At 49.0% G+C, this 111,490-nt stretch overlaps 1 protein-coding gene and 1 long non-coding RNA gene across 11 annotated transcripts; one reads left to right on the forward strand and one right to left on the reverse strand.

Moving 5' to 3' along the window:
* Positions 1-2,951: 2,951 nt before the first annotated feature.
* LOC106731743 (uncharacterized) lies at positions 2,952-10,633 on the forward strand. Its single transcript, XR_012895901.1, has 3 exons — positions 2,952-3,157; positions 9,170-9,196; positions 10,500-10,633. It is a non-coding gene; the product is annotated as an uncharacterized LOC106731743 (long non-coding RNA).
* A 1,344-nt stretch (positions 10,634-11,977) lies between these two features.
* On the reverse strand, positions 11,978-69,674 carry LOC102444602 (arginine/serine-rich coiled-coil protein 2-like). Of its 10 annotated transcripts, XR_012895900.1 has the most exons (11): positions 69,519-69,674; positions 44,517-44,667; positions 41,286-41,329; positions 37,951-38,141; positions 36,661-36,804; positions 29,925-30,047; positions 29,360-29,439; positions 28,501-28,733; positions 17,331-17,536; positions 15,877-15,966; positions 12,559-12,603 (listed from the first exon to the last, which is right to left on the reverse strand). XR_012895900.1 is itself a non-coding variant. In XM_075897811.1 (10 exons), exons 2-10 carry the CDS (start codon positions 44,595-44,597, stop codon positions 12,424-12,426), a joined length of 1,161 nt encoding a protein of 386 aa, XP_075753926.1. In that variant the 5' UTR covers positions 44,598-44,667; positions 69,519-69,674; the 3' UTR covers positions 11,978-12,423. The 10 variants fall into 10 exon arrangements, 9 of the variants coding, with proteins under 9 accessions (XP_075753926.1, XP_075753924.1, XP_075753925.1 ...); XM_075897811.1 differs by lacking the exon at positions 17,331-17,536 and having other exon boundaries at positions 11,978-12,603; positions 44,522-44,667; XM_075897809.1 differs by lacking the exon at positions 17,331-17,536 and having other exon boundaries at positions 11,978-12,603.
* Positions 69,675-111,490: the final 41,816 nt, after the last annotated feature.

Consider the following 111,490-nt stretch of genomic DNA (forward strand, 5'->3'; position numbering starts at 1 on the left):
AGTAGATACTAAATCACTGCAGTCTTTTCTGGGGTTAACTAACTTTTGCTGAGAATTTATGGTGGGCTATTCAGAGAAGGCAGGTCTGCTGTATGAGGTATTAAAGAGACCACAGTGGACCTGGACTAAGGAAGCAACTAGTGCATGGGAAGGTTTGAAAAAGGGGTTAATGGAAGCACCTACTCTGGCTGCCCCTAACAATGAATTTCCCTTTGTACTGTATCCTAATGCTCACTCAGGATACCCGTGCTGGGGAAAAACCCATTGCATACTACAGCAGAGCCTTAACCCCTCTGGAAACTAAATTGGGAACCTGTGAACAAACTGCTCTTGCTGCAAAAAGCCCAGGCAATTATTGGAGCAAGTAAAGTGACTGTGAAAAGCCATCATGCCCTAGGAAAGTTACTAAGTTAGGAAAATGTATCCAAGGGACATGTGAGAGTGGATAAGGCCATACAGTGGGTCTTTGCTCTCCTGACAGAGAATGTTCAGTTAGTCACTTTGAAAGAACCTGAAATATCTGTATGGGGCCCGACCTTAAGTGGTCAGGAACACATCTGTGAGCCCCAAGAGGAATCCAGAGCACACCCTGCCTTTAAGGCAACCCCTATTGAACAAGTATTGGGAAAAACAATTTGGTTTGTGGATGGCAGGTCATACTACATTGCAGGGAAGAGGGTCACTGGATTTGCAGGAATATGCTTGATGGGAAACCGGCAGAGAATTGATTCTTTTCACTATAAATTACACAAAGGAGGGACACAGGCAGTGGAAGTATCAGCTATATTGGAGGTCTTCAAAAGAATGAAGGGCAAACAAGCTGAAATTATTATTGGAACTGACTCAGGTTATGCTTACAGAGGGACCACCATTTACCTCCCATGGTGCAATACCATTGGTTTTACAGGAACTGATGGATCGGAGATCAAACACAAAGCCCTCTGGCAGCAAATAGAAAAACTGGCAGCCCATTACAAAAAAGTCAGGATGGTCAAAATAAAAGCACATAGAGGGAAAGGTCCATTACAACATGGAAATGAAGAGGCAGACCACCTTGCTGAAGAAGCAGCACTCACTGGAACATTATGGGAACCTATGCTGGCAGCAGTAACCACCTGGACACAGGCTAAACATGAACAAAAAATTGAAGAAAGTAACCAGGAAGGGGTGCTGTTATTACAGGACACGCAGGCAACCAATGAGTTACTAAAGCAATGGAAGGCAGAATGCCCCTCACAGTGGCGAGGAGTTCCCTTAAAAAAAGGAGACTTAATTATGGCGAAACCAGGCACTGACTGGGTTTTAGCAATAACTGAGAAAATGCAACACCTCCTTCTAGCCTGGATACATGGTTCTGTTGTAGGGGGCCACCCAAAATTGGAAAAGGCACTGGCAAAAACTTAGAAAGCTTGGATGGTGGCCAGAAATGAAAGAGGATTTGGAGATACATATTCATAGTTGTCTAATCTGTGCTCAGCAAGACCCTGCTAGAAGGAAAAGGAGGGGGGAGCTAATGCATCAAGCATTAAAAGGTCCCTTACATCGATTACAGGTGGACTTTGTAGGACCCCTGCCCACAACACCCAGGAAGAATAGGTGTTTGTTTGTAATTGTAGATAGTTTCAGCAAATGGATGGAAGCAGTCCCCGCTAGAAAACAGTTGGGCAGCTGCAAGTCTTGGTAACAGAAATTTTTCCTAAATGGGTCTCCCTCTCAGTATCGATTCCGATAATGGAACAGCATTTATTGGACAAGTGTTCCGGAACATGGGTACATGGGCTGGTATTCCATTACCACTGCACATTCCCTACCACCCTCAAGCAGGGGGACAAGTACAGCACAAGAATAAATCTCTTAAAACTGAGCTGTCCAATGTGTGCAACTAGGACGTGATACTCCCATGGGTTCTTACGAAGATCCGGAGCCGTCCAAATCATCTGACAGGATTCAGCCCTTATGAAATACTTTTTGGGAAACCCATGCTGGGCTGGGAAAACTTATTGTATCCTCCAAATTGGGAAACTATAACAGCCTTGGCAACAACCACCTAGATTCATGGTCACCAACCGGTCAATTGCGATCGACTGGTCGATTGCGAGGCCTCGACCAGTCAACCGCGAAACACTCGCCCCCCCCCCCCCCCCCGCATTTTCCCCCCACCCCCGAGAAGCCCCACTACCTACCTCCAGTGACAATGGAGGTAGTGCCGGCTTCCTGCGGGGTGGATGGAAGTCCTGCAGCTTCACGCCACTTCCAGGGGTTCCGGAAGTGCGCTGGCTGCTCCCCTCCCACAGGTCTGCGGTGTGCTGGACGCGCTGCACCAGGTGCACTGTGGGAGGGGGCGTCGGCCCTGGAGGAGGAGCGCGGCAGCTTCTATGCGCTGCAGGAGGGGTGAGTTAGCCCCAGGAGAGGTGCGCACGGGGGTTTCCCTGCGCCGCAGGAGGGGGGAGGAGGATCGGCCGCAGGGATTTCCCCACGCCGCAGGAGGGGAGGTCGGCCCCGGGGCAGGCCCGCGTGGGGATTTGCCCGTGCCAGGGGAGGAGGGAATCAGGCCCAGAGGTGGCGTGCATCGGCTTCCCTTGGCAGGGGGGAATCCTGGGAGAAGGCGAGTGCAGGAGACTCCCTGCCCCCACTGGCACCCTGCTCCCCCGGCCCCCTGTCCTCTCCCCCCCCTGCCCCCAGCCACAGAACTCTGTCCCCAGTGGCACCCTGTCCCCTGCCGAAGCACCCACTAGCACCCTTCCCTAGTACTATGTCCCCTGCTCCCACCAACACAGTTGGGGCCACATTAGTGAAGCTTGCGGGGGGGGGGGGGGGGGGAGAGAAAGGGTTTTTTTGCATCTCACTTGTGTGGCCCCGCCCTGCACTCAAGCTCCACCCACACAGCCCTACTGGGCATGCTCCCAGGGGAACCAAGGTATAAAAGCCTGCCGGCCTGCTCCAAGGGGGGAGACTGTAGCCAGAGCTGGAACTAGTGCCCCACTGTGCAGACTGGATGGACGGAGAGGTGTCGCCAGGCCTGCTGGATCCACCAGTCCCAAGCCAAGCTTGACCCTGACGACAGAGCCGCCAGCTGACCGCCCTCACCGTGACCCAGGCACCGGAACAGCCACCCCCGACACTGACTGGGGATGTGCCACGTGACTCGCGCTGACCGGTGAGACTGCTACGGGCTGGGGGTAGGAAGCGACCCAGGGCAGGGAGCTGTAAAAGCCCCTGAGGGCTTGGGGTGTTGCAGGGAGGACTCCCCACTGAGCCAGTGGTGGGAGCCACCTACCACTAATAGGGCCCTGGGTTGGGGCCCGGTGGAGAGGGAGGGCCTGGGTCCCCCTACCCCTGCTGCCTGAGACCCTGGCGAGTGGGGGCTGGGATAAAGAACTTCAGGACTAGGCCTCAGGGCCTGCGTATTGAGGACTAGGCCGGGAGGCCGTATTTCCCCTACTGCAGGGGCAGTAGACATTGAGACTAGGCCAGCAGGCCATATTTCCCCTAAAAAAGGGGCATCACGCTTCAGGCCTAGGCCCAAGTGGGCTGGATTATGCCCCAGATGAGGGCAGCAACCCCAAGCGTGAGGGGTGGCCCCCGACAGGCCCCAACTGACTTTTCTTGGATCAGTGACCCCGGACTCAAAACAAGTTCCCTGCCCTTCTCAGAAATAAAGACAATGCAGAAACTTTTTGTTTGACAGTATTTTATTTAAAAATGAAGCCTGGCCAACAAACCCCAAATTGGGGCCAAGCCCCCATCTGGCCACAGCATCATAACACTCCTGCACTCTCCTTTCCCTCAGACCCTACATCTGAGCCTATCATACACTGGAACCCCCTGCCCTGAGCCGCTCACATACCCCAACCCAAATTCCTGAACCCTCACATCCAGAAGTCTGTGGCTTGCTTAGTACCCTAACCCGACATCTGACCCCAACACTGCCCAGCCTGGAACCCCCTCCCTGAGCCAGTGTCCCCTTCTCCACCTCCTCCTGCATCCAGATTTCCTCCCAGAACTTGCACCTCTCACCCCTTCCCACACCCAAATCCCTCATTCCCACCTCAGAGCCCACACATCCTGTCTCAACCCAGCGAGGTTACGGCTAGACTGCAGGAGTTTTTCAGGATTCCGGAAATATCCCAGGAAAAATTCTTCTGCATCCTGGGATGCATTTGTTCTGCTGCTTCTTTTAGTGGAAGAGCAAACATGATCTTTCGGTCACCCCTATATTCTTCTTTCCACGAGGAATAAGGGGGCTTCCAAAAGAAGGGGTTTTTCTGACATTTGGTCCAGTCCAGACAGGCCAAATGTTGGAAAAACCTCTTCCTACAGAAGAATTGGGGGGAAAAAAAGCAGCAGTATAAGGGTTGGGGATAGCAAGTGATGTAGAGGAGGAGAATAGAGAGGGCGGGGCTTCAAGGAAGGGGTGGGGCGGTAGATCTTGGCTTGTTCTGACATTTAAAAAGTCATCTTGGGTTTAAAGAGGTTGGAGACCACGGACCTAGATGAATAGCCTTAAATATTGGTTGGGCACAGTCTTAAGGAGCAGCTGCAGTACAGCAAGCTGCAGAACAGAAAAAAACGAATCAGGTATTTGATGGAAACAGCGATATCAAACAATGGCAGATTGGGAGCTGGGTAATGGTTCAAGTCAAACCCGTACCTAAGAAAAAAAATTCCCAAAGAGGGAATGGCATGGACCCTGGCCAATTCTAGACAAACTGGGACCCTCTTTGTAATTGATTGAAATAGAGGATCAGCCTTGATGGAAACATGCTGTCATGATTATGAGGGTTAGCCAGCAGCCTGGGGATTAAGGGGTTAACTACACCTAGCCAGGTGGAGTGACCAATAAGAATGTAGGTGGGATTTTTCAAACTGGGACAAAGGAATTTGGGTTTTTCCTTTGTCCTTTTGTCTCTCTGAGAGTTCTCTGCAGCTACAGAGAGGGACAAGCATGTCTCTCTCTCTCTCCAAGACACCATTCTTCATTTTCTGTAAGTAGGGTAAAGTTTAGGTAGTCTCGTTAGGTTTTATTGTCTTAAGGATTGGGTATGGGATCTGAGATCTGGCACTGCTTAAAAGATGTGTTGGCTTTTCTTTGTAACTAAGTTCTAGGCCCATGGAGTTTCTCCATTAGTATATTTTGTTACCTCCCTCTCCAGTCATTATACTTGCAACCAGAATATTGTTGTAATAATAAAAGTTCTTTCTTTTCTTTTATTAACCTGGCAGTGGTTAATGGTGTGCCCTGATTTTTGTTTTAGGGGGAAGATTTCCCAAATGATCTTTCCCCTGGTTTCTTTAGCAACATTTGGGTGGTGGCAGCGGAAGTTTTATTCCCAAGATCTAGGTTTTTAAGATCTTGGGGGAAGTTTTATACCAAAGCCTGGTAGATAAGGCTTTGGGGTACACTTGCTGGCCCCCACTTCTGCATTTATCATGCCAGAGTGGGGAAGGAGACATGACATGGTGGCATAGCGGTGGGATTATTTGGAGAACCCAGGATTTTTAAAAGGGCACAGTTTCTTTTGAGTTGCAAGCTTTGCAGTTTTCCTTTTGTTTTTCTTTTGTTTTTGGGCTGCCTCAGGGAGGGGCAGACCTTAAGCCAGACACAGACCTACCCAAACAGTTTGTTTTTTTCTAGCTTTCGGAACAACTGGATAGCTAGGCTAGTTAAGACAGGATGTCCAACTCTAGGACAGATTCATTCCCCAAGGGGAGGGCAGGAGCAATGTATAGCAGCGCTTCTCCCCCCTCACCAATGCCTTCTACATGGGAAGTTGCCTGTAAGATCGGCAGGCCTCTAACTGACAAGGAGATGGAGTTTTTCCTACAGCTGGAGGACAGGCGTGCACAACGAGAGGCCGAGGACAGGCGTGCCCAGCAAGAACATCTGGAGAGGCTAGCAGCAATAAAAGCAGAAACAAAGGCAAAGCGTGCACAACGTGAGGCCGAGGAGGAGCGCAACGAACGAGAATACCAGGCGAGGCTAGCAGCAGCACAGGCAGGGCTAGCAGCAGCACAGGCAAGGCTAGCAGCAGCACAGGCGAGACTAGCGGAAACAAAGACTGAGACCAGGCGAATCGAAGTGGAAACACAGGAGAGGATTGCTAAAGCGAAGGCCCCATCAACTGACCATCCTGCTCCCATGAATGTTCCAGTCCCTGTTCAATATCCCAGGAAACTCCAGGTCCAGGGAGTGGAAGAAAAACAGAGACTGTATCCTCAGGGGGGTTCAGTGGAGAACCATGTGGGGATGGGGTGTGATTATGGCATGAATAGTATGTATAATCAGGCGGGTACCTTAACCCAGCCCCAGAACATGCATGAGGTTTGGGAAGGGGGTGAGTGTGAATCTGGGAAGTTGTCTGTGGCGAGTCAGGCCTATGGGGAGCAAGGTAAAAGTTTCTCTGAGTGTTTGCCTGAGGGAGATAGTTGTGTGTCTGTGAGTGAGGCCTCTACACGTCTGCCTGGAGCCTCAGAGGAGAGGCTGGTGTCAGATTTTTGGTCAGATTTTTGGGCTCTCCCTGCCCTGTTTTGGGAAAGGGTCCCTCTGGTGCAGTCTGGGGTGGCTGGCCAGAGTGAAAGCTTAGTTGGGGAAAAAGATCAAATTCTGGAGGGTGTTCAGTGTGAGCAACCTCTGTGTGTGGAGCCTGGCAGTTTGGCTGCTGAGGAGGGGGGTATGCATGTGGGGGAAGGGTTTCTTCCCAGTTCCTTGTCTACAGGAGGTGCCTGTCAGCCTGGATTGGCTGAGAAGAGTGCTGTGGGCCCCGATTTAGCTCTGGGGGCAGCTGAAGCCCAGAAGGGGGAGGGGGAGGTCTCTGATCTTCCCCCAGAGGAGTCTGGGTGTTTTCCTGAAGGGGGGCTGTGTGAAGACCTGCCTGTTCAGGGGATAGAGGGATCGCAGGAGGAGTTGGTGGTGGCTCAGCAGGGTGATGCTGCTGTAGAGCCAGGGGAAGATGAGCTTTTGCTTGCAGAAAGCCATAAGGAAGAGGATCCTTATGGTGAGGCTGGCCAGCAGGTTGCTGTGCCTGAGGGGGGTAAAAGTGACTTGGGGATAGAAAGATCCTGTGAGGAGCAAAGGAATTCCATAGCCATTGTGAGCAGGGGAGCCACACCCAGCCAGGCCTATGTCTGTGTGGGAGGGCGTTCACAACCTAAACCCACAGGGCATGGGGGAGGGGCAAGACTTGTGTTTGCCCAGGAAGGTTGCAACTTTTTAAATGTAAAAAACCAGAATTGTCAATGTACACTTGGGGTGGATTTGTTCCTACTGCTTATGTTAACTTGCATAACCACTGTACTGCTGTTACTAAGAATGGTAACTATGTCCACTATGCATGATTTTGTACCAAAACCCTGGAAACTGTTACAAGATGTACCCAAGGACACACTGGATGTTCAAAAGCTTTGGGACCCTGGTATTTCACTGTTAATACTTGTAATTGGTGTTGGAGCTTCTCACCTGAGAAGGGGCATTCCAGAATTGATATACTGTGTGGGAAGGGAAACTGAGGCACGGCAACATTTTGTGCTAAGGGACCCATTAAGGTGTCTAATGAAAGCTTGTTCACTGTTGACTCTATGTATGAGATGTGTGTACATGTGTGATGTTTATATATGAAGGTTCTCATTAACAATCTTACTCTCAACATTTTCTTCCTTTCATTAATGTATCTTTAGAGTTTAGATTCTAAAGGATTGGCCCAGCGTGATCTTGTGGGTAAGATCTAAAGTGGAAATTGGCTTGGAACTGTGGCTGAGTCCTTTGGACCAGGAGGATCTGTTGGAGTTGGTGAGTGGGTTTTGGTAACGTCTCACCTGTGTATGGAGGCCTAAGTCTGGTGATGGCACCGGGAAGCTGGAGTGTCTAAGGGGTTTTGCTGGTGAGGCTTGCGGCTGACCGGGGAGGCAGCTGAAGTGCTCGGTGTAATTTGAGGGGTGCCTGGGAAAGGACCCCAGTTGAGGGCGGTAAATAGCCCTGGTTTTGTGCTCGGTGTAATTTGAGGGGTGCCTAGGGAAGGACCCCAGTTGAGGGCGGTAAGTAGCCCTGGTTTTTAGCAATTCGCCCTGAGCTGACACCCTCAGTGGTGCCAAGACCTGGCCTGGTGTATGACAGTGGTGTATTTCGCAAGAGACACAGAACCTGGTCAATTGAACTTTAGATCAAGACCCCACGCTATTCTAAATTTGATTTTGAGACTGAGAGTTTGATTGGTTAATGAGGCATTTCTGGACTCAACTACTTAATATTCTCTGTATAGCTGTGATGGTACTCTATGGATATGGAAGCCTTTGCTTACTTTTTATATCTTCAAGCGTTTAGTCAAGTGTGCATAATGTATTTACTATGTTTTATCTTAAGACCTACAGGAAGAAATCACAGCCAGTGTGGCCAGAAGCTGTCCAGCACCGTCTGTGATTTGGTGGGCATGTCATGATTATGAGGGTTAGCCAGCAGCCTGGGGATTAAGGGGTTAACTACACCTAGCCAGGTGGAGTGACCAATAAGAATGTAGGTGGGATTTTTCAAACTGGGACAAAGGAATTTGGGTTTTTCCTTTGTCCTTTTGTCTCTCTGAGAGCTCTCTGCAGCTACAGAGAGGGACAAGCATGTCTCTCTCTCTCTCCAAGACACCATTCTTCATTTTCTGTAAGTAGGGTAAAGTTTAGGTAGTCTCGTTAGGTTTTATTGTTTTAAGGATTGGGTATGGGATCTGAGATCTGGCACTGCTTAAAAGATGTTTTGGCTTTTCTTTGTAACTAAGTTCTAGGCCCATGGAGTTTCTCCATGAGTATATTTTGTTACCTCCCTCTCCAGTCATTATACTTGCAACCAGAATATTGTTGTAATAATAAAAGTTCTTTCTTTTCTTTTATTAACCTGGCAGTGGTTAATGGTGTGCCCTGATTTTTGTTTTAGGGGGAAGATTTCCCAAATGATCTTTCCCCTGGTTTCTTTAGCAACATTTGGGTGGTGGCAGCGGAAGTTTTATTCCCAAGATCTAGGTTTTTAAGATCTTGGGGGAAGTTTTATACCAAAGCCTGGTAGATAAGGCTTTAGGGTACACTTGCTGGCCCCCACTTCTGCATTTATCATGCCAGAGTGGGGAAGGAGCCATGACACATGCCATGCCTTGTTAAACTGTATATTACATGTTTTGTGCTTTTTTTACAGAGTAACGATACAAGATAAGCAGTCAAGGTAAGCACAATGGAATTATCCCAAATGAATAACAGAAGCAACTTAAAACCTCCAAGCTGCCTATGCACCCCAAGTGTTACTTCATGTTGCTTGGAGCCAGTGAAAAAGATTTGAGGTGTGCCGACCTTTTCCCGTGACTCAGTTGAGGGCACAGGGACGAATTGAATGGGGTATTGGCAATGTGATTACTATCTGGTGGAATGATAAAAACACCTCAATCTGGAAAATGGAGAAAGTGGGAGCACCATCTCTTTGGTTGCTGGGACCAGGACTCGAATGGAGGAACAAAACACCTGTTTTGCAAAGCACCTTGAATGCTCGTTTCCTGTCCCTGAACCCACTGAGGCTACGTCTACTCTACAAGGTTTCTGCACAAAAACAGTTTTGCGCAAAAACCTGCAGAGCGTCCACACCTCAAGCGTGTTTCTGCGCAAGAAAATCTACAGTCAATCGACAGGAGAGGGCTTTTTCTGGTGTAGGTAAACCTCCTTCTACAAGGCAGAACTCCTTTTTGCGCTACAGCTCTTGCACAAAAAGGCATGTGTGGATGCTCTGCAGGGGTTTCTTGTGCAAGAATGTCCATGCAGCGTGGACACACTCTTGCGCAAGAACTCGTCCACAAAAGACTTCTTGCGCAAAAACCCTGCAGTGTAGACGTAGCCTGAGTGATCAGGAAATTCTAGGACTCCTAAATTGGGATTACATTCTGGACACTCTGGATGATTATGGACCCAAAAAAAATCGCAAAAGGCAGAGAAACATAGGGCTCGTCTAGACTGCATTCCTCTCCTGAAAGAGGAATACAAATGAAGCACATCGAAAATGCAAATGAAGTGCAAGATTTATAAATCTGCGCTTCATTTGAATAATCACATCCAAGTGCGTTTTTGAAAGTGTTTTTCGAAAAACAAACCCTGTAGTCTAGATGGGGTTCTTTCGGGGAAAAAAACCTTTTTCTAAAGAATCCATATGCCTCTTTTTCAGGAGCACGGGTTCTTTTGAAAAAGGGGTCCCCCCCAGAAAGAACCCCATCTAGACCACGGGTTTTTTCCTGAAAAACCCTTTTTTGAAAGTGCTCAGACGATTATGCAAATGGAAGTGCAAGATTTATAAATCCATGCTTCATTTGAATTTTCAATCTTTCATTTGCATTCCTCTTTCAAGACGAGACCTAAATGTAGATCAGGGAAGCCCGGAAACACATTATGTACTATGATTAAACATTTAAAAAAAAAAAACAAAGTTTGTATTTATCTACATATTTTTGAGAGAGAAGTGTTTGTTTTTTTTTTTATTTTCACAGGGTCGGATACCAGCATGGATATGGATGCTGTTGAATGCAGTGTGGATGATCCACCACACAGAGGGACTCTCTGATACCACCCAGATTAACCAGACCTATGAAGCGGTCTGGAATTTATGGACTGAGACCCTACGGACTGCCACTATGATACAGGCAGCAAACCAAACCCATCCAGTTGGGACTGTTTTAAAGTTGGTGTGTGAAGCAGAAGGAAGGCAACAAGCCAACAATATCCACAGAGCCACACCACCTGATCTTAAGATGGCCTGGGGGTGTATAGTTGCAAATATGAGCCAAGTTCATGAAATTCCTGTCCAAAAAATTGATGAGAGCAGATGACAAATTGTAAAAACTAACTTATGTTTGCTGTTGGATGGTTGACAATGTTCGTAATTGTGATTGGTCTATTGTTTTTACTGTGATTTTTAGAGACAGGTTCCAGTAATACCTCCAAACACCTCCTGAACAGGCATACATACCAAATAAGAAATATAGAAGGGAAACTCCAAAGATGGAGCAAGTCTAAGTGGCACCAAATCGAATAGTGGAAATACACATAGCATTGTGGGTAGGGGAGACCCTCAACTTACTCTGTGATGTTCAAGCATGTGCACATGTAGTTCCTAGGGTGGCATTGGATTGGTATTGCGCTGCGGACCCTATAATTAGCCACCTAGAGGGAATCACAAAAACATAGGGGGACTGGAAATACCAAGTACAACTTATTAATTTATAGAAACAACAAACTGACATGGCAATGTGTGAGCTCATGATTTCTGCAAAAGGCTTGAGTGGGGTTGTGGCAGCAGGGTTCTGCATTTCTCCATTCCAAGCCCCCTGTGAGATGGTAGAAGAGAGTCTTGTGTCATATCCCTCTGATAGGGGGCAGAAGACAGAAAGCCTGTAGTTCCTCATCCTTCAGCTGATCAAGGTCTTCCTGTTCCTTAGCTTATTGGTCCCTGTTTTGGCCCATAAGAAAGAGGGAAACTTATGCCTCTTTGCCACCAAGTGTACAGCTCTGCTTGTAGGTCCAGCATAACTTGAATTCATTAGATGGGGTGCTGTTCCAGCACTGATTTAAAAAAAAATTGTGTAAGGGTGAAATTAATTAGGGTACGAGTTTTATCTAGTGGTAGTATCTTTAAATCCAAGCAGCGGTGAGCACCTAGCCAACAAGAGACTAGGGGGATTTGGGTAAGGAAGGAGTAGAAGTTCAGGGCAGTGGGTGTATTTCACCCACATTAAGTGGGTTAACCCTATGCTTAGTAGGTGCAGGGTTTTTAAGACCTGCTAATAGATTGAGACAGATTATGTACACCATAGTAACAGTTAAGCAGAAACTGCCAAGTTAAAAAAAAACAAATGTTCAGTTCTTGACTTGATACTGTTATTTGAATACCCCAGCCCCTGACATTTACCTTTTTTCTTATTCCACTACAGAGCTCCCTATGGTAAAAGTAATAGCTGGCAATTCAAGATTAAGAGAAAAAACATGTTTATTAACCAGGTTTTTGCACTGGATTATGCACCAATTGGCCCAATCTGCTAGATAACATCTAGACATGGTTTCTTTCATGTTTCACGAGTTGAAAATAACTGTACAAGGTTAAAGTACACAAGATAACAGACACAAAATAGCCATTTATGAGTTTACCTCAGCTGCTGCTTTGTTTGAAAAAGTAGAATTGTAACTAAAAAATATTGTTCTCCTATAGTTCTATCACGTTTAATGGAAGCGGGTACCTGATTACAACACTAACACCAGCATCACTGATCTCATATTTACAGAAAAATTGTACTTTTTCAATACATTAAAGTCAATGCAACACCCATGCAAGCTAGAATACTAGCTTTTTGGTGAACAAGGACCCAACCTCAGAACAGAAATCATCCACAAAGTCCCAGACTTTAAAAATCACATTTTTCAAATTGCATCCATTCCTCGCATTGAAGATGTAAACCCGAGTCCCATTCCTCTTTGTGTGTGAGTCTGTGATCGTGCCATCTCATATTGTGCATCTAGATTTCTGAATACTTCTTCCTGTTGCTTCAGAGTTTTGTAACTTTCTTCATCAACTGAACTACAACCAGCTTCATCCTCACTCTAGAAATCAGACAAGCGATTTATAGAAAAAGATTAAATTATTTATTGCACAGTCAAAGCAATAATGTTTTAAAGCTTCACACAAGACCTTTCACGTGGCTGTTTGTAACAGCTGACAACGATAATAATATGAGCTATAGAATAGGGATGTTAACTAATGTGTTTGTGTGTAAATGTGTAACCGCTAAAATTTCAAGCGGTTACATGTTTACACCGGGGCGGGGGGAATGGGAGCCAGTGCTCTCAAAAAGCCCCCCCTGCCTCTGCAAAGAGACAGTGGGGCAGCTCTGCAGGAACCAGCACGCACAACGAGCCAGCTTGAAAGCCAGCTCCCCACAGGCACCAGCTCCCACCTCTGCTCCTGCCTCCCCCTGACCCTGCTGCCTGATACAAAGGCAGCAAGGTTGCGGGGGGTGGGGGGGTAGTAGTAGTAAAGATTACCCAACAAGCCCAGGCTTATCGGGTAATTGTTTAAACGATTACATGTGAACACCCCTACAATAGAGAGTGCATTCAAGTGTAATAACACTTAGCAAAATGATTAATTTCCCCTGACCTATGAAAAATTAATACTGAATTAAACATTTGCTCAGATTTTAAAAAAGCTAGACTGAAATCAACATTTGGATATTTAACAATAAGATAGAACAATTTAAAGTTGGAAGTAAAATCTCATAAGAACTTAATTGATTTTTTCCCCTAATTTACTAGTCTGATCATCACTTCACTCCCAAATAATAAAAATGTTTCTTCCTTTATTTCTAAATTGATTTTTTATTACTACAAAGGAGTAATAATCCAGATTAAATTAATTCAAATGCATTTCTGCAATTACAAAATAATATATTTAATAACCCTGTGTAACTAACTACTAGCCCAGGGATCAGCAACCTATGGCTCTCTAGGGAGCCAGATATGGCTCTTCTGGAGTCCCAGATCAGACCCCCCAGCTCCCCTTGCTCCCCCGCATTGGTGCTACAACCTTATGGCCCCTGCAAGACTCAAACGCCAGCACAGCTTACTGCGGGGAGGGGCGGGGGGAGAAAAACCCCTCCCTACCAGATCCGGTATGTGGGAAACAAGCTGAACATGGCTCGGCATGCCAATGTTTTCACTCCCCCCAGCGTGGGGGGGAACTGGGAACCAAAGATGGCTCCCTGTGTACTGACATTTCCTTCCCTCGGGACACACTTCCTACAGCCCTCTGCTGCCAACCCTTCCCAGAGGCTTCCGGGGAATGGGAATAGTGGGAGGCATCTTACACGGTGCATGCCACGTGGTGTCACGTTATTGGATTTTGAGGGGAACAGCTGGGTCACTGCTGCACCCATGGGGGGGTGTTCGCCCCAAAAGTGGTACAAAGGGGGCCATGTGAGGTGTCTAACTAAAGCTTACTTTCTACTGATCCTGTATATGCTCTTCATATATCTGTGTAAATGTCTGTGTGTGGAGTTATGAATAGGTATTCTGTATGGAGACTGGAAGTTTCTCTGTATGGGGTTGAGTAATGGGCCAGGAATGTTTGCCCATGGACATGCTAATGAGCAAAGCTCAGGAACAATAGCCCTCTATAGGCCAAGGACACACCTCAAGAACGGTGACTGATACCTGGCAGGGGAAGATGTGGGAGCAATGGCCGTCAGAAGGAGGGCTGGACGCAGGCAGCAGGGCTGGCCAAGGGAGATTGGGAGGAGAAGCGGGGGAGAACTGGCTGCCCGGGAGGGGGTTGGGGGAAGTGGGGCTGGCCAGAGGCACAGCAAGGGGAGCATGGAGGAGGAATGAATCGGCCTGTAGGGAGTGGGACTGACCCAACCCTGTTCCCCCCTCCCCCCGCAAAGCACAAAGCATGAGTTAGTCCGGCACAGGGATTCTACTGTCTCCCCCCCCCCACACACACCCTCGAGTAGTTGCGAACTATCTGGCTGGCAGACACACTCATGCAGCCTGAGCACATTTACCAGCCAGGCAGTTTGAAACTACAAACTGATACATCTAATAATAATACAACTTACCTACTGAGAAAATACCAGACATGTTATATGTCTGGTATTTTCTCAGTTTGTTTTTCATGTGTTTATATTTTTGGGCTGCAAAAAGCAGAACTGGAAAAAAAAGGGTTCCAACTAAAGCAGTGGTCCCCAACCATTTGGGGTTGCCGGGCGCCAGGGGGCGTGGCCGTTCGCCGGCCGGGCGCCCGGGGGGGCGGGGCCCCCCCCATAGCTGCATTCCGGGGGCCGGCGCTCTCCCCTAAAGAGAGGGTTTTTGGAGGGTTGTTGTGGGTTTTTTTTTTTTTTTTTTGCGCTTCTCAGTTGTGTGGTCCCCAACAGATTTTTCTGTGCGTCAGTGGCCCCTGACCCAAGAAAGGTTCTCCACTCCTACCATAAAGAAAGACAATGCTGAAACCTTTTATGTTGGACATCATATTTTACTTTATTTAAAAATGAAGCCTGGCCAACAAGCCCCAATTGGGGCCCAGCCCCCATATGGCTGCAGTGTCAACACTCCTGCACACACACACACCCACCCCAACCCTGAGCCCATCATACACTTGAACCCCCCATACCCCCACATCCCCAGTCTCCTACACCCCAACCTTGTGCCCTGAGCCCCTCATACACCCCAACCAAGACTCCTGCACCCCCACATCACCAACCCCCACCATAAGATTGACAGAAGACAGCCTGAATGTGTGCATGAAGCTGGATTTGACCAGTTATGATGTAAACTTCAAAGAAATGCATGAAAAGATGCAACAGCAGAAGTCCCATTAAATTAAGTCTGTGAGTACAATGTTTCATTTATGCTATTATTAATCAGTATGTCAATTATCAATAATATTAAATTGTATATTTTCAGTCATGCAAATAAGCATTCTTATAAAGTTTTTTGTTGAACACTTGTTCTGAGTTTTGATGTAGTTTGGCTCTTTGGTTTGAAAAGGTTGCCAACCCCTGTAACTAGCTTGTAAATAGAGAGTTTCTGTTCCAGGTCCTGACAGAAAACGTAGTCAGTCACCACAAAGCGAGTTCAAGAACATCTACTTGAATTGGGAAGTATTTCTGATTTAAATTCACAAACAGCGTCTTAAAATTAATTCAAGTCTTTACATTTTAGAACACCCAAAAATGTGATTTCAACTATTTTTAAGCAATTTAAATGGGTATTAGACATAAGACACTATTTCAAGGAAGAAAGATGAAGATTATCCAAAAATGAATAAATTATAGACCTAAATACAAAAAGAACCCCCCCCCCCCCCCCAGAACTCCATACCTTGATACCCATTAGTTTTCTGAATTTGACATTTTGGTCCTTGTTTCCAAAATTTAATTTCTCCCATATTTCTGCAGACTGTGATTTATCCTACAAGAGTAGGAAACAAGTACACAAATTTAAGAGTTTTTCATAACATTCCCCCAAAAATTACAACTTAAGTAGTAACAGACAGAGAGAAAGATTTCTTAAGAACATTAAGAGGTAGACAACGGCCTTACTGGTGGTATTATTCTCTACTGCCATATGGACGTTCCCATTTCAAATTTTCCATCCAGATCTGGTGTTGTAGGGTCAAAGGGTGTGAGTGCTGTTAAAACACTAGACCCTCATTATAAACTGTTCAGAAGCAACAGTTCAGACAACTACGCAGGAGTTCTGATGAGTTCCAGAAGGGAGGCTGAGAGTTCATGATTATTTGGGTTGTCAAGCGATTAAAAAATTTAATCGCGATTAATCATGCACGCCTCCCCTTTGAAATGCGCTGCATGGAGCCCGGGATCAGCTGGAGTCCTCAGCTGACCCCGGGCTCCATGCAGCACTGCCCCTTGGAAGCGGCGTGGCAGTGTTTCCAAGGGGCAGCGCATTAAGGGCCTGGGATCAGCTGGGGACTCCAGCCAATCCCCGGTTCCACTTGCGCTGCTGCTTTGAAGCGCCGGAGCAGCATTTCAAAGGGGCAGCAGAGCATTAACACCTGTGATTAACGCGTTAAAAAAATTAATGCGTTAATCCTGTCCTGCGTTAATCGCAGGTGTTAACGCAGGTCAATTGACAGTTCTAATGATTATCCTTTCCAGATAACACTTACTGCTTTGAACATATTGGTGGTGACAGATGGAGTCTCCCTGAACTTCGTTCCTGTAGTAAAGCTGGTGGGACATGCTAACACTTGGGCTGCGTCTAGACTGGCAAGATTTTGCACAAAAGCGACTGCTTTTGCGCAAAATCTTGCTGCCTGTCTACACTGGCCATGAGTATTTGCGCAAGAACACTGACCTTGTACTGTACAAACACTGACCTTGTACTGTACTCTGATGCTCCCGCTCAGGGATAAGACCTCTTGTGCAAGTATTCTTGCGCAAGAGGCCAGTGTAGACAACAACGTTAATTTCTTGCGCAAGAAAGCCCGATGGCTAAAATGGCCATTGGAGCTTTCTTGCGCAAGAGAGCGTCTGCACTGGCACGGATGCTTTTGTGCAAAAGATGTGCTTTTACGCAAAAGCATCCGTGCCAGTGTAGACGCTCTCTTGCGCAAATACTTTTAACGGAAAAACTTTTCCATTAAAAGTATTTGCGCAAAATCATGCCAGTCTAGACGCAGCCATGTTGTTTATATTTATTATTATACTTTAAGGGACACCGAAGAGTTAATTTAGCTAGCAGTGTCCCCTATTTTGTCCAACAGGATAGTTTTAAGCTTTCAATCTTTCACTCTATAAGAGGAAGTTACTCACCTTGGTGCAGTAACAATGGTTCAAGATGTGTGTCCCCGTGGGTGCTCCACTGTTGGTGCTGATTCGTCCCGGTGCCGCAGATTGGAGTTTTGAGCAGCAGTAGTCAGCCGGACCGCGCTTGCGCAGCAGGCGCCTCGCAGCGTTCATGCCATTTGGCACACGCGTGTGGTCCGGCTCCCACCAGTTTCTGTCGTCTGCCCAAGTATCTGAAAAAAAGGAAGTGAAGGAAAAAGACTCCAGAACACGGAGGAGGGTGCGGAGTGGGGGCACCCATGGGGGGACACATCTCGAAGAACTGTTGTTACTGCACCACGGTGAGTAACTTCCTCCTCTTCTTCAAGTGATATCCCCATAGGTGCTCCACTGTTGGTGACTTTGTAGCAGTACTCGAGAACACCTGGATGGCAGGTCCCAGAGTCATGGTTTGACTGCTGTTGAAAGCACTGCTGAGGAGTCAGCAGCAAAAAGGTGCACAATCGCATAATGCTTCATTAAAGTGTAATTAGATGACCATGTGGCTGCATGGCAGAGGTCTCGGAGGGGGACTCTTCATAGGAAGGCTGTGGATGTGTGTAATGAGCTCTGGGTTCTACTGGCAGTGACTTATTTCGTATGGAGTAGTACGTGCTGATGCATGAAACTATGAGTCTCGACATGCGCTGAGATGATAGTGGTTTGCCCTTGGAGCGATCCGCTAGAGCAGTGGTTCCCAAACTTTTCAGCATCATGCCCCCTTTTTGATTATTGAGAAACCCTCATGCCTCCCCACCTCTTCTTTACCATCATTGAACCCCCCTTTTAACAAAAAGTTCAATTAGTAATTTAAAATTAAAAATAAGCACAAATTGTTTTTCTTGGCACAAAAATTTAATAAAAGGGTAATTTAACATAAGAAATAGCAGAAACAAAACGAATTTAATGTGCAGGATGATGTTGCATTTTCTTCACGAATTGGGAAATCCTAGGTTTGAAATGAGGGAATGAAGGATTTAGGTATGGGAAGGGGTGAGAGGTGCAAGCTCTGGGAGGGAATTTGGATGCAGAAGGAGGTGGAGAAGGGGTTGCTGGCTCAGGGAGTGGGCTCCAGGCTGGAGAGTGTTGGGGTCAGGTGGAGGGTTGGGGTGCTGAGCAAACCACAGGCTTGTGGAGATGAGGGTGCAGGAGTTCAGGTTGGGGTATATGAGGGGCTCAGTGTAGAGGGGCTGGGAGTATGATGGGCTCAGGACACAGATTTGCAGTGTGTTGATTGTGCAGTAGTATTGTGGCAGAAGACTGGGGATGAGAGAGGCTCAGGACAGGGGGTATGACAGGCTCAGGGTTGAGGTGTGTGCGGGGATGCAGCCAGATGAGGGCTTGGCCCCAACTGGGGGCTTGTTGGCCAGTCTTCATTTTTAAATAAAATATTATGTCCAACACAAACGTTTCAGCATTGTCTTTATTTATGGGAGGGGCAGGGAACCTGTTTTTGTCACTGACCCACAGAAAAAAAAAATCAGTCAGGGATCACACAAGTGAGATGCAAAAAAAAAAAAACCCAACCCCTCCAAGCCTCACTGATGTGGCCCCAACTGAGACACCTCCTTCCCCTGGCACCCCAGCCCCATGGGGGGAGGGTAGGTAGGACTGAGGGTCAAGGCCTCAGGCCAGATTAATTCTTCTGGGGTTAGTGGAATTTGTGGGCCCCTCGACACTCTGAGGTGGGGCCAAAAATGAGGGATCCAGTGTGCAGGACAGGGGATCCAGTATGCCAGTGAGTGGGATAGGGATGGGGTGCAAAAGAAGGTACAGGAGCAAGCTGGGGGTAGGTGTCTGGCCAGAAAGGAGGGAGCAGGAGCAGGGTGCTGGTGGGTGTCTGGGCAGGGTGCTGGATAGGGTTGGGCCAGGGGGCTGGGAGGGCAGAGCGTCAGGTACTCATGGGGGTCTGGGCGGGGGGGGGGGGCGGGGTACTCATGGGGGTCTGGGCAGGGGGAGGGGACAGGGACAGCTCGGCTGGTACCTGGGGGTCCTACAGCTGTGCGCCAGGTCTGGGACTCAGGAAATGCATGCACTGCTTTCCCCTTCCCCAAATAGCCAGCGTGTTTCCTGAAACACCGGCTCTGTCATGCCGCCGGGGACTTCCTTCCCCCTTCTGCCTTCCTGTGCCGAGGGGGCGTGCGGGGAGGAGAGTAGGAGTCCCGGGACCACGCCAGCTTCAACTGCTCAGGCAGCACACGTTTCGTGAGACGTCAGCTCTGGCGTGCAGCTGCGGGACTCCCCCCCCGACGCCGCAAGAAGCCGGTGCTACCTCCATTTTCGCAGGCGGTAGTGCCAACGCGGGCTCTTTCTTAGGGTGGGGGGGAGGCTGGGTCACCTCCCGCCCCCCTTGGAATTTCTTCACGCCCCCCCAGTTTGGGAACCAATGTACTAGACTAGAGAGACTAGTAAGCGTTGAGACTTTCAAAAGGGTTGGGTTCTATCTATATAAAAGGCGAGTGCTCTGTGTACGTCGAGGGAATGCAGGGTTGCCTCTCGGGAAAAGGTATGGGGCATGGCCTAGAAGGAAGGAAAACTGATTGGTTCATTCACATGAAATTCAGAACACACTTTAGGGATGAAGGCTGGGTGAGGGCATAGAATGTTGTCTTTGTTAAAGGTGGTATACGAAGGTACTTCCATCAAAGTCACAAGTTTGCTGACTCTGTGCACAGATGTAATGGCAAGCAAAAAAAACACCTTGAGTGTCATCATTGGGAGTGGTGAAGTAGCCAAAGGTTCGAAAGGTGGTCGAGTATGGATGTCCAGGACAAGGTCCAAGCTCCAGGATGGAGGTAGGGGTCTGTGAGGCGGATTAAGGTTGGTTAACCCCTTTAGGAACCTCTTGGTAGTTGGGTGGGCAAATACATAGGTGCCATCTATAGAGTGTTGGAATGCACCAGTTCCAGAGGCACACTGCTTCTGTGCAAAGGGATCAGGATCCAGTGCCCCCTTGGCAATTTATATAGTACATCATGGAGATGTTGTCGGTGAGTATTCTGACAGTAGTGTCGCGAATAGGCACCTGGAAATGCTTGCAGGCGTTGAAGACTGCCCTGAGTTCCAGGATGCTTATGTGGAAAGTTGTTTCTCGTGGTGACCATCGTCCCTGAACAGACATGCCGTTCATGTGAGCACCCCAGCCCGTGAGGGAGGCATCTGTAGTAATGCAGGCAGAAGGTTGAGGATGATGAAATGGGACTCCTGCAAGGAGATTGCGTGGCTCAGTCCACCATCTGAGGGAAATTGTAACAGCGGATGGGGGCGTCACCCTTTTGTGGATGTGGTGTCTTGTCGGAGTATACACAGACACTATCCAGTGTTGGAGGCAGCTGAAGTGTAGTCGTGCACGGTGGACCACATACGTTGTGGCAGCCATATGGCCCGTAAGTTGTAGGCATGTAAGTATTGGAACTGTAGGACTCATAGTAACTACCGCGACAAGGTCCTGGATGGCTTGGAACCTCTGAACAGGTAAGTAAGCGCGTGCTGCGGTGGAATCGAGGCGAGCACCTTAGGAATTCCAAGGTTTGGGAGGGCTCAAGGGTGGATTTCTGGTAGTTGATGATCAGACCAAGAGATTCGAATGTCTGCCTGGCTATAAGTATCATATGGCATGTCTCCACTGAGGACAAGCCCTTTACGAGGCAGTCGTAGAGATAAGGGAAGATTATAACACCTTGTCGACGTAGGTGCGCCGCTACTACCGGGAGTGTTTTTTAAAACACCCTGGGTGCGGAGGAAAGGCCAAAAGGAAGCACTCTATACTGGAAGTGCTCTACACCAACCATGAATCGAAGAAACTGCCTGTGAGCGGGATGGATGGTGATGTGAAAATAAGCATCCTGAAGGTCTAGGGCTGCAAACCAATCCCTGTTGTCTAATGCCAGGATTATAGATGGAAGAGTTACCATTTTGAACTGCTGTCTTCGAAGGCAATGGTTGAACTTCTGGAGATTGAGTATAGGTCTCCACCCTACTGTTTTTTTTCTGGGTGAGGAAATAGTGGGAGAAGAAGCCTTTGGTTCTGAATTTGTCTGGTACTCTCTCTACTGCTCCGATGGAGAGGAGTTGATGGACCTCCTGTTTTAGTAGATCCTCATGAGAAGGGTCCCTGAAGAGGGATGGGGTAGGTGGGGTGGCTGGAGGTAGAGATAGGAAGGGGATGGTGGGTGAGTCGATCTCCAGAACCCAACGATCGGACGTGATGGTGGACCAGTGTTAGCCGGTGGCCGGGGTAGTGAGTGGTCTGTGAGCCCTATCACACCTGAGTCTTTAGCTGCTAGGACAGAGTCCCTTCGCAGCGGGCAGCCAGGGAGGCTGACGGGCGCCCCAAAGATACACCCGAGACTTCGACTGCTAGGACAAAGTCCCTTCACAGCAGGCAGCCAGGGAGGCTGATGGGTGCCCCAAAGAGTCTACCCCGTGGAGGCGGCACGACTCAATGCTCTTACTGCGTTTACCCCTGACCGGCTATAGTTCTTTTGATTGTGTTTGGTTCTGTTACAGCAACAGGAGGAGTCAGGTTAAAGCTTAAACAGTTACTATTTTATTGTTACAAGGCAAGCTTAGCTGTTAAATGTTACTGCTGTGTTGCAGATGACACAGCCACTACAAAAGGCAAGACAGAAAATACAATGAAAAGTCACTTAAAGGTACCATTAAACCCTTTTGGTTCTCTGAGCTCTTATTGAATGCGCACAAAAATAGACACCTAGAAGGTATATTCTCACCTCTGCGATCCTTACTCCGGCGAAGCCAGCATTTCTCTCAATCCCAATGGGAAGCAGTCGATACAAGATGAAGGCATCCCTAAAGTCTCGGGGGTCCAAGACCACCTGACCAGCAGGTATATGGGTGGATCTCCAATTAGAGTGGGGCACAGGGCCCCACTTTATACCCCTGTGGTCACGTAGGTGCTTCTCTTGTCATTAAAATGCCAATTAAGTTGGAACGTCTTTGTGACGCCCATTCCTACAGGGGGTCCAAAGCTTAATTTGCACCTGTGAGGTGGAGGTAACTAAATCATTAGGGCCAGACATCCTTTTTCTGATGGGGCGGCAGATTCCTCTTCCGGGACGGTGTGTGTAGACGTATCAATATTGGTACCAGCCAAAGGTAGCCCAAGGCCCCCGACTGCCTGCTGGCCCAATTGTCGCTGTTATCTGGTTCCTGTCTAGCATCCAGGGCCATTGTTATTCCAGCATCTCTGGAGGCCCTGAAGCCTTTGAAGACAGAGTTTCGCTCCCAAGGATTCTCTCTCCCAAGGATGTCAGAGGGAGGAGGGGGGAGGGTTCTGTCTGGCTACAACCAGTGATGGTAAAAAGGTCTGAGGTGGTGGTGGAAAATGGGAGCTGCATGATGATGTGGGTTCGCAACAGGGAGGGTTTGTAAATTCTCAACCAAGAAGAAGTCAAATTTGCAAATTTGTACTGGGGAGCCTTGGACCTCTGATGAGCCACATCTATGACCAGGGAGTTGGGCTGAGGGTGAGGAAAATAAAAATTCCATTCCCTTAGCTGGGACAAAGTACTTTTTCTCTGCTCTTATTGGTTGGCGGGGCAGAAGCTGGGGTCTGCCAGATCTCCTCGAAAGCCTCCATAATCGCCTCATCTATTGGCAACGCGATCTTAGCTCATTGGGAGGGTTGAAGGTTTTTGAGGAGGCGGTACTGCTTTTTCTGGACCTCCGTAAGTTGGACCTCCTGGCTAGTGGCGATCCTCTTAAACAATTCCTGGAACTGTTTAAGGTTGTCTGAAGGTGACATGTCCCCTGGGATTACAGCTTCATCCGGAGATGAGGAGGACTGGTCTGTAGGAGAAGTATTGGGCTGCTGTTCCTCAGGGTCTGATAATTGACCCTCTTCAGCCTCCAAGTGGTGTGTTTGAGGGGAAGAACTCTGAGGTGGTGGTGGTGGAAGGTGTTGCTTGTGAGGAGGTATGGAAGCAGCAGGATACCTATGTGCAGGGGAGAACCTGTAGCAGCAGGGTGACCACTGACTAGGATGTGGAGGCTGGTGATGGTGGTAGCCAGTTGATCAATAAGGTGGGCGGTCATAGAATCATAGAATAATAGGACTGGAAGGGACCTCGAGAGGTCATCGAGTCCAGCCCCCCACCCTCAAGGCAGGACCAAGCTCCGTCTACACCATCCCTGACAGATGTCTATCTAACCTGTTCTTAAATATCTCCAGAGAGGGAGATTCCACCACCTCCCTTGGCAATTTATTCCAATATTTGACCACCCTGACAGTTAGGAATTTTTTCCTAATGTCCAATCTAAACCTCCCCTGCTGCACTTTAAGCCCATTACTCCTCGTCCTGTCCTCAGAAACCAAGAGGAACAAATTTTCGCCTTCCTCCTTGTGACACCCTTTTAGATATTTGAAAACCGCTATCATGTCCCCCCTTAATCTTCTTCTTTCCAAACTAAACAAGCCCAGTTCATGAAGCCTGGTTTCATAGGTCATGTTCTCTAAACCTTTAATCATTCTTGTCGCTCTTCTCTGTACCCTTTCCAATTTCTCCACATCTTTCTTGAAATGTGGCGCCCAGAACTGGACACAGTACTCCAGCTGAGGCCTAACTAGTGCAGAGTAGAGCGGCAGAATGACTTCACGAGTTTTGCTTACAACACACCTGTTGATACAATCTAGAATCATATTTGCTTTTTTTGCAACAGCATCACACTGTTGACTCATATTCAACTTGTGGTCCACTATGACCCCTAGATCCCTTTCTGCCATGCTCCTTCCTAGACAGTCGCTTCCCATCTTGTATGTATGGAACTGATTGTTCCTTCCTAAGTGGAGCACTTTGCATTTCTCTTTATTAAACCTCATCCTGTTTACCTCTGACCATTTCTCTAACTTGCTAAGGTCATTTTGAATTATGTCCCTATCCTCCAAAGAAGTTGCAACCCCACCCAGTTTGGTATCATCTGCAAACTTAATGGCTACGTCTACACTGGCCCCTTTTCCGGAAGGGGCATGTAAATTTCACCAGTCGTCGTAGGGAAATCCGCGGGGGATTTAAATATCCCCCGCGGCATTTAAATAAAAATGTCCGCCGCTTTTTTCCGGCTTTTAAAAAAGCCGGAAAAGAGCGTCTACACTGGCCCCGATCCTCCGGAAAAAGTGCCCTTTTCCGGAGGGTCTTATTCCTACTTTGAAGTAGGAATAAGACCCTCCGGAAAAGGGCACTTTTTCCGGAGGATCGGGGCCAGTGTAGACGCTCTTTTCCGGCTTTTTTAAAAGCCGGAAAAAAGCGGCGGACATTTTTATTTAAATGCCGCGGGGGATATTTAAATCCCCCGCGGATTTCCCTACGACGACTGGTGAAATTTACATGCCCCTTCCGGAAAAGGGGCCAGTGTAGACGTAGCCAATAAGCGTACTCTCTATCCCAATATCTACATCATTGATGAAGATATTGAACAGTACCGGTCCCAAAACAGACCCCTGCGGAACTCCACTTGTTATCCCTTTCCAGCAGGATTTAGCACCGTTAACAACAACTCTCTGACTACGGTTATCCAGCCAATTATGCACCCACCTTATCGTGGCCCTATCTAAGTTATATTTGCCTAATTTATCAATAAGAATATCATGCGAGACCGTATCAAATGCCTTACTAAAGTCTAGGTATATGACATCCACCGCTTCTCCCTTATCCACAAGGCTCGTTATCCTATCAAAGAAAGCTATCAAATTAGTTTGGCATGACTTGTTCTTCACAAACCCATGCTGGCTATTCCCTATCACTTTATTACCTTCCAAGTGTTTGCTTATGATTTCCTTAATTACCTGCTCCATTATCTTCCCTGGGACAGACGTTAAACTGACCGGTCTGTAGTTTCCTGGGTTGTTCTTATTCCCCTTTTTATAGATGGGCACAATATTTGCCCTTTTCCAGTCTTCTGGAATCTCCCCTGTCTGCCATGATTTTTCAAAGATCATAGCTAAAGGCTCAGATACCTCCTCTATCAGCTCCTTGAGTATCCTGGGATGCATTTCATCAGGACCTGGTGACTTGCTGACATCTAACTTTCCTAAGTGATTTTTAACTTGTTCTTTGTGTATCCTATCTTCTAAACTTACCCTCTCTCTGCTTGTATTCACTACATTAGGCACACCTCCAGACTTCTCGGTGAAGACCGAAACAAAGAAGTCATTGAGCATCTCCGCCATTTCCAAGTTTCCTGTTACTGCTTCTCCCTCCTCACATGGTGTACACGATGTCATAGTAGTAGTTATGATGACAGCGTGACTGCCTGGGTGATGAGTGTCTTGAAGAAAGCATAATCCTATGTCCTTCCTAGTACGTTGCATGTGAAGATGATGTTGGAGAATGAGGAAGTATCACTGAGCCCCTGGAGGAGGGGTGTGGAAAAAGAGATGTATGCCTCAGCTAGCCGCAATAATGGAACTCCCGCTGCGGTGCTGCAAGTAGTGGAGATAGGGATCTCCGTTGTCTCCTATGAGGGGACATCACAGATGGTTGCGGAAAGATGCGGCAACAGTGACCCCGGTGCCGGCGAGAAGGTTGGAGACACTGGGCTAGGGCTTCAGTGCCTATTAGATTTCGTGTAAGCTTCTCTCGGTGCCGACGGTCTATCGTGCATCTCCGGTGCTGGACTGGGAGGCTGCAGTATCAGCTCCGGAACAGTGGGTGCTGTCAGTGCCGTTGGGGCCAGTGCCAAGGTAGGTGCCAGTGCCGATGTGGACTTCGGCGCCGGTTGTGATGGTGTACGCGATATCAGCACCTGACCTTTGTCAGGCTTTCAGGTCCAGAACCACCTTCGAGCGTGAAGGGGCCGTGCCAGACGCCCTGGGCTTGTCTCCCGTGCTGACTCTGCTTGTCGGAACCGGCGGAAGGGAGCGCGCTGGTGAAGTCTGTTTCTTTTTCGCGGACCCCGACCTGGGGAAAGACGCCCTCCATTTTTGGGTGGTAGTGGGGTCTAAGCGAGCCGTGGATGCAGAGTCCGATGGCTGGAGTGCCTTATCAAACAACAGCAGGCGAAGGTGCATTTCTCTGTTGTGGCGTGCTCTTGCTTTTAGTTTTGAGCAGTGTGGGCATTTCTGAGGCACATGTGTCTCACCCAGGCACTGAATACAAGAAGAATGGCCATTGGAGGCTGGCATGGGTTCGTGACAAGTATCGCATTTTTTGAAACCCAGTGAGCCAGGCATTGTGAGGGAGTACCCTGGGTCAGTATTCCCCTACGTTGATTCCTCAGGATAGGGTTTTTTGGGGGGGTTTAGGGCCTTCGTTGTCAGTAACAATGAAGAAAAAAAATTTTTTTAAAACAAACAACAAAGTTCCTAAGACTAACTTGTAACCAGAAACTAAACTAAACATTCAACAACTAAGAACTCTTTTTCCTCTGACTAGAAGAGTTGAAGAGAAGAGCTCTTTCCATCTGCGACCGAGAGCAGCAATGAAGCAACTGGTGGGAGCCGGACCACACACGTGTGCAAAACGGTGTGAAAGCCGCGAGGCACCTGCTGCGCATGTGCGGTCCGGCTGACTACAGCTGCTCAAAACTCCGATCTGCGGCACCAGGAAGACCTGACACCAACAGTGGAGCACCCACGGGGACATCACTTGAAGAAGAATACAAGATATTCAGTAGAAAGTAAAATTTGAGAAATCCAAATCTAGAAGAGAACCTGAACTTGTTTATTAAGGCAATTTGGTGACAATGAATCTGATATACCATAAATTCTTTATATCAACATATAGTGTTTACAGCCACTAAACACTGATGCAGGGGTGGGCAATAGTTTTTAATATGGGGCCACTCCAAGATTTTGATAAGTGGTCAAGGGCTACACTCCTGTGGAGGGGGCACGGGGTCTGGGACAGCGGGTGGGGTGTAGAAGGGAGCTTGGGATAGAGGACTGGGGTACAGGAGGAAGTGTGGGGTCTGAGAGGGAGTTTGAGTGAAGGAGGGGGTGATGTACTGGGGCAGGGGCTTGGGGTAAAGGGTCCAGGAGGGGTTATGGGTGCAGGAGAGGATTCTGGCCTGGGGAAGGGGTGCAGGGTCTGGGAGGGAGTTGTGACCTGGAGGAGGTGGGGAGAGGGGATACAGAGGGTTTGGGTGGTGGCCTGGGGCTGGTAGTTTGGGGGGGGGGGGGGGGGGCGGGGTGCCAGAGGCAGGCTCTAACTGGGAAGAGCTTACCTAGGTGACTCCCAGCCAACAGCTCTGCAGACTCCCTGTCCATGTGCTGGGCGGCAGTGGTGAGGGAGTGAGGAGGCTTCATTCACTGCCCCTGCCTTCAGCAAAATTTGTCAGCTCCTATTGGCCAGAAACTGACCAATAGGAGCTGAGGGATTTTGCTATGGGGTGGGGACAGCACACTAAGCTCTCTCCTCCCTACCCAGACCGCGCAGCAATTCACAGCCTGCTGTTTAAAGTGGCTGCAGCTGCTGTGTAGTAAGGGTGCCAGCAAGGCAGCCAGATCCAGCCCACTAGATGCCTCTTGCCCATCCCTGCACTAATGCCAAAGCCTTGGCACCGGGAAGTGGAAAGTTGAACCTCTACTCAAACCCTGACTTGCTATTCATAAATTCAACTACTCAACCCCCCCCCGTTTTAATTCGTTTAAAGGCATATTTCTGTTAATACTATTAATGGTATGACAGAAATAATGTTACGGGGAGGTCAAAGCAGGATAACAGGCTGCATAAATATATTTTAATTTTGTTGTCATTTAGAATGACAAAACTTAAAAAACAAATAGTCTATTAGCACCTTAAAGACTAACAAAACATGTAGATTAGACTATTTGTTGTTTTTTAAGTTTTTCCTGTTACAAACTAACTCGGCTACCCCCTCTGAAGATTTAGAATGATGTTACTCCTTGGAAACCAAGAGTTTTTAGTTAGTTTCTTTAGGCTTAGAACAGGCTGTTATCTTGCATAGCAAAGGCCATCTTGCAATTGATATGTAGTTGCAACCCAATAAATGTATTTTAATATACCCTATGAGCAGTATGGGTATCCAGGTTCTTATATGGTCCCCACCACTGTAACATCTGACATTCAAGAACTAGGTCATTTCTTAGGGATGTAAAATATCAGTTAAACCTCAGATTACTCATTCACATCCCTAATTAAGATGCATACACACTAGGAAAGTAGAAAGAATTAATTACCCCTTCTTTTTTCCCTTGCCAGAGCATTTTCCGCTTTTTCTCCTGTTCAGCAAACTTCATCGGGTTCACTGCTGCTGGATTGTAATAGCTAGGTACTGCTATTCCTGTCTCTGCCAGTGCTTTTGCTTGTAGTGCTGCCATTTGAGCTGCCATAGCTATCTGAGGAGTTACTTGGGTTCCTGATGCCAGAAGAGCAGCAACATTGATGATAGAACCCCCAGTGGCAGCAGCAGCTGAAGACAAAAAGTAAGGGAAGAGGGGAAGGGAAATGAAGGTGAATGTTAACATTTTGAATAAACTTTTAACATGAGGAATAAGCTGTTAGAGTAACACTCCAATGTAATTTTAGTAATTGTTTTCTAACTTGTATTATTAGAAAAATAGATTGAACAGGTCTTGATGAAACATAGGATGCACCTTAGAAAGTAGCAACATTTATGTTAAAAATGGGAAGTTTGCAATGAATTTTAGCAAAATGAGTTACATTTAACATTAAAACTCAGTTTGTATTTTTAAACAATAAAAAAACTGGACACAAAATTGTGAAATAGGTGTTTCTGAACTAATAGCTAAAAAGGAACTACTGCACATCCTTCATCACTTTTATGCAATGAACAACTAGAAGGCAGAAGAGAGTGATGCACACTTTCAGGATGGTGTTTGTGGTGCTGGGCACGGATGAGAACAATAAAAATCCCCAACAGTGAGTTTTCAAACACTTTTCATGCAATAGACACATGTTTCAGGGGAAAAAGGCTACAGGTATTTGAACTGGTTCTGCAGATCTAACAAAGCTACATCCTACTTTCCCTTTCATCACTGTTCTGTATGTATACTTCAATAGTTTAAAGAAAGTTACCAGCAACGATTTCTTGTTGTTTCTGTTTTTCAACCATTTCTTTTTCTCTCTGTTCTTGCAATTTCTTTGCTCTTTCCAACCTACAAGTGATTTACATAATAAAAAAGTAATTTAAACACATTAATATGCAAAAAATTTGCAATACTGGTCAGCTTCCATATAAATGTCTATTATTTCTTTGAGCAATGCCAGAATGAACATGAATTTTACTATTTCCACAGAAATCTTGAAGCAGCAAGAGAAAAACTAAATGGTAAATATTTAAAGATTTTTTTAAAGGCTTACAGATAGTAGTAAATAGATGCTTAGCAGTAAGGAAAACTAAGTACAATGCAACACCGCACACAACCACCAGTAGTGAATTGGTGGTCTTAATGCAGTGGCCCTGAGTGGGTTTGCTGTTCAAATTACAAAAGCCACCATAACTGACATTAACTAGCTGATAAACATTTGGCAAAATACAGTAAAGAATCTTGTACTGTCACTATTTGCACTGTCCTTATTAGATAGAGAAAGTACTTGAGATCATAGTATTGGTTAGTTTATTTCAAATGAAACTGAGTACCTTCTGGCTAAAGCTTCCTGTGCATCCATTGCTGTGTTTCGCCCCCTAAAAGGTGGTGGACTTGGACTTTGGCTATGACTCCTACTGAACTTTCGGGGTTTCTCAATTCTCTTCTTTCTTTCTCTGTAAGTGACCATATTTATAAAAAGATCCATTAGTCACTGAAGTAAATCCATGTGTATTTTAATATTCCACAAATAATTTAACATTAATCCATTGCTTTCCAAGGACACAGTGAAGGGTTAAAATAGGGAAGCACAATTAAAAATATAAAACAATGAATCAAAAAGGGGAAAAAATATGAATAACTGAAAATACTAGAGGCCATAATTCTGTAATAGGAATGTAAGAACACCCCATTCTGAGAAACAAAGTTCCTCCTTATTCATCTGACTGAAATCTACAATTGAGAGTTCTAGCAAGCTATGAAATCCAAAATTTTAAATATAACATAAGGCCACAAAAGCTTCTCTTTTGGAAAAAATACCTTAAAATTACCAGAAACAGACAAATGTATGGTGTGAAATTCAATAAAGTGACTAGGGAAGATTTCCATACCCCACCCCAGGGGCGGATATAGGGCAGGGCGAACGGGGCGGCCGGCCCGGGCCCCGGGCTTAAAAAAGCCCCGCTCATGCGCCGTGGCGCCACCGTGCATGTGCATGGTGTCACGGCGCATGCGCCGTGGCAAAGGGGGGGCCCCACGGAGTTATGCTGCCCGGGGCCCCGCAAAACAGTCATCTGCCCCTGCCCCACCAACACTAAGGCTGTGTCTAGACTGGCAAGTTTTTTTGCGGAAAAACTTGCCAGCTGTCTACACTGGCCCTTGAATTTGTGCAAGAACACTGACGATCTAATGTAAGATTGTCAGTGTTCTTGCGCAAATACTATGCTGCTCCTGTTTGGGAAAAAGCCCTCTTGCGCAAATGTATTTGCGCAAGAGGGCCAGTGTAGACAGCTAAAAACTGTTTTGCGCAAAAAAGCCCCGATGGCGAAAATGGCAATTGGGGCTTTTTTGCGCAAAACCGTGTCTAGAATGGCACGGACGCTTTTCCGCAAAAAGTGCTTTTGCGCAAAAGCGTCCGTGCCAATCTAGACACTCTTTTCCGCAAACGCTTTTAACGGAAAAACTTTTCCATTAAAAGCATTTGCAGAAAATCATGCCAGTCTAGACACAGCCTAAGGGTACATCTACACTACAAAGTTAATTCGAACTAACAGCCGTTAGTTCGAATTAACTTTCATAGGCGCTACACATACAAACCGCTAGTTCGAACTTAATTCGAACTAGCGGAGCGCTTCATTCAAACTAGATAAACCTCATTCCACGAGGACTAATGCCTAGTTCGAATTAACTAGTTCGAATTAAGGGCTGTGTAGCCCCTTAATTCGAACTAGTTGGAGGCTAGCCCTCCCCAGCTTGCCCTGGTGGCCACTCTCGGCCAAACCAGGGAAACTCTTCTGCCCCCCTCCCGGCCCCGGAGCCCTTAAAGGGGCATGGTCTGGCTACGGTGCTTGTGCCAGGTGCAAGCCTGCCAGCACCCAGCCAGCAGACCCTGCACCTGGCACGGCATGAGCCAGCCACCTGCTGCCACCCAGCCCTCTGTCTCTTGTCCAGGCTGGCGGCTCCCAGGAGTCTGCCCGGGGCCACAAGAGGCGGGCGCCCGCCTGGTCTAGTGCGGAGATAGTAGACCTCATCCAGGTTTGGGGGGAGGCCTCCAACATCCACGACCTCCGCACTAGGCACAGGAATGCGGCCGTCTAGGGCAGGATAGCTGCCAGCCTGGCCACCAAAGGCCACATGCAAACCCAGGAGCAGGTTTGCATGAAAGTCAAGGTGGTCCAGTGAGACCCCCGACCCTGAGCTTAGAACATAAGAACAGCCGTACTGGGTCAGACCAAAGGTCCATCCAGCCCAGTAGCCTGTCTGCCGACAGCGGCCAGCACCAGGTACCCCGGAGGGGATGGACTGAAGACAATGACCAAGCCATTTGTCTCGTGCCATCCATCTCCAGCCTTCCACAAACAGAGGCCAGGGACACCGTTCCTACCCCCTGGCTAATACCACTCCATGGACCCAACCTCCATCACTTTATCTCACTTCTCTTTAAACTCTGTTACAGTTCTAGCCTTCACAGCCTCCTGTGGCAAGGAGTTCCACAGGTTGACTATTTGCTTTGTGGAGAAGAACTTTCTTGTATTAGTTTGAAGCCTGCTACCCATTAATTTCATTTGGTGTCCTCTAGTCCTTCTATTATGGGAACTAATGAAGAACTTTTCTTTATGCGCCCTCTCCACACCACTCATGATTTTATAGACCTCTATCATATCCCCCCTTAGTCTCCTCTTTTCTAAGCTGAAAAGTCCCAGTCTCTTTAGCCTCTCTTCATATGGGATCTGTTCCAAACCACTAATCATTTTAGTTGCCCTTTTCTGAACCCTTTCCAAGGCCAAAATAGCTTTTTTGAGGTGAGGAGACCACATCTGTACACAGTACTGAAGATATGGCGTACCATAGTTTGATACTTCCCCTCCTCCTTCTTCCCCTGGCTTCCCCCTTCCAGCTCCCTCCTCCCATGTTTCCCCCTCCCCTCTCCCACCCTCTCTCTTCCTCTCTCCCACCTCCTTTTCCCAGTCTCCCCAGAGGTTAATCGGTTAATTCCCCCCCCCCCCCCCCAGTTTTGTTAAATAAAGAGTGTTACTATTTTGGAATACGTGTCCTTTATTTTTTACATCAGGAAGGGGGGCTAGGGAGGGGTAAGTGGAAGGAGGTGAGGGAGGAATGGGGTGGCTCTGCGGGCTCCTCGGGGTGGAAGCTCTCCTGCAGGGCCTCTTGGATCCTGACAGCCCCCCGACTGACCCCACGAATGGCAGCCGGGTTGATGGCCGAGTGCTGTGATGTGCTGAGTGTGAGCACTCAGGGCACTCCAAGCCAGGACTGCTTTGCTGTCCCTCATCGAGGTAGACAAGCAAGCGGGCACCCCTGAGAACTGTCTGTCCGGGGTGGGGGTCGGGACCCTTTAAGCACAGCCCTCGGCTAGCCTGAGGCAGCAGCTCCACACTCTAAGTCCTAACCTGATGCCCTGCCGGCACCTGTTCCAGCCAGCCTTAACTTCGGTTCAGGGTCACTCAATGTGGACATGCTATTTTGAATTAGCAAAATGCTAATTTGAATTACTTTTTAGGTCTAGATGCACTAGTTCGAATTAGTTTATTTCAAATTAACTAATTCGAATTAAGTTAGTTCGAATTAGTGCTGTAGTGTAGATATACCCTAACAGTGGATGTGTGTCCTAAAAATATTATTTTTGTTGGGGATGAGGAAAAGTTTGAAGGGGTCATTTACATAATCATCTACCAATTATGAATAGTTCACCTGTGTGTCAAATCGATGTAGGCCATCTTAAAGCGGAAAAAAACTTGATAAAAAGGTCAAAAAGCAAGTTTCACTCTGAAAGATCCATGGCCCTCTGTAGGAGGAATGGTTTCACATAGGAAAAAACACAGGTCTTTGTACAAGAAAACAATTTTGAGATCTTGCAGATTTATTATTCTTCTGCTATGATAGACGCTCAACCTTGTTCAGTCACCTATCACCTGTTGCTTTGCAGATGCTGTGTTCTGACTGGATGATTTTGAACCCTGATAGGCTTTCCTTATGAGTGTCTAGACACAAATGAGGGAAAATAAGCGCATAGGTATTTTTTGGCAAGTAGTCCCGCTAAAACGAATAACTATAAAATTAAGATTAAGCTTCATTTTGTGGTGTAAGTTATAACCATGTTTTGCTAATTAAATTTTTGTTGGAGTTCAGTCCAGTGGTTTTGCTCGAGCTCAGATGTAACTACGAAGGTCCATCTGCTGCTAGAAAAAAAATATATATGTATGTGTCACACCAATTCTTATTTGATTTCAAATAAAAGGGATTCATTTTTCCAGGACTTTGATTACGTATGAATAAAGCCATCACCAAAAAAGTAGATTTCTGTCATGATCTATTTGCAACCCTAAACGGCATATTTTTGACGAGCAGTCATGACTAAACTGTGAAGGCCCCTTATTTTTCCTGCATACTTGCTGCTCACTTTTAATTATTTTTAATTCAATTCTTGAAGAAGCAAGAACACATGCATAGGAGTGCACACGGGGTAATTAAAATATACAAAAGAACTTTAAATGCTATTGAATCATTTTTATATTAAACAGATACAGTTTATAGTGTTTTTAAGGGGAACTGACACACTCCATTCTCCACATTCCACCAAAAAAGCAGCTTAAAACCCTATATTAAATACTGGTAGGAGCATGCTCAGTCACATACGTTCCCTCAGCTACCTTCTGAGAAGTAGGGATGTCAACATGTAGATGACTGCATGAATAAACCGATAAGCCTGGGTTTATTGGTTAATCCTGTTGACTACATGCATCCCCCCCTTGTTGCCTCCAGGGCCGGCCCGAGCCCTTTTGGCACCCCGGGCCCAGGCGCGCGGCGCTGCCCCCAGAGCGCACAGCGCATGCGTGAGCCGGCCACGGCCACTGGTGCACAGCTCGGAGCCCGCCCCCAGGGCGCACGGCGCATGCGCTGCCCAGCCTGGTTCAGCATTGCTGCTGGCATGCACACCGGGCCGTGCAGGGCCCCACGGCTGTGGGGGGAAGGGCGCTGCTGGCCGGCGCTGCAGGAGCCGGGCGCACAGTGCCTGATGGCAGCTATAAGGGATGCTGCGCGTCCCTTATAGCTGCCATCAGGCGTCCCCCATTGGTTGGCACCCCGGGCAGCTGCCCGGCTAGCCCATGCCTCAGTCTGGCCCTGGCTGCCTCTGTATGAGAGGCCAGGGGGGAGGAGAGAGGTGGGAGCAGATACCTGGGGGGGGGGAGGCAGCAGCTGATACGTGTGGGGAGCCTGCTTTTAAGCTGGCTCTCCGCGCGTGCCGGCTCCCCGGACCCACCTGCCCTGCCCTATCATTCGGGCACGGGGGGGGGGGGGGAGGCTGCTGTGAAGCAGCCTTTGTCTGTGGGGAGCTCGGACCTCCTGCAGACAGGGGCTGCAAGTGGGAGCCAGTTTGCATGGGGAGCTGTGTTTTAAACCGGCTCCCCTCGTGTCCCAGTTCCCACCTGCCACCCCGCGTTGCTGCCTCTCAGAGGTATCAGTGCGGGGCGGCAGGGAGCTCCCTGGGAGTGGGGCTGGGAGCACACTGGCTGCTGGCCCCACCTCCAGGGACTATCAAATAGTCATGGAACACTAAACTGATTTAATGCTGAATAGTCACTACAGATTTCCAAAACTAAACTTGAAATGTGAATGACAATTCTTTTAGAGGATCTCAGAAGGTTCTGAGGGAGTGTCAATTTCACATCTAGCATTTGTGTGTTTTTTAACCTAAGTTTGTTGAACAGAAAAAGTGATTATCACCTGTTTTGGATCAGTGCTTGCAGCATATCATTCTTTTGCTCAGAACAAAAACTGCAGCATATTAGAGATGGAAAAGATGGCAAATGCAACTAGGCTCTGTGATATTCTGGACATTCATGCCTTATTCTGCTGGTAATCTGGCTCTAATGCAGCAAGAGTCTCACTATGCAGCAGATAGTAGTAAAACTAAGACCAAATTTTCTACATACTTAGTTTTGAATTGCAATAAACTCATTGATGAGACTTGTTTTATCTTGAAGTTCCACAGGCAAATTAGCGTATTAAAAAAAACACTACTAAGAATACACGTACTGTCTCTGTCTCGGTCAATACAAGCTAAAAAACCTCCATGAACTGCAAAAGGCAGTCAAACAAAGCCATAGAGTCAAGTGCACCAGATATACTGAGGGTCAGTATCTTTGATAGCTAGTATTTTCAGGTGGGTAGCTCCCCTTTCCTGAAATGTGTTTTACAGAGCAGCACTATCGGGAAACAACAAGATGCAGATACAGTCAAGTTATTTTTAGCAAGCACTTTGGCAATCTCACCACTCTAGTAACATCAAACTTAACAGATTTTGTTGCCTCTTATTCTGCACTGTTCTTTGAGAACTTTATACTCCAAGCTGATTAAAATTAAACTGTGGCATGAACAGATTAGACTGAAATATAAAGTGAGCTTGACAAGAATTCAGACAAAAGTAATTCAAATGGAATTTGTATATCAGTAACAAATTATACTTTGCATTCCACCACCAAAGAATCTCAAAAGTGATTTACAAGTTATCCGCAATAGCTCTGTATTTATGTAATTCCATTTTATAGCCAAGGAAGCTGAAGTCTTAAAACATCATATAATTTCTCCAAAGACCCATAGGAAGAATGTGTCAGAGAGGTGAACAAAAGCCCTGCCACTTATTAAAATCTGCACTTTTTAACAAAGCCATCTGTCTTCTCATTCTATGGGTTGATGCCATTTTGCAAAATCCTACAGTCTGTACTATCTCAGATCATAAGGTCCCTGACATTCTCTATGGCTAGATATGGAGGAACTGGCGGAGTCTCAAGACTCATATTTATACCATGGAGTCATTCTACTAAAAAAGGGTGAGAACTCAAATCTTAAAATGGTAAGTTCTTTGGGGCAAACACATCATCATCGTATGCATTTGTCTAGTGACTAGTACAACAGAGCTTCTAGGTATTAATGCAATAGAAAGCCATTTCCAATAAGTTATGCAATTTCAATTAATCTGAATAGATTTTAAAGCATGCTACATTTGAGTGGTGACATTTTGAAGAAATGACATAATGACATCATACTTACCGGCTTCTGCTCCTAGTCCTACTTCTGCTTCTACTTCTATGTCTGTGTCTAGATTTTGATCTAGAATGAGATCTTACATGGCGTTTTCTCTCTCTGCTTCGGGACTGTGATTTTCTTCTATCACGGCTTCTACTACGATGACGCCTGAAAACAAACATTCCAAGTTTTTAGAAATATTCTGAAGCCTTCTAATTCAATGCATAAAGAAAAGTGAATTTCTACTTAAGGTCTTAAGAGACTATATTTAAAAAAAAAATTCTGATTCATCCACATAGAGCAAACGAACATTTGCTAGTAATAAAGTTATCATCTTGAACAATTTAAGTGAGGGGTATGAAAGAAGAAACAAAAAGACCACCACTATAAGTAAGCCACAAGACCCACTCAAATTTCATAGCTCATTAAACAATCTTACTCATTAATACTGACACACAATATGTTAGTGGAGTAACCAAACAACATGATAGGAACATTCCAATGCATAAGTCCTGACTTTCAGAGCTAACCTGAGTTTATCATCTTAGGCTATGTCTACACTTGCACTCAACAAAACTTTTGTCATTCATGGTTGCTTTAGAAAGGCCTCCCCCCAATAAATGACCAAGTTTTGCTGTGACAAGTGAAAGTGTGAACGCTGCTTTGTCAGCAGGAGTGCTCTACTGCCAACAAAGTGAAACCCCCTCGTTGGGAGTGGAAGTATTTTGTCGACAAAAAGTGCCAACAAACTCTGTTCACACATGCTGACTTTAGCGACAGGGCTGTGTTGATGCAACCATGTTGCTAAAAGCTACATAGTGTAGACATACCCTAAAACAGCAGAACTCTAATACCTTAAAAGAAACTCTTGATTTATGAGGTAGAAATGTTAAAAGCAATACACAGAAGGAAAAGCAATGCCCTGACACTAGGAGAAAATGTACTGTCACTGGTGCCAAGGAATTAAATACTTATACAATATACATTAATTGCAGAAATCAATATGCATTTGAATTAATTTTAGACACTGTCTAAAGGAAGCTCAATAACCTTACTATCACCCGGGGGGGGGGGGGGGGGGGGGGGGGGGGGGGGGGGAATCTGGACTAGCATTAAATGCATTGCATAACAAAACAGGAAACTTTGCTACTTTAGAGGTAACGTTCCGGAATAAATCTGTTTTAAAAACCCAGTGTTAGACCCAATTCAGTTGTATATATGAACCCTAATAAAACTCCAAAGCACCCAATTTTTGCCAACCACTTAAAGGATTAAAAAAAATGGTTATTCAATAATCACAACTAGACAATTTACCTTTCACGAGACCTGGATCTTGAATGACTTTTGCCTCTTGATAATTTCCTTTCTTTGCGTTTATGTCTGTCCTCACCATTTTCAGATGAATTTAAGCTCTCTCTTCCCTTGTCAGATGAGTGTTCTTTGTCATTGTGGTCCTCAGATTTGTGTTTCTTGGAGGACTTTTCTTTGGACTCATGTCTTCTTGCCTGTTTTAAGAAGAAGTTGGTTCTTTCAGGAAGATAGTGCAACAAAGAGAGTTAGTATAGTATCAAAAGAGAAAAAATTATATGTTGTGATGTAACATTAGTAACCTTAGGAGTGTGGCTCAGTCAACAGTGATAGCTATTTTACTTAACACCATCATATAGTCAATGCTGCAAATATACACTATCATCCCCCCCCCATTTCTCTTGGGTATTTTTAAAGCACCCATCAGAGTACAGCAGAACCCTGTTTATCCAATCTAACTTGGATCAGGGCCAATCAGATATTCCAAAAATCAGATAATCTGAAGAATAGGAAAGTGCAAGGCAGCACTGCCTTCAGGCCACAAGAGAGACGGCTCACGTCTGGACCTGCGCATACTGGGTGTTTGGTTACTATGTAGAGCCAGATAATGGTGGGTTGGATAAAAGTGGTTCTACTATATTATTACACTGTCTTCTGACATGACTGTTGGGAGCATTACAATGAAAACAGCATTCCTCCTCAGTTACTGGTTACTCCATCTATAATGGAGCAATGCTAAAAGCCTAAATATGTTTCTGTCTCTACCAGTGTCTGAGCATATATGTACACAAGGGCATAGATATTTGTAAACAAAACACATTTAATATTTGTACAGACATACCATGCACACAAGTACATCTGTAAACCCACATCTGGTGTCAGACATGCATATAACAATTATTCTACCCATGGTTAAATAAGTACTGGTGACAAAGTATTTAAAAAAAATAAAAGTTAGTATTGAGGCCTCACACTTTAGTTTAAAATGGAAATATCCTGCAGTGCTGCACTGTAATTTTTTTCTGCAGTGCCTCTTTTTAAAAGCAGTCTCCTCTTCCTTTTATATCTGCAGTGCCAAAACTACTTTGGCAAGGTCAGTTCTGATTTTTATCAGTGTTTTCTTTGGAAACTAAACCATGATAAAGAATTTTTCTTCATAACATATCCAGCTTGTTTATTAGCAGTTTCTAATACAAAATACTGTAGACATTTAAGTTGTTTTAAAAAAGGATTCTAAAAGTCAAACTCTGTAAATGTCATATAGCAGTATCGGCATATATCTTATGTTTTTAATATACGGTAATTTACAGGTTCAAGTAAATCGGCTCTAACCTAATATTCAGCATTTAAATATCCTTTCCACCCCCCCCACCCCAAACTACCTATTTGCCACTTAAGACAGACAAGCCTGAAACATGCTTGCCATAATTAGAAAATATCAACAATAAGCTTTTAAGAGACTCATTCTAAAATCCTTTAAACTAAACTTTTGCTGATAAGTTTCAGATTTTAGACACGTACTAGGAGCATTTCAGACATTTATAACAAACTGAAAATCTCTTTGCTATTTTTACGGTTATTATAGTTTTAACTCAAACCAACAGCTATAATATATGGAAATATAGTTGAATAAACAGAAGCCTATTTTTAGATGTCAGCTACTTAATGCTAATCACATCCACAAATACAATGTAAGTTAGAAAGACAGTTTGACCTATACTTTAAGAACTTGCAATTCCCAGCAAAAAAGTATCATGAGAGACTAAAACAAGGTAGCCTATTCATGAAAAACCTGCTAATCATTTAAATCAACTTGCAAAAGATAAATGTAATGTAAAAGGTTCACTCCGGTCTAATAGTATGGTAAAATGCTTAAAATATTTACAAGGGAAGCAAAACTTTCTAAACATTAAGGGTACGTCTAGACTGGCAAGATTTTGCGCAAAAACTTGCCAGCTGTCTACACTGGCCGCTTGAATTTGCGCAAGAGCACTGACTTTGTAATGTACAAAATCAGTGCTTCTTGCGCAAATACGCTCCCACGCGGGAAAAACCCCTCTTGTGCAAGAATACTTGCCAGTGTAGACAGGGAAGAACTGTTTTGTGCAAAAAAGCCCCGATGGCTAAAATGGCGATCGGGGCTTTCTTGCGCAAAATCGCATCTAGACTGGCCACGGATGCTTTTGCGCAAAAGTATCCATGCCAATCTAGACGCGCTTTTGCGGAAATACTTTTAACGGAAAAACTTTTCCGTTAAAAGTATTTCCGCAAAATCAAGCGGCCAGAGTGTAATGATTTTTTTTTTAAATTCAGTCTTCCAAACATACACTTGCTAATAAAAACACCATTACATCCCATAACTGATTTAAGATATCTTTAAGGGAAATATGAGTTTGAATGACTAATAGTTACCTTATCATGAAGTAGGCTTATAATTTTGCTATCTGAGTCTGGAGCGTCTTCAGTTCAGTCTCTTCGCGCATTAGCACGCTGAGTATGATTTATTATAGAAATGTTATCATATGATCTAAACAATATAGTCAATTTCACAAAAACTCCTCAAGTAATTGTTACAGAGCTTCCATTGGGATTGGGGGGAGTTCCTGTCCCACATTAAAATTTAAGGAGTTCCCCATCTACCTAAGCCTATTATTGACCCATGTGACAGCCTGACTACTTCTGCTGCAGTTTGTTTGCACCTTTCACCTCTTTTCTGGTGGGTAAGCCAGTTATCGCCAATGTACAATTGCTGCTGCCTCTTCTCATTCCCCTTGCCTTCATTTTTTTAAAGAAGCCCTCTGGTGAGCTCTTTGCTGTCACAGCCACACTTCCAGCTGACTCTTGCTGACACGGCTACATATGTAATTCTGCAGCATTCCTTAAAATTCAAAGTTGCAATCATCAGAGCTCAGTCAGTGGGGATTTTTTTTTAAAAGTATCCTTAGATAGATAGGTATTCAACATTGAAACCCCTGAGCAGTGGTCAGGCATGAGAAGACTTAAGGCTTCTGGTTAATGGAAGCTCTGTTAGATAGTCACCAAGAACACCAATTCTACTTCTCCATATGCAATTTTAATTTGGCTGTTTCCACAAAAAGTTAATACCAACAGTTTCTGAATGCAATTCTGCTATAAACAATCACCTTCTTGTCAAAATGATGGCTTTAATCATTCTTCACTATGATAGGTACTCCATACTGATTTAAGTTTGAGTTTCCAATGGGTTTTTTTTTTGTACTTACCATAAAGTCATTTATATATAGTTTTACATATACACACATAACTACAAGATACTTTAAAAGATGTATTGTACAATTACTTAAGCACTACAAAGAGTTTACCTCTTTGCTTCTGCTCCGGCTTCCATGTTTTCTTCCTTCGTTATCTGAAGAAGAAATTTATCTGTTATTTATCAAGTAAATATGAACTTTATCTAATTGTGTTAGTTAATACTCACTTAATTTACACTTAAGCTTTTCTACACCACAGAGTGAAGAATAAGTATATTTTAAAGAATAAAGTATATTTTATGAACAGGAGGCAAACAGACAACTCACCAATACCAGATTCTACAGGCCTCTCTCCTGTGACCCCACTAAGGAATACCAAAAAAGCATGAAAAAACTGCTTATGAAACTCCCTGATGCTACTCAGGAACAAATTTACGCGAACACCCCCCCAATCCCCAACCAGGAACTTTCTATCTACTACCCAAAATACACAAACCGGGTAATCCCGGACAGCCCATCATCCCCAGCATTGGCACACTTACCACAGGATTAACTGGCTATATTGACTCCCTCCTCAGACCCTAGGCTACCAACACTCCTAGCTACCTCCGTGATACCACTGACTTCCCGAGGAAACTCCAAAACATCAATAATCTTCCCGAAAATACCATCCTAGCCACCATGGATGTAGAAGCCCTACACCAACATTCCACACAAAGACGGATTACAGGCCATCAGGAACACCATCCCCGGTAACAACACTGCACACCTGATCACAGAGCTCTGCGAGTTCAAACTCACCCACAACTACTTCCAATTCAGAAACAATTTCTATCTCCAAATCAGCGGCACAGCCATGGGCACTCGCATGGCACCACAATATGCCAACATCTTTATGGCTGACCTTGAACAATGTTTCCTCAGCTCTCACCCCCTAACACCCCTACTTTACTTATGCTACATCGATGACATCTTCATCATATGGACCCACGGAAAAGAGACTCTTGAAGAATTCCACAGGGATTTCAACAACTTCCACCCTACTATCAACCTCAGCCTGGACCAGTCCACAAGGGAAATCCACTTCCTGGACACTACAGTACAATTAAATAATGGACAAATTTCCACCACCCTATATCGGAAACCTACCGACCACTACACTTACCTTCATGCTTCCAGCTTCCATCCCAGACACATTTTTCAGTCGATTGTATACAGCCAAGCCCTACGATACAACCGGATTTGCTCCAACCCCACAGACATAGACAGTCACCTACAGGATCTTTACAGAGCATTCCTAAAACTGAAATACCCACCTGGGGAAGTGAAAAAACAAATTGACAGAGCCAAAAAAATACCCAGACATGAACTACTTCAAGACAGACCCAAAAGAGAAAACAACAGAACTCCTCTTGCTGTTACCTACAGTCCACAACTCAGACCCCTCCAATGCATTATACACAATCTACAACCCATCCTGGAAAATGATCCCTCACTCTCAGAGGCCTTGGGAGAAAAACCTATTCTTGCTTACAGACAATCCCCTAACCTGAAACGTATTCTTTCTGGTAACCATGCCACACAACCATATCGTAAACCTCCAGGAACCCAGCCCTGCAACCAAAAAAGATGCCAACTCTGCCCACATATCTACACTGGCGAATTCATCACTGGAGCAAACAACATAAGCCACAAAATCAAAGGGTCATTTGACTGCACATCCAGTAATTTGATCTATGCCATCAAATGCCAGCAGTGCCCACTGCTATATATATATTGGACAAACTGAACGGTCTCTGCGGGGAAGAATCAATGGACGCAAATCGGATATACATAAAGGGAGTATACAGAAGCCTGTTGGTGAGCATTTCAGCTTGCCTAACCACAGTCTGACAGACCTGCAAGTAGCTGTCTTGTCACAAACCAGCTCTACGAGCCAAATACACAGAGAAGCCCTGGAATTCCAGTTCATCCACAAATTCAATTCACATGCTAATGGAATCAATCGTGATATGGGCTGGTGGGGACTCTACCTATTTAACCACTGAAGGTGCTAACAGCTCCCTGAGTGGTATCCTTCCTGTTTTAGGAATCTATCTATTGACTTTGATTTTTATCTGCTTAGGTTTAAGTACCCATTCTCCAGATACTTAATGATGTTCTGTCTCCCCCCTCCCCTTCCCCTCTCCTATTTATTTTGAGTTTTCATATCCCCAACTCATAACTCTGGTCATCTGAAGAAGTAGGCTGTGCCCACGAAAGCTCAGGATATCATCTACGTGTTTTGTTACTCTATAATGTGCTACCAGACCATTTGTTGTTTTTTTCTGTAACAGACTAACTCGGCTACCCCCTGAAGCTCCTATATTTTAAAGGTTTAACAAAAGTTAGAGTCTTCTTATCTATGGTGGAAACCACATTAGAATAGAGAATTTTTAAAGTTAGTTTCTTTCCCACCATTTAACCGTGAAAACTGATTAGTTTGTTTCTCAATTGCCTCCTGATTGGCTAGAATATAATTGTAACATCTAGGATATAAACTGTGGACTATAGGGTCTTAATCCAAACATATCAAACAGAAGACATTTACACATTAGGTTTTCTAACTAGGTCTAATGCATGTCACCAAGAAAAATATCCACTGGGCTTTGGAAAAGCATTCAATTTTTATTTTCTGCACGAGTCGTTTTAAAAAATAAGTCTCAGTATAAAATATTTCAAAAGCAGTTTCACTGGCACTACTGAGAGCAACTTTTTAAAAGATTCAAGTTTAAGCAAAAGAGATTCAAGTTCTGAAAGTGTGCATGTTTCTATTTTAGAGCATTTTTAAACCTGTGGTGTCCAACCAGTTCTGAAGCAAACTAACCACACTCAACCGGCCAAATAGCCACATGTGGCTAGCGCGTTTAAAACTGTGGTGTCCAACAGTATATTCTACTATAAGAAATTAAGTTCAGGCAGATAAGACCAATAATGTTTCAGTTTTCTTCAAAAGGTAACATAGCCAGGATGAAATTTACATGATTTGTAATCAAGGAATCAAGGATTTTGGTTTCTCTAAGAGAGAATTTATAACTTGCTTCATTAAATTATTTGCACATTACCCGGACACAAAATGTGTCATCTTCAAAACTTCCTGAGCCAGGAAGGGGGGGGGGGGGGGGTGCCTCCTGTCTGCCCACACTGCTACCTCTGATAGAGGCAGCAACACGCAGGGTGGGGGGTGGAGCAGGACGGTGCGGCGCTGCTTGTAACCATGTACGTTTGGTTAACCACGTACAGAGTTACACTTTCACATCCCTAATATCTATACAGGTAAAGCAAGTTAGAAGTTGACCATACCCGACCTCCGTTTTCTTTCCCTTGATCGTGAACGCGATCTCGAGTAATGATATTTCGAGGTTCTAGGAGAATTAGATGCATCTGTCAGTTCCTTTTCCTTCTCTTGAGATGATTTTTCTGGGACTATTCCATCTCGTTCTGTATCACTACCCTACATAGGCAGATTAAAATATTTTAAAGTTTAAGATTTTTTTCTTTTTAGATTAAAAGAGAAAATCAGGAGATACAGGCACATATACGGGGAGGGATAGCTCAGTGGTTTGAGCATTGGCCTGCTAAACGCATGTTGTGAGCTCAATCCTTGAGGAGGCCATTTAGGAATCTGGGGTAAAATCAGTCAGGGGTGGTACTTGGTCCTGCTGTGAAAGCAGGGGACTGAGCTTGACGACCTTTCAAGGTCCCTTCCAGCTCTAGGAGATAGGCATTTCCATTCATTCATAAGCTGCTCTTTTCACCTAGAATCTTGAAGTGTTCAACTAAACCAGCAGTGGCCAACCGGCAGCTCACAAACCGAAAAAAAATTGCAGCTCCTGACGAAACCCAGAACTGCTCAGTTCAGCTACTCTAACAGCTGGGCCGCTTTGAGCTGCATTCGTGCTCATGACCCGCGCCGTTCCACTCACAGCCCCCAGCGCACTGCATCGTATCCTGCATGTGCAGGCCGGGTCGCACGCAGCAGCCCAGCCGGCAGTGGCAAGGGCTCCAGGTGCTGCGGCAGTGGCAGCTCTAGGACTAGGGCATAAGGCGGGGGGGGGGGGGGGGTGTCTGGCTCTGGGAGAGGGGAATTGGGTTGGGGGAGAGCATGCGCATGGCATCCCAGCCAGCTCATGTTCAAAGCCGGCCGCTCAGCGCATGTGCCTCAGCACCTGGAGAAAGACATGCGGGGCTGTTGCAGCAGCGGCAGCTCCGCCTCCGGGACCAGAGGATTAGGTTAGAGCTGGGGGGGGGGGGGGGGGAGAAGAGCCTGGCTCTGGTGAAGGGGAGGGGGATAGGGTTAGAGCAGAGGGTGCTGGGGAAGGGGAGGAGCAGCCAGGGCACTTCCTGAGACCTAGGATCCCCAGATACTGGCCCCAGCTGTGTCTGTCCCCCCCCCCCCCCCCCCCCCATGAGTACCCTGTCCCCACCAGCACAGTTGGGGCCACATTAGTGAGGCTTGGGGGGTTTTGGAGGGGGGATTTTTTGCATCTCACTTGTGTGGCCGCAACTGACTTTTCTGTGGGTCAGTGACTCCTGAATCAAAACAGGTTCCCCGCCCCCCTCATAAATAAAGAGAACACTGAAACATTTTGTGTTTGACATATTTTATTTAAAAATGAAGCCTGGCCACCAAGCCACCACCTGGCCCCAGCATCATAAAGTATATCATACACTGGAACCCCCTGCCCTGAGCCTCTCACATCCCCAAACTCCTGCATCCCACATCCCCAGTCTTCTGCCACAACACTCTTGCACCATCCACACGCCATAAATCTGTGTCCTGAGCCCCTCATGCACCCTCCTGCCCTGATCCCCATATGCACCCCAGCCCAAACTCCTGCACCCTCACAGCCACAAGCCTGTGGTTTGCTCAGCACCCCAACCTTCCACCTGACCCCAACACTCCCCAGCCTGGAGCCCCCTCCCTGAGCCAGCAACCCCTTCTCCACATCCTCCTGCACCCAAATTCCCTCCCAGAGCTTGCACCTCTCACCCCATCCCAGTGCTTTTTTTGTGATAGTATGCCCTGGGCCAGTGTACCGGCACCAATTTTCCCCTGGTGTGGCTCCCCCCTCCCCCCCAGGTATGTGGCTCTTCGCACTCTATCCACCGCTACTTTAGCTCTTCGTCTCCAACGAGTTGGCCACCCCGAACTAAACCAAGCATCTCTCAAAAACAGAACACTCTAGGATGACTTGATTTTCTATCAAATGAATGTTATGGATACAATCATTTTTTATTACTGATGTTTGTGCATTAAAATGACAATTGCTCCCTGCACCGTCGTCAAGACACACTAGTGTGAAGAACATAATTAAGAGCTTCACCAAATACCAATTCAACAATAAAAGAACACCACTCTTAAAGAACAGTTTTTTTTTTTAATAAAAGCTCATTTATAAAAGGACAAAGTGAAAAATCGTCAGCTTTTGATTGCGTGATACTGCAATAGGTCCAGTCAGTGAGAGGTCACACTGTCTCCCTACAAGCAGCAGAAGTCTAGGGTCTCATAACTATTAAGCCTGCAGTCAGGCCCAATAGTCATTATAGAGGCCACACCCTTATTCATGGTGGGACAGCACCCAAACAGTTAAGGTGTACTTTGGTAAACTGAACAGCAGTTTATGAGCCCCGGCCCTGCATCAGGGCAGGGCAGCGAACAAACAGTTAAGCAGTTTAAAGCTCCGGCCTGTCTGCAGGCCCAGCAATGGTTGGGTCTCCTTGTAGGCAGAGAGCCAACAAGCGCAAAGGTTTTCTTCCTCCAGGGGGAACCTACCACCCAAGGTGAGGGGTAGCGACAGGGGATGGATGCAAGCCCACCCGCTCCACTGCGTCCCAGCCTAGGGCTGCCACTGGGTTGGCGAGGATCCTGGATTCAACATGCCAACCAGCTGACCTCCATATCCTCTGTTGGCCTTAGGTCAGCTACCCCTGGGCTGTCACCCGGTTTCCCCTGGGGTCGTACCTGGCTCCACGTCGGCTCCGCAGAGGCCACTAGGGACGAAGATACCAACAGCGTGCCCAGGGCCCCTTTGCCTGAGCCAGACCCAGAGCCTGACAAAGGTGCAGGGGAGGGGGAAGAGAGGAGGGAGGTGTCCTGGAAAGTCCTCGGGCCCTGGCAGTGATTTCTGCAGCCCTGTCCAGTCATTGGGGCGGCCTCAGCCCAACCCAGTCCTCCCACCAAAGGCAGCATTCTTTATTATGCAGCATTGAGAAGCAAATACAACAGTAGCATAAGAATAAAATATAATAGCGTGAGAATTTCAAATTAAAACCTGCAGGATTTCAGTCCTGAGTATTCATTCTAGAGAGCTGATATGGCTTTTGTGATACCAGTTTTTCAATATTTGGCTTGCTATTTTGAGCTGATACTACTCTAATTACCGCTGATCAATGTTCATCACTTAACCTTGACCTTTTAGTTATTTTGGTGGCTTTTAAGTGAAAATAGCTGTTCACATAGGTATGTGCTACCAAACATTGACAATACTTTTTACTCAAATTTATGTACTTCAACAAATTGCCTGGGCCCATATCTGTAAAAATCAAGAACGCCAACTTCATTATATTTGTTTTTTAAGAAAGAGTTAGAACTTATCAAAATTCAGTGTATTTGCATATTTCTTTCAGCCTTTTGAAAATCATAAGGCGATGGTGCTGTAAACAAGAAGAACTTATCTTCACGTTATTTGAAATCCTGGAATCTCTCCTCGAATTCATGTCACAGCTGTACACTATTTGATGCATAATTCGCAAAATGCAAACTGAGGTGTTTGCTTTCATGGTCTCGACATGTAATGAAATGAATTAAAAGTTTTGGGTTTTTTTAAACTGTATTTCCCAAAGACAAAGTTTGGTCATAAAAGCTTTTATACTGCCATACATAGTAGTCACCACCTGACACTTCCCTTGAAGTTTTAATTTCAGGTCACTCAGATGTAATGTCAACTAAAAATGATAAATCTCGTACCCAGTTATAGTTAAGTCTGGGTCCTGTCCTTTCATTTCATGGAAAATAATAGTTTCCAAAACCTCTCCAAAACTCTCGAACAAGAAAGGTAAGAGATCTCACTATAGTATGACAACCCTTCACACTCAATTCCAAACTCACTTAATAATGATGAAAATTGACATTGGTTCAAAACCATGTGCACGGATAAAATTTATAATTTTTTTTCACAGCTTTATAAACATGGAGCATGTGCTCAACCACCTTTGAGCATAACACTTCTTGATGGATTATGCAGTGGATATGTTTCTTGGTGCTAGGCAGTCTTGTAATCTAGCCCCAAAACCGCTTATTTTCCCGGTCATCGAAGGACCATCATCGGTCGTTACGGAAACCAAATTTGACAAAAATTATATTTCTCCAAAAGTACAATTGAAAATGTCTTGGCCAGTTGTAGTGTCACGCATAGGTACGAGTTCAAGAAGCTCTTCAATTAAATTGAAATCACCATCACAAGCATGCAGGAAGACAGCCAGGTGCGCAACACCACCAATCTCTCTACTTTCATCGAGAGCAATTGAAAACACTTCAAAAGTTGATTTCTTTAATTGCTCACTTAAATCACTTGCCATTTCATTTATCCTCTCTGCAACTGTGTTCCGTGACAAAGATATCTTTGAATGCTTTCACATTTCCAGGACATACAATTTCAGCAGTTTTCACCATGCACTTTTATAAATTCACCCTTCAGTAAATGGTTTTGAACTTCGCGCTATTAATTCTGACAAAACATAACTAGCTTTAACTGCAGCTTCCCTGTCTCTCAATTTTTGTAAACACGCTTTGCTGTCTATTCAACATTGTCTTTAATTCCAGTAACTTATCTTGCCATAATTTCCCTTCTAATTTATTGTACTTTTCTCGGAGGGTTTCATAATGCCGCTTGATGTTATTCTCCTTTGGAACACTGATAATTTGATTGCATATTAAGCAGATAATCTTGCCTTTCACTTGAAATAAAAACAGTTCCCATTTGTCCTGGAAAACATGGCGCTCGTCTTCAATCTTCCTTTTTATAGATTTACTACTTTCCGGTTTTGATAGTGACATTGCAAAGAACTTTTTATAGCACAAAAAGCACAACAATCCACGATGAACGAAAAAAAATCACAAACTGATGAACGTGGCAGAGAAAATGGCAGAGCACAACATGCATACTGGTGGCATTGAGTAGGGGGCCGAAACTATACCCGTCCTACTCACACGTGCAAATATGGCTTGGTACGAGATCATGCACCGTGCTAGTGTTGCCTGTGTGCAACTTAAGAGCATCTCATGTCCTGTGCACATGTGCAACTTGAGATTTTTTTTCTTGGAAGGCCCCGCAGCCCTCTACCTACTTTACAAACAATGTAACCGGGTGGGCCACGCTTACATACTTTATAAACATGTAGTCGCAGGCCGCAAAAAAATTCGATCAGGCCGTATGGTTGACATGCTTGCACTAGAGGACCTGGGCATATGGGTGGTCCTAAACTCCATCCCGCCCTTCCTCCCCAACGCTGCCCTTTTACCTGTCCTCTCCTCCGAGGGGAAGCCAATTTCCAACATCAGCCCTCTCTCGTTGGGCTACAAGGACCCTGCCCTACTTCACATTCTATCATTCCACCTGCAGGTGTAGCTACGAATGCCGGCGGCAGCACGTGACAGGCTGCCACTGGAGGGGTCCTTCCTGGTGCCCTACCAGGGTGCCCGGCGCATCTGGGCGAGCAGGCGGGCCCCACCTCCGTCCAACCTGATTTGGCAGGGCCTGAGGAGGAGAGGGTGATGAGGTTGCCACGGGACGAGGCTCACCCCAGGGGGAGATTCCCCTGCCCCCCCCCCTTGTTCCTTCCTTGCCTCCCAGAGCCTACCCCTACTGACCAACCCTCCACTTCCACCTCGAGGGCTAGACGCTCATGCGGGGGAAGCACAGAGCCTGCTGTCTGTGAGCTCAATCTCCCCCCAAGGATGAGGAGGGTGGGAAGGCCCCACGCAAAAAACTGGGGGCCACCACTGCCAACATCACCCCCGACAAGCGTCAGCAGGAGGCGCCAGCCGAGGATGCCATGGCAGGGGAGGAGGATGGCACCATCCCACTCACAGAGCCCATTCCCGAGGAAGCCTCAGATGGAGCTCCCCCGGCCCCCTTACCGTCCACAGCCCCCGTTGTCACCGCTGAGGCAATTGCTGCCTCAGCAGCTGGCGGGGAGGATGCTGGGGCCATAGGGATGGACTTGAACTCCATCTTCGAGGAGATCGAAGCCCTGGGTCTGACTCCGCTTGCCCAGGGGTTGACGACCCCTTGCCAACAGACCTTGGTCTGGGCAGCAACTTAGTTGCGCCGCGCCACGCCCTCCTCCTCCTCCCTCCCCCATGCCTCGGGCAGCTGCCTCCGCTCTCACCCTTGGGGCGCCCCCAATACTGCCCATTGGCCCGGCCACCAGAAGCGCCTCCTGAGGGTGCCAAGCCCCTAGGTGCGACAGCCGGCAGCAAGCAGCCAGGTCACGGGACTGTGGGCACCCCCTCCCCCTTTGAGGCAGAGCATTTGCCCTCCCTCCCTGCTGGGGGCCAAGCAACTGATACCATCATAAGCAACGCCGTGGCTGAGCCAAACGTTGGCACGGGCCCCCTCCCCATCTCTGTCCCCACTGGGGAGACACTGCAGCTCGGTGGCCAAGACCTGGGAGACTATCCCCTTTGTAAGCTCTGGCCCTTCTGTCCTGATCCTTGCCCTGTTCCCAGCCATAGCCCCAGCCCTGATCCCACCCCTATTCATGGTCTCAGTCCCAGTCCTGCCCCCATTCCTAGTCTGCCTTCCATGATCATCCTAATCCCTGCTCCTGTTCCCAACCCGATGTCCACTCCTAACCCTACTCCCCCTTCCCCCTCCACCACCATATCCATTCCCCCTCCACCCCACTGTTATTGCCACCCCCATAGGGGCCATCTCATTCCCACTATCCATGAGCAGCCCTCAGGGGGTGGTCTTCATGTCCCCCATTTCCAGTTCCCTAGGGGCGGCCTTGTGCTCTCTGCTGCCCCCCACCCCCCCAACACACACACACACACACCCACCCACCCACCCCCCGGGGATGGAGACAGGCAGAGCGCTGCGCCAGGGAATAGCCCTGCTTGCCCGTCTCTGGGGCCAGTGAAGTCTATCAGGGTCCCAGCCGGAGGAAGACCCCTCTACCCTAGCCCCGAGGGCCAAGCTGCACCAGTTCCTTGCGGACACCCCCAGGTCTAAGGACAAGGTGCAGTTCGCCCTTCTGCGCTGGGGGTGGCGGCGCGGCGCACAGGGGAAGAAAGGAAAGAGACACTTCCACTCTATCCTCCAGGCCACAAAGACCCTCTTGCAGGAGAGGAGAGGAACCAAAATGCAGGACATCGCAGCATACTGCTGGGCCCGCAAGTTCTGTGATGCTCTCAAATCTAGCGAGGAGGGCTTTAAACTAGGTTCGTCAGGGGACGGTGACCAAAACCCTGAGGGGAGTGGGAAAGTCGGATACCGGGAAGAAATGCAGAGAGGAACGAGCAAGAAAGGAGAACCCCTGATTTGAATGGAGAAGATAGGGCGATCAACTGGTATTCTGAGGTGTTTGTACATTAAGGCTAGACGCCTGGGCAACAAACAGGAAGAACTGGAGGCCCTGGCCCAGTCCAAGAAATATGATTTAATTGGGATAACAGAGACTTGGTGGGATAACTCGCATGACTGGAGCGCTGTCATGGAAGGGTATAGACTGTTCAGGAAGAACAGGCAGGGGACAAAAGGAGGAAGAGTTGCACTATACGTAAGAGCGCTATGATTGCTCTGAACTCCAGTATAAAGAGAGGAAAAAAAAGCCTGTTGAGAGTCTATGGGTTAAGTTTAAAGGCGCAAACAAGAGCAGTGATGTTGTGGCTGGTGTCTGCTACAGGCCACTGAATTATGTGGATGAGGCTTTCTTCGGACAACTGAGCGAAGCTTCCAGATCACAGGCCCTGGTTCTCATGGGGGACTTGAATCACCCTGACATCTGCTGGGAAACCAATACGGCAGTACACAGGTAATCCAGGAAGTTTTTGGAGAATGTTGGGGATAACTTCTTGCCACAGGTGCTGAAGGATCCGACCAGGGGCCAATGCGCAGCTTGACCTTCTGCTCACAAACAGGGAGGAACTAATAGGGGAAGTGGAGGTGGGTGACAACCTGGGAAGCAGTGATCATGAGATGGTAGATTTCAGGATCCTGACCAAAGGAAGGAAAGAGAGTAGTAAAATACACACCTTGGACTTCAGAAAAGCAGATTTTGACTCCCTCCGAGATCTGAGGGGCAGAATCCCCTGGGATGTTAACATGAAGGGGAAAGGAGTCCAGGACAGCTGGCAGTATTTTAAAGAAGCCTTATTGAAGGCAAAGAAAGAAACCATCCCGACGCGTAGCAAGAGAGGCAAACATGGTAGGAGACCGGATTGGCTTACAGGGGAAATCCTTGGTGAAATTAAGCACAAAAAGGAAGCTTACAAAAAGTGGAAACTTGGACAAATCACCAGGGAGGGATTTAAATATATAGCTCGAGAATGCCGGGGGGTTATCAGGAAGACAAAAGCGCAAGCGGAATTGCGACTGGCAAAGGATGTGAAGGATAACAAGAAAGGTTTCTACAGGCATGTTAACAAGAAGAAGGTGATCAGAGAGGGTGTGCGGCCCCTAATGGATGAAGGAGGTAACCTAGTGACAGATGATGTGGAGAAAGCTGAAGTACTCAATGCTTTCTTTGCCTCTGTATTCACAGACAAGGTTGGCTCCTGGACTTGTGCGCTAAATGACGCAAGATGGGATGAAGATGGACAACCCGTGGTGGGTAAAGAACAGGTTAGGAATTATTTAGAAAAGCTAAACGTACACAAATCCATGGGTCCGGACTTAGTGCATCCGAGGGTACTGAGGGAGTTGGCAAATGTCATTGAGGAGCCTTGGGCTATTATCTTTGGAAAGCCGTGGAGATCGGGAGAAATCCCGGATGATTGGAAAAAGGCAAATGTAGTGCCCATCTTCAAAAAAGGGAAGAAGGACGATCCAGGGAACTATAGGCCGGTCAGTCTTACCTCGGTTCCTGGAAAAATCATGGAAGGGATCCTTAAGGAATCCATTTTGAGGCACTTGGACGAGAGGAAAGTGTTTAGGAATAGTCAGCATGGATTCACAAAGGGCCTGACCAATCCGATTAGCTTCTATGATGAGGTAACTGGCTCTGTGGACATGGGGAAGTCAGTGGATCTGATATACCTTGACTTTAGCAAGGCTTTTGATACGGTCTCCCACAATATTCTTGCCAGCAAGTTAAGGGAATGTGGATTGGATAAATGGACAGTAAGATAGATAGAAAGCTAGCTGGAGGGTCAGGCCCAGCAAGTAGTGATCAACGGCTCGATGTCAGGATGGCAGTCGGTTTCTAGCAGAGTGCACCAAGGTTCGGTTCTGGGACCAGTTTTGTTCAACATCTTTATTAATGACCTGGATGAGGGGATGGATTGCACCCTCAGCAAGTTTGTGGATGACACTAAGCTAGTGGGGAGAGGTAGATACGCTGGAGGGCAGGGGTAGAGTCCAGAGTGATTGAGACAAAATGGAGGATTGGGCCACAAGAAATCTGATGAGGTTCAACAAGGACAAGTGTAGAGTCCTGCACTTGGGATGGAAGAATCCCAAGCATAGTTACAAGCTGGGGACCAACCAGTTAAGTAGTAGTTCTGCAGAAAAGGACCTGGGGGTTACAGTGGATGAAAAGCTGGATATGAGTCAACAGTGTGCCCTTGTAGCCAAGAAGGCTAATGGCATATTAGATTGCATTAAGAGGAGCATTGCCAGCAGAGCCAGAGATATCATTATTCCCCTTTATTCAGCTCTGGTGAGGCCACATCTGGAGTATTGTGTCCAGTTCTGGGCCCCCCACTACAAAAAGGATGTGGACGCATTGGAGAGGGTCCAGCGGAGGGCAACCAAAATGATTAGGGGGCTGGAGCACATGACCTACGACGAGTGGTTGGGGGATTTGGGTTTGTTTAGCCTGCAGAAAAGAAGAGTGAGGGGGGATTTGATAGCAGCCTTCAACTTCCTGAAGGGAGGTTCCAAAGAGGATGGAGAGAGGCTGTTCTCAGTAGCGACAGATGGCAGAACAAGGAGCAATGGTCTCAAGTTGTGGTGGGAGAGGTCCAGGTTGGATATTAGGAAAAACTATTTCACTAGGAGAGTGGTGAAGCACTGGAATGGGTTACCTAGGGAAGTAGTGGAGTCTCCATCCCTAGAGGTGTTTAAGTGTCAGCTTGACAAAGCCCTGGCCGGGTTGATTTAGTTGGAATTGGCCCTGCCTAGAGCAGGGGGCTGGACTTGATGACCTTCTGAGGTCTCTTCCAGCTCTATGGTTCTATGAACCGTGAAAGCCTCTCTTGGCCAGGAGAGGCTGGGGCCGGCCTACTGGCACTTTAACAATAGCCTGTTGGAAGACATGGGCTTCGTGGCCTCCTTCCGGGAGTTCTGGCTGGCCTAGCGGGGGAAGTGGCCCACCTTTCCCTCGGTGCGGCGATGGTGGGACGTGGGGAAAGCGTGCACCCAACTTTGCTGTTGCGACTACTCCCGGGGCACCAGCCGGCGGAGGGATGCAGCAATAGAGCAGCTGGAGTGGGAGGTTTTGAAGCTTGAGGCGCGCTTGGCATCCGACCCCAAGGATCCACCTCTCCGCGAGGCATACCGGGAGAAGCAGGAGGAACTCTGGGCCCTCAAGGACCACCGGGATCGGGGCGCCTTTGTTCAATCCCACATCCGTCTCCTTTGGGAGTTGGATCATGACTCCTACTTCTTCTACACCCTGGAGAAAAAGAGGAGGGCCCCAAAACACGTCACTTGCCTTTTGGCCGAGAACGGCACACACACCCCCCCCCCCCCCCCCACGGATCCAGAGGAGATGTGTGGAAGGGCCATGGCCTTCTATGCCGGTTGATTTTCCCCGGATCCGACTGACGCCAACGCCTGCAGGGTGTTCTGGACCGAGCTCCCGATGATCAAAGCTGGCAACCAAGATTGGCTAGAGCTGCCTCTCACTCTGGCCAAGTTCTCAGAAGCCCTCTCTCTCATGCCCACCAATAAAACCCCGGGCATAGACGGGCTGACCATGGAGTTCTACCGTGTGTTCTGGGACGTCCTTGGCCCAGACCTCGTCACCGTCTGGGCCGAGTTCTTGGAGTGCGGAGTCCTCTCTGAGTAGGTCTACACTACAGTGTTATTTTGAAATAGTTAATTCGAAATAACACCTCTACACACAAAATTCATTTTGAAATAGCATTTTGCTATTTTGAAATAGCATGTCCACACCAATTGGATTCTCAATCGCATTTAAGTGCAGCTGAAACCACTTCTGGCAGGGCATCAGGTCAGGAGTTACTTTGTGTGGCTGCTGCCTGAGGCTGAGGCCTGTGCTTAAAGGGACCCCCCCAGACAGACGGTTCTCAGGTTTCCCTGCTTGCTTACCTACCTCGCTAAGGGATGTGGAAGCAGGCTCTTTGCTGGCCAGGCCTCTCGTGCGTATTGCCATCCAAGCAAAAGGTCAACTTCCCCTTGATGAAAAACCTTACACTATGTAACTTAATGATCAGCGATGAACAGGAACCAAAACCAGACCTGAAAAGTTCATGCTGGTTGTGCTGACTGTGCCATGCCCAATAAGGCGGAAAAGGAAAAACAGGAAACCATGTCACCCCCTTTCTCCTGTCACTTAACAGACAGGGTCTGCTAGCTTATCACAAAAAGTGCGCAAAAGCTCTCTCTATAAAACAGCTTCCCCTCCTGTATCAAATTGAGGAATCCCGAATAAACATTGGATGGCAGAATATGAGCCACGTCTGAGGACTGATCACCCGAGGGCCACCTCCCGCTCACCGAACCAAACGAGTTCCTGTAGAGCGTAACATATACCAAACATAACGAATACCAAATATGATGATGTTGTAGTTTCTGTGTCTGTTAAATGTAAGTATTGTTATCTGAAATTGTTTAGCGGTATTGTTAAGTAGTAGTGTTAAAAGTTTTAGATCAGTCTTATAAGTAAGACTGATGTAAACGTAACTGTTAATAATCTCTAGTCCCTTGTTAACAACTATTGGGATTTAGAGAAACCTCAAGGAATTTTCTTTACTGTATTGCATTTTGCTTATTGGTCATTCTAATAATTATTTGGTGCCTACGTATTGTGGAAGAAAACATTGTCCTCACTCTGAGTTTGTAAGCAACAAGTAGCCAGAGGCAGTTTGATTATGAGCTGCTGCAAGGGAAAAACTGGTTCGGACAGGGGGGAAGCCCCCCCCCCCTCCAAGGCAGATCTTCAAATACAAGCAATTATGAAGCAGTTTATATACTGTCTATTAAATATAATAATAATAATTAGTCTCCTTCCCATTACAAACACCAATGGCTAACAGTTATTTAGTTCCACCCAGATGCTCCTTATCTCAAGGTCCCTGCCAGAGTCAGCATTCTATCCTTATCTCCGTATGGAGGCGAGAGGCGAAGGCAGCGTCTAATTACAGATCTCGCGTTGTCAGGCCACAGACTTAGCCTGACTCTTGCTCTCTTGTTAACAAGACCAAGATGGCTGCACACAAATTCCCTTATTCCCTTCCTGCCTCCACAGTATGTAAGAAATTGATAAAAATCATAATTTATACGTAGAAGCCCTTTAATAAAAGTTTAAAAGATATTTAGTAATAGTTTGCCTGTTTCTGCGCCTCCCTGGGACTAGCCACATTTCTGAACCTTTTACTTTAAACCACAAGGGACAGCAAAGTGTTGTTTTCCTTTATGTGCTCTGGTTGCCCTCACTCTGGCATTCTCTTTCCCTGGGCGGTGTTGGATTGTAAACGCATATTGCTGTAAAGCGAGGTACTGTACGGGGAGATTTCAGCAAATCCAGTAATGTGCCTGAACCACTATTGCTTACTGCTTAAACTTTAGCAACCAAGCTAACAGGCCCAAATTAGACCTAGACCACAGTCAGGGACGGAAAGGGAGTTTGGGTGCCACAGAGGGGGCAACTTGACCCTGCGTCCTTCCTGAGGCCCAAATCTCTATTGAAATCACTGAGCTATACATTAAGAAAAACAGGAAGTTAGATCTATGTCTTAAGGCATTTAGACAATCAGGACCGCCGGGCATGGAGTCAGAGAGAGAGAGAGAGAGGGGGGGGGGGGGGAAAGAGGAACAACAACAACCACACACACACACACACCAACCACGCATTTGGTGAAAGCGATGATCAGAAGAAAACCTCTTGCCTAACCTTTAAAAAGTGCTTGCCTAACAAGTTTGAGTGACGTGTTATTGTTATACTAATGGAGAAATAGGGAAGGAAAGTTTGAGTTAGGGTGACAATTTTGGGGCACACTTGGAGGGACGCCTCGAGGACTCCTTGAGGACTGTTCAAATCTGGACGCATCTCCATCCCCACCAGCAGACTGAAGACTGGCCATCGGAAGCCTGCCCAGTGTCACTCGAGAGCCACACTCAACTTCGGTAATTATCAAGGGTGGGGGCGTTTTACACACACATCCGCAACAAGTGCTTGCGACTAAAGTTTAGCTTTAAGCGAAAGCACTCGTGCTGTCCTGTTTGTACCATCCATCTACTGGTCAGACGACTGTCTCCCCCCTGAATTATTTCCTGACACCACCTTGCAGAGAGTTAAAGTTACCAAGAGATTTGCATTGAAAGAACCCTGGGTAACAGTACCACCTCATTATTCTGGCATTGGTATCCTTCATGGTATGCAACCACTTAAGTGGTGCTTGGTCTGTCACCAATACAAAAGGGCTGCCTAAAGAGGTAGTACCTCAAGGCCTCAATTGCCCATGTAAGGGCAGGGCCTCCTTTTCAATAACTGAGTAGTTGCATTCTCTAGGTAATAGCTTCCTACTGATATAGAGGATTGGATGCTCCTCTCCAGCTACTGTTTGGGACAGTACAGCTCCTAGCCCCACTTCTGAGGCATCTGTCTGTACCACAAAGGTCTGATTGAAGTGGCATTCCAGACTCCCAAGGATTGCCTGTGCCGAAAACCTGTACTATTTAGCCCTAACTTCACGTTCAAGTGACCAGCGTACCTGTTAGGGACGGTCTTTGGTTAAGAGGGCGGCAATGGCTGCAAATCGGGGGACAAAGCAGTGATAATATCTGGCTAGGCCCAGGAACTGACACACCTTTCTCTTCATCGTGGGTACAGGGTAACTGTGCATGGACCAGATTTTATCTAAGAGTGGGCGCACCAGACCGCATCCCAGTTGGTATTTGAGGTACGTGGTCTTTTGCCAGCCAATCTGGCATTTCTTTGGATTGGCCGTGAGTCCTGCATCTCGCAGAGTCCGAAGAACGGCAGCCACCTGGAGGAGGTGTTCTTCCCAGTGCTGGCTATAAGTCACATCATCATCAAGGTATACTGTGGCATAATCGGTATGGGGTCTCAGAAGGCAGTCCATCATGTGCTGGAATGTCGAGGGAGCACCATGAAGGCTGAAGGGCATCCAGACAAAGTGGAATAGCCCGGACAGGGTGGTGAAGGCAGTCTTCTCCAGGGACTCTAGTTCCAAAGAGATTTGCCAATACCCCTTGGTCAAATCAAGGGTTGTGATGTAGTTCACTGTTCCCAGATGGTCCAGTTATTCTTCTGTTCGGGGCATCGGGTAGGCATCAAACTTTGAGATAGCATTTACCTTCCTGAAATTGATGCAAACGATACACTTCCATCCGGTTTCAGAACAAGCACTACGGGGCTTCGCCACTCACTTTTTGATCGTTCGATCGCTCCAACTTCTAGCATAGCTTGGACCTCTTTTTCCACAACCTCCCTCATCTGTCAGGGTAGGGGGCAGTTAATCTCTTTGACTACCTGGCCTGGTGTCTGAATTGCATGAGACACCACCGTGGTTTGTCTGGGAAGCATGGTAAAGGTCTTCCAAAAGGCCTCCAACAGTCGACATGCTTGCTTTTGCTGAACCTCGGTCAGTGTATCTCCCAGTCGTGGTTTTTCTTCTTCATTTGGGTCAGGCACCTGGGGGTACGGTGTAATCATTAGTGCTTCACACTCCTTCCATGGTTTTAAGAGGTTCACATGATAGATTTGCTTTTTCTTTTTCCAGTCTGGCTGGTGTACTTCGTATGTCACTGAGCCTGCTCACCGTGTGATCTCATAGGGACCCTGCCACTGAGCGAGGAGTTTAGATTCCTCAGACGGGAGGAGAAGAAGTACTCAGTCCCCCTGGCTCAAGAGTCCTCTCTCAGGCTCCCTGGTTAAAGTATTGCCCCGGGTCACTTGAGCCACCTGGAGGTTCTCATGGGCTAGAGTCCCTGCCCAGGCAAATCGCTTCAGTAATTGGAAAACATATTGGAGGAGCCCCTGAAAGGCTGACAGGGTGCTTTCCCAGGTCTCCCTCATTAAGTCCAACACCACCCTGAGGTTGGTGACCATAGAGGAGCTCAAAAGGGGAGAACTGAGTTGACATCCGTAGCACCTCCCCGATGGTTAATAAAGGGAGGAAGTAATTGGTCCCACTGTTGCAGTTCAGCTGGGGGAAATTGCAGCAACATCCCCTTTAGAGTTTGATTAAAACGCTCTACTAAGCTGTCTGTCTGAGGGCGGTACACTGAAGTCTGGAGCTTGCAGATGCCCAGGAGTGCACAGACCTGCTGAAGCAACTGGAAGGTAAAATTAGTCTCTTGATCCGTGAGCAACTCCCGGGGAAGGCCCTTCACCAATTTGGAGGCAATAATACGTGCCATGGTACACCAACGGGATAGCCTCCGGAAAGCAGGTTGCACAGTCTACCAAGACCAAGATGTATTTGAACCCTGCTTTGCTCCTCAGGAGTGGGCCTAACAGGTCCAGCGCAATGTGTTCAAACGGGGGTACCAACTATTGGCATAGGTATCGGGGGGCCCACAGAACACCGCAGTTAGCAGCTGTCACATTATTGAATTTTAAAGGTCACTGCTGCACCCATGGGGTGTGCGTGTGTGTGTGTGCGCGCGCGCACAAGTGCAAAAGTCTATACAAAGGGGACCATGTGAGGCGTCACATGAAAGCTTGTGATCTACTGATTCTGTATATACTATTAATGTACTTGTATAATATCTGTATGTGGAGTTATAAATATATACTCTGTGTTGATGCTGGAAAATTCTCTGAGGCAGAGCAATGTGCCAGGAACGTTCGTTCAATATCTATGCTAATTAGCAAGGCTCCAGAGACAATAGATCTCTAAGTGCCAGAGACACACCTGAGGAATGTCTGGATACCTGCAAGCCAGCCAGAATAATGATTGCTGACTTGGGACCCAAGGATAGGTCACTGGACCACGTGACCTGCTCTGGCCAGGAAGATATGTAATTGCCATGTGGCACCCTTCCAGTTTAGCTCCCGATCCCAGATGCAGCCTTGCGGGGAACAATGAGCCAGAAAGAACTGTGGACCCATCCTGACATAAAAGTCTGTGGTGTACAACCTAAGATAGCAGTTTATAACATCTCTAAGAGCCTGTATTGAGAACTGGATGATTCAATGCATGTAATGTATTTTCTTTAACAACCTTACTCTCATGCTTTTCTTTCCTTTAGTAACAAACCTTTAAGATTGTAGATTCTAGAGGATTGGCCCAGCATGGTCTTGTGGGGAAGATCCAAAGTGTAAATAGACCTGGGAACTGTGGCTGATTTCTTGGGACCAGAAGAAGCCGTTCGGGGTAGGTGAGATTGGGTTCTATAACCCCTCATCTGTATGTTAGGCCCGGGGCTGATTGGGGCACAGGAAGAGCTGGGGTGTCAGAGGGGTTTTGTTTGTGAGGCTTCTGGCTGGCCAGATTGGCAGCGGAAGCATTCGGTGGGACTGGTTTGTAGCCTATTTGGGAAGGTTTCCAGTCTGGGGCTGTAAGGAGGCCCAAGTTTGAGCAATTTGCCCTGAGTGGATGCCCTCAGCTGTGGCCAAACCCAGCCCGTCACAGCAGCTAACTGGCACACCGGACACAACTGGCAGTAGTCCTTCACCTCTTGGTAAACACCTAGCCAGAAAAACTGGGGCAGGACCCGTGCCAGGGTCTTGTGTTGGCCCAGGTGTCCGGCAGCAGGGATGTCACGAGAGAGCCTCAGAACAGCTCTCTGGTGGCAGCAAGGGATGACTAATTGGGACTGGACTTCCTGAGTCTGTGGATCCCGGTCCACTCGATACAAGAGGTCAGACACCATCTCGAAATGGGGCCACTGCTCGGTTGCCTGAGTCTCCGTGACAGCCCTGTTAACACAGACCACTCAGTCATAGGCAAACCACAAGGATGGATCCTCTCGATCTTGGGGGAAGTCTACCAGGCAGGTAGGCACCAAGTCCTCCCGCAGAGGAACAACCAGACTGGTTTGATCCCTCAGATCCTTCCAGTCCCTCCATTTCTTCTTCTTCCTCTTCTGCAGTGAGCCCCATGCCCTGGATGGCCAATGGTCAGATTTTCCGCAAGGGCATCCTGTGCGGCTGTGGGCCAGAGACGGATTCCATGGATAAGGTCGGTAAACCCCAGTCAGCCAGTCTCAACCAAGGATATGATGAGCTCAGGACACAGATTTGCAGTGTGTGGATGGTGCAGGAGTGTTGTGGCGGAAGACTGGGGATGTGGGGGTGCATCAGTTTGGGGATGCAAGGGGCTCAGGGCAGGGGGTTCAGGTGTACAATAGGCTCAAGGTTGGGGTCTGTGGGGGGTGTGGGAGTGTTATGTTGCGGCCAGACTTCATTTTTAAATAAAAAATGAAAAACAAAACATTTCAGCATTGTCTTATTTATGGGAGGGGAAAGAAACCTGTTTTGGGTCAGGGGCCACTGACCCACAGGAAAAAAAAAAAAAAAAAAAAAAAAAAAAGTCAGGGACCACACAAGTGACACAGAAAAAACAACCCCTCCAAACTCCCCCAAGCCTCACTGATGTGACCCCCCCAACTGAGACACCTCATTCCCCGGCACTCCAGCCCACGTGGGGGGAGGGTAGGTAGGACTGAGGTTCAAGGCCTTGGGCCAGATTAACTCTTCTGGGGTTCCAGGGTTAGTGGATTTTGTGGGCCCCTCTACACTGAGGTGGGGCCAAAAATGAGGGATCAAGTGTGTGGGAAAGGACTGCCAGTGAGTGGGATAGGGATGGGGGTGCAGAATCTGGGTGGAAAAATAGGGTACAGGAGCAAGCTGAGGGTAGGTGTCTAGCCAGGAGGGAAGGGGCAGGAGCAGGGTGCCGGTGGGTGTCTAGCCAGAGAGCAGGAGCACACCACAGCTGGTGTCTCAGGAAGTGCCCGCTGTTGTTGGAAGGGGAGGAGCAGCCCGTATGCTTCCTGAAAAACCCCAGAGCTGGCGCTACCTCCCTTTTTGCAGGAAGTTGTAGAGCCAGCATGGGCTCTTCTTTTGGGGGGGGGGGGGGGGGGGGGGCGGTGCGGCATTGGCAACACCTCACGATTAACTGGCCATGCCCCTGGATATGCACTCTGTTTTTAAAGTCAGTACAGAGGTATTAATTACCAACAAAAGAGAAGAACAGGCTAATCTCCAGATTAGGGATATTTTAAAAAAAAGTAGTCTATTAACTATTCACATTCTTCCCCTCCCCACCAATATCAGAGGAAGTGGGGGAAGAGACACAAGCAGGAGCCAGTTCACCCCAGCACTGTCTCCGCTCCCCCACTGCAGTTATGCACTTTAAAAAGGAGGAGGAATCAGGCACAGCCTGCCCCTCCAACTCCTACTGCATTTTACATTACAGAACCACAGCGGGGTTTGGTCCCTGACCCAGCACAAGCAGGGACTGAGCTGGACTGCCTGCTTACCCCCTACTAAATTTATGAGCCAGGCTGGCAGGCAGCCTTGCTTAGTCCCTGCTCACACCCTGCTGTGGCTCTGCAACTTAAAACCAATAAACATTTGAATCGCTACCCCTTCCTGCTTCTCCACATGGGAACTAACGATACGGCCAAGAATGACCTTGAGTGGGTTACTGCAGCTTATGTAGTGCTGGAAAGAAGGATCCAAGAATCCGGAGCACAAGTGGTGTTCTCGTCCATCCTCCCTGTTGAAGGGAAAGGACTGGGCAGGGATCGCCAAATTGAGGAAGTAAACACGTGGTTGCGCAGGTGGTGTCGGAGAGAGGGCTTTGGTTTCTTCGACCATGGGACTCTGTTCCGGGCACAAGGATTGTTAGGAAGAGATGGGATCCACCTAACCAAGAGAAGAAGGAGCATCTTCGTGAGCAGGCTTGCAAACCTAGTGAGGAGGGCTTTAAACTAGGTTCGTCGGGGGACGGTGACCAAAACCCTGAGGGGAGTGGGAAAGTCGGATACCGGGAAGAAATGCAGAGAGGAAGGAGCAAGAAAGGAGGACCCCTGTTACGAATGGAGAAGACAGATAAACCTCAGGTTGCTTAACTGGTTTTGTACACTAATGCGAGAAGCCTGGGCAACAAACAGGAAGAACTGGAGGCCCTGGCCCAGTCCAAGAAATATGATTTAATTGGGATAACAGAGACTTGGTGGGATGACTCGCATGACTGGAGCGCTGTCATGGAAGGGTATAGACTGTACAGGAAGAACAGGCAGGGGAGAAAAGGAGGAAGAGTTGCACTATACGTAAGAGAGCACTATGATTGCTCTGAACTCCAGTATAAAGAGGGGAAAAAAACCCTGTTGAGAGTCTATGGGTTAAGTTTAAAGGCGCAAACAAGAGCAGTGAAGTTGTGGTTGGTGTCTGCTACAGGACACCGAATTAGGTGGATGAGGCTTTCTTCGGACAACTGAGCGAAGCTTCCAGATCGCAGGCCCTGGTTCTCGCGGGGGACTTGAATCACCCTGACATCTGTTGGGAAACCAATACAGCAGTACACAGGCAATCCAGGAAGTTTTTGGAGAATGTTGGGGATAACTTCTTGGTACAAGTGCTGAAGGATCGAACCAGGGGCCGTGCACAGCTTGACCGTCTGCTCACAAACAGGGAGGAACTAGTAGGGGAAGTGGAGGTGGGTGACAACCTGGGAAGCAGTGATCATGAGATGGTAGGATTTCAGGACCCTGACCAAAGGAAGAAAAGAGAGTAGTAAAATACACACCTTGGACTTCAGAAAATCCGATTTTGACTCCCTCAGAAACCTGATGGGTAGAATCCCCTGGGATGTTAACATGAAGGGGAAGGGAGTCCAGGACAGCTGGCAGTATTTTAGAGAAGCCTTATTGAAGGCAAAGAAAGAAACCATCCCGACATGTAGCAAGAGAGGCAAACATGGTAGGAGACCGGATTGGTTTACAGGGGAAATCCTTGGTGAACTTAAGCACAAAAAGGAAGCTTACAAAAAGTGGAAACTTCGACAAGTGACAAGGGAGGAGTTTAAATGTATAGCTCGAGAATGCCGGGGGGTTATCAGGTAGGCAAAAGCGCAAGCGGAATTGCGACTGGCTAAGGATGTGAAGGATAAGAAAGGTTTCTACAGGCATGTTAACAAGAAGAAGGTGATCAGAGACTGTGTGGGGCCCCTACTGGATGAAGGAGGTAACCTAGTGACAGATGATGTAGGGAAAGCTGAAGTACTCAATGCTTTCTTTGCCTCTGTATTCACAGACAAGGTTGGCTCCCGGACTAACGCGCTAGAGTGACGAAGATGGGATGAAGATGGACAGCCCGTGGTGGGTAAAGAACAGGTTAGGAACTATTTACAAAAGCTAAACGTACACAAATTCATGGGTCCGGACTTAATGCATCCGAGGGTACTGAGGGAGTTGGCAAATGTCATTGAGGAGCCTTTGGCCATAATCTTTGAAAAATCGTGGAGATCGGGAGAAATCCCGGATGATTGGAAAAAGGCAAATGTAGTGCCCATCTTCAAAAAAGGGAAGAAGGACGATCCAGGGAACTATAGGCCAGTCAGTCTTACCTCAGTTCCTGGAAAAAAATCATGGAAGGGATCCTTAAGGAATCCATTTTGAGGCACTTGGATGACAGGAAAGTGATTAGTAATCATCAGCATGGATCCACAAATGGCAAGTCGTGCCCAACCAATCTGATTAGTTTCTATGACGAGGTAACTGGCTCTGTGGACATGGGAAAGTCAGTGGATCTGATATACCTTGACTTTACCAAGGCTTTTGATATGGTCTCCCACAATATTCTTGCCAGCAAGTTACGGGAACATGGATTGGATAAATGGACGATAAGATGGATAGAAAGATGGCTAGAAGGCCGGGCCCAGTGGGTAGTGATCAACGGCTGGATGTCAGGATGGCAGTCAGTTTCTAGCGGAGTGCCTCAAGGTTCGGTTCTAGGACCAGTTTTGTTCAATATCTTTATTAATGACCTGGACGAGGGGATGGATGGCACCCTCAGCAAGTTTGCGGATGACACTAAGCTAGGGAGACAGGTAGATACGCTTGAGGGCAGAGATAGGGTCCAGAGTGATTTAGACAAATTGGAGGATTGGGCCACAAGAAATCTGATCAGCTTCAACAAGGACAAGTGTAGAGTCCTGCACTTGAGACGCAAGAATCCCAAGCATTGTTACAGGCTGACGGACCAACCAGCTAAGTAGTAGTTCTGTAGGAAAGGACCTGGGGATTACAGTGGATGAGAAGCTGGATATGAGTCAACAGTGTGCCCTTGTAGCTAAGAAGGCTAATGGCATATTAGGTTGCATTAAGAGGAGCATTGCTAGCAGATCCAGAGATGTGATTATTCCCATTTATTTGGCTCTGGTGAGGCCACATCTGGAGTATTGTGTCCAGTTCTGGGCCCCGGCCCCCCCCCCCCCCCTACAAAAAGGATGTGGATGCATTGGAGAGGGTCCAGCGGAGGGCAACCAAAATGATTAGGGGGCTGGAGCATATGACCTACGAGGAGAGGCTGAGGGAGTTGGGTCTGTTCAGTCTGCAGAAGCGAAGAGTGAGGGGGGATTTGATAGCAGCCTTCAACTTCCTGAAGGGAGGTTCCAAAGAGGATGGAGAGAGGCTGTTCTCATTAGTGACAGGTGGCAGAACAAGGAGCAATGGTCTCAAGTTGTGGTGGGAGAGGTCCAGGTTGGATATTAGGAAAAACTATTTCACTAGGAGAGTGGTGAAGCACTGGAATGGGTTACCTAGGAAAGTAGTGGGCTATGTCTAGACTGGCATAATTTTCCGGAAATGCTTTTAACTGAAAAGTTTCCTGTTAAAAGCATTTTCAGAAAAGCACGTCTAGATTGGCAGGACGCTTTTCCACCAAAGCACTTTTTGTGGAAAAGCGTCCGTGGCCAATCTAGATACGGTTTTCCGCAAAAAAGCCCCAATCGCCATTCTTGCGATCAGGGCTTTTTTTCAGAAAACAAATCTCTGCTGTCTACACTGGCCCTTCTGTGCAAAAGTTTTTCGGAAAAAGACTTTTGCCCGAACGGGAGCAGCATAGTATTTCCGCAAAAAACACTGACGATCTTACATGAGATCGTCAGTGCTTTTGCAGAAATTCAAGCGGCCAGTGTAGACAGCTGGCAAGTTTTTCCGGAAAAGCAGTCGCTTTTCCGGAAAAAGTAGCCAGTCTAGACACAGCCGTGGAGTCTCCATCCCTAGAGGTTTTTAAGTCTCAGCTTGACAAAGCCCTGGCCAGGTTGATTTAGTTGGGATTGGTCCTGCCTAGAGCAGGGGACTGGACTTGATGACTTTGAGGTCTCTTCCAACTCTATGAAAACACAGTAGGGGGGCGGCGGGGAGAAGAGAAGGCTGCCCAACTCCTACTGCCTTTTGAATTGCAGAGATGCAGCAGGGCAGCCTTCCCCTATGGAGTAATTGAGTGGTTGAAAAATATTCTATTGACTACTCGATTACTAAAATAACCTAAATGTAACATCGCTACTCCCGATAGGAGGTAAGTGTCTCTCTCGGTCTCCCTGATGTAGATGAAACAAACTAACAATAGATGTTACACACAAAGGAAAATATTAATGAAGTCATGTGAAGTCAACAGGGAAGCAGTACACAGTAAAAAGCAAGCCAAGGTGTTTTTTCTGTCTAGGAGCAAAGTCAATAAGGCCATGACAACACTAACTCATCTTGCACCTAGAAAGCCAATGAAAGGTGACTGCATTTACATTCACAAAAACACGATCTCAGCCAACATTGGCTGAAAATGCTACAGAGAACTTTAGGGGAGATAACCTGATACTTAAATAGAAGAAAATATAAACACTTCCTAGTGATGAAATTTAACTATTTGCTTCCAATATTCTAACCCCGGGCTTCGTGCAACATTTCATAGTGACAGTGCTGCTTAGAGCCCGGGATCAGCTGGGGACTCCCCAGCTGATCCTGGGCTCAGTGCAGCATGCCAGCATTTAAATGTACACGAGTGCCCAGCAGGGGCTCTTGTGCATTTCCAAGCAGAAACACTCACGTGGAGTGCAGACTCAGTAGGACTTCCCGCTGGCCCTGGGCTCCATGCAGCGTTCCAACTTTGAAATGCACAAGATGGGGGCTCTTGTGTATTTCAAAGATGGAATGCGGAAGTGCCTATTGACTAGTCTATGGAAATTGCCTTGACTACTCGACTAGCAAATTAATCGCTACTCAACATCCCTAACAAGAACCATCAATGTGATGTGTAAAAGGGAAGTCAAATCCCCCGGAGCCATTGATTCCCCTATGAGGGGCACGTACAATATACATACATTGCTAATGCTTAGATATATTTGCTATTTGTATAGGAGTAAGACATGACAAAGGTCAAGGCCTGTCACAGGTAATAACTTATAATAAGGAGACGAGGGGAAGTGAAACCAGTCTTCTGTTAAGTAGAGATATGGATAGATTCCACATCCTTTAAACTTGTGACCGGCTCAAGCAGGAAAGGAAAAAGGGAAGTATGGCTCGCCCATTGTTCAGCAAAAGTGAATGAATGTAACACAGCTGTAACGGCAAAGTCAGCAAGTAGGCACTGTATTTAACCTCATTTGGAAAATTAACCTGACCTATAGGAATGCTAAACGTCAAAAATGAAGTAACCTATCATGTTAAGGCACCTAAACCAGGAAGGATGTTAACCCTATAAGAACCCCTGCCTATGAGATGTTGGGGGTCGGCTCTGCTTTGAACATTGAGTTCCTTAGCCGTACCTTGGTTGCAACCAATAAACTTGAGTTGGACCCAGCCTGAAAGTGTGACTCTCTTCTTGGGGTAAATCAGACTAGCCTCCAAGGGGATGAAACCTTGCAATTTATGCAACAAATGCACAGCTTTAGGGTGGGTAGTAGATCTAAGATTCTCTCTACTCTCATAGTTATTTTACTTTCAATTTCTTGCCTATTATTTATTTGGCCTGCAACAATCTGAGACATCAAATATAAAATTGGTATTTTGTAACTGCAACAAGATTCTATCAAAAATAGTAAAGAAAATCCTTTTCTATCACAGCTAAAATTTCAAAAACATTAGTGAGTTTGCCCAATTAGAGAAATCATGAAAAAGCCTGATTTTCATAAAGTACCATACATGCCCACCATCTAGGAAACAAGACCCTTGAAAGTCTCTCAAGTTTGCACCCATCAATGAATGCCATCAAACAACCATTTTTTAAAAACCTGCCTGTCAGCTTGCTTACTATATTTTCCTTCTCTCTGAGCTGTAAAATTTTAAGATGGCAAACTCAAACACGAAATTTTAAACCCAGAACAAGAATAAAGCCGCAAGGTTAATAATTTAACAAAAAAACCCCCTCAACCCGATCTTTAGAATGTCACATTTATTTCTCTCTCTCACACACACACACACACACACGGCAATAAAAATTAATAGTAAGGGAATCTCCCACTAAAGCAACCAACGGGGTCAGTTTTAAGCTTGTTTAAATACTGCACATTGAGAAATATTTTCAGATATTAGGTCTAGTCTCAAAGAAGGAGAAAGGGATGGAGAAGAGACAAGGAATCCCCCGCAACACGAACTAGGAAGAGTCTGAACTTCAAGGCACCACTACAACTTTCACAGGAGCATTTACTCCCCCTAGTCGCCCCTCAGGGCCAACAAACAGCTAACCCTAAAGCAGCAGATACCCCCGAAGACTCTTTTTCTGATGCAAAAACGTGAAGGGGGGGGGGGCAGAAACGTCTGTAAGAGCAGGTGGCCTCCCTTCACCCACACAGAAGGCCATTATGGCACCGATAGTATGAGGAGGCGGGGGCCATTTTGTCTACGCGCGTACTCAGTTTCCCCACCCCGTGTCTTCTCGCTTCCCGGCTTCTTAATAGATCCCGTGATGAGCAGCACCTACCGCCATGATCGAGCGCGTGAGGCTTCACTCCCCTCCCAAACTCGTCTGAAGCGCCCAACTGCAAACAACTCTAGACCTTGCCGACCGAAGGAGAAAAACCCCTCCCGCTAACTCCAACTCCTCTCGGATACCCGGATATAACAATGGGGATGGGATACTCGCAGTGCATTCTGGGGATGAAGGAGGAACCTGTTATGTTAGCAACGACAATAGAGAGCCAACCAAGCCTATTGGCCGTGAGGGGGCGGGGCGGCAGCGATGAGCAAACATATTGCTCCAGTGCACTTTTGACTCTTGCACCCTGTAGCACGACGAAACGAGCAAGTTCCTACCAGTTTGAATTGCTGAAGTGCTTTCTGTAGTAAGGACATAGGTGTGCACCCAAATCATGTTTTTAAATGTACTCTTTGACCCCCCCCATTAGCCACACCCCGACCCCTGTTAACCACACCCTTGACTCCCATTAGCCACGCCTCTGGAGGCAACACTCTCAGGGCAATATGGACACATGACCAGAAGTAAAAGGTGTCATGTGACCCCCTGTAAGGACTTTTCCCACCATCCTCCTACCAATAGGTTTTAGTCTGGCCCCCACCAAAGCCCCCTCGTGCAACTATCCTGCAATTGCATTAACCCACTGTCTACGTCTACATTGGCACGATCTTGCACAAATACTCTTTAACGCAAGAACTCTTGTGCTAAAGTAGTTGCGCAACAGAGCGTCTATACTGGCCAGGACTCATCGTCAGAGCGATGCGCATTTGCACAAGAGAGCATCTACATTGGTGGGATGCTCTTGCACAAAAGCAGAAGCCTGGCACCACTTTGGAGAGGGCAAAAGGGCACCAGCCGTTTCCAGGGGTGGGGGCTGGAGCTCCTTTGAGACACATGCTTAAAGGGATCTCCCTGGACAGCCGTTTCTCTCCTGCTGTGAGCTTTAGGACCTCTTGCAGGGACTGACAGCCGTAGCAGTTCTAGTTGTGGTTGCGCTCTGCCTTCTTGGATACCACAGCTTGTGCCTTAGTGCCATTTGCTGATTTTTTTGACGTCAGCTCTTTTGTTGTGCCATGGAGCCAGGGGTGGCCTTGTGCACTTTTGGAGTGCCTGCAGCTGCTGCTCCATGCTACTGCACTCGTCGTCCAGGACCTCAGGGGGCAGGTCGCTCTGGACTCCCTCACCAGGGAGGTGGTGGCATCCCTGTGGCATCCCCACCCCACCGTGGAGAGGTCCTTGTGGAGACTGGACACCAGTACCAACTGGTGGGACCGGCTGGTCCTGGGGCAATGGGACGACCAGCAATGGCTCTGGAACTTTCGAATGCGAAAGCGGACGTTCCTGGAGGTATGTGCCTGGCTCGCCCCTGCACTCCAAAGAAGCACCACCCGGCTGCAGGCACCCATCCCCGTGGACAAGAGGGTCGCCGTTGCCATATAGAAGCTGGCCACCCCGGACAGCTACCGATCAGTAGCACACCAGTCCGGGGTGGGCAGATCCACCATGGGGGGGGGGGGGTTGCACTCCATGCCCAGGGGCAGGCAAGAGTCCAGGCTGGGGCGATGGGGAATGCCCCATTACCCAGGGGTTTGGGCCATCCCTCCCTTGCACAGGCCTGCTGGTGGCGGGGGATGGCCTGTGGGGCGAGGGGGCCCTGGTGTGTGTGAGGACAGAGGGCATCACAAGGGGGGTGGGAACCCCCCAAGGGAGCACGCACTCACCCTGCCTTATGTGATGTGTTCCCCTGTGTTTCTGTGCACCCTTCTGCAGGTCGTCCATGCCATCAACGACATCCTGCTCCAGCAAGTCATCCGCCTGCGGGACGTGGACCCAACGGTGGCCGGCTTCGCTGTCCTGGGGTTCCCCAACTGCGGGGGAACCCTGGATGCAACCCACATCCCCGTCTGTGCCCCGGAGCATCGAGCGGCCCATTTCATAAACCGCAAGGGGTACTTCTCCATCATGCTCCAGGCCCTCGTGGACCACCGTGGCCGCTTCACGGACATTTATGTGGGCTGGTCTGGCAGGGCACACAACGCCCACATTCTTTGAAATTCCGGCCTGTTTGGCAGGCTGGAGGCAGGCACTTTCTTCCCCCAGCGGGAATTTACTGTCGGGGACATGCCCATGCCCACATGTATTGTGGGGGGACGTGGCCTACCCCCTGCTGCCCTGGTTGATGCGGCCCTACACAGGGCGGACAGACCACGACCGGGCACGGTTCAACGACCGCCTCAACCGGGCCCGCAACCAGGTGGAGTGCACCTTCGGCCGTCTGAAAACCCACTTTCACTATTTGCTCACCCGTCTCGAGATGGGTGAGCAGAACGTCCCTGAGGTACTGGCCGCGTGCTGTGTGCTCCACAACATCATGGAGCAGAAAGGGGAGGCCTTCCTCCCGGCATGGGTGGCAGGAGAGGGCCAGGCCTTCGAGCATCCCCGCACAGCTGCCATCCGCCAGGCGCACCATGATGGGGGGCGCATACGGGAGGCCCTGACGGAGATAGAATCATAGAATCATAGGACTGGAAGGGACCTCAAGAGGTCATCAAGTCCAGCCCCCCGCCCTCAAGGCAGGACCAAGCTCCGTCTACACCATCCCTGACAGATGTCTATCTAACCTGTTCTTAAATATCTCCAGAGAGGGAGATTCCACCACCTCCCTTGGCAATTTATTCCAATATTTGACCACCCTGACAGTTAGGAATTTTTTCCTAATGTCCAATCTAAACCTCCCCTGCTGCACTTTAAGCCCATTACTCCTTGTCCTGTCCTCAGAAACCAAGAGGAACAAATTTTCTCCTTCCTCCTTGTGACACCCTTTTAGATATTTGAAAACCGCTATCATGTCCCCCCTTTATCTTCTTTTTTCCAAACTAAACAAGCCCAGTTCATGAAGCCTGGCTTCATAGGTCATGTTCTCTAGACCTTTAATCATTCTTGTCGCTCTTCTCTGTACCCTTTCCAATTTCTCCACATCTTTCTTGAAATGTGGCGCCCAGAACTGGACACAGTACTCCAGCTGAGGCCTAACTAGTGCAGAGTAGAGCGGCAGAATGACTTCACAAGTTTTGCTTACAACACACCTGTTGATACAACCTAGAATCATATTTGCTTTTTTTGCAACAGCATCACACTGTTGACTCATATTCAACTTGTGGTCCACTATGACCCCTAGATCCCTTTCTGCCATGCTCCTTCCTAGACAGTCGCTTCCCATCTTGTATGTATGGAACTGATTGTTCCTTCCTAAGTGGAGCACTTTGCATTTCTCTTTATTAAACCTCATCCTGTTTACCTCTGACCATTTCTCTAACTTGCTAAGGTCATTTTGAATTATGTCCCTATCCTCCAAAGAAGTCGCAACCCCACCCAGTTTGGTATCCTCTGCAAACTTAATAAGCGTACTCTCTATCCCAATATCTACATCATTGATGAAGATATTGAACAGTACGGGTCCCAAAACAGACCCTTGAGGAACTCCACTTGTTATCCCTTTCCAGCAGGATTTAGAACCGTTAACAACCACTCTCTGACTACGGTTATCCAGCCAATTATGCACCCACCTTATCGTGGCCCTATCTAAGTTATATTTGCCTAGTTTATCAATAAGAATATCATGCGAGACCGTATCAAATGCCTTACTAAAGTCTAGGTATATGACATCCACCGCTTCTCCCTTATCCACAAGGCTCGTTATCCTATCAAAGAAAGCTATCAGATTAGTTTGGCATGACTTGTTCTTCACAAACCCATGCTGGCTATTCCCTATCACTTTATTACCTTCCAAGTGTTTGCATATGATTTCCTTAATTACCTGCTCCATTATCTTCCCTGGGACAGACGTTAAACTGACCGGTCTGTAGTTTCCTGGGTTGTTCTTGTTCCCCTTTTTATAGATGGGCACAATATTTGCCCTTTTCCAGTCTTCTGGAATCTCCCCTGTCTGCCATGATTTTTCAAAGATCATAGCTAAAGGCTCAGATAGCTCCTCTATCAGCTCCTTGAGTATCCTGGGATGCATTTCATCAGGACCTGGTGACTTGCTGACATCTAACTTTCCTAAGTGATTTTTAACTTGTTCTTTGTGTATCCTATCTTCTAAACTTACCCTCTCTCTGCTTGTATTCACTACGTTAGGCACACCTCCAGACTTCTCGGTGAAGACCGAAACAAAGAAGTCATTGAGCATCTCCACCATTTCCAAGTTTCCTGTTACTGCTTCTCCCTCCTCACTAAGCAGTGGGCCTACCCTGTCCTTGGTCTTCCTCTTGCTTTTAATGTATTTATAAAAGGTCTTCTTGTTTCCCTTTATGCCTGTAGCTAGTTTGAGCTCATTTTGTGCCTTTGCCTTTCTAATCTTGCCCCTGCATTCCCGTGTTGCTTGCCTATATTCATCCTTTGTTAGTTGTCCTAGTTTCCATTTTTTATGAGACTCCTTTTTTATTTTGAGATTGTGCAAGATCTCCTTGTTAAGCCAAGCTGGTCTTTTGCCATATTTTCTATCTTTCCTACACAGCAGAATTGTTTGCTTTTGGGCCCTTAACAACGTCCCTTTGAAATACTTCCAACTCTCGTCAGTTGTTTTTCCCTTCAGTCTTGCTTCCCATGGGACCTTACCTACAAGTTCTCTGAGCTTATCAAAATCTGCCTTCCTGAAATCCATTACCTCAATTGTGCTGGTCTCCCTTCTACCTTTCCTTAAGATCATGAACTCTATTATTTCGTGATCACTGTCCCCTATACTGTCTTCCACTTTCAAGTTCTCAACTAGTTCCTCCCTATTTGTTAAAACCAAATCCAGAACAGCTTCTCCTCTGGTAGCTTTTTCAACCTTCTGAAACAGAAAGTTGTCTCCAATGCAGTCCAGAAACTTATTGGATAGCCTGTGCCTCGCTGTGTTAGTTTCCCAACATATGTCTGGATAGTTGAAGTCCCCCATCACCACCAAATCTTGGGCTTTGGATAGTTTTGTTAATTGTTTAAAAAAGGCCTCATCCACCTCTTCCACCTGGCTAGGTGGCCTGTAGTAGACTCCTAGCATGATATCACCCTCGTTTTTTACCCCTTTTAGCTTAACCCAGAGACTCTCTACACAGCTATCTCCTACGTTCATCTCCACTTCAGTCCAAGTGTGTACATTTTTAATATACAAGGCAACCCCTCCTCCCTTTTTTCCCTGTCTGTCCTTCCTGAGCAAGCCGTACCCTTCCATACCAACATTCCAATCATGCGTCCCATCCCACCAGGTTTCTGTAATACCAATGATATCATAGTTGTATTTATTGGTTAGCAATTCCAGTTCTTCCCAGGCCCCACAGTAGGGTCGCCTCTGTCTCCCTTGACAGCTCCCTCCCATCCCCAACCCTTCCCTCCTCCCCTCCCCTCCCTTCACCTCCCAATAAACAACACAGGTTTTTTTTTTTTTTTTTTTTAAACAACACATTGAACTTTTTATTTACAATGGGGACATAGGGTGGGAGAAGGGAGGGAGCTCTGAACTGGGAGGAGTGGTCCCTGCGACCGCCTCTGCCGGGGCGGACCACTACATGCAGTTCAGGCTGCATCGCGGCAGGCAGCATGGGGAGGTGGGCAGGATGGGGTGCATCAGGAGGGGGCATGGTGGGAGCAGCAGGAGGGGGCACGGGCATTGACATGGGAGAGATGGCAGGTGCATGGGGCAATGCCATGCCATAATGCACAGCGTGCCCGATGTGTGCAGTGAGGGTGGTGATGGCATCACCGATGCGCTCACACTGAGCCTGGAAGCGGCCCCAGGCCTGCTGGCACCACTCCAGGTCAGCATCCACCCGGCGTGTGATGGCCGCCTCAATCCTCTCGACGGCCTGTACGTGCCGCCGGAGGAGTTGGTCCCGCTGCTGGACCCACCAGCTTGGTGCCTAGGCGGTTGGGGGTGCTGCCGCTGCCGCAGGGCTGGAGGGTCCCCCGCTCCTGCTTGGTCCCACTGCAGAGAACAGAGGAAAGGATGGGTCAGTCAGGCAGCCTAGCCACCATCCCCATGCCCTCCACCCCTGAGCCCAGGTGACACCACAGTCCTGTGGCTTGGGCCCACTCGTTCCCCCCGTGTTGTATGTTTGCAAGGAGGACCGCCCCCGGAGTAGGGTCCTCTTCCATGTATTGTAACCACCGGTCTGTGTCCTGGCCCCGTGGAGGCGGTGTGTGTGTTAACCTGTGGAACTCCCTGCCGCAGAGGCTGTGAGGCTTTGGGCTAATCAATGGTGTTTGACAGGGAGCGAGATGAATCCCCACATAGTGCCTGGGAGCACATCTGGCAGACGTGGTCTGGGCTCTCAGATCCCCATCACGTGGATGTCTCCTGGATGTCAGGGGCCATTGATCCCTAAGAATCACACAGATCTGGGCTGCCCTTAGGTGAGAAAGCCATGTTAAGCCCAAGTCTCTGCTATGGCTGGGAGATGTGGGTGACCTATAGAAAACACCAGCATTTTTTTTTGGAAAATCCACAACAAAACTTGGGGGATCTATCACCTCAGTAATGCCAACTCCTTTAGAATTGAGGCTCTCACTATCCAGCACCAGCTGAGGTAGAGCGGGCACTGTGTGCACATGTCTGATATATTTTTACCAAAACTCCTTCCTGCCCAAAGGTTTCTCAACCTTTTTTATAAGCTTCAGAGGGGGTAGCCGAGTTAGTCTGTAACAGGAAAAACTTAAAAAACAACAAATAGTCTAGTAGCACTTCAAAGACCAACAGAACATGTAGATGGCATCATGAGCCTTCATGAGCAGAAGTGGGTTTTGTTCACGAAAGCTCGCGATACCATCTACATATTCTGCTAGTCTTCAAAGTGCCACTAGACTATTTGCTGTTTTTTAAGTTTTTCCTTTTTTATAAAGTACCTTTTTAAAAAAAAAATTATAAGTACCCCCAATGCACACACCCCTCCCCCGAGCCAGCCCCCCCAACACCCCCATCCCAATGCACTCACCCCTCCCACAGAGCCAGCCCCCCCATCCCAAAGCACTCACCTCTCCCCAGAGTCAGGCCCCCCCAGTGCCCCCATCCCAAAGCACTCACGCCTCACCCTGACCAGCCCCCCAGCACCCCCTTCCGAATGCACTCACCCCTCCACCTGAACGAGGCCCCTCCCCCACCCCCAGCGCCAGAAGCACCCCCCATCAAATCCCCTCCCCCCCCCCCCAGAGGCAGGCACTGGAGGAACGGAACAGCCGGGTAAGTGAATCTAACCTTTAAAGTGGCTGCTGCTGCTGCCGCCCGGCCCTGCTGCTTCCGTTTGCAGTGTGTAGAGCCGGGAGCACTGAGCTGACTCCCGGTCTCTGTTCAAAAGCATCACATGGGCCAGAACAGCTGTGCGCTTTGCTCCTGGCCCGGCCCCCCCCAGCATGGTGCCCGGGGGCAACTGACCCCCTTCACTATGCCTCTGCTCCCACCCCTGTATCCTGCATCCGCAGCCCTTTTGAATTCTCTGCTCTCTCCCCACCCTACTAACCCCTCCCCTTGACGCACGTCTGCCCTGACATCACTAGTCCCACCCCCTTTCGCAGCAGGCGCACAGCCCGGCGGGAGGCTGACATCTCCCGGCTCGGCATTCCCCCGGCTGTGGGACTGCCCAGCTGTGCCGCTGCATCAGAATAGGCGGTGCAGACTGGCGTCTGCTCCCCACGCAACCCATAAAGCGCAAGGGTCGGCACAGACTGCGTGCGGGACGGATCAGCCCCCGGCCCATTGGCTTGGTCCGTCCCGTTGAGACATTAGAGTGTGCCTGGGCACACCCGGCACACCCCGTGCGCACGCCTATGAATAAGGATGTTAAGTAATGGTAAATTTACTAGTCAATGGAATTTCCATCAACTACTTGACAGGTACGTCTGCATTCCTCCTTTGAAATGTACGAGAGCCCCTGCTGGGGTTCTTGTACATTTCAAAGGAGGAATGTGGAACTCCGCGTACAGCCCAGGGCCAGTGAAAAGTCCTGCTGACTCCAGGCTGCACGTGGGTGCCAGCTTTGAAATGTGCAAGAGTCCCCAGCGGGTGCTCTTGTGCATTTCAAAGCAGCAGCGCAGCATGGAGTCCCAAGCTGATCCCAGGCTCTGCGCAGCATTTCCCGAGAACCCGGGGTCAGCTGTGCAGCACTGCCCCTTTGAAGTACCCCCTTCTCCCCCCCCTTTGCTGCCTCTATCTAAAAGAGGCAGCGGGGGGGGGGGGGGAATTTACTAGTCAACTGATTATCCAATAAGCATTTAATAAAGACAAATGCAAAGTGTTTCACTTAGGAAGGAACAATCAGTTTCACACATAGGGTATGTCTACACTACCCTCCTAATTCGAACTAGGAGGGTAATGTAGGCACGGGGTTCGAACCAGCCGGGATTTAAAAATGGCGGCGCCCGGCTTATGCAAATGAAGCCCGGGAAATTCAAATCCCGGGCTTCATTTGCAAGTGCGGTATGCCTACTTTACCCTCCTAGTTCGAACTAGCGGGGTAGTGTAGACATACCCATACAGAATGGGAAGCGACTGTCTAGGAAGGAGTACGGACGACAGGGATCTAGGGGTTATAGTGAACCAAAAGCTGAAAATGAGTCAGCAGTGTGATGCTGTTGCAAAGAAAGCAAACATGATTCTGGGCTGCATTAACAGGTGTGTTGTGAACAAGACACGAGAAGTCATTCTTCCGCTCTGCTCTGTGCTGGTTAGGCCTCAGTTGGAGTATTGTGTCCAGTTCTGGGCACCGCATTTCAAGAAAGATGTGGAGAAATTGGAGAGGGTCCAGAGAAGAGCAACAAGAATGATTAAAGGTCTAGAGAACATGACCTGTGAAGGAAGGCTGAAAGAATTGGGTTTGTTTAGTGTAACCCTTCTGCCGAGTAGGCCTGGCAGCAACCAGGGCCGGGTTCTATATCTAGGGGTCCATCTCACACAGACTCTGTGCTTGCAAGTGGGGAAGCATTGCCTCTCAGACGCCCATGGGTGTGTGAATTTCCCAGGCTACTGGGTGGGGGCTTGAGCCGGTTCTGAGTGTAGAAAAGAAACATTTAATGAAACAGAGAGAGAAGTCACATGGCATTAACTTGGGAAAATACCACAAACAGAGTTCATAGCCCAAACCATGAGCAAAGTCCAACACCCCAAGAGTCTCTGGAGTCCAGCAGCCCAAAATCTCCCAGAGTCCGACACCCCAAAAGTCTCTGTCCCTGGTCAGTGCCGCCCAGAGTTCAAAAGTTCACCTGCAGGGTTCTACCTCCCAACCTGGGTGGAAAGGGGGGCAGGGGGGGTTGATAGGGGCACCTTACGTGGTCCAAGGCTGACGGCGCTACCTCTCCGTATGGTTCTGCTGCAGCCTTCACCACGAGCCACACACCAACAGCTGTCTTGTTCCACTCCACCAGCCGCTCCGCTGGTCGCCTGCCCCCGCTCCTACCAGCCTCCTGCCGTTCCCACCGGCTGCTCCTCTGGTTGCCTGCTGCTGCTCCTACCGGCCACCTGCCAGTCATTCCCACCAGCCGCTCTGCTGGCTGCAATGGGTCTGGCTCCCAGCCAAACCAGTGATTTCAGCTCTTAGGGTACATCTAGACTACAGGCTTTTGTCAACAGAAGTTTTGTCAACAGATAGGGTGTGTCTAGACTACAGGGTTTTGTTGACAAAAGTGGACTTTTGTCGACAAAACTATACCTGTGTCTACACTACCACTGAGTTCTGTCGACATAACATCGACAGAACTCAGCAGTTTTGTCGATGGCGGTAAACCTCATTTTACAAGGCATAACGCCTTTTGTCGACAAAGTTCTGTTGACAGAAGGCGTTATTGCATCTACACTGTCCTTTGCGTCTACACTGTCATGTCGACAAAGCAAGCCTCTTTGTCGACAGAACTGGATGTAGTCTAGATGCTCTTTGTCGACAGAAGCTTTGTCGACAGTATCTGTCGACAAAGCCTCTGTCGACAAAAGCCTGTAGTCTAGATGTACCCTGAGGGTTAAGCCATACAGAGGCCATGACATCGCAGGGAGAAGCGAGAGCTGGCCCACTGGAATATTTAGACTACAAACATGCACCAGAGAAGGATTTGATCAAGTGGTGGACTGAAAAGGAAAGTGGAAAAACCGAGAAGGCAGTAATAACGTTGTTAAAAAACCTCGCATTAAAAGAGAAAGAAATTAAAACCCTGAGGGATGAGATTGAAGCTCAGAAGAGCAAAAATCCGCCCCGCAGTGAGGAATGTAAACCACAAGCAGCAGCACCTGTGCGCCAAGAGAACGCACTAGAAGGGAGAGAAAAGGATCTCTCAGCTGGCGCGCCTACACTAACTGTGCCGCCTCTCCCAAATTTAGGATTTAGCTCCACAACGCAACTCCCTCTACCTCCCTCTATGCTCAGTCCCATACAGGCCATTGCCACACATCATTGAGGATAGAGAGGAGGCACAAAAGATAACAAAGAGGCCAGCTTTTCCCCCTGGAAAAGTGGGCTCTAGTAACAGATCTGCCCGATCCAAAGCAAATGATTAAGGGAATGTGAAGGTGAGAAGTTGACTCCCTGGGAGTGTGGAAGCAATTAAGCAATTGTTGTAATGTGTGAGGAGAAAACCTGCTTTAAAAATGACTCCTTGTTTCTTTGCAGCCTCTTTCTTAAGGAACGTGTAAATAATCCAGGCAAAGAAACAATCAAATTTGAATATTTGGCTACAGACACTTTTGTTAAATCTGCCAAAGGGGAAATTAGGGATTCTACTGAAACTTAACTGGTTAACTGCATAAAAATAATGAAATCTGTTTTGTAGGTTTCAAATTAATTGGTTTTATTTTGTTTTGGATAATGCCCTTTCACTTAAAATTGCAAACAGACAAGGCACAAATTGACTAGTGCTCCTTGGGACATTTAACCCTTAAGGTTAAATTTGCTTTCTAAGAAAACAAATTATTATTTTAAGAATCCAAGCTCTGGAACTTCACTGTCTCTTTTCAAGGCTGAGTTGATAATACTTTTTGGCTTGCTTTCAGATCCAAAGTTGTATGTGAATACAGGCTGCCTGGCTATTTTAAAAGAATATAAAACCCACTGTCCCCTAAAGTAAATTGTCCAAATAAAAACAAGATATTCATAAGCACCTATCTGAAAAATTTAATGGTAATATTACTACTAACATAGCGCTAATAAGTAAACCTGTAACATTGTATATGATTCTTTTTCAGGAAAAGAAACCCTTTTTGCATGCTGGAATGGTAACTGGCAGACACCTAGTGCTAAGGGAAATTTCTATAGCAGTAAAGCCTCTCAGTTACTACCTGTGAATAATTTGGAGCTTCACACATTAAAAACCTGATCTGCAGTACAAGAGGGAAACTGAGGCATACCACCTTTAACTTAATAATTGAACAATGAAGTAATTCACCCAAACCCTCTGAAGCTTGTGTGCAAAATAAAAGCATACCATTGGGTAACAGCAGGCTGATCAAGAAATCAGCAAGAACATCTGTAAAGGAAAAGTATTCTAAGATATAATGTATCACCCCCACAGGGGTAGAAATGTTTTCTTTGTCTTTTAGAACATCAGAAAGTGCTGGTACCAGCTGAAGAGCAACTGAAGAAAAAAAAACCATGGTTCTACGGTCATGACATAATGAGCTGTGTTTTGTGTTCTAAGTTTGTCTTGCATTGTTTTAATTTGTGGCATATGTATTGCAAATGTGTGTAGAATTTTTTTTAATAAAAGGACATTTTAAGTAAAGCAGAAGCGTGAGTCTAAAAAAAATTAATAATTGGGCCCAATCAATTGGCAACTCTAAAACTTAGTGAAAGGATAATAGTTTGGTAATTGTTTAAGCTAGGTGAATGCTAACAATGTCTCCACAGGTGAACAAAAAGGAACTGGAAGATAACGATGAGGCTGCTCCTGCTACTCCTATGGAGCTGGAGGAAGGGAGCAAGGAGTACGCCATGTGAAAAGGAGGACTGGGAGTGGGGTACCAATCCCCCTCCTCTGGGTTCGCGTTACTTCAATTGCCACACTAATGAAATATTTAGCTTTTGCAAAATTTACACACTAACTGTAAATGGACTTGGCCAGAGATAACAAGAAAACTGTGAGTAAAACACGGGCAAGCGGGACATCAGACTATTTGAATAAGTCATACACTGATGCCCACAACAATGAGGAAACTAGTAACCCCACCATTTCAATAATAGCCAATTGCCCTGCTACTCATTGGTGCCTGATGCCTTAAAAAGCCTCAAGAATACCTGGAAAGAATCATGAAATTGCATGGGTTCCCATTATTAATAAAAACATCTGTGAACCATGCTATGGTCCCATAAGAGAAATAGTGACGCCAGTCAATGTGACCAGCCTTCAAGTCACATACATAGGAGGACAAATACACACTAATAGCAATGGGGAATATAAAGCCTCAGGCCGCCCCTCATTCACACAGAATTATTTTGCCTATTGTAACAACATGGCAACTATGAGGACAAAAAAAAAAAACCCCACACAGTCCTTGATGTGATAATTTGTATGGGTATTGTGGGAAGAAAGCTAAACACTAACATCAGGTCATGCGCCAATTATGCGGACAAGGTACCTGTTGAAGTGGGACCTACTACTTAAGGCCCAAACTAAGGTAACCCCTGAGGCCTGACAATCATTTGTTAAACAATGTCCATTGCTAACTTGCCCTCATTTGAATCCTATTAACTGAGTTCTGAAGAATAAAATAAAGCTTCCTGAGTGTACATCATGTCCTGAACAACCCCTGTTCCAGAACCAGGATCGGTAAGGATAAAACCAGTGCTACCAGTTCTCACCTCTATGGTGTTCCACACCTACAGGGTCGAGGTGTGCCTTGCCCTAGAAAATATAGGCCAGCAAGGTACTAACATTACCAGACTGACCAATCAAATTGGTGAGCGCCTGTAGTGGGGTCTATTTGAAAACCATGGGAAGGTGGGCGGCCGAAGCCCGTCCACATTCTAAAAGCCCCTCCCCAGCCTTACGGGAGGGACAACTGAACCCATGTCCAACTGGTTATGGGGGACAAATAATGACAAAAGGATCAAGGAGTGCAGGTCACAGGTTTAAAATAAGGGAACCAAATGGGGACACCAAGCAGAGAACCCCGGACAGCTCCCACTGCTCCTCAAAGCTGTCGATGGAGCCAGTGGATACCGCCCAGAAGAACTCTGCCCGGATACGTGACACAAGGGAGGAACGGAAATAGGCCCCACAGTCACAGAGAACCCCCTCATCCAGCATCCTACTCCTGGTGTTGGCGGCTTTCGCTAGAGCCAGGAGTAGGTTGACGAGGAGGTCTCGTGACTTTGTGGGGCCACGGATAGGGTGTGCATATAGGAAAATGTGAGGGGAAAAGTGCAGCCAGAACCTCAATAAGAGGTTCTGGAGGAGCCGGAATAGGGGCTGCAACCTGGCGCATTCCAGATATGCGTGCGCCAGGTTTTCCCTCACGCCGCAAAAGGGGCAGGCTTCCGGGATGGGGGTGAACTGCGCCAGGTACACGCCCGTGCTCACGGCTCTGTGAAGGAGCCGCCAGCTAATGTTCCCGATGGGCCGTGAAACTAAGGTGAAGTACACACTGGCCCATCGGGGTCCCCCACTCTCAACGGATCTTAAATAGTCCCGCCACTTAGAATCGGGGCAGGACACAAGGGTGGGGAAATGCAGAGTGTGGAGCATGAGCGTGTACAGCTGTTCCCTGGGCGCGGTCCGGAAACAGACCGGCTGCAGACTTTGCAGCCGGCTGGGAGTCCAGGGGTGGGGAGGCCGGGGGGGCCCGCAAAACAGGGGCCCAATAAGAAGGGACGGAGGCTTTGCAGGAAGGGAGGGGCGGAGCGTTCCCTCTCACAGGGCTCTCTGAAGGAGGTCGAGAGCGGGCCGCGACAAAGCCGCCTTCACCTCCTGGAGTAGGCGCAGGGCGGTCCAGAGGGTGGAAAGCCCCATGCGCCGAGCGAGCGCCCGGGGGTCCACCCAGTCCCCCCGTCGTAGTCCAGGAGGTCTCCGACCATGGTGGTTTCTGCCAGGATCAGCCTCCAGGGGGAGAGACAGGACCCCTGCAGAGACCCAGTGCAGTCCCGGCCAAAGGAACCCCAAAGCTGCCCTCCGGAGCTTGGCTAGGACTTCCAGGGCCGGGCGCAGGGTGTTGAGCCGGTGCCAGAGCATGGACAGGACCAGCTGATTTAGCACCAGCGCCCTCCCACGAAGGGAGAGACACCGAAGCAGTCCTGTCCATCTCCGCAACCGCTCACCCACCCTGGCCTCTAAACCCTGGCAGTTTTCCGGCGGAGAAGGATGCGTGGGGGATTAATAGACACCCAGATAGAGCAGCGGACCCGCGCTCCACCTGATGGCCTGAAGCGTGGGTGGGAGGAAGCCGGCCCGCCACCCGTCCCCGACCACCAGGCCAGAGCTCTTGACCCAGTTGACCCGGGCGGAGGAGGCTGCCGAGTAGACGGCTTGGCAGGGCTCCACCCGCACCAGGTCGCCCGGGTCCTGGACCACGAGGAGCACGTCATCGGCGTACGCCGACAGGACCAGCCGCAGCTCCGGCTCCCGAAGCACCAACCCCGTCAACCTCCTACGGAGGAGACAGAGGAAGGGCTCGATCGCCAGAGCGTACAGCTGGCCCGACAGCGGACACTCCTGACGTACCCCCCGCCCGAAGCTGACCGGCTCGGTCAGGGTCCAGTTGAGCCTGACCAAACACTCCGCGAGGGCGTACAGCACCCGGAGAAAACCCACAAACCGGGGCCCGAAGCCGAAGGCCTGCAGGGTGCCCAGGAGATACCCGTGGTCCATCCTGTCGAACGCCTTCTCCTGGTCCAGGGACAGGAGGGCGAACGACAAGCCGTCCCTACACCCGAGCTCTAAGAGATCCCGGACCAAATACAAGTTGTCAAAAATGCTGCGGCCCAAGATGGTGTAGGTCTGGTCGGGATGGATCACGTCCGCCAGCACGGACCGCAGTCGCAGCGAGATGGCTTTCGCTACGATCTTGTAGTCCGTGCTGAAGAGCGAGATGGGACGCCAGTTCCGTAGGTCGCGGAGGTCCCCCCTCTTCGGCAATAAGGCGAGCACCGCTCGCCTGCACGACAGAGGGAGGACCCCGCTCTCCAAGGACTTGGCCCAGACGGTGACGAGGTCTGGGCCGAGGACGTCCCAAAACACGCGGTAGAACTCCACGGTCAGCCCGTCCATGCCCGGGGTTTTATTGTTGGGCATGAGACGGAGGGCTTCCAAGAACTCGGCCAGAGTGAGAGGCAGCTCCAGCCGGTCTCGGTCGCCCACGCTGACCGTCGGGAGCTCGGTCCAGAGCGCCCTGCAGGCGTCGGCTTCGGTCGGATCCGGGGAGAACAAACTGGCGTAGAAGGCCCTGGCCCTTCCGCGCATCTCCGCTGGATCCGTGAGGGGGGTGCCGTCCTCTGCCAGGAGGCAGGTGACGTGCTTTTTAGCCCCCCTCCTTTTCTCCAGGGCATAGAAGAAGCGGGAGCCGCGATCCATCTCCCGGAGGAGGTGGATGCGAGATCGAACAAAGGCGCCCCGGGCCCTGTGATCTTCCAGGGCCCGGAGCTCCTCCCGCTTCTCCCGGTACGCCTCGCGGAGGAGTGGATCCCCGGGGGCGGACACCAGGCGCCTCTCAAGCTTCAAAACCTCCCGTTCCAACTGCTCTATCGCCGCATCCCTCCGCCGGCTGGCGCCCCGGGAGTAGTCACGGCAGAAGAGCCGGGCGCGCACCTTCCCCACATCCCACCATCGCCGCGCCGAGGGAAAGGCGGGCCGCTGCCCCCGCCAGGCCTGCCAGAACTCCCGGAAGGACGCCACGAAGCCCACGTCCTCCAGCAGGCTATTGTTAAAGTGCCAGTAGGCCGGCCCCAGCCTCTCCGCCGTCAGAGAGGCTTTCACGGCCACCAAATGGTGGTCTGTGAACGGGGCCGGCCGGACGCTGGAGGAGTGGGCTCGTGCCAGCTGGAATAGAGGCAGGTAAATGCGATCCAACCGGGAGTGGCTTGACTGCTCTTTCCCCACCCGGACATAAGTGAAGGTGGTACTGTCGTCCGGGTGGTGGTCCCGCCAGACGTCCACCAGGGAGTGATGTTCCACGATCTCCTTGAGGACGTCTGCCGCGGCCTGGCAGTTCGCGAGTCCTACACGGTCCCGGTCATCGAGGATGGTGTTAAAGTCCCCGCCCAGGACCAGGCACTCGCGAGGATCCAAAGTGCCGAGGAAGGTGGCCGCATGCCGATAAAAGGTGACCTGGTCCGGGCCCGCGTTCGGGGCGTAGACGTTGACCAGGTTCAACGTCTGTCCCTCCACGCGGGCCCGGACGTGCAGCAGGCGGCCCGGGACAACCTCGGCGGTCCCCAGCACCTCGGGCCGTAGGGCAGGGGAGAACAGGGTGGCCGAGCGAACGCCGAGGTGACTAAAGTACACCCCGTCCCCCCACTCCAGCCGCCAGCCAGCCTCGATGGCTGGAGTCGTGTGGGTCTCCTGCAGGAAAACCACCGAGTACCCCCCCTCCCGAAGGAAGGAGAGCACCCGGCTCCTGCGGAGACCCGCCGTACAGCCCCGGGCGTTCAGCGTCGCGAAGGTGGTGCAATTCATGATGAGGGCTGGGGTGGATCCTCGCGGGCAGGTGAATCGGCGGCATCACGCAGGCCCCGCAGCAGACCGCTCCCCGACCCGAAGGTCAGGAGAGCGTCTCGAAACCTGCGGGTTTGGCAGTAGGCCGCATCGTCCTGCCTATTTGTCCCTCTCCCCTCCCGCAACAGGGCTCTAGTGGCCTGGAGGATGGAGTGGAAGTCCCCCCAGCGCTGGAGGGTGAGCTGCGCCTTTCCTTTAGCCCCGCAGTTGTCCGCGAGGAATTGGCGCAGCTCACTCCTCAGCGCCGAGGGGGAGCCAGGGTTTTCCTCCGTCCGGGCCCCCGGATGAAACTCGCGGGCCACGGAGACGGGCAAACAGGGATCCGATCCCCGTTGCGGCGCCGTTATCGCTGGCGCCGCGCTGCCCGCCCCCGACCCCGGCAGGGAAGGAGGCAGCGGAGGGAACAAGGCAGCCCCTAACAGCTTGGGGACCGGGGATACGAAAGCGACCCCCGAAGGGCCGCCCGCAGCTAGCGGGAACGAGACGGCCCTCGTGGGGGTGGCACTGGCGGATGTTTGGGAGGGCGGTAGGGACGGATCGGGCAACACGATGGGGACCAGGATGGGAAAAGAAGGGGGGGACGGCAGCGGAGGGGTTTCTTCCACGGCACGGACGGGGCGGGGGGGGTGGGTTCAGGGCCGGACAGTGGGTCGGTGTCAGGGAATGGGGCAGAGATGGGGGTAGGAGAGGGATCGGGAACAGGGGAGGCTTCGGGACTGGAAATGGGTTCGTAAAGGGCGGAAGCGGGAGTAGGGGGAGGATCGAGACGTGGGAAGGAATCAGGATCCTGGACGGGGTCTGGGAAGGGGTCCCCTGTGGCAATCCCACCGGGCTGCGGCGCCTCCCGAATGGGGACTTGGGGGTCGGAAACAGGAAGGGGGCCCGCGCCGACGCCGGTGTTAATGCCTCGGCGTCGGCCCGGATGGCATTTTCTGCTGGGCCCCCAACGGGAAAGGGGGGTGACTGCCCCGCCTCAGTTGCTGGAGAGGGGGCACCCCCAGCCCCGGGACCCGGCCGCTCAGCGCCAGCCGTCGCCCCGGAGGGCTCGGCGGCATCCATTCCGGCGCTCGAGTCGGCCAGGCCAGTGGGCAGTATCAGGGGCGCCCCGAGTGTGAGGACGGGGTCGGCCACCTGGGACACGGGATCAGGGAGAGGAGGGGGCGGCGCCACAGAGTCGCCGCCCAGACCGAGGCCCGCTGGCGGAGGGTCATCCTCCCCCTGGGTGAGCGGGGTCAGACCCAGGGCCTCAATCTCCTCAAAGATGGAGCTACCCCGAGGAGTAATTGATTCGGTATAGGGCCCCCTGGTAGGGCACCATGAAGGACCCCTCGAGCGCCTCCCCGCCACGCGCCGCCGGCAGCAGCTGCAGCTGCACCTGCCGGCGGAAGGACAGGACGTGGCGGAGTCCTTACAGCCCAACGGGAGAGGGCTGATTCTTGAAATGGGTTTCCCCAGAGTGGAGAGGGAGGGCAGTATGGCGGCATTCGGGAGGAAGGGCGGGACGGAGGTGAGGACCACCCGTATGCCCAGGTCCTCCAGTGGTTTGAGGGGCACGTGCACGCCCCCCACCGCCAGGCCCCTCTCCACCGCCTCCTGGGCGGCGGCCTCCGAGGCAAGGAAGAAGACCGCCTTGCTGTACATTTTGGAGGCCGCCACCACGGCCGAGGCCCCCACCACCCTCGCCAACGCCCGCACGTAGGTTTCCACGTGGGGCGAGGCGGCGACCAGGAGGCAGCGAACGCCGTGCCTCCTGGTCATGGTGGGAAAGGGGCCTCGGCCACCAGGGATGGAGCTGGAGGCGGCAGTCGGGGCTGATGACGAGGCAGGTAAGGGGGCGGCAGCAGCCACCTGGGCGTACGCTCTGGGGGGCTTGGTTGGATCACCCCCAGAGCTGGTGGAGGGAACAGCAGGGGAAGGAGGGGCTGCGGTAGATGATAGGGCTGCGAGGGGTGGGGCAGCTTTGGCCGTGGTGGATTTGGCCTTCGGGGCTGGGCCTTTGCCCTTTTTCTTCCCCCTGCCCTTTTTTCCGGCCGAGGTGATGGTTGCTCCCGGATCTGAGGGAGCAGCGGCCGTGGCAGCAGCGGAGCTCGGACTTGGGGTCAGGAGGTCAGCCGCAGCAGTTGTTGGGCCCGGTGGTACCAAAGGGGGTGTGGGAACGCCAGGGACAGGGACTTCTTCCATCGTGGAAGGGGGGAGGAAGGAGGCACAGATGACAAGAGTGGGGACAAGGGTTCACCGCTCCTCCCCACCAGACAACAGGCAAGGGAGGAGGGTGTCCGTGAGGGAAAGGGTGGGGAAAAGGGAGGGCACTGGTTTTGGGGAGGGCAACTGAAGATATGGGGGGGGGGTTAGCAGCCTCACCTCCCTGCTGAGACTGTAGCAGAGGAGGAGGGCGCTAATACAGGGGCGGGGGCACGCAAGGGAAGGGGAGGGTGGGGGGGGGCGTATGATTGGGAGGGAAGGGGAGAAGGGGAAAGGGGGGGCAACTACTCCCTCCCGCCGACTAGTTGCTGGGAGGGAGAGAACCAAAAGGGGCGGATAGAGCAGGGGAACCGAGGGGCCAGCAACCACTCCTCCCCGCAAGGCTGGAGTGGAGGAGGAGGGTGCCGGCAGGGCAGACAGGGGGCAAGGTAACGGGTACAGGGCGGGGGTCGGCTCCTCCAGCTGCACTGGGATACAAGGGGGGGGGGTTATGGGGCCGTTGGGGAGGTGCAGTGAACAAGGGGGCTAACTAAAAAGGGGGGGGCACAAGCTCTCAGGGCAGGGGGGACAAAGCAAACCAGGTGGTGCTCAAGGGCTGGCGGGCAGCTGGGGGGGGAAGGATAAAACGGAGGCAAAACAACAGCTGGGTAGGGTGGGGCACACACACAGTTGGGCTAGCTGGGGCAGGGGCGTGGCTTGTAAACTTGGGAGCAGGTGTGGTGGGTAGGTGACTTTGGGGAGGGAGAGGAAAACAACCTACACTAGACAGGGAGGGGCAGGCAATGGGGAAGGACACAAACTACTGGGGTAGGGTGGGTGACCAGGGGTGAGGGTGGCCCCCCAGCCAGATGTAGCTGAGGGAGGGGGGCCAAGTCCAAGGGGGGGTGGGGAGGGAGAACACCCACGAACGCTGTGAGGGCTCGACCTCGCCCACCGCTGCAGCAGAGTCCCAGGTGGAGGGCGGGGCAGCAAACCCCACCAGGGGGAGAAGAGACAGTCCAGGCGGTAAGGGGCGGTGGAGGGGGCGTTGGGGGTGGTGGCAGTGGGTGGGGGGGGGGGCAGCTGGACTAGGGGGAGGGCTCTGAGCCTCTCCCCCAGCCCCCCTTTCAACAGTTCAATTCACCACCACCCCGGAGCAGATGAAGAAAAGCTGAGCCAGTCGCAGCCGAACTGCTGCATTCAAGGTCCGTGCCCCCCCCCCCCCCCCCCAGTTGGGTGGCAGTCTCCCCCTCACCGCTGCTGCGGGTGCACTACTGGCCTCGCTCCGGAACTAGGAGTTTCTACAGACTTGTGTTTGGCGAACTTATTCCCCAGTGGCCCAGGCCTGAAGCAAGGCCGGGCACGCAGACTATTGCCTCTTAATCCCAACCTGAAGCAAGGCTGGGAATAAACTCGCTGCCCTGGACTATTGTAAGGCATGGTAGCGCAGTGGGACCGGCGTATCACCCTGTGCCGGAGATGGGGATACCGCCTCCTGAAGGCCTATCGGCCTATCCCAAATCCCCGGAAGCGGGGAGGAGCTCAGGCTGTTGTGGGCATTGCTGGAGGGCAGCGTCCTGAAAGGGATCCTGCCACCTGCCGGCAGGTCTAATTCCCCGAACCGACGGCAGGTGGTGCTGTGGCGGGTGGGAGCCCGCTACACACCCACAAAGATGCACTTTCAATTGTCAATATTGCTGAACTTGTCAAATGTTCCTGATGCATCGTATTTCGTGAATAATTTTAACTCATTTTAATACAGAAAAAGAACGTTCACCAGAAGCATTTGTGACAAGTACTGTTCAAAATACTTTCAGAATAGTTTCTACATTTGGAAAGGTTGCCTGCAAACAGTCAGGTACAAGTCTATACAAATGAACTGTTGATCTCGAAGCACAGACCTCATCATTTTCGATAAAATGAATGAAAAGTTTCACATCATCTTCAAAACTATTTGTGTCTATGTCCTCTCAGTGGAATTCACTTAATTTCTCACTGTAGTGACTTTTAACACAGGGCTGGGCAAAATGCAGTGGGGAGCCTCAGGCAGACTCCCTGCTTTCCCACCCACCTGTGCACGCTGCTCAGAAAAGCAGCTGCTGGGTATAGTAAGACGAGGGCCCAAAACAAAAGCCCATGTAGCACAGGTCTCCTTTGAGGCCTAGCTAACAATGAACAACACTTGGCTAATATAAAGCAAAGCTAAGCTGTGAGCAAGAGGCAGGCCCCTGCTCACAGAACTTGGCACCAACAGGGCTGAGAGTCCAAAACACTAATTGGTAATAGGCCCAGATGTAGAACAGTCATTGGTGCTAGGTACCAATTGTAAAACAGTAATTGGTACTGGTCATAAGTTGAAAGCACATTCCAAAAGGATTGTAACACCAGCTCATTAAAAAAGACCTTGGCACACACTCCCCACAGATACTGACCCAGGTTCAGGAAAGGGTCTAAAATGACAGAATGATGGATAGAGATGTTCTAATCAAACCACAAGGTACAGGGTGATGGGTGATATTTAAGTAGCGTCAGAGGGTGGCAACCTGACAACGTCAGGAGTGAAGTATAACTTGTTTGTACCTGTATATAAAGTGGTGTCTTGGGGGGGGACAGTCTTTGTCCAGCTAGGGGTAGTGGGACCTCCCACTGCTTGAGCTGAGTCCATTGTTACGGAGTATGTGTGTAGTAGTTGTCAGTAAACTCTACCGAACCATTACTGTACTTCGCTTAACAATAAACCTAGCCTGGCACCTTCAATCCTTATCTGATTTGTGGGTTTTGGGGTCTCTCTGAGTCTCCTGTGTCGACCAATTGCACAGGTCAACACGGCACACATCATTGATCACATACGCAGGCAGCCTTCTGGTTATCATTATTCACGGAGCCAGAGACCTGTCAGCACATCACTCCAGTAAATCCTGACCTACTACATCAGTGAGCCTACTACACCAGGCCGTTTGTGTTTCACAGCTGTGAGTTGGGGAGAGGCTTCATGTGCTGCTGCCGTCCCCAGCACAATCCCATTGGCCGGTTTCTAGCCAATGGGAGCTGCCTGTTTGAAGAAGAGATAGTGTGCAAAGCAGCACTCCCCTTAGGCTCTTATTCACAGATGCACATGGCCCCTGCAACCTGTGCGGGGGCGGGCAGGCAGGGAGGCTGCCTGAGAAATGTGCTGGGCTGCTGGCTGGGAGCCACCCAGGTAAGTCTCCCAGGCAAAGCCTGCCTTTAGCACCCCAGCCTCTCCCTCCCCACAACCCTCTGCCCCCTATCCCACATAAGCCAAACTCTCTGCCCCCTCCTGGACCCAGACCCCCTCCCAGACCCTGCCCCTCAATTCCCTGCCCCAGGTCACAATCCCCTCCTGCCTGAGGTCACAACCCAACCCCTGCACCCCTTCCTTCAGTCCAGCCCACTGCCCCAGGTCACAACTGCCTCCTTCACCCAACCTCCATCCCAGACCCCACACCACCTCCATTAATATTATGGAAGAGTGCAGCCCTTGACCACTTTCCAAAACCTTGGCATGCCCCCCAAGCAAAAATTATTGCCCACCTGTGTTTTAGCATCTTCATCCATACTTCTGTCAAAAATATGCAAAAATCAATCAACAGTTTGCTTTAGAGATTCACCTCTACTCTGCAATTGCACTATTATTGTGTCACAAATAATATTGGCGGTCTCAACGATGATCTTCTTTCCCTTTTAAATTGATTTAATTGCCTCTAATTTCAAAGAAAAATAACTTCCTGGGGTTTTTTTATGCTTCTCAGAGGAGCCTAATATTTGCTGTTGCTGTTAGTGCCTCTGCTTCCACAGAACCATAATCATTTTGAACTTCCATGACAAAACTTGTAACTGAGGCTAACAATTGTGCAGCATTCAATAAATGTGTCAACTTTTTGCAGTAATTTGCTGATGGAATTAATTCTTTGAAGTAAATGATTCCACAAAATAGTAAAAACAGCAATAGCATATGTCTCAAACTTTTCTGATAAGGATTTTGTTTGTCTTTGCACATGGTTTTTCAGAATTTGATGTGGCTATGACTAACAAGGTTCTCTTTATAACATCATAGCTCACTTTCAAAGCCAAAACAGCATCTGCATGAGCAGACCACCTGTTGTCACATTCTTTTCACTGTCAAATGTTTTCCATTTTCATGCTCCAAGCATGATTGTAGAATACTCCACCAATGTGTGGAAACCTTTCAAAACAAGTATGCTTTTTTTTCCTAAGTAAAAAAAAGTGTAGCTCCCTGTCACAGAGTGGCGCACTCTGCCACTGTGCCTCCTACCGGTAGTACTGGGAATTGGCTCATTTGCAGGTCACCTCCCTCTGGCTGGTGTCTCTGTGTCCTCACTCTACGCTCCAGCTCCGGACCCGCATCTCTCACAGACCGCAGTGTCCTCTTAAGACACTGCCCACTGGCAGTGCCCACGCTAGTGTCTCTCGGCCCCCTTCTGTAGATATGGGTAAGTCAGTGGATGTGATATACCTTGACTTTAGCAAAGCTTTTGATACGGTCTCTCACAATATTCTTGCCAGCAAGTTAAGGGAGTATGGCTTGGATAAACAGACTGTAAGATGGATAGAAAGCTGGCTAGACTGTCAGGCCCCACGGGTAGTGATCAACGGCTTGATGTCAGGTTGGTGGTCAGTTTCTAGCAGAGTGCCCCAAGGATCTGTTCTAGGACCGGTTTTGTTCAACATCTTTATTAATGACCTGAACAAGGGGATGGATTGTACCCTCAGCAAGTTTGCAGATGACACTAAGCTAGGGAGAGAGGTAGATATGCTGGAGGGCAGGGATAGGGTCCAGAGTGACCTAGACAGATTAGAGGATTGGGCCAAAAGAAATCTGATCAGCTTCAACAAGGACAAGTGTAGAGTCCTGCACTTGGGATGGAAGAATCCCCAGCATTGTTACAGGCTGGGGACCCAGTGGCTAAGTAGCAGTTCTGCAGAAAAGGACCTGGGGGTTACAGTGGATGAGAAGCTGGATATGAGTCAACAGTGTGCCCTTGTAGCCAAGAAGGCTAATGGCTTATTAGGTTGCATTAGGAGGAGCATTGCCAGCAGATCCAGAGATGTGATTATTCCCCTTTATTGGGCTCTTGTGAGGCCACATCTGGAGTATTGTGTCCAGTTCTGGGCCCCCCACTACAAAAGGGATGTGGACGCATTGGAGAGGGTCCAGCGGAGGGCAACCAAAATGATTAGGGGGCTGGAGCACATGACCTATGAGGAGAGACTGAGGGAGTTGGGTCTGTTTAGTCTGCAGAAGCAGAGTGAGGGGGGATTTGATAGCAGCCTTCAACTTCCTGAAGGGAGGTTCCAGACAGGACGGGGAGAGGCTGTTCTCAGTAGTGACATATGGCAGAACAAGGAGCAATTGTGTCAAGTTACAGTGGGGGAGGTCTAGGTTGGATATTAGGAAAAACTATTTCCCTAGGAGGGTGGTGAAGCACTGGAATGGGTTACCTAGGGAGGTGGTGGAATTTCTATCCCTAGAGGTTTTTAAGTGTCAGCTTGACAAAGCCCTGGCTGGGTTGATTTAGTTGGGATTGGTCCTGCCTTGGGTAGGGGGGCCGGACATGATGACCTACTGAGGTCTCTTCCAGCTCTGATTCTAAGCCTCTGAGCTTCTTTAGCAGCCAGGTCCTTCCTGCTCCCCAGCTAGAGCAAGTCTCTCCTTCTGGAGTCCTCTCCTGGCATTCAGCAATCCGGTCCTGGAGCTCTGTCCGCATCTCCTCCACGAGGGTGTTTGTGCACTCAATCTGCTCCCTGAACATGTCCTCCCTTGTCCCTTTTCACCTGCAGCTCTGTGCCAGGCAGACAGATGGTGGAGGTGGGGGAGTACACAGCAAGCTGGCTGCTGTTCCAGCTGCAGTGAAAGGTTTTTGCTTTAAAGTAGACACTTACAGCAGGTGCACAGAGTACTCAGGGGAGCATGGAAGAAAACAGGCCTTCCCTCTGCATTTGAGAGCAACAAGTAGTCAGAGACAGTTTATTCGAGCAATATTGCAAGGGAAGAAGCTGCTGCTGGGCAGATCGTCAAATACAAAACAATTAGAAGCCAATATATATACTGTCTGTTTATATATAACAAACAATTATTCCCCTTTCCATAACAATTCCCTTCAGACACCACCTTATCTCAAGGTCCTCACTAGAGTCAGCGTTCTATCCTTATCTCAAGCACAAGAGAGACGAGAGGCGAAAACAGCATCTCTCACAGTACTCTGTGTTGTTAGGTCTCAGAGTTAGCATGAGTTAGGCTAACCAAAAGGTCAAAATGGCTACATACAAATCCCTTGGCTTCCACATTCCCCTCTTTTGTGCTTCCAGCACAATTCACTTTCTAAACTTCTATATTCATTAGGCATTGTAACTCTGTTTTCAAATCAAGGGAATCGGCCCCACAGGTTTTGGTTGTTTGTAACAGGGTAATACATGATTAGTATATACATGAAAGCTATTTCTACTATTACATCCTTTGTAACAATAAGATAATCCTAAAATAAGCAAAAGCAATAATATAATTAATATCCCCACCATAATTCTATGATGGGGTTGCCTCATAGCCTTGATTACATAACACGATATAGCATAACTGGTACACAGGAGAGATGTTCTATAGACTGTGTGAAAAGCATGCCTCTCGATTTAATAGGTAGTTTGAAGTACATGAATTTGGCCTTGTAGCTCAGAGATTTTCTGGACCTCTGGCAAGAGTGAAAGCAAACTTTGAAATCGGTCAGGTACTAGGGAAGTCCAGTTAAAGGGTATCTGGAACCCAAGGGCTGTTTGTAGGACCTTGTCTGCTGGCCAATAGATGATATGGTTTCCCACAGCAGTGGTGAGATTAAGGTATGTCTTGCAAGGTGGTAGTGTCAACGTATATGCAGCTGTTATTGACTTGAAAGAGCAGGTGTCCTGTCAGGGTAGTTCCTTGCCCCACACCTTCCCAACAAATTCTATCGTGAACAGTGACAACTTCCCCAGGCTTCAGCTTTCGTATACATTGAAGCTGCGGGGGTTCTAAAGGCCAAAGTGCTCATTGATTCCCTTTCCCTATCCAAATATCAGGTGTTATTCCAGGAGCACGGACTATGAAACGGCTGGGCCCACCAGGCGGTTTAATCTCCCAGATGTCTCGGTGAACCACCCAATCCCACATGCATCCTCCCAACGGACCCGGCAGGATTCGGTATGTGGGGGCCCACACCCCTCCAACTGTCCCGTATGCTTGGAAGGAGCACTGTGAGTGCCTGCATCTCCACCCTGAGAATCTCCAAGTGTGTCTCCAGGGCCACAGTTCTGACGGTATCCCCGAGGCATCCGCAAGGGCAGTGGGCCAGGTCTGATGCTCAAGATCACTCCGGATGGCTATTAGCTGGTCATTGAGGAAATCCTGAATTTCTGAACAAGCCAGATCCCACTGCAATTCCTTCTCTGCCTCTGTGATATCCAGTATCATCTTTGTCAGTAATTCCTGGGTCATTGAGCCAAGGGTGGAGATAACATGCAGTTCACCAATTCCAGCCTGAACTTGGGTTAGCTGTGCTCCAGTAATAAGCCCTGTAGCTTCCTCTAGCTGTCCCAGCCTTTCCTCATGTTGTTGGCCCCTGTAAATATTCCATACTGCGGCTGCACTATTGGCACCATCCCACAGGCGGTCTCCCACGTCCCTTTTCTGTCTAGAGGAGACCCATGCCCTTTGCTGTGCTAACCAAATGACAGCCCCCTTAGAGCAGTTAGGATACAAGGAAGTAACTTGAAAGCTGGGTAAAGGCAGTGTGAATCTCACAGTCCCTAGTGTGTCATTAACTATTGTCCAACGATATTCTAGCACCTCTTAGACACAGTAGCGTACCACATCTGCTGATTAATAACTAATATATTTCTAAACAATACTACTATTAACATAAGAAGGAGTATATTGGAATATAGCGCAAGTCAAATTATTAATCATCTTAATACAATTAATACAAGTAAATTTTCCAGTAAGAGAACACATTCTCTGAGTGTAAATTTGATCATTGACTAATTGGGTAACCAGATAACAATAGGGGCCCCTTCCACCTGGTATACTACAAATCCCGGGCTTGGCCATCATATCAACCCCACTGGAAAATCCTCTAATCTTAATTACGGATTTTGTCGGCTCAAGCCCATCTGGAGTGGCCCTATATACCTCTATCTCCACTGTTTCATCTGTTTTCCATTCAATTGTTTGCTCATATGAGAAATTCAGAACCTCAAAGAATAAATTTTTCAGACAATACTTAGCTAAATCACTAAGATGTGAAGGCCTTGGCCATTGGATTTCATCAGAATGTATAGTATTGTCCATTTTTGGGTACGTTACCAGGATGATAGTGGAGGTGGAGGAGGTGGTGTGGACAGTGGTATCGAGGCGCTTTTGGTATTCTTCCTCTGAAAGCCAATTAGGGAGGGCCGTACACTCTGATGGTATTTGTCCATAGGCACAGATCGCGGACCCTGGAAGAAACCCACCAAGCCATTCAACACCACATTCCCAACTGCGGGTTCCACAAGTCCCTCCTTGCCAGTGTATAATGCTCTGCCTTTTCCACCAGGGCCAGTTCTTAATGTCCTTTGTGGTCAGGAATTCTTGGATGTTAGCAGAGCGAATATTTCTTCTTCGTTCATGAAACAGTTGTGGTTTAGCATCATGCAGCGGAGAGGTTTCTAGCACATCACCCTGCAATGTTTTGGTTCTGTTGGCTGCAGGACTGTTAGTGGGCAAGGGAGAGGTTACCAGTACTTCACCTTGCCCTCTTCCCCAGTTGGCCTGCAGAAGGAAAAACAGGACTAGAAGAAGAGAGAAACTTATCAGTAGTCGGGAGTGAGTCATCCCAAGGTGGAGGGGTCCTTTTGCAGTGAGAAGCATGCGTCCAGGTAGACAGTCCTTGGCACTTTACAGCGGTGTTGGTGGTTAGCAGAACCTGTTAAGGGCCTTTCCAGCACAGGGCTAGAGTATTCTTTCGCTGATGGACCTTTATGTAGACCCAGTCTCCGGGTGTGTAAGACCCAGCCAGCAAAAGCAGAGAGGAGGGGGAGGAAGAGGGCAGCAGCTGCTGCGGCGGAGCACTGCAGAAAAAATCCACATTGTCTTCAGCTGTTTCCCCCTCACTCTCAGTCTTTATTAACTGGGGATATAAAGGAGCCAAAGGAGTTAGGGAAGTAGATTTAGGGAAGTAGATTTAGTGGGAAGACATCCAGATGTCTTGCATTTTAATTTTAAATCCTGCACTTGAGTTTTTAATTTTCCTTGGGAGTCCTTTAGACTCTGCACTCTAGACTCATGGAGTTTCTTTGTAGTTTCCTCCCACCAATAGACAAATGCCTTCCACTGTATACCAGAGATTTTTGATGATTTAAGGGTTTGAGGCACAAAATCTTATCCAAATCAAAAGTACCTTCCCGTGGGAATTGTTTAGATAAATTAGCACGTGTGAAAAGATTCCAATCTGTCACATACTTACAGGTCCTTGGACCATAATGCATGTAAACGTAGTATGCAGGGGTGTCTTTTGGAGGTGTGGGGGTATGCTTAGACTGACCTCCACCCATCTTAGTCACACGGGGAGTAGGGGAAGAGTGAGTATAGTGGTTAGTATCCCCGCCTGTCACACGGGAGACCGGGGAAGAGTGTCCACAAGTGTCTCCCTGTCCATTCAACAGCTCATAGGAAACTAACTCCACACACTCCAAAGAAGGAGTCTGATGGGTCTTGAATCAGACTTTAACAGCAGCTCATGAAATAAGGGGAGTCGTCACTCCTTCACATATCTGCTCGGTCTCGAGGTTCGGCAGACCCCCCTTGCGTTCAGAACTCCCTTGTGGGAGAGCCCTGGTGCGGCTGGAATCAGCTTACTTCTTAGAGACCTGAGCAGCGGCATTCACACTCCACTCATTACATTCACACTCAGCATGTTTTTTCCAAAGGTACCTTCTTTCTCTTTTTTTCCCCTACATTTTCCACAAAGAGATGCATCTTTCCATGGACCTCATCCATATTTGGGGCTATGGAAGAAAACATTGTCCTCACTCTGAGTTTGTAAGCAACAAGTAGCCAGAGGCAGTTTTATTACGAGCTACAGCAAGGGAAAACTGGTTCGGGGGGGGGGGGGGGGGGGGGGGGGGAAGTCCCCCGAGGCAGATCTTCGAATACAAGCAATTATGAAGCAGTTTATATACTGTCTATTAAATATAACAACAATAACAGTTAGTCTCCTTCCCATTACAGACACCAATGGCTAACAGTTATTTAGTTCCACCCAGATGCTCCTTATCTCCGTATGGAGGCGAGAGGCGAAGGCAGCGTCTAATTACAGATCTCGCGTTGTCAGGCCACAGACTTAGCCTGACTCTTGCTCTCTTGTTAAGAAGACCAAGATGGCTGCACACAAATTCCCTTATTCCCTTTTCCTGCCTCCACAGGGCAGCAACCAACACTGTTCCCCCCAGAACCGCAGGAACCTATAGTTCCCTATGTCCGGACTTAATACAACTTTCCCATAGCTGAGACGATACCATGACCGCATCAGCAGAACCAACTAACTCTACAAGGGGGCGGCACTACAAAAAAAAAATCCCCAGAACTGCTGTTACTTAATCTACTTGGGGGTGGTGTTGGGGAAATCTCGCTCCCCTGGGGTACAGAGCCCCCAGAAGGGTCCGAGGCCAGAGATCAAAGCAGTGAGGCAGGAGAGAAACCTAGAAGGAAAACTTTATTATGCATGCAGGCTGACTGACAGCTACCAGAGTGAGAGCAGCAGCCCTGAGAGACAGTTTCAGGGATTCTTTACGCAGTATGCTCAGACAGTTTAGTTGTTGATTGTTTTCTTTAACATATCAAAGTCTCAGCAGAAGTACTCTGAGACGGTTCTGTTCACCCCAGGAGTGCTAGAAGTAAGTTTTACAGTACAAAGCCACATGAGAACCTGAGTGAGGAGCCTACAAGGCAAACTGTGACAAAGATAAGAGTTTACATGACAATTTGTGACAGACTAGGAGTCTCCATGAACTTGAGATAGGCATTGTAAGGGTCTTGATTAGAGTAAAGATGAATTCTCTCTGTTACAGGGAGAGAGGCCTGGAAAACTTTTAACCCTTACAGCAGTTTTCTTTTAGAGAGTTTTGATTTCCTCCACAGTCCACCCTTAGACACAATTGGAGTTATTTGATTTTTCTCCCACAGTGGCAAAACAAAAGAACCCCAGAACCGCTTGTGTCTGACCTTGTTGCTGATTCAAGAAGTTCGGATGGCGTGAGCCCGATGAGACAGACAGCTCCACGGGCAGTCCTCCTCCCGAGCCCCAGTAGAGATTTCAAAAGGCCTCTTACGTCTAGTCTGGCGCCTTGGGGGTCAGAAGGGGAACAGTCCGCGGCCCTCTGCTGCCTCAGCCAGGCGTTGCCCTCCAAGTCACGGCACCAACTTGTGGAAGAAAACAAGCCTTCACTCTGGCTACGTCTAGACTGGCATGATTTTCTGCAAATGCTTTTAACGGAAAAGTTTCCGTTAAAAGCATTTGCGGAAAAGTGTGTCTAGATTGGCACGGATGCTTTTCCGCAAAAGCACTTTTTGTGGAAAAGCGTCCGTGCCAATCTAGACGCGGTTTTGTGCAAGAAAGCCCCGATCACCATTTTCGCCATCAGGGCTTTTTTGCGCAAAACAGTTTTCAGCTGTCTACACTGGCCCTTTTGCGCAAAAGCATTTCCGGAAAAGGGCTTTTGCCCAACGGGAACGTCAAAGCATTTGCGCAAGAAGCACTGATTTCGGACAGTAGAACATAACATAAGAATGGCCGTACTGGGTCAGACCAAAGGTCCATCTAGCCCAGTAGCCTGTCTGCCGACAGTGGCCAGCACCAGGTGCCCCAGAGAGGGTGGACCAAAGACAATGATCAAGCGATTTGTCTCCTGCCATCCCTCTCCAGCCTCTGACAAACAGAGGCCAAGGACACCATTTTATCCCCTGGCTAATAGCCTTTTATGGACCTAACCTCCATGAAATTATCTAGCTTCTCTTTAAACTCTGTTATAGTCCTAGCCTTCACAGCCTCCTCTGGCAAGGAGTTCCACAGGTTGACTACATGCTGTGTGAAGAAGAACTTTCTTTTATTAGTTTTAAACCTGCTACCCATTAATTTCATTTGGTGTCCTCTAGTTCTTCTATTTAGGGAACTAATAAATAACTTTTCTTTATCCGCCCTCTCCACACCACTCATGATTTTATATACCTCTATCATATCCCCCCTCCGTCTCCTCTTTTCTAAACTGAAAAGTCCCAGTCGCTTTAACCTCTCCTCACATGGGACCCGTTCCAAACCCCTAATCATTTTAGTTGCCCTTTTCTGAACCCTTTCCAAGGCCAAAATATCTTCTTTGAGGTGAGGAGACCACATCTGTACACAGTATTCAAGATGTGGGCGTACCATAGTTTTATACAGGGGCAGTAAGATTTTCTGGGTCTTATTTTCTATCCCTTTCTTAATAATTCCTAGCATCCTATTTGCCTTTTTGACCGCCGCTGCACACTGTGGAAGTTTTCAGAGAACTGTCCACGATAACTCCAAGATCTCTTTCCTGATTTGTCGTAGCCAAATTAGCCCCCCATCATACTGTATGTATAGTTGGGGTTATTTTTCCCCGATGTGCTTTTGTACAAAACGTCAGTGTTTTTGCGCAAAATCAAGCAGCCAGTGTAGACAGCTGGCAAGTTTTTCCGCAAAAGCGGCCTCTGTTTGTAAGCAACAAGTAGTCAGAGACAGTTTATTCGAGCAATATTGCAAGGGAAGAAGCTGCTGCTGGGCAGATCGTCAAATACAAAACAATTAGAAGCCAATATATATACTGTCTGTTTATATATAACAAACAATTATTCCCCTTTCCATAACAATTCCCTTCAGACACCACCTTATCTCAAGGTCCTCACTAGAGTCAGCATTCTATCCTTATCTCAAGCACAAGAGAGACGAGAGGCGAAAACAGCATCTCTCACAGTACTCTGTGTTGTTAGGTCTCAGAGGATATGTCTACAGTACCACCCTAGTTCGAACTAGGGTGGTAATGTAGGCAACCGGAGTTGCAAATGAAGCCCGGGATTTGAATTTCCCGGGCTTCATTTGCATAAAGCCGGGCGCCACCTTTTTTTAAATGTCCGCTAGTGCGGACTCCGTTTGACGAGGAGTAACGGTAGTTCGGACTAGGAAGCCTAGTCCGAACTACCTAGTCTGTGTCGCGTGTAGCCGCGCGGCACGGAGTCCGCACTAGCGGACATTTAAAAATGGCGGCGCCTGGATTTATGCAAATGAAGCCCGGGAAATTCAAATCCCGGGCTTCATTTGCAACTCCGGTTGCCTACATTACCACCCTAGTTCAAACTAGGGTGGTAGTGTAGACATACCCAGAGTTACCATGAGTTAGGCTAACCAAAAGGTCAAAATGGCTACATACAAATCCCTTGGCTTCCACAGGAGCATCGCAACTCACACGGTTTGGAGGCAGGCAGGCATGGTAAGGGGCCAACCAGGGCAAGAGCCTGCAGGCGGGAGGGGGATGGGACGGAGGGCTTCCCTCTGTCTGGCACACACAACTTTCTGGGGAGAGTGCTAATAGCGTCTTCTCTTCATCCAGGTTGCCATGAGAGATATTAGTCTTCTCCGAATCACACAGAGTGATTAGGAGGGAATGCTGGCTGAATGTGGCCAGAAACCTGGGCATTATGCTGCTATGCGGTTCAATGATGCCAGGCCACTTACTGGTGGCTTGGTGCGGGAAGATGTCCTACCATGGAGGACTAAATAAGGCTGGCCTCCCCAGAAACCTTGTGAGAAGGATCAAAAAGAGTTCCTATCTTAGGGTATGTCTACACTACAAATTTAATTTGAACTAACAGACTGGATCCTCGCGAGTGCCTGGTCCTGGGCAGGGACTTCAACACCACCCTTGATGACCGGGACCGTGTAGGACTCGCGAACTGCCAGGCCGCGGCAGACGTCCTCAGGGAGATCGTGGAACATAGAGCTCGGGTGTAGGGATGGCTTGTTGTTCGCCCTCCTGTCCCTGGACCAGGAGAAGGCGTTCGACAGGATGGACCACGGGTATCTCCTGGGCACCCTGCAGGCCTTTGGCTTCGGGCCCCGGTTTGTGGGTTTTCTCCGGGTGCTGTACGCCCTCGCGGAGTGTTTGGTCAGGCTCAACTGGACCCTGACCGAGCCGGTCAGCTTCGGGCGGGGGGTGCGTCAGGGGTGTCCGCTGTCGGGCCAGCTGTACGCTCTGGCGATCGAGCCCTTCCTCTGTCTCCTCCATAGGAGGTTGACGGGGTTGGTGCTTCGGGAGCCGGAGCTGCGACTGGTCCTGTCGGCGTACGCCGATGACGTGCTCCTCGTGGTCCAGGACCCGGGCGACCTGGCGCGGGTGGAGGCTTGCCAAGCCGTCTACTCGGCAGCCTCCTCCGCTCAGGTCAACTGGGTCAAGAGCTCTGGCCTGGTGGTCGGGGACGGGTGGTGGGCTGGCTCCCTCCCACCCACGCTTCAGGCCATCAGGTGGAGCGCGGGTCCGCTGCTCTATCTGGGCGTTTATTTATCCGCCACGCATCCTTCTCCGCCGGAAAACTGGCAAGGTCTGGAGGCCAGGGTGGGTGGGCGGTTACGGAGATGGGCAGGACTGCTCCGGTGTCTCTCCCTTCGCGGGAGGGCGCTGGTGCTCAATCAGCTGGTCCTGTCCATGCTCTGGCACCGGCTCAACACCCTGCGCCCGGCCCCGGAGGCATGGGGCACCTTGGCATGCGCCTTCCTCCGCCGCCTCCGAGGACTCCAATATGACCGGCAGCTCTTTTTTATCCACCCGAGGGGTCTTCCGCGAGACCTCTCAGAGCTGCCGGAATTCTACCAGGACCTCCTGCAGACCTGGAAACTGTTCTCGGCGACCAGGTCCGTTGTGGCCTCCAAGGGAGCAGACCTCCTCGCGGAGCCCCTGCTCCACAATCCAGCCTTGTGCGTGCAGGTGGCGGAGTCTCCCTCGGTGCGCCGGAGGCTGATCCTAGCAGAAACCACCATGGTCGGAGACCTCCTGGACTACAACAGAGGGGTGGATCCCAGAGGGGTGGACTGGGTGGATCCCAGAGCGCTTGCTCGGCGCATGGGGCTCTCCACCCCTCTGCGCCTACTCCAGGAGGTGAAGGCAGCTTTGCCATGGCCCGCTCTCTACTTCCTGCAGCAGTCCCTGCGAGAGGGTACACCCCGCCCCTCCCCTCCTGCAAACCCTCTGTCCCTTATTATCGGGCCCCTATTCCACGGGCCCCCCCGGCCTCCCCATCCTTGGACCCCCAGCCGGCTGCAAAATCTGCAGCTGGTCTACTTTCAAACCGCGCCAAGACAACATCTGTACACGCTCGTGCTCCACACCCTGTATTTCCCCACCGTCGCGTCCCGCCCCGACACCAAGTGGCGGGACTAAGACCCATGAGGATGGGGAACCCCGATGGGCCAGCGTCTATTCCGATCTAATTCCACGGCCCATCGGGGACATCAGTTGTTGGCTCCTTCATGGTGCCGTGAGCACGGGTGTGTACTTGGCGCGGTTTACCCCAATCCCGGATACCTGCCCCTTTTGCGGCGTGAGGGAGAACCTGGCGCACGTTTATCTAGAATGCACCAGGTTGCAGCCCCTATTCCGGCTCCTCCAGAACCTCTTATTGAGGTTCTGGCTGCACTTCTCCCCTCACCTTTTCATTTATGCACACCCAATCCATGGCCCCACAACGTCGCGAGACCTCCTCGTCAACCTACTCCTGGCTCTAGCAAAAGCTGCCATCTATGATACCAGGAGGAGGATGTTGGACGAGGGGGTTCTTTGCGACTGTGGGGCCTATTTCCGTTCCTCCCTGGTTTCACGAATCCGGGCAGAGTTCCTCTGGGCGGCGTCCACTGGCTCCATCGACAGTTTTGAGGAGCAGTGGGCACTGTCCGGGGTTCTCTGCTCGGTGTCCCCATCCGGTTCCCTTATTTTAAACCTTTAGCCCGCACCCCTTGTCCCTTTTGTCATTATTTGTCCCAAGCAATTAATTGGACATGGGTCCAGTGTCCCTCACGCAAGGCTGGGGGAGGGGCTTTTAGAAAGTGCTTCAAATAGACCCCACTACAGGGTGCCTCGTCAATTATGTCATCGTAAGTAATATTTTGTAAAGAAAGAGTATAGAGAAAAAGCTATCGGAATAATTTTTTAAAAAAATTGAATAGGTTTCTTCAGAGTAAGTTAACTTTTATTTTTCCATTCAGGCGTCATCTAGACATTTTACTTTTACTCATTTTTCACATTAGCTTAATGAAAATACAAGCTTTCATCTAGACCAGAAGTTCTCAAACTGTTCTCCGACAACTCCATTCAGATGGACTGAGGAAAGGTTATGGGTTTTTTTTTTTTTTTTTTTTTAAGTAAAGTACTCTTATCCAAAGCACTTTACAAGAGTTAGCTCATAGTGCAAACAATATTTGGAAAGATCATTAAGTGGTTCACCGAGACCCTCAGCAATTTTCAAGTGGTCTGTGGGGGGGGGGGGGGGGGGGGGAAAGACTGCAAAAAACAATCAAGGTACCTGTCATGGGACAGCCTCGCCACCATGGCGCCTCCCGCTGGTAGTCCTGGGAATTAGCTTGTTGACTCACCCGTGTTGATAGGAGGGCCCTGTCCAATAGCCTCCCCCAAAACGACCCAACAGTTGAGGTCCAATGCTCGCGCCCCCCCCTTTCCTGGGCCGCTCAGTCCAGTGTTCCTCCCCGTGTCCCACGGGTCAAAGTCTATGTTTTGCCCTTTGGGGTCAGGACAACCCAGTTCACTAATTCTGTCGTAACCCAAAGTTAGTAAGTAGTGGAACAAGGTGTACCGGTAGTTCGGAATAGGAAGCCTAGTCCGAACTACCTAGTTCGAGCCCCATGTAGCTGCGCTGCACGGGGTTCGAACCAGCCGGGATTTAAAAATGGCGGCTCCCCGCTTATGCAAATGAAGCCTGGGAAATTCAAATCCCGGGCTTCATTTGCCAGTGCGGTACGCCTACATTACCCTCCTAGTCTGAACTAGGAGGGTAGTGTAGACATACCCTTAAAGAGTTAGTCGGTAAGAGCAAAGTACGTATCCCCAGCAAGGGGGTCTAGGCCCTCCCAAGCAACTGGACCCCGGCCCAGGGCCCCGTTAGTGGCTTGCTCGTGCCACAGAATCAGTTGGAATGCCTGACCACAACACGCTGACTCTGGTGGCCTGCTCATGCCCCTGAGTCAGCGAGGAATCCATACCGCAACACAGACCCCTCACCAGCGGCTCACTCACCCCGGTTGCTGTTGCCGCTCCGGAGCTGCTTCCTGCTTCTTGGCTCAGTGGTAGGCCTCAGTTTCACCACATCACTCTGTGTTTTGTGTACTGCTCCTTTCCCCCGAACCCAACGAGATCTCAAGAGACATCCTGTCCTCAGTTTGTGCGGTAGCATCTTGGCCTCTGGGTAAGCGCTGGGGCTTTCAGGGAGTTGGCTCGGCAAGTTCTCTCCCTCCGGCTGCCAGACCCAGCTGAGCTGCTCTTTTATATTACAGCAGCCTGAGCATGCTTAGTAGGCTAAAGGGGGTGTGGCCTCTTTCACCCTCAGGGCTGAGTTAACCCCCTCCTGACCAGTGCGGGGTGGGCACGCCCTGTCACAGTACCTCATTTTATTCTTATTACTTATAATATAGGAGGAGGATGAAGAAAAAAGAATGAAAAAAATGGAAGGGGCAGGAAGAATGACTGTTCTTTTTCTTGGTTGGGTCCCTGGGGAGCCCCAAAAATGAAGCTGAGCACAGGGCCCCACTAAGTCTAAATCTGCTTCTGGCAATATCTCTTGCAACATTTCTCCAATTAGAGTGCCTGTCGACAAATGTTTGTTTTCCTTTACTATGGTCAGGGAATAATTTGCAAACGTAACAGTAGACTGCCTTGGTGCTTTCCCAAAAAAAAAAAAAAAAAAAAAAATCAACCAATTTCTCATTTCTGTGGTCCTATTTTTCTTCATCCTCAGAAAATGAGACACATGAAGACCTCTAAATTGCTTTCGGCCTCCAACCTCATACTCTTTTCTCAAACTTTCCATATTACCTATGTTTTTCAGTGTATTTACTAAGAAATATTCTGTCATATCCAATGAAATAGATGCGACAAGGAGTCCTGTGGCACCTTATAGACTACCCACAAAAGCTTATGCTCCAATACATCTGTTAAAGACCCACTTTGTTAGATGCATGTAGTGGAAATTTCCAGAGGCAGGTATAAATATGCAGGCCAGAATAAGGCTAGAGATAACGAGGTTAATTCAGTCAAGGAGGGTGAGGCCCACTTCTAGCAGCTGATCTGGAGGTGTGAACACTAAGGCTGTGTCTAGACTACATGGCTCCATCGACGGAGCCATGTAGATTAGGGTTGTAGGCAAAGGGAAATGAAGCAGCGATTTAAATAATCGCTGTGCTGAGCTGACAAACAGATGACCGCCGCTTCATTTCCCTTTGCCCAATAAACAAATCTACATGGCTCCGTTGCACAATGCCGCTACGCTGATTATTTTCAGGAATAACGGCATTGTGCAAGAGGGTTTTTCTTGCACAAGAAGGGGCAGTGTAGACAGCTCCTTCTGGCTCAAGAGCCTCTTCTGCAAAAATGGCAGCTCATTAGCTATGCAAAGGAGGCTTGGCGATATTCCATGCTTAGCCACATTTGCATAGCTCTGGCGCAAGATCGCGCCAGTGTAGACATAGCCGAGAGGAGAAACTGCTTTTGTACTTGGCTAGCCATTCACGGTGTCAAATTTGCAGATGAAATAGATGTTGGCCATAATGCAATGTCTTCAGAGTAGGTTTCTTCCCTTACTTCAACAAAATTACCAATATTTTGTAGTTCCATTGCCACTTCAGAGTCCACTTGGTCAACTTTTACAGTCATCGTGGTATCCCCATGTCGAGGGATGACAAGCCCTTGGAGGCCCCTCAAGCTTGTTCTCCTTGCTGGAGTGATGTAACAGCCACAGAGTTTATTTGTAGGATGGCTCAATGGCCCCAGCCCCTCTATTCAGGGTATTATGTCCCAGAAGCCTTAGTCCATACACAAGTCCCTCTATTCAGGGTAATATGGCCCAGTGGCCTACATCCATAAACACTGGGAAAACTCCCTCATGCAGGGGTATGTAGGGAGGGGTAGGGGGACCCTGGCCCTCCCTCTCCACCGGGTCCCAGCCCAGGGCCCTGTTGGCAGTGACATGATCCACTGGCCGCTCAGCGGGGAATCCTGACGCAGCACACTGAGCACTCAGGGAAAATCCCCACCCTGGGCTACTTCCTACTAGGACTCATCAGACATTCTCTCCATCCTCATGCTCAGGTCCCGTGGCTTCTTTTGTAGCCCCTCTTGGCTTGTCTGCCACCATTTGGTCAGGAAGCACTTCCTCCCCTGACACTCCCTCAGTGCCTCCTTTCCCTTCAGAAGTCAGCCCAGACTGAGCTGCTCCAGGAGCCTTTATCGTCAGTCTCCAGTTGGAGCATGCCCAGCAGGGTTGTGGGGGTAGGGCCCTCTCAGCCAGCTGGGCCACGGTAACTCCATCAGCTTCAGTGTGGGGTTGATACACCCCATCTCACTCCACAACTCAGCAAGTGATCAGATAATTGAGATGTTTCCTTGCCCGTACTTTTTCATGAATGTCCCAGCACCCGGTGACTAAGGGGTTAAACTCAGGTAGCTAGCAAGGGTGTTGGCAGGGGGCCAGACGAACCAATGAAGATAGAGTGCTGAAATTTGAATTGGATATAGATACCATGCCTGCTTTCTTTGTGTGGGAGAGTTAAACCAGGAGTTGAGAGAGACAGAATGATTTAAACCCAGGCAGGACTACCATGCCTCCAAGGAATTCAGGGCATGGAAGTGGACTGAACAAAAAGAGAAGATTGTGAGTAAATAAAGGGGAAAAAGGTGAATGTAGTTGTGATCAGGGTATTTTTCTTTATTTTGTGGTTTGGTTTGAATTACTCTGTGTGAATCTATGCCCCCTCCCCATTTACCATCTAAGAATTGTTCCCAGAGATTTTCTCTGTTTTAATTTGTTTTCCTGAGTTGCTCTGTAACGTCTAGCAACCAAGCTGCCACCATCAAGTGTCCAACTCCTTTTAAAATCCATGAAGAATCACTTGAACTTATTCCAGAGGAGTACCCCAAGCTCTTTTACCACAAGAGAATTTGAAAAAGAAAACAAACTACAATTTCTAGTAGCTGACCTCTGAGTATAGGCAGGCACACACAGGCTACATCTACACTGCACATTTATTTCAGAATAAGCTATTCTGGAAGAAATATTCTGAAATACCTAATTTTGAAATAGCTTAGCACTATTTTGATGAGCTTTTGGTGTGTAGACGCGCTATTTTGAAATAGAGCGTCCACACTGATTGGACTCCAACTCACACTTAAGGTTGCCCGGCACCACTTCAGGCAGGGCATCAGGATAGCAGTTACTTCCTGGAGCTGCTGCTTGAGGCTCTTGCTTAAAGGGACCCCCCTGTACAGCCATGTCTCAGGCTTTTTTCCTTTGCCTACCTCCTCGAGGGATAGCAAAGCCTTTTCTTTTGCCTTTTCTTTTGCCCACTGTGGCTGCCCTTGCAGACACCTCAGCTTGCCAGCCATGGAGCCGGAGCCAGAGCCGCGTCTGGGCAGTTGACGGCTATTGCAGCTTGTGCTGCACCTCATGCAGCAGTTTCTGCAGGCTGCTTCCCAGGCAGGAATCCAACCCCCTGCTCTGCTTGGAGACCCTCCTCACCTCTCTGCTTTTATACTGTGTGATGCTGCCGCTGACATGTTTGATACATATTCAATAGGGGATGTTTCTAATGTTGAAGTGTCCTTTTCCTATAGGTCAGCGTATCATTGTTCTCAACTTATTATCATATACGTCAGTTTGTTACCATGGGCCTTTATGGTCATCTATCACATCCTGTCCTGATTACTCAGCTCAGCCTGAACCAGTTATTTTGGGACTTTTTATATAATGATGCATTTCCTGAGTCTGAGGGTATTTTCCCTACCATCCTATGTGGGTGAAAGGTCCCAGACATAAGTTCACCTTTTCAGTCCAGTGAAGCTATAAATAAGTTATGACCTGTGTCTGGGTGTGATCAGTGTCTCAACCACAGAAATCTGCTAACCTCAGCTTCTGTTGATCTTGCAAATGGCCTGTTACAGCCTGTGAGGGGGTCACTCACCACCGTAGCGGGGGTCCGTCGTCTGTCCCCGGAATCAGTCCATTCCGCCCGCACGGGCCTCCGCTCACGTGGCGTTTCCCCTCTGGAATCCTCCGATCACTTCGTTCTCTTCGCCACACTGCCCTCCGGCAGTGCCCAAGTCACTCGCTCTGAGCCCCCCTTCCGGGGGTTGGTGTCTCTCCACCAGGCCTTGCCGCAGGCCTAGCAGGCTGGCCAGTTGGCTGTCCGAGCGCCCTGGCTCTCTAGGCCCTGCCCTAGCTCCAGGGAGCATCCTGCTCCCTCGGCAGCCAGGCTCACACTGCCTTTGCTGAAGCAGCCCTTCCCTTTTATAGCTCCCAGCTGGGCCGTAATTGGCCAACGCCGCCCAGCTGGGCTGAACTCCCCGGGCCTGCTTCAGGCTGGGGTTTGGCTCCTAAAGGGCCAGTACAGGGCAGCTGCCCTGCTACACACCCTCCCCCTTAAATATCTCCCGGGGGGGGGGTCCCCTGCTGCCTGCCCTGTTCCACAAGTCGCAGCCCCGTCCCACTACGAGGCGGGGCCGCAGTTCCCTGCGTCCATATCAAGTCCTCCTCCCAGAGTGGACCTGGGACGGCCCGGCCGGGGGGGCGCAGGCCCACCCGTCTCACTGCGCCCCGGCCCAGGGACCCTGAGTGCGGCCGCGTCGCTGCGATTGACTCAGTCCGGACCTTGCTGGCCGTGGCGGCTCTCCCGCCTGAGCGATCCCTGGGCCCCTTCTTCCCCCCCTTTTCCGGGTACCTGTAACTTCTGAGGGCTCGTCGGCTGTCGAGCTGTCCCCGTCGTTCTAGTAGGGTCTGGGCGGCCCGCTCCAGGGGTCAAGGGTTGGGTCCCGCGAGGTCCCGCCGGCGGTTCGGCCATGGCGTTCCAGCACCCACCAGGGATCTAGCTGGTCCAGCACGTCGGGCTCGTCCTCGGGGTCCAGGGGTGCTCCTGCCGCTGGTCTGAGCCCGGCCTCCGTACCCCATTCTGGGAAGTTTCGGCCGGCCTCCAGGAACTCAGCTGGGGGCAGCCCAGCCCGGGCCTCAGCCTCCCCAGGCAGGAGTTCGGGGTCTGCCTCCCGCTCCTCCAGTGGCTGGGCCCTGACTGCCCTCTCCCGCCGTCTTCTTAACCTCCCTGCCCCGCCCTCTGGGTTCCAGTCAGGTGACGGAGTGGGGTCCGCCTCCGCCCACCCGGGCGTCCTGAGGGGTTCCTCCTCCTCTGGTTCCGTGGGCGGCCAGTCCGCCCTGCTACCTGCCCTCCCCCATAAGTCCCGGTCCCCCACCTCGGGGTTGGATTCTTGTTCCTCATCCAGGCGGGACAATGTGTCCGCATTGGCATTGGCCTTGCCCGCCCTGTGGTGTATGGAGAACACATAGGGTTGAAGGGCTAAATACCACCTCATAAGGCGGCTATTGGTGTCCCGCATAGTCTGTAGCCACTTTAGCGGGGCATGGTCTGTCAATAGGGTAAACTCACCCCCAGCAGGTAGTACCTTAGGGCTTCAACCGCCCATTTGATCGCCAGGGCCTCTCTTTCTATTACGGAGTGCTGGCGTTCTCAGGGAAACAGCTTACGGCTAATAAAGACCACCAGATGCTCTTCTCCACCGACCTCCTGGGAGAGTACGGCGCCCAGCCCAGTAGCGGAGGCGTCTGTCTGTAGACAAAAAGGTTTATCGAAGTCTGGGCTAAGCAAAACGGGCTCGCTACACAGGGCTTCTTTAAGTTGTTGAAAGGCCGAGTCACACTCTGTGTCCCACCTCACTCTCTGAGGTTTGTCCTTCGTGAGCAGAGAGGTGAGCGGCGCCGCTATGCTAGCAAATTGGGGGACAAATCGGCGGTAGTACCCCGC

The sequence above is a fragment of the Pelodiscus sinensis genome, chromosome 15 (genome assembly GCF_049634645.1).
Source record: "Pelodiscus sinensis isolate JC-2024 chromosome 15, ASM4963464v1, whole genome shotgun sequence".
Classification (NCBI taxonomy): domain Eukaryota; kingdom Metazoa; phylum Chordata; order Testudines; family Trionychidae; genus Pelodiscus; species Pelodiscus sinensis.

Coding starts and splice junctions, on each gene's coding strand:
- LOC102444602 (XM_075897809.1), bottom strand. Junction 29,440..29,924: donor CAGGAAGCTTTAGCCAGAAG/GTACTCAGTTTC, acceptor AATCACTTGTAG/GTTGGAAAGAGCAAAGAAAT. Junction 12,604..15,876: donor GAAAACTAATGGGTATCAAG/GTATGGAGTTCT, acceptor TCTGATTTCTAG/AGTGAGGATGAAGCTGGTTG.